We start from the raw sequence: 123557 nt of genomic DNA, 5'->3' as shown, positions 1-123557 counted from the left end.
GTTACATGATACAGAAAAGTCCAGGGTTGTTCATCTTTGTGTAGATATAATGCTTTTCTCAGCCCCTCGTCAGAAAAAGCGTATCAGTTTCAGCACAGGCCATTTAAAACATCCTTATCCCTTAACTTGTTGTCTGTTACCTTCCAAACATACTTTTGATAGTACATCAGTTACCCAAGCATCTCAGTCTGTGAACGTTGCCGGCTGTGCTGGCTAGTTTAACTTGGTGTTTAAGTGCCCCCTACCTAGTTGCTTTATTCATGCTACCAGCAATTAAAAATGTTTTAAGCCTTGCTTCATTTTTCTCAATTTTTATTCAACCAGTCTAGTTACCCTGGTAAGAGCGCTGCTTAAAAGAGCTCTGGTGAAATTTGTCTGCTCACAAATAGTAAGTCTGAATAAGTCGAATAGCATCAGGATTTCTGTTCACCCACAATTTGCGAGTTTTTAGCTTTGCAACATGTTTTATTTTTTAATGTCAATCATATTATATTCTTTAAAGAATATAATCTTAAAATCAAATTTTTTACCAGACAGTTTTTTGCTTTTTAAATTTGTCAGCAGTCTGAGGGCAATGAGGTAGAGCAAGCTATAAACCAAAAAGCCTGGTTGTCCAATTTTGGGTGACAGAAAAAAAAAGTCTCCAAAGGACGATAGTGCGCACAAAAGTTGTTCTGTTGGCTGTGAGTGTGGTGTCAGCCGGTCCCAGTCCCTGTGGCCCTCACCGTGCACTGTGCAGGCCTGATGGGAAACTGACTGCAGCACAGGACATGGCCTCGTTTGTTCACGGTCCCCCCTCTCTGAAAAGAGTTATGCTGTCTGTTTTGAATGGACAGCGTTTTTCTTTGTGTGCTCGATCAAAACACAGGGCAAAGTTAGTCAGCAAGTTGCATAGCTTCTGCATTCTGATTCTTCAAGCCTCTTTTGTATGAAGTTTAGCACAATGTTTTACACTGTGTTTGACCTGAATGGCATGCTGAAGGTAGGAACATTTTTTAAAAACTATCAAATAGAAAGGAGTAGAAAGTCATTTTCGTATGCAGTTTATTTTCTCACTCATTTCTCTGTGATAGAACAAAGTAAGTAACACGATCATATGGGGTTAAAAAAGCTCTGCTGTAATACAGGAAATGACAGAGTGCAGTGTTGCTGAAATATTTATATGCTTTTATCTGATCTATTTCCTAACCACAAGGTATTTGCCTGTGAATCCCTGGCACTTTTGATATTACCTGAAGGCAAATGGTATATAGATTTATACAAGTTATTTACAACAACAGCCAAGCCATTCCTCTGGAAACTAGGCTGCAGATCAAAGGATTGTTTTGATCTCTACTTAGCATATTTGTTTAACCTAGCCAGTGATTCTGAAAAGTGCACAAGCTTTTCGGTGATATGCAGAGCACCCTTTATCCGTCTTTTTCTTCTGTTAGCTCTGGATTTAAGTACTTTCTGTATTTAGGAGACAACTGGATTTGCCAGCTTTTGAAATTTAGTTGCCCACTGCTAGCAGTCTTGGCACTCAGAAATAGATAACTAGGTATGTTCCACTGCTAATCCTGATCGGCCTTGTAATAGTATTTGTGGACTGTACAGCACTCAATTAGGGCATAATGTGCTATTTTTATTTCCTTTAAGTTGGATTAAATATGAAAACATGTTTGTTTGGTTTTTTTTTTCAGCTTCCATCTACTGTTTACTGTGTGGGTACTTTGCAAAGTATTGTTTTATACTGTTTCAATCAGTATGACTCTCTCCACACAGGATTGCAAAATGTCAGGAGAAAAACAATGTCCAAGCGCTCTCTCTACAAAAGATGCCAGGGCAATCAGGAAATTTTCTGGAATGCTTAAGAGAATGCATATGCACACAATGCCCTAATTCTCTCTTACTTTGGGTTTGGAAAAGATGAGCCCAGGTTTATTGAGAGCCAAAAAAGGGGGCAGATGGCTCACAAGAGGGATAAACCTGGGAAGTCATGCTGTAAATGTGTTTTACAGAAAACAATGAAAGGAGCGGACAAAGCGATTGTGGCAAAGTCCTTTGGAAAATGGAAAAGCAGCTCTCTAAGGTCCAGGACCATGGAGAAGCCGGATGAGCCGTCCGAGGAGAGTAAGGAGAAGAGCCTTTCCAACCGCACCTGTGAAGCCCCCCAACTCGGCAAGAAACCAGTTGGTAAAAGTACACTATTTTCTTATTTCTAGTCTATTCATACTAATGTGTCTATCCACTTGTTTTTCTTGTGGCAATTTTAATTATTACTGCAGTGACTTGGGTTTTTTTGTGTGTGTGTTTTTTTTTTCATTTGACTCTCTGGCCTGCCATATCCGGTGAACAAACAAACCACATTGTTGGGCAAGAGAATTCCTTTTGAGGGAAAGTGTGTCTCCGATGATACAGTGTTGCCAGAAAAAGACAAAGCAAAAAATAGCAAACACAAAAACAGTCACAGGTGCATGGGAAAAAGAGAGAACCGAGTGAATGGTCACTGCGGTCCCCAGGAGGTCTTTCAGTGTTAGCCAGTGCGGTGGGTGGACTTCTGACAAGGACGCTGGTTAGCAGCCAGGTGGAGTGTGTAACTGAGAATGCTCCTGTTTATTCTTTTCACATGCTAATGCGGCTCCTGTGTGACTTTAATGCGGCAAAACTTTTTCTTGGAGTTAACATTTTTGTTGTTTCAATACCTGCTCTTGTATCACAGCAGTGGACTGATTCAAAAGCTCCACACTCTTTTATAAAGGATTGGGACTGTGCCAGGGAGAGAGATACATTAAGTATGGGCTACATGGGGGGGGAAAATACACTGGTTGAATATTTTCAATGCAAACAGGTACCGACATTTTACTTTAAAATAGGCAGTCATTATTTGTGTTAAAATTATAAACGTGGACAATATTTTCAAGTTAAAGTGTCTAAATGGACAGCAGAAAGTGTCCATATGGGCTCTTTTGGTTTCGCTTATCTTGATTGCAGCATATTATCTCCCATACACTGAGTGTTTACATGCAGTATTATGGAGTTTCATCTACCCAAAAAATAAAAAATAGATACCAGCTTTCCAAAACTCTGTAATGAAGGACTGCATGAGGACCCACGTTTTGAGCAAATGCACCCCTATGTGGTCAAACTAAGAATTTGAAAGAAACACACAGGCCGTGCAGGCATTACCAAGCTTTTGTAGCCATGATATCTAACGTGCTCTATCAGTATTGCTCTAAATATTCAAAATCACATCTTAAGCTTTTATTAGTGCTTTATTAGTATACAGCCAACACAATATCTAATTGAGGAGCACAAAAAAGCAATATGGCTTCACACTATGGGTCTTTCCATACCTTGTAGTGTACAATCTGTAAATAGCTTCAAAGGCACTGCATCTGCCATCTGCACTTCTAGGAACTCTTCTGCATAACCATTAAAACAAGCTGTCTCAGAGGACATCATTCGTATTTCAGCCTCAACCCTGAATTACAGTGTGTTCATTATAATTATAAGGGAGGAGTGTTGCCAGGCTAGCCTGCAGAATGCCAGGTGCACACTTCCATAATCTACCATTTTAAACAACTCGGAGCATTAACAACAGTATCTACATGCTATTCAGCCATTAGTTCTCTTTGGCTTTCATGCTCAAACTCACATCATGCATCTGAGCATTTTGTATTCTGCAACAGACATACGAGCAGAAGAAAGTGCAATACTTTGTAGTGTTCCATTTTTCCTAAGCCTGCTTAGGTTATGTGACTGAGCCATGCCGCTGTGTGAAATTTTATCCCGATACTGGCACTGTATCCTTGTGAGGGAGTCTTGTAAAATAGGTTTACTTAGCGCCTTTGCTGGCATTTTCCGAAGATAGCAAATGCACACACACTGTCCGTGATCGGATTAACTCTTCAACAAAATGATGTAACTCTTTGTCTTTCTTGTGTGGCATAGGTTTCTGTGCTTAAGTTTAGTGGTCATCCGGTAGAGAATAGAAACACTTGAAATCCAGTCACAGCATTATAATCCATATATTATATATATAATAGATGACAGCCTTGGTTAATCATTCTTTGTCAGCCAAATGTGATATGTCACTGCCCAGAGTGAGTCATTCACCAAAAAAAGAAGAAGAAAAAAATATCCCTAGATTTTTTTCAGATACTGCCTCAAACCGCACAGCCACAATCCTTAATTAAAAGCAAATTCTAATTTGTAAAGCATTTATATTTGAACTTTGCCTGGTGTTCCTCTGTCATGTTGAGGCACAGGATTTAAATTTCATGTGATAAGTGTGAACGATTTTTTAAGCATCCAATACAGTAAAAAGTATGCGATGCCAAGTACACGGAGAACATGAATTTGCACCTGAGGACATATAGCTTTACATCCGGAGTCGCAAGGTGTGTCAAGACAAAATGTTAATTGCACAATTTATGAGAGAAATCAGTTGAAATATCTCCACGGATCCCATTTATTTACATTTTAATTACTACTATTACTTATTCTTATTTTTTGGATGTGACCATAGCAAGCCCAATTCCTCCCCTACACTAGAAAGAAGCAGAATGACTGTTTTCCACTGGAGGTTTAGATGCTTGTTTATCACTTTTAAATACCATCATCTTTGCTGAAATCCCCTCTCAAAAGAACCTTTCACTTGCTGGAATAAATTCAAATTAAAATTTAAATCCCTCTTTGCATTTCTTCAGCCTTTTTTAAAATAGCTGCCTCCTTTTAGAAAGCTGTTTATGTAGTGATCTGTTCATAATCCAGTTTGTTTCTCAACAGCGAAAAACACAGAAATCGTATTATCACTATCTTGGAGAGATGATGCGAGAAATCAGGAAGTATAAATGTCTGGATCTGTGGAAGTTTTCAAAGTTGTAAAGCTGAAGAATATGGCAAAAGCCTTTAAATAAAGTAGTCAGTAACACTCCAATTTGACTTGTAAATATGCTGCAAGTAAATTGTGCCGCAATATCTCAAACATATTTCCCCAACCTTTAGCAAAGCTAATATAAGTGTGCTCATTCAGTGAATACAAAACGTTTTAGCATGTTTCAGACAACAGATGAACAACATTTCTCTTACAACTTAGATAGATTTGATATCAGAAATCTTGATATGTGTTACAAACAGCTACTGAAGAGAGAACTGGGGGATTAACCCCTGGCACTGTAGCTGACAAGTCATGCAGATCTCTGTAAACAGCTCTTTCTAATCTTAGGAAGTGCTCACCTTCCAGTATACCGAGAAAAACAATATCTAATCAAAAATGTAACAAATATAAACAGAAACAGCAGACATTTACATGCAATGCCTTTTGATAACAATCCATTTCAGATGTAAAATGACGCAGAAGAGGCCATAGGGAAATTTAATTTGCTCAAGCTAGATTGGATTTATTGTTTGGAAACAAATTATAATTGTGTCTCCAGAAAGTTAACCAAGATCTAAACAAAAGGAAATCAATGACCCACCCCCATTAATCACTCAAAGCCAGCTACTTGTGCTGTAGAAACTTACTTCATAATCAATTTCTTTGTTTTGCTCAAAGGGCATTTGCATTTTCGTTCATGTCAGCAAGCTTCCTGTATCTGGCGCAATCAAAAATTGCAAGCCATCCACATTAATGGAGTTTTTTTTTCTATTTATTCAAGTGCATATCTCTGAATACTCAAGATGATTTTAGCTTATTATGCAAACAGCCCTGCAAATATTTTGTTGAGTGACAAAGTAAACTTTTCTGATACCTAATTTTTCCAGTGTCATGGAAAAAAATCTTTTATTTTAGTAGCCTACATACATCTGACACATTTTTCCTTTAGTTTTAATGACCAACAATCTCTAATGAATATCTTATCCTTAGGATCTTGCTACGGAGCACCTCTAGGACTTCTGAGACCAGACACAAATGCCTCTTGTTAGTTGTGTCTAGACATACTATTACAGCCACCAAGGTCATTATCAAAGCATGCATTATACACACCTGTTACCATTGTGTAGATGCTCGTTTTTGGCTGAACATCCAAGCTCCTATCTCGCCATTTATAGGCGTGTCTGCTTCATTGTCTGCCTGCCTGAGTGAAAAAGATGGGCACTCATATCTGGACCTAACCTCTCAATGACACAACAAAGTGAGTCTACAGGCCTTTGAAAAAGAAGACATCGACTGACCAATCAAGTGCTGATTTATTAAATGTAACCAATCAGACACTCTCAGTTTAGGCTGGTAAATGTAAGAACCAGTTGTGATTGTTGCCACTGATACTTATAGATGTAAATATATTTAAACCAAACTCTTATTTTGTTATTATTTTGTTTCTATGACTGCACTTTATAGATGTGAAAATAATGTTTGCTTGATTACCTGCCCCGTTTTGTAAAATCTGATCAACATGGGAAAAAGAGAAAGAGGACAAACAATCGCTGACTAATGAGGCTTTTCACTGAAATTGCTAAATACATTATATAGATAATTGTGGACTCTTTGTGTTCTCACTTTTACATTGTTTGGGCTTAAGCTTACAATGGTAAAACGTCTTGGTAAATAGCAAATTGTGAGCTATGCCATATAAAACATAAAATAAAATGGAATCACTTAGAATTGTGATGCAGTCTTAATAATCACCGTGGTTTCTGGATTTTATGATCCCGTGTGCAGCTTTTCTGCCATACAAACCTTAAAGTTTGGCTCTTTGGTTAATTCATCAGTCAGATAAATGCAAAGCTAATAATAAAAGCTCCTTTTCATTTTGAATGTACTGGATGTATGGATGCTAATGCCACTGTAATTATGTTAAACAACATTTCTTCCTATGTAGTTTCAGTAAACATTTGCAAGTGACATACAAGCTCACCTATAATCCTTTTCACCTCAAAAGTTTGGTCACCTGTTTCTTTTTTAAAAAACAGAAATTTGGCTACAGAGTAATTTGTATTAGTTCATTAAAAAGAGTATTTCACACCCTACTAGAGGAGGATTTATCAAGTTTGGAGAAACTTTTTCAAACTCAAATATAACCGTGGCCCTACAGTAGCTCCAAAGGCATTGGTTCAATGAAGAGATAAATAAAACCAACCTACATTTGTTCACAAAACATTCCAAATGTTATTGAAGTCTCTTCAAAGGACACTGAATAAACATATTGTAAGGTTGCCCACGGTCACACATAAATCGCCCAAAAGGGGATTGCTGGGAAGTAATCTAATCATTTCCTTTAACTGAGACACACTGACATGCAGTGTAGATAATGATCCCCATGAAAAATGCACTGTATTTTCAAAAGAATATTCCCTGTCTGTTGACATTAACATAAAGATAGTTCTACATCCTGGAGCCATATCAACAACATGTACTTATGTTTGGTTACCCATATTTGCATATGCAAATAATTTATTTAAAATTTAATTCAGTCCTTTTATGTGACTTTGTGGCGATGAACAAGCGGCATCAAGTGGTTGCACAATGAGGGTTCAGTACCACCAAGAAATACCATTTGTGTCATTTTAGACCGAGCTTGAAGCATTACAGCCGAAATTAACCACAGTTCAATATAGATTTCTACGTGTCTATCACATTCAATGGGACAGTGAATATGCATTGTTGTTTGGCTGTACGGGCTGCCACGCAAAATTAGTCGTGTTGCTTTGTTGAAATTACAGGGCGGGGTGTTGAGTGAGGGGGTTTGTTGAAGTTATACCGCTGACATTTTGATCCTGCAGTACATTAGAAGAATTCAGTTAAACATATTTGTGTAGGTTTCACAGGAGGAAGGTATAGTGCTCAAAACAACAGGGTGCTGTGACACTTCACTTTGCTTACATAATTTGCAGCAGAATGCAAAAAGCTTTTAGACACAGATGTGACCCATTGTAATACCTTTCTAAATGCAATCAAACACTTTCTACAAATATGAGCAGGACTTTTTAAATGTGAACCCTTGTTTGACATGTAATTTTGTCCAACCCACTCCTCTTTCATTTCTCCATCAGCTCTCTCCAGTTATGCCCACATTTTCAGTTGATGAAATAGCTTGACAAAACACTAGTTTATGTTGCATGTTGCCTCTGAATGAGTTCTCTCTTTTTCGAGATCCGAACAGATGTTATGGGCAAAAGAAAATGTTACATTTTCGTAAATGGTGTTGTTGCGCGGTCTTCAATATGCTCTCACAATTTGCCGGGACTGCTTAACACGAGTTGATTGTTTTTGTGTTTTCTTCAAACAAAGCTGATGTCTGGTCGTGGACATGAAATAATCATCCCTTAGAACAAGCTTGCCATGGCCTCACAGTGAGATTGTCTACATCAGGAATGAGAGAACATGCCATGTGATGAGATGCTTACATAGATGATCCTTTACTTTCATATATTTGTACGATTATCAGGTACAAATTGTGGAAAAAAGAGGGTAAAACAGAGCATGTCTGCTCTCTTTGTATGTCTCTTTCACAGTGTACCATGAATTGGCTCTTGAAGACAGTTAGAAATTAGACTTTCAAATGAGGCATTAAACAAGGTGATGATCAACTGCCAAACCTTAAGTAATGATATTCTCCATCCTCAAGTCCCCAGCCTTGCATAACCAAATGCACAAATCACAGGAAAAAGAACTGAAAATTCATTATTATTACATATTGTGTTCACACGTCAGTCCCCGGGGACTGGGGGGACATCACCATCAGATAAGCGTGTTTGGGTGGCCCCTACCATCAGCTGGGGAAGGGCTAGGCTTGGATCTTGAGGGGGGGCCCCCTCATGGGTATCACTTATTTTAAATCCTGAGCCTCACCAACCCACCCCCCTCTTTTGCCCCCCTCGCCCCAGGCTCCACCCAGAAGTGTGGTTGCCTTTGTCATTGTAATCTGGCCCTGTTTGCTAAATGCTTCCACTGTTTACTCTCTGCTATGGGGGCTTGTATGAACAGGAGTCAGCAGGATGCAGGGTGACATCACTTTGGCTGGGGGGTGGTGGTGGTGGTTTGAAAAGCTGCATTTGTGATTTCTCGGGGCCCCTTTCTTCTTTTATTCTTCCCTGTCTCTATCCAGGCCTGTCGAACGCATGAGCTAACTCAGGAGGCTAACATGGACTACAGGGAGGAATTACACCTAATTACTTGAATAACTGCTAGGCAGCAGCTTTCCGTAGTCACCAAAAATCATTTCCAGGTCTGTGCCTTTTAGTGATAGGCAGACTTCTGATGACAGAAAAACCTCAGACAAAGCTTTTACATTGAAATGGTCCAAGAGAAACGAAACAGGCTGACAGGTACAAACACTAAAAAGGAGGAGAATCAAATTAACAGACAAGGATTTCATATCATCTATTTTTGTTGTTGCCGTAGCGATAAAGTCGCAGACATTGAAACTGGTCTGTTCAGCCATTGTTATCATCCCTGGCCATCTGCTGCTGAGGAGTGACATTCCCTCTCATTTGCATGATGAGTGATGTATGAGGAGCTTGGGAGGGCATATGCCCTGGTCTTATGACAAACCAAGGGAAAGTTTTTTGTTTTTTTAAACACATAAAATGAGGATCAATATATGAATAAGTCTGGATGAAGGAGTTAAAAAAAAGAAAAAGGAATAAATCATCTGTGAGTGCACCGTGAGTGTATATGTGTCCACATGTGTGTTTGCCTGCATGTAGGCTGCATCCTCAGTAAGCGCACACAAATCTGTGGTGCCTGCGTGTGTGTCTGTGTGAGAGTACGCGCGCATGAGTAGAGCCCAGTGCGCGCATCTGCCTTCTTGTGTGCCTGTTTGTGTGTTTTGCGGATGTGGGAGTAGAGCGAGGAGGGGGGTTGGTGGCTGTTGATGTGCAAATGTGCATCATGTTGAAGGGCTGTGAATGGGGAGGTGTGACGTAAAAAGGGACCCGAACGCAGGTGCTTATCTCGAGGCTGTCAAAGGCACAGTATGTCATATTCCTGGGGACTACCTTTCAAAGCCACAGCACCAGCTAAGCTATCAAGAGACTGGGAGAAAATCAAACTTTTTGGATCACAGCACTAGGTTGGTGTCAAAGTTCTTTTTATTTAATATACTGTCAGTTTGGTCAGCATTTGTCATCAGTGATATGCTGTATCGCAAATGTGAACGACAAGGCTTTTAGCTCACGCTGTTAGATGCTGTCCTGTGCGATCCAAAGCAGCAGCTGAAACGCACAAGTGTTAGAAACTTATTTAGATTTACACTTAGATTTTTGAATTTTGATTTTTTTTACTCGGCTGCGGAACTCGCCTCGTCCAGAATTTGCATGACTATGTGAAAAAGAATTGTGCTGGCAGTTGTTTTTAACTGTGTCAGGGAGTGTTTGTTGTAGAAAATGTTGCACAGATGAACATGAACACTGCTTTCCTGATACAAATCAGTGTTCTTAAAATCTTTGCTGGAAAGCGAGCGCAGCTTCTGTCCAGGTTTCAGACAGTTTGAGAGGAGATTAAATGGCTCAAACTGCTTTTTGAGAGGCATGACCTATTTTTGATCATCCAGATAGCATGAGATACTGTCTACCTAGATTAAGTTCACAGCATTTGTGTAGAGTATAAGCTTGTCTTAGGAATAACACATGTTCGTATTGTGTGTAGAGACAAAGCATTGTCAGGTTGCCTGTGGCTTTGACAGTGACAGCTGTACATACAAGACCACTGAGCCTAATGCACTTAAACATTGACTCTGTGTTCCAATAACGTGTTTGAGCAGTCAGTCAAGTATTTTATTGCATCCTGTCCTGGCTTTCTGTAATTTGTATTACAAGTCTGAAAAAGATATGTTAATAGTGATCATAGTTTGACAAAAAAAAAAAAATCCACAAATCAGCTTTTGTGTTATTGTCTGAGGACAAATCTCAGATTTAGACAAATTCACAGGGCCGAAGCACTACAGTCTGTTTTGAATTTATGTTATCATTTGCATCATAACTGTGGCAAAGTTACAAAACTATATGCTAATGCCAAATGTAGTGAGACAGTAACACAGTCCACTAGCGAACTTTTGTGGTAGACGTGGGCAAGACTTAGCTTTGACCAAATTGTAAGGGGTCAAAGCACTCAACAGTCTCCAGAGCAACTATTGATTTAAGAGGATGGATGCTGGTTGGAAAAGTTCATCATTTACTAGTAAGTTGGAGCACACTAATGCCTCAGAATCTGCTTGTATGACCCATCTTCAAGCTGATCCCTGTTTTTTTATTTTTTTTATTTTTTTTAATTTAAGGAGCATTTTCTTTTAAATGAGAGTCAAGAGTAGATTAGTGTATGAATTATTAAAACGTGAATATTATTTCTCTTTTTTTCAGCAAAAAAAAATCTAAATGATATAAGCTAAATACTTCAGTATTTCTATACAACTTATATAAATGTAAACTAAATCTCTTATATTTGCCAGTGATTTTTATTTTTGTGAGGGAAATGATTCTTTCTGTCATTGTTACATTAGAAGAATTCCCACTGATATGACTCAGTGGTAAAATATATTAAATGCCACTTGTCATTGTGCCTGTTTGTCTCCATTTGATCATAAGTTTTGTCATCATCTCATGACAGGCAGCACTCATCTCTTAATAAACATGAAAAAGACATCAGATGATACAGTATTGTGTAACACATCTGAGTAATCCTTTGAAAAGTTTGCCCCGTTATACAGAGATTAAAACATATGAGGAGAGCGAAGTTACAAAGTTGCACCTCCACACTTTGTTTTAATTATAAAAGCAGCAGAGTCTGTGGTAGGGCTGTGTGCTAAAGCAGTGATAAGTAAGAGGCATTATTCCTCTCTGCTCCACACCCTCCTCTTCAAAGCACAGGGAAGTTAGTTGCTACACAACACATTAACGTAACCTTTGTTTGCCTCCAGGAACTGTCCATGGTACCTGCTGCTCAACAAAACTGGATTCACAAACCCATTCACATAGCTGAAATACACTTTAAATGACCGTGATGGCAAATTTGTTTTGTACCTATTTTCATGTATTTAGCACACAACTAAATGAATGTTATTTAACTTCTGGCCTCCTTTAAAAAAAACACGAAGAGCTTGTCTTAATTATAAACAAATTGCCGTCGAGTCTTCACATTGTCAAGTATAAAATACATTTCAGACGAATACACAATGTGTTACCTGTTTTTCCACTGCTCAAACTTTCAGTTAGTTAATCCAGGAAAATGAATTATGTGGATTTAATTCAACAAGGTCTCAGAAATGATCCATCTGCTGTTGAGCAGCTGGTGAAAGGATAAATGTAATTAATTACTTAACTTTTGAAGAGTATTCCAGAAAAAAACAGTGATGTTTGTTTGTCCTGCTGGAGAAAAATGTAAAGCAACAGTGTTAACAGTACCTTTCAATATTATTATTTATTTCTCTGAACATTTGAATATAATTTGCCTGCAGTCTGAAAGTATTGTTTAAATATGCTCTTTTATAAATGTAAAAAGCCACAGTTTGTCACAGTGGAAATATGTCCCTTAAATTAAAAGAGGTGATATTGCATTGATTCAAATTGAGCCAGTAATAAAGTCAATATTATAATATTTAATGAGTTGTGCATAATTACTGATAAAGGCAATTTATGTTATATAAATTAAAACAGGTTTGAGCTGTATTTTTACTGATTGGTGCTTTAAAAGTGGAATGATTCTAACCAAAGCACTGTAACTGGGCATTTATTCCAAATCTTAATAAAATATTTGGAGCTGCTTATAATGTCACACATGTTTTTAAGCTTGTTGGTAGCATACAATAAAATGATCTAAAAACGTTAATGTTGAATCAGGTGGGATTTTCCTGAAAAGACAATAAAAGACAAGAGAAAAAAAGGAGGTTTAAGTGAATACATATATTTGCCTGACAGGGGCAAGACTATGAAATGTTCCCAATTATTACTACATGGGATTTTTTTTAAATGCCTTTCTTTCCTTCTTTTTTTTTCCCTTCTAAATATATTTCAGAATTTACCTTGATTGTAATGTACCTCATTGGCTGTGGTTTTGTTTGTTGGCCTAACTATAAAGGATCTGCTTATACCCTTGTGGGTTGGGAAGAATTAGGATTTATGAATTTATTTCCTCTGTTGTATTGTTTAAACAGCTTTGGTTTAGTTTTGATCCCTTCCTCTTGCCTTTGAGGCTGTTCCACGGTGTCAGCTGTTGACTGATAGTAAGAGAACTGCCTCACAGTGTGAATGAAAGAAAACTAGCGGTTGGTAAACACTGATAAGGGATAAATAGAAAGCGGTCAGGCAGAGATAGTTCTGTGGGAGCCCAGATTGTGTGCGGTCTGTTAAAATGAGATTCTGAGCCTGTCCTTTTTATTCTTCCTCCCCTCCCCTCCCCTCCCCTCCCCTGTGCGGCGTTTGTCTGGAAAATCTCCAGTGACCCGGCTCGGCAGTCCCAGGATGCAGTATTCTCTTTTTTGTATTTGTTTTGTTTTCTAACAAGGGTCAAGTTGGCCAATAGACATGTCCCTGATGCTTATAGACAGCTGTCATGACTTCAAGTACTTACAATAGTTACATTTTACATGCATTCAGGGTTCGGCAACAACACACCAGCAAGCGAAGTGTTAAATAACTAACGCTGTACCCAGTTTTAAGACATCTATTTCTTTTTTATTCAACTATGGTCATATAATTAATCTCGACAGTCCTCTTAAGTTTTTTTCCCCCCTTTAAGTTGGAGCACAAATTCTAATGCATACTGTATGTATACCGTCAAGTATCATCATTCACTTTTGTTACAGTAAAACCACTCTAAATGACTCTTGCGTTTAATTATTTCAGTTTATTTTTATTATCCATTTTTTCCCCATTTTATTAATTATTTTATATATTTTTGTATTTATTTATTTATTTATTTATGGGCTATCTACCTTTCTTTGGTTTAGAAAAAGACCTTCAGAGGTCTTACCTTGAAGATCACCATGTGGTGTATTTATACAGAAAATAATTCAGACCATTGTAGCCCAGCAGCTAATGAGATTGGTTGTTAAGTGAATGACACAAAGGCTACAAAAAAAGAGGGGGGGAAAAAGCTTAGCGTTTCGGGTGAATATCACAGTGTCCCTGCACACACGCACGCACACACAACACACACACATACACACACACAAACCCCAACCAAACACACTCTCCTCAGCAGCGAGACTCTGGACTACCCTGTACCCCACCTCGGTATCCTTCTGCTCCGTCTACCTCCCCGATGTCCCCGAGAGATGCAAAACAAAGGCTAAAGGGGGCATGGTAAGTCGAGCTCGCGATTCTGCCCTGTCGGACATGTTAACACGAGTGCATTTAGATGCAGAAGACAAGTGATTGTGGCTGTGTGAGGATGCGATGTGCTGTGTAAGCCTCGGGCTCAGATAAGTAGATTCATGGCCGGGTCAATAACAGTGATGCTGTTTTATGTGGCTCAGAGTAAGATCACCACATTTCACTTCACCATTCTTAACTTCTCAATTCCTGCTCAAACTTTTTTTTCGTCTCTTTCCATTCGCCACAAGGCTGCTTGAACTTTATGTTAGTTTACATCGGAGCTATGACTTGGTTGTTATTCACGAAAAAATAGAGATGTTTATATCTGTGAAGGTTCTCAGTCATCAGAGATGTTTATACATATAATGGTTCATTTATTTTTGCGATGGTCAGATATCTTAATGTTGTTGTTTTGCTCGGTTTTGCCTAAAATGCATTGAGTGTTTAACGTAAAAAAGAGGCAGGACAGCACGAGAGAGGCTCGGTTGGTATCGACTGCTTTACTGCTTAGCTCGTTCAAAGTGAACGGACGTTTCAGTGCAAACACGCACATCTGAGCGCCGTGCAGATATCGTTTACCTTTCCTCCGACTCCTTATTTTGATCTTCACAATAGTAGCAGGCAGCGTCAGTAGTGGCTGCTGTAATACGAAATTTGAAGTGCATTAGCTTATCGTGCTCTTCTGTCAGGCTGGGAAGTGGGTGAAAGTCCATCTTGTATATTAAACCCTGGACTTAAGTCAAATTTACATTTTGTTAAAGATTACTCCTTTTATTGATGCATATAATCATATTCATGGACCATCTGCTGATTTGGCAAGCGTGGATCAAACTCACAAAACAGCCCTGCTAACCTTTTAAGTACAAAATAGTCTGGCTTAACTCTGCTATCCCAGAAGTCTGTGTGTGTGTGTGAGTGCGAGAGATTGTATGGATATTGGATAATACTTAATTTAGATCCTCCAGGCTGCTCATGCCATATTTTATTTTATCATGATCGCTTTGGTAGCAGACCAGGACTTGTGTTTGAACAACTGAGCAAATAATGTTTGCCTGACAATAAGCAAAGCAAAAGCTTGGAGTGAGGAATCTGATTAAACTCTTGACCACAGTGTACAGCTCTGAGTTTATATCTCTCACCATGGTTATGTGGATTTCACAGTGCAGCACTGCACACTTCCACCTGGATGCGAGCGGCCATACGGGTCTCACCTTTTGACCGTACTAAAGCACAGCTTCAGGCTTTTCTAGTTGTTCTGATGACTGATTTAGTCCTGAACTGTGTCCCAGTGTGTGTTTCACAGAAATAGGAATTCACCACTGGGCATCCTTACTGCATGAAATACTTATGTTCGACTCATTCCAAACAAAGCTTACGCAGATTGAGAATTCATATGCCAGAGGTAAATCCGAGTTAACACGGATTTATACTGGCATGAGTTAAAGGACTAGAGTTTGTAATCCAGGTGGCCGAGGGATTTTACCATACAGTGGCAAAAATCACTTAAAACTCCCCCAACATCCTGAGCCACTGAGCCCAGTGAGTAGACAGATTGTTCAGAATTGATGACAGCACAACTATTACAGAGCTGGACTCTGTCTCTGTGTGTGCATGTATGTGTATCCGCATGTTTCTGTGTATGTACGTATGCTCGTGTTTGTGTGTGCGCATATGTGACCATGTTTGCTTCCTATATGTGCTCAATTAATTCTAAAGGGTCTGTTTAGAATAAGACCTTGACAGATTGGTCTTATTTTTCCTCAGCAGGGTAGGGGAGGTGTGTTGGGACTACTGCCTTCTATCTGCATAAACATCCATAGCATAAATAAAAATACAGCAACCTCCATTTCTGTGGCCACGACTGACTTGCAGTTCGACCAAAGTCACTTTAATATCTAAATAATGTTTTAACACTCTTTGATCACCGTACACAATGCACTAAATATAATGGGTAAGAAAAACAAAGGGGCATGTCCGTGTGCGTGTGGCGCAGTGTCAGTGTGTGCGTGACCGTGCACACCCGTGTGCACTTGTGCACATGTGTGAGGAGGACAGAGGAGCAGAGATAGAGTGGAGTTGTTTAATGACAGGAACAGCTGACTCATTTAGAGAGAGCAGTGAAAGGTAATTAACCCTGGGAAAACTACAGCTGCCATGCGAGCTGTTCACTTGAGCGCAATCTGATTAGGAATCACTGCTCGAGTCCTGACTCCTTTCAGACACTATGTGTTCAAGGTAAACTTTTCCCTCTGCCCCGGAGAGGCCCAGAGCGCCGGAGACCTGCCTTTTGTGACGGGGGATTAGCTGGAACGGTTACTACGTTTCTCCAAATTGCAGACCACCTGGTAGCATTCATGCAACCTCCTTCATGAAAGGGGCTCCTTGGGCAGGAACAATGAGCAGGATTACTCTGCTCATTGTTACACCGGGGCTGGAACTTCTCTCTCCCCAAACACCTGTCCCCAAATTAGACAGGTTTGAAAAACCATGTACATGACAGAATTCAAAGATTCAAACTAACATGAGAGCGGTTTGGCAGGCTGGAGACTTGCCAATGGATGAATTGTTTGCCGCTCCATTTATTATCCTATTGATGGATAGTGCAGTGAAAGGAGATACTAATTTTATTTGTCTCAATATTTTGGTGTCCGTAATTGGATTGAAATTCACAAATAAAATAGCATATCATCTAGCCTTTCATACGATGAGGGAACTAAAAGCAGCAGAAATTTGGTCAAAAACAAAAATTGGCTCTTTGATGTCAGAAGAAACAATCTGGACTTGGTGCCTCTGTGTGGTCCGGCTCCAGATGAACTCAATTTAGAGGGAAGGCTTTGGGATGACTTTGGAAAGCGATTACAAGATTCATAAATCACCTCGGCAAAGGTGTCACCATCTGACTCTTTTATGGGACTCTTGCTAACTCTGTCCAATAACAAGTTTCCCCTGTAGTTATGCCATCATAACAAATCATTGAAGCGTTAGTGGCTAGCCAGGCTCCTAATTGTCTGTTAAGAATTCTGTGAGCTGTGTTCTTTTATTGAAGCATCTCTGTCTTGGAGAAGTGATAAGATGCCAATACGCTTCTCTATAAAAGTACTCTTTGGCAAAAGGCACAAACACTTTGCTTGGCCGTCAGGGTAGCTGTGAGGCTGTTATATCTGAAATCGCAGTTGACTTCAAGATTTTGACTGTGTCTGCATGAATCCAGAAACCTCCATTACACAGAGGAATGCTCATAAATTGCTGGCAGATTCTTTCTTTTTTAAGATACAGTATTTTTTTGCACATACATACTGCACATGTAAAAAAGCCTAATACTTTTCTTTTTCTGAGCTCTTAAAGTAGAGTTGTGCAAAATATTTTTTTGTTAATATAAGGGGAAATGCAAGACTGTTCATCCTCTTTTGTCCCTAGATTCAGGTGAAAATATGTAATAATATTATGAACAGAGCAAATCTGCCAGCGCCGTGAAGTGTTGATAAACTGTCAATTTTACCATGAAGGTAACTGACAATTACACATTGTGAAATGTTAAAAAAAAACAAACCTATAAATTGCACTTCTAAAAATTATGATCACTTCACCTTCTAAATTACATATTTTTTCTTGTGTTCATGGAAATCTCTCAAAAAGACATAAAAAGTCGCTTTGAACAGAAGTTTATCCATTTTCCATCTGACATAATTAAAAAACAACAACAACAAAATCTGTCATTTTAGCTGTGCATACAGTTTTACCTGCTTCTACAGAGATGATGGGATCACTTTCCAAGCAGGTAGCTCACCCTTTAGCTTCAGCTAGGCAGGCTGTATGTCTGGCTGGTTCTCAAACCTCCTATAGGGTCAGTATGAACTGAGATCAGTTCACAATTTCCTCGCAGAAATTCATTACAAGAAAATATGAAAGTAAAAGGTGCTATTGCCTGCCGTTCACTCTTTATTATACACAAACAGAAAACACTTAGCATGTAAAATTAATGTGAAAATTATTCCCGGGGTAAACTATAAACACAGAAGTTACCCCGCACATTTACCCTTTTTTTCTCCTTCCCCTAGATCAGAGTGTAATTGCCAGTAATCAGGTCTGTTTGCTGCTGATAAAACCACTCTGAATGCGAGGAACCCTCTTTGTGTGATGACTCAATTATGCCAGAAGTGGCTCATCAAACCTGGCCCATCAGCTGCTTTAATAAATAAGGAGGAAAACTTGCTGCAGGCGCATTATAATTCCATTCATTCCATAATTAAATCCATTCCAGTTTTAACCCTTCACTCAGTGTGCTTCTGGAAGAGGAAACAAAAACAGGGAGCGATGGGAGGAGGGGGGGGGGGAGTACACACCAGACAGTGACCTTGCACAGAGCACCCATCCGTTCCCTATAATTCAAAATGATACTGTTGAAGAAAGGTTAAGAGAAAAAGACTCGCGGAGAAAAGGATGGGAATCAGTTAAGACGCTGCTCCTGTGTTTTATGTATGCATTGTTTCCACACACGCACAGCCTTAGACAGTAATTATATTAAAAGAGTAATCTAATCATAACAGTTGGTTGGTTGAGTGTGCAGCACTGACATTTTGAAATCTTATTTTGTGTAATCTCATTTGCCTCTATCATCTCGCCTGTACCCCCCTATCTAAAGGAAATGTAAATAATGTAATTAATTTTATGGTCTCCAGAATCTTACTTTGCTACTCTGGCCCGCTTTATTGGTTTCAAGATGAGGTATCTGCTCAGAGTTTTTTTTTTTTTTTTACTCCATCACAATAATGTCTGCGTTAATTACACGAGAGCGTCCCAAGTGCACGGATAAGCTGGGAACAAGGGGACACAAAGACTCAAGGTCAGTGATGAATATCCACAGCAGCTGCACAGTATTAATAAGGCATTATTTGAAAATAATAATAATAGCATCACTTACAACAAAATGCGAGAGTGCGGTTTGAGTAACGTCAGGAGCGTTGGGGTGTTTTACAGACATTTGCTCTCCACCATCTCAGCTTGGATCCAGCCTCTCTGATAATGGTGCGAGGCAATGGTTATTCATGATTGCTGGACTGGGAAGGTCTCTCTCTTTTTCTATCCCCAGTCGCAGCCCATTCTCTCCTCTGTGGTGGGAATGCTAGCAGATGGGGTTAGGGGGGAATGGGCTGGGCTCAAGGACAGCTAGCAGCCAGATTAACACATAGAAAATCTCATGGACCCTCAGCATCAGGCTGCCTCCTTTCCCCCTGAGAAATCTGCCCTAGACGCAGGGAAACCATCCTCTGAGAAGCATTATTTATGTTGGACTTGGGGTGTGTGTGTGTGTGTGTGTGTGTGTGTGTGTGTGTGTGTGTGTGTGTGTGTGTGTGTGTGTGTGTGTGTGTGTGCGGGGGGCATAAATATGATTCAGCAGATGACGAACAAGCCCGAATAGTAGTGAGTCTTTTTCATATGCTAATGAAACTGAGTGAATAACCCCCACCCCCCTACTTTTTCCCCCAGTTTTGTTTTTCCGGGGAAATGCTCTGTGAGCTATAATTAAGAAGATGTTTTTTTCTTTTTTTCAAAGCTAACAGAAATAAATAATTCCATAATAAGATCTGTGAAGTGAAGAGGCTTAATGTACTCATTGTGTTCATCCTTGTTTTCCCTCTTGGATGTTTTGTATTAATTAGAAGCAAGCAATTTGATCCCTGTCAAGCAATCAATTTGCATCGTGTTCCTTATTCCATGTGAGATGTTAATATGCTCTTTCCACCTGTTTTCTGAATACATGTTCATGTTCACACAACAATTTAAAAATTTATGAATACAAACCCTCCAAAAGTTGGTTTTGGGATATGTGAAAAAGTTACAGATTGTGGGGTAAGATTTTAAACTTGTACTTTTGTCTTTATTTTTTCTTCATAGATAATGAATTACATGATCATTTCCTGAAAGATAACAAGCGTGAAATCATCGACCAGGGTGAACAGTGTGGATCTGGCATCTTAGTCTACAGAGCGCTTGGGAAACTACAATCAAAGGTAAATAATCTGTCACAGACGTGGCACAGACAGAGCCTAGAGTGTAAACACAAAGTAAAAAATAAGTTTTGTTAGGGACAGAAAGGGATAAATGCTTGTGTAACAGTGTTTTGGATAAGTAGCATGCTAAGTGGTGGAGTGCCACTGCCCCTTTGACCACAGTGATCATAAAGTGAGATTGGTTTTTACTTATGCAGGGCTGTGGGTGGCTGGCAGATACTATACTCTTTACAGGCTATTGCTGAATCCGCTTTTTGTTAAGTGATGATTGCCTTTTATATGTCAGGTTGTCTCAACTGGATTTGTAGCCTAGTAGAAAGTTTAGAGAGAGATTTACTCAGCACTATTTCAGTGCAAGGACTTTAAAGACACACTAGTGTTTCACCAACATTAAAGTATGCAAAATGTTGATCACTTGCTCTTTTCCTTTTTGTGCTGCTTTTTAGTGTGTAGGTGTGGAACTCACAAATATATCAGTAAAGATAAATCAGTGACTTCATATAGACAAAATATAAATACAGTAAAAGCTTATTAAGCTTTAAAATTTACTGTTGTCGTTATTCTTTCCTATATTCTGTTCTAATCTGAGTGCATTTACAGCAATCCCATTTATTCCTCTATATTGTGTGCACAGTTGGAAGAAATTAAAAAAAGAAAGAAAAAATATATATATATATGTGTGTGTGTGTGTGTGTGTGTGTGTGTGTGTGTGTGTGTGTGTGTGTGTGTGTGTGTGTGTGTGTGAATGTGTGTGTGTGTGTGCGTGCGTGCGTGCGTGTGTGTGTGATATAACTCTCTATATATTTATCTTTCTTTATAGATTTTTATTTTTAGATTTAGATCAGTGATCTAAACTTTTTCTGACTTGCACACCTTGAAAATCTGAAAAAAAGTCTCACCACCTACTTTACAATTTTTACAAAGTGGATTTTTTCATGAATTTAAGATCAGCAGAATAACTTAAACAAATTATATTTATTTAACTTGGTTCGACTGAATATCACTGACCAATTAATTTGATTTTTAGCAGATAATTACGGTGGTTAATATGTTAGAATTAGAATATTATACAGTAAAAATATGCATATTTTAAATTCCAGCGGTAAAATTTTATATTAACCTGTCCCTTTAACATTTTTAAGGACAGTCTATGTTTGCTAACATAAGATGTTTGTGAACAATTGTGACTTTTCCTCTCAGTACAGACAAGACATTATTACACCTGCCTGTCTTTGTGAGTGTAGAGGGTTTGGGGCTGTACTTCCTGACAAATATAAATGATAAATTACATAAATGTGCAAAATGTTGTTTATAAATGCCATATGTGGAGGTTTGATATAGATTATTATTATTACCCTGTACACCATCACAAGTCACCCTGTAAAATGTATAATCCACTAACGAGAAGAACTGTCATAGGAGAAAAAAAATGAAAAGGTAACTTACATAATGATTTTAGCCAGATTGTTTAGGGGATGTCAATAAAAGCTCCCATTTGACCCTGATTGTATCTATTTGTTCTGCTTTTGTAAACACTCCACATCACATGTTTACCCATGTTGTTGCCATGCCAGGAATACCTGTTAGGAAACCACAGATACCTAACAAGGCCTTCCTTGTTTTATTGTTACGTGTCACTCCTTGTTATATGGATTTGATACAAACTGTACTGTGTCACGACGACTGCTAACAGTGCGTCAGAAATGCCTGTGTGTCTCCATTTCGGAGCAGCGCTCACAAACAGACTCAGACTTCTATACGTGAAACTGATTGATTGAAAAAGAAGCTCTAGTTAAATATACAAAACAGCCACTAAAACTATTTATATCAAAATAGTTTTTACTGGTTAGGCTCACAATACTTACCATCTATTATTCTTATTATTCCTATTAATATAATCATTAATGTCATGAAGTTTGCTTACTTCACGTACATAACACACAATACTCTTGACTGATCAGAGAAAATGTAGATACTATAAAATAATATAAAAAAGTTATGTAAATATTTACATAAGATAGGCACATCTAAAATGTCACATAAAGAAAGGGGGGGAAAAACACCCTGGTAACATTATGAGTCAGCTGTGATATTTCAGTGCACTGATAACATCATTTGAACTTTGATTAATGTCCATGTTATAATCTCAGGTTGCATGATGCAAGACCAACATTTTGCCTTCAGAGCAACACATTTATACAAAATGTTAAAGCATGTCTGTGTGGAAAAGTGTTACAAACTAATGAGGTACATTCATTTTTACAGAATGTAATCTATAGTGTTTGGGAGTTGTTTGTCTCAATAGGCTCTAGTAATCAAAAGTAATGAACCTATTATGAGCAGGACCTCTGAGGGCCCGGCGTGGCATTAAGAGTGTGGCACATAAAAGGTTTATTAAAGGAAATTAAGGTCCATCACTGCCACACCTGCTCCCCTATTATAAATGTATGACAGGTCAGTGCCTTCAATCACAACAGCAAACGAGAGAGAGGAGTCATGTTTCCCATTACCAGGGAAAAGTAACAGCATATCCTATGACTCACAGATTTCACTGGCCTGTGACCACTATACGCCACCATCAGCCTGGAATAATTATGTTTAATAGGTTTTATTTGGGACCCACAAGCAACAGCCAGCGAGAGTGGATGGATTTTAGCAACTATTTTTGTCTAAACACACTCTCTGAGGTGCTGTCCGTACTTTAATGTCATTATTTAGTGTCATTACATTTTTACTCACCTTTGAAACTTTTTTTCCTGGCATTATACTTTATGTGTTTGCATATTACTGGTGTTTTTAGAGCTCTTTGTGATGTTGCCCCCCCGCAAAAAAAAAAAAAAAAGATTTTGAGGCTCAGTGGCTCTGGTTACCCTGCTTACCTGCCAAACAAGGCAAAAAAAAAAAAGCACATTAATCTATTAAGTATTTAAGCCTTTTGTAATTTAAGAGAATTTAATTAATACACATTAAATGGATTAAAAAGGCTCTTTTAGTTGCTCATCTGTACATTTAATGGTTTATTGCAGATGGATTCTGAAGGTGAGGAGCAAACCTTGAAAACATGTGACAGTAACACAGGTGAGTGCAGCTTTCAGGTTTAGTTTGCTTTTAAATATGTGCACACACACACATACACAGATATGCACGCACACACACACACGCATTCCACTTATCACCATGGGCTAGGGGTATCAGTTCAACAATCCAACTTTATAACTGTCAATTTTATGTATTATCTTACCGGTCTGAAGAGCACTGCACCGCCATTTCATTATTCAGAGGGGAATAACTTCATTAAATTGGAACACTGGCTCAAATTAGTTAAGGAGTGTGTATATATTGTGTGATTGAAAACCTCTAGACTGGATATGTCATTATGCAAGTGTTCAGGGCCTCTGAGGCCTTCCTGCTCACGCTGGAGCTATTACTACAACTGGGAAAATTCATGAAAAGTGTTATTATTGGTCGTGCTTCATGGGAGTAGGGGTAGAACTTGTGAATGAGATTTATGCAGGCCTCTGGGAAAATTGATTTACCCTTTTAGATCATGTTGTCAACACTGTCAAAAGATGAGCTACTGTTGGTTTCCCAGAGAATGAGCAGACTGAATGAAAAGCTTTTCAGATCAATGAAGAGACCACTTCTACATCCTTATGCTGATTATACCCGATGGCATTGTAAAAGGGAGTAAAAAATCTATGCTAAAAGCTTGGATAAAGCGCGGGTAGCCCATGTGGTATCATCCCTAAAACATTATCTACAAAACAAATATTTACAGTATGTTGTAAAATTTCGTGACTAATAGCCCAAAAGTAGTCAGTTGCCTTAAACCCTTAGATGAAAAACATGTTGACAGATGCTGTGCTGCTGCAGTGGAAATGTAAACACAACTTTTTTTTATCTGTTATTTCTTGGCCTTTATTTTTCACAGGGCTGGCTGACTCCATCACTGAGACTCACAGGTAAGCATTTTATGAAGTGCGCGCACATTTTCGCCTTTAAGCCAGAAAGGAATCACGTTCTTCCCAAATCTTAGATGTGATTGCTAAAAAAAAACTGTAGTCTGAAGTTTAAAATAGGCCAACTGAGGCCTCCGCTGACCCTGCTGGGTTTTTCCTCTATTCCCTTGTTCCCCTCCAGCCCATATGGGTCCATGGCGAGGAAGAGGAGTGCTCAGGAAGGGGTGCAGGGTGCCCCCATCAACAAGAGAAAGTCCCTGCTGATGAAGCCCCGCCACTACAGCCCCAGCGAGGCATGTGAAGAGGAGAGTGAGGACCTGGCACCGCCACAGGACAAAGAAGAGCTGAGGAACATTGACACTCCAGCAGGTAAACAGATGTCCTGTTGTTTTGTCTGTTTTGATGAACAATTGACGCTGAATTTTAAAATCCCATCTGTTGCATTCATATTTCCCTCCCTCTACCATCAGCCAGCAGCCGCAGTCATTGTGCAGTGGAAGTGAAAGACTACACTGCTGGGTCCACATTAGTTGTGTCTCACATCCACAAATTGAAGTTTTGACAGCTGATCTGCCATGATATTTTTGGCGTGGCTTTACCCTCTTTTGATGAGGCCAAATTTCAGACCCCTCATCTGTCCTTTTTCAATAGCCAGTCCAAATCAATTGAATCCATAGAATGAGAAACTGAATGGAGGCGTGCACCAGTTCACTTTGATTTAAATTAAACTTCCTCCATTCTTTTCTACAAAATTTTTATTGAAGTTGCCTTTTGTGAAAAACAAATGAGCTGTCACCGCTGCTTGGCTGGCGTTCCGCTGTTTTACTCTCTTTTTTTTTGTTTTATTTCTTTTTCTTGTTTTTTTTTTTTACTTACCCGCAGGGACACTTCATCTGCAGCAGTTAAAAATTGTTGATTTTCACTTATGCCGCCGTCCTTCTCACAAGCAAAAATGTTTTCTTTTTTCCTAATAAATTGAATTTTGTGCATTTTGGCAACAATGCTCGTGGTGTACATGTGCATTCTCGCCCACTATAATCTGCACTGATTTGGTATATTTTTAACGATGTAACTAAGCAACAAACGTAATTGTCCCTTTCAAAAGCTTTTGTTAGGCCCTCTAACACAGTCTAATACATAATTAGGCATAATGTCTACAGCTCATTATAGTACACATGTGTGTAGTTAAATGGACCAGGAGAGTAGCTCACTAAATTGTGTGGATTCATTGGAAATGGAATTTATTTGTTTCCTGGGTTCATATTACATTACAATTATCTAAGTTATTCACTGTGCATCACCAGTGTTTCCTTTTGTTGTTGTGTATTCCAGATAATTTTTCTATTTATCATTGATTGACTGCTTTATATATTTTTTTCCCCTTATTTGAACCTGATATTCACTAAAACAAAACAAAATCAAGCCAGAATTTTTTTAAAAACTAAAAAAAATCTGAATGTGTCAAAAGAACACGAATATTGATAAACATATTCAGAACATATTTTGCTGTGATTGTCAGATGTGGGGGCTATTTTCCTGTGGTAAAAACAAAAATTGGAAAAGTGGACTGGAGGCAGTAAGAATTTTTGCAGAAGGGAGCTGGTCATATCTGCATTTTAACAAAAAGGGAGAAAAATAAGCCTCTCGTTTGGTTGAGCCACACTGTGTTCAACTCCAGCCAACTGCAGCCCTGCTGCAGAGTGCTGGTAATGGCTATTCTGGAGTACAAACTGTTCACCTGTTCCAACACACAAACCACCGGAGGGATCCAAGTTTTTTTCCTCCGTGTCTTTCCTTTTTTCATTGCACTGCTGTGTATGTGTGTGTGTGTGCATATATATACGTGTGTTTGTGTGTGTGGATGTCTGTGTGCTTGTCTGACTGTATGCGGCTGTGTCAGGCCTGGGAGTCCATCTGGATGAAAAACAAAACCCTTGTTGCTTGCCTCATAAATGTAAATATGTGTAACTGGCTTTAATTTTTCATTCAACAGGGTTTGTCTTTAGATGCCTCTTTCGAAATATTTTTCACAGCAGGGAACAGATAGTAACACACCGTAATGTCGCCTGAGCAAAAATGCATGTAAAAGCACAGACATGTCAAACCAGACATGTGCACTTAACAATGCAGGAAATCGTATATTTAGCTTTTTTTTTTCATTAGTGCCACATAATTTCTGTCGTTTTTTAAAGCTGTTTTGGCAAGGATTAGGTTTTTGTGTCGCTCCCATTAATGAGTCGCAGCTGTCTGATAATGCCTGTATCTGTACCGTCCTCTGCACTGTGTGATCTGATTCTCACAATCCATCTCTATCTATCTTCTCAATCTATTGAATCCTACTTTTTGGTTTGGCCTCTAATGTGTGGCTACTTAAGAGGATATAGACTTCCCGTGCAGCCTACTGAAAGTAAAACCCCTCACAGTCCAAAGAGCTTTAATAGCGCATAAGTTTGTATGATTTTCGAGGATCAAGAGAGATTTTGTTGAATCAATCCAGATGATAGCTTTCCATTGTTAATCACTGACCATGACTTAATATGATCAGTGGCGTTAATAAAACGTTGTCTCAGATGCATTTTGAGGGATAACCCTAACCCTCTTTGTCTGTTCCACTGATCAGACTTTCAGTGCATAAGGTTTCACACAATCTTGTGGCTTTCTGTGCGTATGACTGGGATTTTTGGATTTATTCAAAAAGATGGCAGGCCAAAGGTCGGTGCAAATTGAATTATTTAGAGCACTCAGCAAAATAAGCCGGAAAAAAGAGATTATATATAAGAAGACATGTGTGCATATTTTATTCATCTGCACTTGAAACATTATATGTGGTTTCTTTAACACCCACATAGGATACAGAATGCCAAAAGCTAAACACTGAGTAATTTGCTTGATTTAATAAAAATCTGAATTTGTTGAAGAGCTTTTATTCGTTAAAACTTTTTCGTAATGAATCTACCTCCTACTGCAGTATCCCGCCTTTGATTTTAATCTCAAATAATATTATATGTGGTTCAGCTTCCCAGTAAGCAGCAAATATGTCGAGGCAAAAAAAAAAAATAAAGATCTTAATAAGCTCATTATATTACATGCACAAATTCAGGCAGCAAATAGCATGTAGAACATAGGAAAGGCTCGTATCAGCAGCTATTCTGTGCTCCGCATACAGTACACAATCACACATTGGACATGTAATTTCAATATTTCACAAACACCTGTTTTAATTTAACAGTTTCAGTCAAATTTACTTGTAAAAGCTTGATAATTTTTTTATTTTCAGTTCAGCTTTTGACACTTTGACAACCATTAATTTTCCATGTAAATGCCCTGAAAATTATTATTTTTTAAAGTGCTGTAATGGCTCTTTTTTTTTAATCTAATCAAATTAAGCCAAAGATTTCATATTTTCAGCAAGTTTGGGTCAAGTTCACTAAGTCTCTCATTTTTGTGGGCAAAGCGGGCTCCCGTTTGTACCCAACAAATATTATCATCAGTTTTGTGAGTGCGGTGTATGGCTGGCTTTTCCTAAATCAGGTTCTGCCACACACACAGCACCATCTTACAGAGATTTGTCTCTTTTATCTATTTTCTCTATTCTCTGTTTGCAGGAATCCTCTTCACTTTTCTTGCTCTTATCCCTCGAAACAAGATGTACATTATGTTTTTCAAATCGGTTTTTCGGATGACAACATGTTGCTGCTTGGCTTGCACTTTAAAATACACATAACTAATTATAAACTGATGTTTTCCACCCAACACTGTGTAAATCCTTTCATAATCTTGTCCTAAATCTATATTGGGTTGTTGCTCCAATTGGAAACAACAACAAAGTGAAAAAACAATTGTCTTCCTCATGTCTGGGTTTCATGTTGAACTAGCAGAATGAAGGTTTATGTATGTTATCTAAAATATGCTTGAGGAATTGCTTGGAAATCTGACAACCTTGTGATTATCTTTCCAGTGCATCATGTACTCTTTTAAATCCCATAAATGGTTATAAAAACATGTTTTTCGCAAGATATTTTTCATAGAAAAGTAACACAAAATCTAAAACCTTAAAAGGATTTACAGAAGATTACCATGGGCGCACAATTCTTATCATGCTATGTGACTAAAGGGTCACAAATGAGCAAGTTCAGCATGCAAAGACTTGAACGTGTAGAATAATCAGTGTTGTCTTATTGTTTTAGATGGAAACTTAAACACAGTCAATGGAGTGACTAACAAAAATGGCTGCCATGATGTGGCAGCAAAGTCCAGCAGTTCCCTTGGCTGGTCTGAAGTTACGTCTGTTGGCTCGCCACAGTGTGAGCCGGACACATCTGAACCTCTGATGGATGAAGATGACGAGGAGTTTCTTAATAATGAAGAAGACCAAAGTCACGACAGGATGAGCAGTACGTCCTCGCCACAGAGTCAATATGGAGACATGAGGGAAGCCGAGTGGGAGCCTCTGGCTCTGTCTGCCAAGGTGAACAGCTCAGACTGCAGTCCTTCCAGACTCTCTGAAGATGTTACAGGCAGGAATGGGCACGTGAAAGAAGAGCCTCACTTAGAATTAGGTGGTCCACTGGGCAGAGCGAACATTTTTCAGGCTGAAGCTTTACGATACAGGCTGCTCCCCACGGAGGCGGACAGTGAAGGGGAAGCAGAGGCAGATAGGCCGCCTCGGCTAGACGCCTGGGCTCTGGGCCTCCACGAGAGAGGCCTTGAAATGAGCCGAGGGAGGGTAAACCTGAGCCTGCTGGAGCAGGCCATAGCTCTGCAGACAGAGCAAAGGCAGGTCCTGCACCATGCCTACAGAGAGATGGACCGGTTCCTCATGGAGCAGATGACCACCGAGAGGAGGCACCACAGAATGATGGAGATGGACGGCAGACTCACCTATCATGGAGGAAAAGGTAATAAGAAATAAAAAGGTTGATCTAAAGAAAAATCCAGTTTCATCCAGTTTAAATCAGATGGACCACTTGTGATTTGGATGATTGGGCGCTCAGAAAACATTAAAAGGAATAAAAGAAGCATTTTCTTTTAGGGGGGTGGGGTAATCAGAGGGAGGAAATCCTCTTAAAGACTAAAAACATTTTGGCAACAAGTGAAGTAATAAATAAACAGTCTAAAATAAAAAAAGAACTAAATTTTCTGATGGAATTGCGTCTACTCAGAATATTGGATTTTGATAGGAATCAACTGGATATTTAACCATGACCATAAGTCTTAAATCCTCCTAAAGTACCTCTCATGTTTCCCTCTGATTCTTCAAATGACTGCAGCTAAATGTGTAATCCTAGATGTAATCTTTCGATGGGTGGGCATTAAGAAGTGAATGCTCTCCGTTAAACTGCAGCCATAACTAAAATGACAGATTAATAGATGGTATTGTGAAAAAAAGAGAGGCTGACTTTGCATGATATTTCAGTTTCTTTACCTTTGTGTAATATGCATTCAGAACAATATATACAATATAATATGACACTCATATTTCTTTAGTTCTACTCTTAAAGACAGCGTAGCTGCATTCATTTTGCCATCACTTAGTGGTTATGGTGTTTTCTTTATTGTAAAATCTTTCTTTATTGACTCTACAGATTCTCCACGGGCAGATAAAAAGGATATAAAGTGTCCAACTCCTGGCTGTGATGGCACTGGTCACGCCACCGGCCTGTACCCTCATCACAGGAGTCTGTCTGGGTGTCCTCATAAAGTCCGAGTCCCCCCAGAGAGTAAGTCACTAAGCGGTTCTGTGTGTGCAAACAGTGTAATGGATGGTTTACACTCACAAAAACGACCAGTTTTACATTTTACAATCAGCCGACGGTAATTGAAATCCTCTTAGCACGAGCCCAAAACAAGAAAGGCCTGCTTATACGTTTAGCTGAATTCAAAGACGTGCACAAAACTTTTCAAATAAACTTAAAGGATTTTCTCTCTCCCCCTCCCTCTTTTTCTCGTAATGTGTTGTAATGTGTGAATATTGAATTCTTTTTTTTTTTCCCCAGCATTGGCGATTGTTAAGTCATTTCAATGTAACTCAACAAACATTCAACATTAAACAGTAATGTTACAAAAGGAACAGAAAAAGTAATTAACTTTTTCAAAAAAGCACATGCTCTTAGACTGGAGGCCGTATTTGCAAATCAAAGGGCTAGCTAACGCAGTATTCAAAAATAAATAGACAACTCCAACAAACTAATTGGAGGATATGTACAGAAAAGAAGTTTCTAAGGATACAGAGCGGACCTTTAACGACGTGTTTGTTTTGAAGAATATAATCAGCTGTCTTGTTACGCTCTCTCTTTGCACTAAGCTATTTACATTTCAGCCACATTACAGCATTCCTCACAATGAGAAAAGCCGTTTGTGTGTGCGTGTGTGTTTTTTCTTCTTCTTCTGTCTCTGTAGGATCTTTGCTGTGTAGGCTCTAATGTGCCGGTTATATAAATCTTCACTTAATGCAGGAAAATGTATTTGTTTTATTTCCAAAATGCTCGGCATATATATACGTTGTGTGTTTACCATCCTAATCTTTAAGCTTGATTATGTCTCGCATGTTGCTAATTTAGAAATGTTTATCTTTGCTTATCTGAGCTTATGTCATGTCTGTCTGTTCTTTGTCATCCCCTCAGTCCTGGCGATGCACGAGAACGTCCTCAAATGTCCTACGCCTGGGTGCACAGGAAGAGGCCATGTCAACAGCAACCGTAGCACCCACCGGAGGTACATCCACAGGAGAAATCCATTAGAAACTCTGCACCCTGTTTATACATGAGTTACAGTATTAGGCTAATGTGTTTGATTTCCTCCCCAACCAGTCTCTCAGGCTGCCCCATCGCTGCTGCAGTGAAAGTCTCCAAACCTCAGGATGAGAGCCTGAAATGCAGACAAACACCTGACCGCTCACCGAGGTATTATGCCACATGACGTTTTCAGTGCTCTCAGTGTGGTCACATGCAGGAAAATAATTACAGCGAGCTCTGTAGTGGACTGAAGTTCTACAGACATAACTGAGGTTATGCAAAAAAGTGATAAACACTATTACTGTTAAGGGCGGTGTAGAATATTTTTATTCAGCAATCCCAGCAGAACATGCCTATTTTGAGCTTTCCAAGCAGACATAAGCAATGGTTGCTGGTCCCTGTGAGTTCCTCTCTATTAGAGATGATAAAAGAGCAGAACTCTTTGTTCCCTGTGGATATATCATGGGCAGGATGCCCACTCCTACTATATTAATTAGTCTGGCAACCTGGCTGTGGATCTACAACACACATCAGATCCCAGACTCTGAGTGTACAAAAGCACTGGCATCCCTCAATGGTTAAAAACAATGTCTGCTCTTTACTGCTTTATATTAACTTTCTAAGCACCTTTCTCACAAGTTCCTAGGCGATTCTTTACCACGGTAAAGCATTTTATTGTCATTTGTTTTCCTCCTCGTAGAGCCCTCGGCCTAATAAAGAAATTCGAGATGAACCAGCTGAACTATAGGCTCTCTCACCCGGTAGCAGCCTTACAAACTAGCCTCACAAAAGACATGGACAAGTACAGCAGAATTCGCTTTGATTACGCCAGCTTTGATGCACAAGTCTTCGGCAAGCAGCCTCTGATGGGGACCAACCAGGACCCAGAAATGATGCATTACCCTGATTGTAAGTTTCACACATTTTTTGAAAAAAACAAACAAAAAAACACTTGTAAATAAGGATGTTGGATAAATGTGGATGCTTTTTTTTAGCCACTAATTACAACCTCTATCTACAAACGACACAGATCTACATTGTATATATTTGCAAAGACTGCCCTTTATTTAAATATCTGTGATTGATGCTAAAACATCAACAAAAAATCTCCTCTTTTTTCTGGGTACTTTTAAGTTTGGGTTGAACACCTGGTGTCTCAATATCTAAATGATTTGCTAATTATTTGTCTTTTAGCCCCTCAGCAGTATCCTGGCTTCCTTGGTGCTCCAGGTGGCCGCCTGCCCACCTCTGGTCAACACAGCCCGCCGAGTCAATTCAAAAAAGAAGACGGTCTCCAAGCCGCAGCAGCGACAGCCGCCATCCTTAACCTCTCCACCCGCTACCGGAAGAACATGGAGGCTGTCGCCGACCGGCCCTTGGCAACCTCCACAAAGGTAATCAAATTAGACCACTTGGAAAGGTATTTAATGTGGTCATTTTTAAAGGAACTCTGATTTGTGTATAAAAAGGGAAGACATCAAAAGACTGGATTTGGCAAAGAGAGCCTGGCACTCTGGTGGCACAAAAACAAGGAGGTTTCCACTCTATAAAGCTTTAATGTACACAAATGAAAATTTGTGTAATCACATCAAAAGAAGAAGTACAATCAGCCTTCTTTCTCAATTACAACTACTCGCCTTTTTTTTTAATAAAACATGTGGTATTGTATTTTGTTTCGACATCAGCTGGCATGTAAAAACCTTGAACTGTTGTCTGAGAATGCATCTTGCCCGCTGCAGATGGCAGAGGATATTTTGCTTAGTTATATGATCCAGCATAGGCTGTGTGTCTACACCAGATAGTCTTTAAAAGCATTTGAGTGGATTAAGCCCATCAGATAAAGGAGTTAACATAGCAAAAGTTTAATTCACACAAAATCCAAACTCTTTTTGGAGAAGAGCATAGATCCAAAATCTCTTCTGCTGTCATTATCTGTAATATGGCATTGTAGTCAACTTTTTTTCCAAGTCACTTCATGATTAATATTGATCGCATTCTGTGGGTTACATACATGCACACTGTACTGTAGATGATTCAAGGTTTCCACACCTACACAGCACAGATCCTTGTCTCCCAGCTTGTTGAGCTGAGAATGTGGCCCTGTACCAGGTACCAGCCCACTGAATGAATAAAACAGTGTTAGCAAGTTAATCATCTGTTCTCGTTTACAGCTTAGTTGTCTTGGAGAGACGTACAAAATAAAGAACAGCTTTCAAGTCTGAAAAAAAGGGGGCCATATTTAGAGTGTGATATGTCGTCTGGTGCTTTAACTTATACGCTTTGAAATATCAAATGCAGAAAAACGCTCGCTGAAAACGGAATAATTTTGCACGTTTAAAGGCCGTATTTAGTCAGTTATATGGAAAAAAACACATATAGATTTAGAGTCTTTGTTTTTAGCTCCAGCTGACGTTAGAGGGAAAATAAATCACAAAAAGTCTGCGCATCCTTTAGTTTTACAGTGATGTTATTTTGATTAGGTACACACACCATCAAATGGCTGGATAATTAAACTGGACGGCCTCATCCAGTGTTCATGAAAATTATCCCCTTTAATTAATTTGAAAGATCTCACACACACACACTTCTCTTTGTTACAAAAAATAATGATGTATAGGGTCTAATGAAACATATGGATTGAATAATTGGTTCCATTTATGGGAAAGGATTTTAACATCTAATGAGGTACAACTTTTAATACCATAAAACAGCCATAAGTCATCATGCTATTGCGTTTCAGCACAAAAACGACAAACACATCTGTCAGCGGGGAAACTTATGCCACATTAAGCTTTTTAATTTTTGCTATAATAATGATGACCTAAAACCAGCAGCCACCCCCCAGCTGCCATCTTGGTTGTGTGTCCCAGAAAACAGATGACACAGCTGTCACTGAAAAACTACACACCAGTGATTATATTTTTTTTTGTGTTCAGCAGAATTAACGCTGGCTTAGTTTGGTACTTTGTCTGGTGTGAGATAACCACCGTATGTATTATTTAAATACACTGTTTGTTTGCGCTGCTTTTCAAGTCAGTTTTCGTGTTTACAGAGAAATGTTACTGGGGTTCAAGTCTGCCATATTGCCTCATTGTCATATTAATGAGGTATTGTGCTGTCTTATTTACATTCCTGAGGCTGTAATTAGAGAATGCCTTTTAATTTTATCCTCTGGCTTATTTGTTTTCATAAGCCACATCCGATTTATTGTACTCTTCTGTAGCACATCAGATTTTGTGCATTTCACCTTTGTTGTCTTTAGGACATGCTCATAGAGGTGGATGAAAACGGCACCCTGGACCTGAGCATGAAGAAGTGCAAGGAAAACGTAAAAGCCCAGAGCAGGACGCCTCCCGACGACCTGCTGTCTCCCCCTGAGTCCGCTGTGGCCAAAGGTGGGAGTGTGCTCATCAGCCCCGCCTTCTACCAGCCGCTGTGTGAGAGAGACAGCTGGGAGAGCCCCATCCCTGTCAACTTCAGCAAAGCTCGCATTTTACAGGACAAAGAGGTAAAAAAAGAAGTAAAATAAACAAGATTTGGATTATCCAAATCAGAAATGTTCGGGTCAAACGATGAATTTATATGCGAGACAAAATATAAATAAGAAAATAAACCAAATAAGTTAATGCCTGAACTCCCTCCAGGACTAATTAGGTTCTTTTTTTGTGTGTGTTTTATTCATGTATTTAGCTATTAAATATACCGTCTGCAGTCATTTCCCAAAATCTACCCGCTGAATTCTTAATTCTTCAGTTTCTCTGTCATTGTCACCAGATTACACAGATCTTGTAAGGAAACTGGGGGGAAAAATGAATTTTCAGGAATTTAGTATCCTGATATGTGTTACCATTTCATTTTCACCTTGATTGTTGTTTCATAGCATTTCCTTACCGACAGGAATTAAAACAAACAAAAAATGTATCAGTGCTGCCAGATTTACTCAGTTTTACTCAATAGTTTGACTAAAAATAAACTTAAACCTACCTAAAAAAATTTAAAAAAATCCAAGTGTAGACCTCGCCCCCAGGCTGAATGACATGCAGTGTTTCTAAGAGCATTTATGGAGACATGTTCTAAGGCCAAGCAGAAGCTCGAGCCAAATCTGTTAATCTATAAGATGTATGAATTATATTTACACTGAGGATGTGCTTATCTATTGCCCGAGGGTCTGAATGAGTCTAATCTGGGCTCTAAAGGTTTCGTTTCTTTTGATCTCACAGGTGGTATTCATTTGTACCACGTATTAAGAGTTGTCAAATTTGCCCTGCTTTTACATCACACACAACATCTGGTGATGGCACAGAAAAGAAGGCCCATACGTCGAGTTTGTACATCACAAACAACACGTGGATTAAATATGACTTTAAATGGATGTGTGGTTTACTACTGCAAGTGTAATCTCGTCTGCGTCGTGCACCGCAACCCCCAGGACTTGTTTTAAGAGTATTATTCAGGGATTTTGTTAATTATTCACTTTCAGGTCATTGCAGAGTGATGTCTGATACTTCGGACAGTTAAGGTCATGCTGTTATTTTATTTCTGCCTCAGCAGGAGGATTATGATCAGGTCTCCTTGGAAGACCAACATTACCAGGGAGATAGCAGCATGTTAAGCTCCAAGGCCAAGCTGCCATTACGGGATTCGAAGAAAGAGCTTCTGAGGTATGTGGGATTAAACAGCAAAACATCTCGCAGCAGCTTTATCGAGCCAGACACGTGTGATGTGATCATTCCTTTTAGCTGGCAGATGGTCAGTATTAATAAGAAAAAGTGTCACTCCAAACCATACATTTGTTCCAATAGTGGGTCAAAACACTGGAATGAAACTCACTGTTACATATGATTGTAACTGGTATGTCTGCAGGTTCATGTGGAGAAGAAATGTATCTATTTAAAAAGTGAGTTTTCTCCCCGTATGTCCGACCTAAGCTTAACACAACTCTTGACTCTTTGTAGTTAGAGTGCATGCTCTGCTGGGTCTCCTCACGAGAAACGTAGGATCCTCTAGTTTCCGCAGCACAGCCCCCCCCCCCCCCCCCCCCCCACCAGATCCCCTCCCCTGTGACATTCAGAGACATTATTAAACTGAATGTTGAGCAATGTAATGAAAAATTTCTACTAAACTTTCCGCTGTACTAACTCTTTTTTTCTCTCTAATGAACATAAAAAGGTTCCCCCTGTATAAGAAAGATTCAGTTCAAGCTTGGGAAAGTCTGTGGGAAGTGGAGTAATCTGCGTATTAAATGCTTTGTGTTCTCATGCAGCTGTCCGACCCCAGGCTGTGACGGCAGTGGCCATGTGACGGGGAATTATGCATCACATCGGAGGTACTGTAATTAATTACACTCTCATTAGTACCAGCTAGCAGATATATAGACAAGGGAAACAATGCTTATTGTTTAATTATGTTGATTATTACAAGTGAAAACTTGTCACTTGTAGCTCGTAGGGTTTTTTGCAGCATATGTCATGTGCTAAAAATGTGATGACACAAAAAAGCTTTCTCGTGACGAACAAGCAGAATTGTGTTTTTTTAAAGTAATTTTGTATAAATATGCAGTGCATTGTATTAAGATTATTTAATTCAGTCGTGATCAAAGAGTGAATTAAAATGACTGTTAGCTCTTTATCCTCTCTAGTGTGTCTGGATGTCCCCTCGCTGACAAAACACTCAAATCACTGATGGCAGCCAACTCTCAGGAACTAAAGTATGTGTTCTGAAAACTGTTATTGTTGCTAAAGGATTTTTCACATTAAACTAGGCAGCTTGTTTTTGCTTCAGCTTGGGTCATCTTGTTTTCCTTCCTTTCCTTTTCCTTTCCCTTTTCACTTCACATTATGCATGATTTCCATTTACTCAACATGAAGTTGTTTTCTATTTGTGCTACTTTTCTGCATATTAGCATGAATCCCCAGCTCTGCTCCCAGTCTTTTGCTGTAAAAAGCACCTGGTCTCTGTGTCTCTCAACCTGCAGGTGCCCAACACCTGGTTGTGATGGATCTGGACATGTGACTGGGAACTATGCTTCGCACAGAAGGTAGCTGAGAGAAATCATCACAACTGAGCATGAAATACATTTGTCAGATGCATGGCATTCAAACAGATGGTGAAAGTCTCACTTTAAAAACACGCTGCACTTTTTGATTTCTTGTTTTTCTCGATTCATTTGACTGCCTTTTTATCTGTCTATCCATCTATAGGCACATTTCAGCTACATATGTGCTAATGCAGTAAAACTTATCTTTTTTTTTTTTTTTTAAACATGAAAAAATTGCAACTTCCTAAACCTCACGGCTGCCTGTACAATTCCAGCCTTTATTGTACCTCATGAATAGATTCTTTCAAGTTAACTCACTGTCTCCAACCATTTTCAGCTTGTCAGGATGTCCACGTGCCAGAAAAGGAGGTTTGAAGCTCACACCAAACAAGGATGACAAAGATGAGCAAGAGCTTAAGTACGATTTTTTCTTCTTTCTTTTTTCTTTTTTGCTCATCCTATGCTGTCATGTTTGTTTGTTTTTTGTTTGCTTTTTTTTCTGTTTTAAAAATAAAACAACAGAAAACATTGGGAAAATGCGTCATGCTTTTGTGCCCGGGGGTATAGTACCTGGAGGCCATTAAGTTAAACAAAGAAAATAATACTTCTCTTGTCCTAACATTAGTGAATTATTTTCAAAGGATTAGTAACATGTTTTTTTTTTCTGCAGGATTTCACCAGGGTTTTTGTATTTTTTTTCTATTTTCTGAATGGGATATCTGGCTTATCACTCTTCACAGAGTGCTTTCTTTATAATTATAGTATATTAAGAAAATGTTGAATTGCCGGCTGTGATGGCATTGCACTCATTTGGAGCTTAATCACTGTTGTCTGTTAAAGTGTTATTGGAAAAAAAATATAATGGAATTGATTTGCAGCTTAAATCCAAAGTCTGATATATGAGCCCTTGTTTACTTATACATCTGGACACTGATTTTTTTTAAATTTTTTTTTTAATTACTAATGCAAGGGCACGAGCTTAGGAATTAAACTGGAATAGATCTCATACACATTAAGAGAGAAAGGAAGAGAAAGGGGGAGGGTAGCAAATGTCCCTAGATTATTGTAAATAGTGGGCCATATGGCATGCCTCCATTGTCCGGGTGCCTTGCATCAAGCTACCTACCTGTGGTAGATGTAAGTAATGGGACCGGTGTTGTTTTGTCCTCTAAGTGCTGCTTTGCTGTTGAGTAACAAAATGCTGAAACAGGCTTTTTGCAGCAGCACTCCACAGCATGTGTGCCATTTGTATCATCTCAGGTGACCTTTCACCTTTATCAATAAGGGAAAGGGTTAGCCACCTCCAAATTACATTCTTTCGCATGAGGGGATACATGACAATTATCTGTAATTCATGTCACTCCATTACTGACCTGCAGAAAACAGGCCTGAAAATGCAACTGACAAACTCTTAATGATATTCAATGTGAGTTGTGCTTATGTTTTCAAACACAAATACCATCCACCTGGAAATGTATACAGTGAACAGAGGGCCCATTCAAACTCAAGTTTAGAGGATTAGTTACTTACAGTTAATGTGATTTTTCATAGCCCATCTCTAGTTTTTGGCGACTTCATTTTTTAATCAGCATTTAGATGGATTAATCAACTTAATGGTTAACAAATCTTCCGGTCTAGTTATTGAAAGAGATTTTTTTTTATTTTAATGGTCCCAGAGATTTTTTTTTTTTTTTTTTTTTTGCAGTTTGACAATAAAGCAGTTGCTGTTGTTTTTGCGCAGCTGGATGGATTTTGTTCAGTGGGTACCACAAAAAATAACAAATGTTATTAAATGCAAGCTAGTTAGATTTTTCCGTAGTGTATGCATGTTTTCAGCGCCTCATCCTCTTTGTTTGTCACTACGGTAGGTGTCCGGTAATTGGATGTGACGGACAGGGCCATATATCGGGAAAATACACATCCCACCGCAGTGCAGGCAGTTGTCCACTCGCTGCCAAAAGACAGAAGGAGTCGTCCATCAATGGGATGCCCTTTGCCTGGAAGTCCAATAAACAGGAACTGCCCCATTGTCCCTTGCCTGGCTGCAATGGCCTTGGACATGCCAATAATGTGTTTGCCACTCACAGAAGGTGAGGCCGCCTGTCCTCCATTTTATCTCTAAACAATACCGCTAGTCGACATGTTGCAGTCTTACTCTATCCACAGTCTTGAAGATGTTAAAGTTTAGTAGTTTCGGTGATTTTCTCCTGTCTAAAATTGTCATTTATGGCCTGCTGAACTAGTTTGTCCGGTTGCCCGCTGAACGCACAAAATATCAAGAAAAAGTACTCCGAGGAAGAGATGATGACTATCAAATTTAAAGCCAGCAGTGGTAAGCTACTCTGACATTTTGTGTGGCATGGCAAGTTTTTTTCTATTAGTGACACATATACTGGTACAAAAAAACCCAGTGAATGAATAAAATAAAAAAATCTGTGATCTCTGCTGGAACATGATAAATTAGACTATCTCCTCTAACCCAGGTGTTGAAAACAAAGATGATATTCAACATCTGGATCATGAAATAAAAGAACTGAACGAATCCAACATGAAAATAGAAGCAGACATGATGCAGCTCCAAACCCAGGTAAGTATTTACTCTCACAAAAATCATTGGTTAAAATAAAGGCGCGAGATCTTTGCCCGCTCAATTTGATGAGATCCCTGTTGTTTTGTACCCGAAAGCAGATCTCCTCTATGGAATGTAACCTGAAGACAATTGAAGAGGAAAACAAGATGATCGAACAGCACAACGATAGCCTACTGAAGGAGCTGGCTCACCTAAGCCAAGCTCTTATTAACAGTCTAACAGACATTCAGCTGCCTCAAATGGTACAGTAAGCCTTGACCACAGTATCCACTCCAGCTCACAGTGTTTAACCTGTCCAGAAAAAAATAAATAATCATTTTCCTGAAATTGTCATTTCTGCTGTGCTGTTTTCACTAATAGTCAAACATGTTTTTGTTGCAGGGGCCCATCAGTGAGCATAATTTTGAAGCCTATGTGAACACATTAACTGATATGTACAACAACTCGGAGCATGAATACTCTCCAGAGTGCAAGGCCCTCTTGGATAATATCAAACAGGCTATTAAGGGCATCCATGTTTAAGCTGTGGAGCTACCAAGAGGTTTCTTTGACTTGGGATAATGACACTAGATAGCTCTATTTTACTGAAGAGTGCTGGCTTGGCTGCATGTATAAGACAAGGCTTTCGGAAATGTGTTTGGCATTTTCTGGTAAATACACTGCACTGAGAAAATTACCAGCCAGATTTGTAATGCTTCTACTGTTTCTGCATTCACTCGATATGTTTATCCTGGTGAGATTTGTTTTTTTAACCCCTCTTGCACTTAATTATTTTGTATGGTTTGCTTGATTTTAATCTGTATGTGTTCATGTCACTCTTATATTATTGCTATTTATTACTATATTTGTTCATCAGTGTATTTATTTCCTCGATTTTTATTTATTTCTAAAAACTAAATGCGTAATATTTGAGAAATCAGTTTGACTTTCTGCACATTGTAAATTACATAGAAGCACATTCCAATTTCATGGCATACTTTCGCCACCTAGTGTTGAAAAACCTATATTATTGTTAGTATTATTATTATTATCATTATTATTATTATTATTAGAACATAAGTTGAATCTCCCTTCAAAGTGAAAACCTACCAAAACTACTAAGCATCAATGTTTTTAAGCATTGCTTTCTTTCCTTATTGGAGACTGAATGTATGGTAAGACAAAGTGAACACCAAGATTTAAAAGAAAAAAAAGAAATTGCAATGCAAATGTACTGTACCTTTTTCTACTCAACCAATAACAGCTGAATGCAATGAGGAGGTGACACTGAGCAAAAATGCAACATCATTCTGTGAACTGAATGTCGGATACTGCTTTGCATAGTGTGACCACAAAAAGAGTGCAACAAAAATCAAAACGATCACTTTGTCAAGATGTCTTTCTTTTTTTTTAAAAACAAAACAAAAAAATATAGATATTAAACTGCCTTCTGTGCACACTTTTAGTGTGCATATAGTATGTGCCTAAATGTATATGAATCCATAAAAATATACAAGTACTATGTTTTGTGGTAGGACAGTATTATGTGAATGGTGTCTGATTTAATATACAGTACAATTATTTTCATAGGCGGAAACGTTCCTGATGACTGTTTGAAAGCCGTTGTCTCAGTAGCTGTAATCTCAGAGTCAGGTTTTGAAATATCATGACTGAGATTGAAAGTCTGGTGTTAATTTGTTTTGTTTTGTTTTCTTTGATAGCGCAGAGAGGGGGCAAATAAGAAGGAGTGGATATCTCTTATCTGCTTAAAGGCCTTAACATTTCAGCCAGTCTTACAGTTTGAACATCCTTGGGCAGATTTGAATAGTAGCTATTTCAAAACCGAGCTGACGACCACTGCAACCTGCATTTTAGTTTCAATCATTACAAGCAAAAAAATAAAAAAAATATAGAAAAATGATAGTTGTTGGCTAATCAGTTGTTTGTTTGCATCAATTGCACTTTTGTATATGAGTTATTTTGTGTTTTTAGTTGCCCATACTGACCTTTGATAAAAGAAAAGGACCGGCTGGTTAATCCCCAGATAATAAAAAAAAGAGAGCTATCCATTTCAGCAATACATTTCTTTTAATTTCTGCAAAAAGACATCAACAACATGTAGCCTAGGACATTTTGAAGATGAAAATGTAACAGCAGAAGAGCCAAATTACAGAAAAACAAGACCCTGTTTTATCCAAATACTCGACACATTTTAAACAATTTTAATCTTTTAAAAACTGAATCACAGTCTTTAAATCGAACGATCTTTTTCTTTGTAACTTCTTATATGTAATTCCTATACCACACATTGTTTGCTCAGGAAGTTTTGTGAATAATATTTATTTTTTTCCCTGTTAGTATTTGATGTTTTGTAATGTGAAATGCTTTTTTGTGGAACGATATTAGTATGATATGAAATTGTACTGTATTTTTCTTTTCTTTTACATTAAAATGTAATGCTTTTTTCAGTTAAGGTAGTTTGTAAATTTAAACTTCCTATTACTTTTAATATTTCATAATAAAGATATGCGCTGTGTTGTACAGTTTGTGTATGGTAGAAATAAACTTTTCAAATGGTTGTGTGGTTTCTCAAACGTTTTGAGTCCACCGTGAATTGACTGCATCCCGTTTTCCTCCCCAATAAGTCAGCAGGCGTCAGCTTTCACGATGCATTAGCATCACCTAGTGGTGAAAAACAGGGACTGGATCAGCAGACGCTGGCAGTTCTCTGTGTGCAGTTTTTGTGCCATTTGGGGCTAAAATGAAAATAAAGGGATATCATGGCTTTAGAGCTTTTAGCTGTTGACTGCCACAGGTTCAAGTACAGATATGTATCTTTGCTACATGCCAATCCTACCAATGAAAAACACTGTAGACCTCAATAATGTCCCATATGTTCAGCTTAGAGATGCAACTAGTGATCATTATTGAAGAAACGCCCCCAATATTCAATTATTTGTTTAGTATAGTGTATAAAATGTAAAAACAAAAACAGGTGAAAAATGCATTTCCTTTAACCAAATGTGACATCATCCATTGCTTTTATTGTCTGACCAACAATCCAAAGCACAAAAACACACATCTTCACACTTCATAACTTACATTAATTCAGTTTTACTTTAAAAACAACATAAAAGGCCAATCAATTATCGAAATAGCCAGCTACACAAAAAAAGGAAAATATCAAGGTTATCCATCTGGACCAAGAGTCAGCCTTTTATTAAACAGAGATGTAATTATTTTAATAGAGTTGTGTCATTGCTGTGACAGCCCTCCTGTTGTCTCAATGAAAGTCCTGGCCTGTTTATAATGGTGAGTGGCTGGCATAAGGGAGACCTCAGCTAATGCAACCCGCCTGGGCTTTCCAGGTTATAACACCTGGATCAGAAAAACTGGTCAATCTCGCTCTTCCACTGCACTTGGCATCCACCCCATTTGATGTTTTATGTCTTGGTTAGCTTATGTTTAAACAATTATCTATTGTTCAAGTAAACCTTTTGTGTGGATCCCCTTTTTGTCACATAAATGCGACATTATGAAAGTTGTTATGGTCCACTGAAACAGTGTAAAATGTTTTGTGGACTTCAGGAAGAATACCTGCTGGATTGCTGTAATTAAAAGGCTATCATAGGGTGAGAGGCTGGGTACATCTTGGACACGTTGCCAGTCTGTCACAGGTCCAACATAGACAGACAGACAACCCTTCATGCTTACATTCACACAGTATCCCCGTTTAGCCTAACATGCATGTCTTTAGACTGTGGGAAAACCCAGAGACAACATCAGCTTTCTTTGAACACAAGATTTTCTTACAGTGAGGTGACAGTGCTAACCAGTGCACCGTCGTGCCACCCTAAACAGAAAACTCTTCAATTAAAAAATAATAATAATAATGATAACAAAACAAAAACAAAAACAAAATGCAACTTTAATGAAATAATGTACATTTAAGAATGTCACTTTTTTGATTACTAAAAACAAGACAAAGAGGAAGGCCTTGAGACCGAAATAGGACCTGATCATTCCTAAAAACTTTAATCATGCAACAGAAAAAGAAAAATATAAGTAAGTAAAAAGTAAAATAGGCAAGTAAAAAAAAAAAATTAAAATGACAAAATCACTGTCACTATTTTTCAACTTCAGTGTCAATATTATTGGACTTTACTTTTAAATTTTACCCAAACCATCATCATCACTATTATTATTTTATTTTCTATTGCTAAAGTAAAGTTAATTCCAGCATTTAGGCACAGGAGACAAAGCGGGTTGTCTACCGTCAGAAGGTCAATGGTTCGATTCCCAGCTACTCTAGTCTGTCCCTGTAGTGTTGTTCTGCAAGATACTGAACCCCAAGCTGCTCCTTATGCATCCATTGCAGTGTAAGCGGGTAAGAAGGTGCTTAGGTAGAGAAAAAAGTCCTTGTATGAAAGTGTGGATGAGGCTTGTAGTTAAAAACACTTTGGGTGCTCAGTTATAGTAGAAACGCGCTAAATAAGTACCAGTCCATTTACTGTTTACTGTGATTACTATCAGTTAGATGGATCAGAGTTTATATCTAAAATGCCTTCCATATTGAAATGTCCTTGTTTAAAAATAAAAACCATCAGATGTACGCTTATGCTGCACCAGTAAAAGAAATATGAGCTAAAGTATAAAACCAAAGTTCAATATGTGGTGGGAGAAAACCACATACAAAGTTTGAGGTAGGCATGCAGACAGACACACACACACAGGGCATGCAAACACATTTCCTGTCACACCACACAAGGCGCCGTCTTCCTGTAAAGGACATGTTGTGTGTAAACTGCGAGAACGTGGCAGATATCTAAAGCCTCTTGATGGCTACGTACACTACAGTCGGTTTGAAGTGAGTATAAAATTTACAAGGATTGTGTGTATGTGGAGAAGACGTGTGGGAACACTGTTGCTAGTAAACACTTTCTAGGATGATCACACTGCTGTGCACAGTATCACTAAAATCGCGAGCTGCAGACACAAATCATGATGCTAAAAACATGCTCTTAATGGAAACGTTGTTTGATTTACTAGTCAGGCCTATTTAGTGGCCCATGAGTGACATGACTAATGATCCTGTATGAGGTATTCAATTACTAAAGACCCTCGAATGAACCCAAATTAGAGACTCAGCTTCCTTGTGTATTTTGTACTTTTAATAATTTGTGGTTGTGTAATTGGAGATCAATACCTCCTGCTATATAATTAAATCACTGACTGAGAAAGTACACAATTTCTACACAAAAGACGAGCATCTGCAGGAGTGAAGGAGCTTGCACCACAGTAACAGAAAGTAAATTCAGCAGAGTCCAACCAGATCATGTCTTTAAATATATTCTGTTATTTTTTATTTCTATTTTATGTCAAATCAGGGGAAATCTACTATTTTTTTCATGGTTCCAGGTCTTTGACCCAGTGTTTGGTATTCTGGACTTTGTGAATCTTATTAATTTATTATTGCTTTGATCGTGAAGAGTGGGTTACATTTTCTAGTTTAGTTTTTTCTTATGAGTTTTCTCATTATGCTATTTATCTGATTCAGGGTTATTTTAGGTTCTCCGGTTTCCTTTAGCGCTCCCCTCTTTCTGTCTTTTCCTCAGAGTCTCGTCTCTGTTTATTTACCTTCCTGTGTCGCTCTCTCTCTCTCTCTGTCCCTTGCTCTCTGTCCATCTCTCTCACCCTCTCTTGTGCCCTCTCACTCTTTCCCTGCATCAAGTTGTGTGTCTTAGTCTGCATTTCAGTGCGTTTCCTGTTTTATTTTGATAGTCCTTGTCTCTTGTGTTTTACGATCAGTTTCCTTCTCTTACTTGTTATGTCTAATTTGTTCCCACTGTGTTTCCCAGCTTGTGTATATATTGTCTCAGTCTCTCCGTGTCCCTTGTCGGAGTGTCTACTCGTTTGCCCTTGTGTCTCTCAAGTTTCGTATTTTTAGTATTTCCCACTTTAGGTTCTCAGTTCATTTTGGTTTTTCCTTGTTTTGTATCAACTTTAATAAATGGTTCGTTTTTGTTTACTGGTTCCTGTTGTCCTGCGTAATCTGATATTGGGTTCTCTCTCTTCCTCACACGACCTGCGGCCGCAGATATTGCCACTTTTTGCTTACTGTTAATTGAAAAATAAACAAACAGGTGGATCCCAGCCTGAGCAAAGACAATAAAAACATAGAGTTAAGCCCAAAAGTGAAACAACAATTTTTAGGTCAAGGGGTCTAAGAAATGCACTGCATTAACTGTTTAAGTTCCCATGTTCAGAGGCTCAAATATAAATGGACAGTGGTGTCATGGTCAGGTGAGTGCTGGTCTTCCAATATTTTATGTAAATTAAAGCAGAAATAATATTTGAAGATAATGTGTCAAACTTGTGTTTTGTAGCTCTTCACTGGAATTCTTAACAGGAAACCCAAAGTGATATAAGTGATGGAGATCATCATTAGGTTGAAAAATTAAAATAAACCTACCACAGAGAGAGCAACAACTTCAGAAGTGGCCAAATCAACTATCTGGTTCAGTCTCGACAAGAATGAATTCACTGACCAGCTCAGCAGTGCCAAAAGATCTGAAAGATGACAGAAGACAACTGAAGTGGATGATGACAGATTATTTCCTTTGTTAAGAAAAACAATTTTACATCAACTTTGTTGATCTGACTGCATGCTTTCCACAGTCTAAAACATTACAAAGAGACAAGCATCCTACTATGGGAAGTAAAACCTTAGTACAATACAAAGCGTGTTTAGAGAGAGCAGACTTTAGACTCATGTGTGTCTGCTGACCACAACTGCTTCCTTATTAAACCTGAGGACCTTCCACTCCCACACACTTCCCCAACAGGCCAGAAACCATCTGCAGGCTAAATTTAGGCCTGCATATTAAGGGAGCTCCTCTTAAGGGAGCTGTGTGAGGTTAGAAGGTGTGTGGAGCTTTCCAGGATCTTTCTAAGTTTAGATTCTTCCGTTAAAGTCACGGTAATGAACAAGAACAGTGTATCATGAGTGTAACTTACATGCTTTAAGATCAAAACATCGATGGAAATTATATTGCTGTAATGCACATTAGGCTATGGGATGTAGCTTACAGTAAGTTTCTTATGTAATAGAAAGTATATCTCATATATTACACGAGCATCTTATCTGGTTTTGAAAATTTAAAGCTGAAAAGAAAAAAGAAGTTATAACCAATTTAACATGAGTGATGGCGATAATTAGTGATGATAAGGGGAAAAGCTCATTTTCGCGAGGTGTAATAAATGATAGATTTCTTGCTGTCTGGGGCAAAGAAGTGTGTCAGACTTTTTAGATAATAGATTTTTTTCTATTGACTTTGATATCTGATTCCTTTTATAAGGGCACGAGGAGAGGAATATATATATATATATATATATATATATATATATATATATATATATATATATATATATATATATATCAGTTTCCTATAATGTTGGAGCCTGGCTATGATTGGAGGCTTTAGGACTCTTTCTATGAAGTCCTTGGTATAATCTACCAATTATACAACACCTGAGTCTGAAACACCTCCAGAAACTACATACACAGACACTTGTGAAAACACTACAGGCAGCTACATAGAACTAATTAAAAAATAAACATTGAAGGTGATTAGTTTTCTTTGTCACGTAAAAAGGATAAAAGTCATTTTAATATAAAGCATGACGGATCTGGGGAAAACAGTGTTTTCCTACTTGGACATGGAATACTTTCCAGAAAGATCCGTTGATTTTCATAACCATAAATCCATCCAGCCGTTCATTTTCTGAACAGCCTCTCCATTCGGGGTCACGGGGGTGGGTCTGCAGCCTGTCTCTGTCGTCAAAGGGCGAATGGCAGGGTTCACCATTTACAGGTCGCTAATCTATTACAGAGCCAACACAGAGGGACAGACAGTTTAGCATTACCAATTAAACTAGCATGCATGCACCTCGATTGTGGGAGGAAGGTATAGTAGCCGGAGAGAATCCACACAAGGTCCAGGTAAAACCTGAACCCTCCACCCAGAAAAGCCTCAGCCAAGAATCCTCTAGCTGTTTGGTGACCGTGCCAACCACTGCACCATAATGCCACGATTTCAAATAGACCTAACCTTAGATATGTTTTGCTTATATCTATTAGTGAATTTAAAGGCATCATAATCAGTGTGGTGATTGTTTTTGTCAGGGGTATTTGTGCATTACTAGTGCATCTAAATAAGTTCTTTTTTCCTAATTTATTTCTAAAAGATAAACTTTAATATGTTTTATATTTATTGCATGTAAATGTAAACATTTCAACCTTTTTTGCTTTAAATTTAATTTGATTATTATGGTTTGTAGCTCAAGATATTTAGCTATATTTCTTAAGATAGATCAAAAAAGGATTTAGAATAGAACTTCTGGAAAGCATGCTCATTTTATATGCTCAATACTTGATTATGACCTCTTTGATGAAGTGCTGCATCAATGAGGCGTAGCGTGGAGGGGATCAGGTTCCAGCACTGCTGAGGTGTTGGTCTGATAGCAGCCTTGAGATCCTCTGTTTTTCTGGGCTGGGTGATTCTCATCATCGGTACTCACAGTACTCAACAGAAATCATAGATTCTCTGTGGGATTCAGGTCAGAAAAGTTGGCTGCCCAATCAGACATGCCACACCATTTATTACTAGTTTTGGCACTGTGGGCAGGTGCTAAGTCCAGTTGGAAAAGGAAATCATCATCTCCATAAATGTTGTCAGCAGATGGAAGCAAGAAGTGGTCTGAAAGCTCTTGGTAGAGGGCTGTGTTGACTTTGGACTTGATAAAACACAGCTGACCAACCATCACCACCACCAGCAGGTGACACGGCACCCCTAATCATCACAGATTGCAGAAATGTCACACTGGACTTAAAACACCTTGGATTCTGTCCCAGTCTTCCTCCAGACTCTAAATTGTGTTTAAAACTTACTTTCATCTGAAACCTTTGGACCACTGGGCAGCAGTCCAGTTCTTTCTCTCCTCACCAGGGTCAGATGCTGCTGCTGATGTCACTGGTTCAGCCATGGCCTGATATTAGGAATGCAACATTGGATATCCTTTCCTGCAGATGTCTGTGCGTGGTAGCGCTTGATGCACTGACAACAGCCTCAGTCCACTCCTTGTAAAGCCCAAGCTCTTCAGTTGACTTGTCCTGACAATTCTCTCTGGGCTGCGATCATCTCTGTTACTATCACACTTTTCCCTTCCAGGCAACCTTCTATTATTACGCTTCAATACATCACACTGCAAACAGCTAGCCTCTTCAGCACTGACCTTCTGTGGCCTAACCTCTTTGTGGAGGTTGTTGTGGATTTTCATCTTGACAACTGTCAATCAGCAGTCTTCCCTATGATTGTGGTTGTGTCTAATAAACTAAACTGAAAGACACAAAGCAAAACTCCAGTGTCACCTCTCATTTCTTTAAATTTAAGATCTTTTATATTTTTATATTATATTAAGAAAATGGGAAATAGGTGCTGGGATTTATTGAAACATATACAAACAAACATGGAAATACAGCATTTAAGACAAAAACGGAGGTTGTACAATTCTAATGAGCTTGAACATCAATAATTAGTATGACCACATTTATTCTTCAACACAGCCTAAACTCTGTCAAGATGATCCCGCCTCCATCATGTTTTACAGATGATTGTAGATACTGTTTTATCTCTACCTGACTTCCTTTGTACATATTGATGACAATTTGAACCAAAACATTTAAATTTGGATTCTTATTTTCAGATCAGTTCTCATGTGATCTGGCATATAACAGCATTTTCTCCCCTTTCCCCTCATTGAGAATGGCTTCTTGACAGCCATTCTTGAAATGAGACCATTTCTGAGCGGGCTTCAGTGAACTGGAACAGCTGCACCCCAGAAGGGGTGTCTGTAGCTCAAGAGGTAGAGCAGGACACCTACTAACTGGAAGGGTTGTGGTCCAGTCCTTGGCTGCTCCAGTCTGCATGCCCAAGTATCCTTGGGGAAGATACTGAACCTCAAGTTGCTCTCTGATATATTACTTATATAAAAGTATCAATGTGTGTAATTGTTAGATGGAAAGTCAGAAGTGTTAAGGAAAAAAGCACATGTGTCAATGAGTGCATGTTGTGTAAAGCACTAAGTGCTAGAGCAGAAAAGTGCTGTACAAGAATCATTGACTGGAAGACTACATTTACCATCTCTGAGGTGCTGTGTCTTTGCTAATTGTTTTTTTTTTTTTTTTAAGCACACGACTTTCAGACACTCTGATGCATTTTTTAGGCCTGTTACTTCTTTTGTTCTCGACATGTCCAGTTTCCTCAATATTTTAGGGAGGCATTGCACACCATGCTAAGATATGCCAAGTTTTCTGCACATAGCACTTTGGGATTCACCTTGTTGGTGCAAAAATGATAACAAAATTTGACACAGTTTATCTCTGGCATTTTCCATAGATTCAACTAAAGAAATTTGAACAAACGATTTTTGTGACAAGCTGCTAGCAACAAAATGCCTAAAAATGCCATTTAAAATTGTTTATTTGCTAAGTCATCTGTTATGTGTAAACAACACCGGTTCTTCCCTTTGGTAAGGTACTTTTTAATGCTTGGTTCATAGGTCAGGGTCAAGCGACTCAACAAAGAAACAAAAAACAAAAAATATTCTTCTTAAAATTATGCTTGTTTAAAGTTTGGAAGACCTCTAGAAAACCCAAAGAACTGTTATTTAAAATCAGCTTTTTGGAAGTAAAATACAAAGAAAGGTGAAAAGTGACTCAAAACCTTTGCACACTACTTTTTGCTCAAAACCATGATGAAATATTCTAAAAATCTGAGATACTGAATTTCTGAGTTTCACCAGCCATAATATTTAAAATTAAAACAGCAAAAACTTTAAAATACTCTGCTTTATATGTATTAAATATAGACTTTTTTTAAAATAAAAATGTGAAGCAAAACAACTTTTTTCACGACATTCTACATTTGTGAGATGCACTAGGAGATTTGATGTTGTGTATCTTGCATAAGTTGTATTTTGTTGCATTTATAATATACTAAATTTGTGCTGCTACTATACCTCGAATACGTCTCTCTTCTAGAAGAACTTTGATTTGAGCGCAACGTCCTGGTGAAATAAAGGTAAACAAACATAATTTAAACGCGCACACAAACACTAATAAAACAAAATCCCAGTTGGTTTTGCAAAGATAAACAGATAGCATAGATAGCAGCGAGAGCAACAGTGCTTCCTTCTAACGACGTTTTAAAACCACGTGACCTGTGTTTACATCCTCTTCTCAGCTGTTTCTTTCTTCTTCCACTTCGACACAACTGCTTGCTGTTGCTACTTTATCTCTCCAACCAACCAGCTGGTTAGTTAGCGCAGTAAACTAGTACTTAACCAATTGAAGAAGCTGCTGGTGTGTGAAAGTAGCTGTCACTGACCGTCGCACTGAACAGCACTTTACGAGGAATGAGTAAATGCGACACGGCATTGTGAGTATTTCTTATTTGGATTTCGTTATTTAGCCAGCGGCTGTTTGTGTAAGAGTTACACGCTTTGTGTTGTCGTTGGCAGCTGTATTAGCTTTTCGTGGTGTGACACTGTTAAGTAGCTGCGCTGTGTGTTTGCTAACTGTGTAACGGCAGGATAAAGAGGCGAGCTTACCTAACCTGCTTTGTCTGTTTTTAGTGATGGCGCACTCAGGCCCACAAAAAGCTAACGTTAGCCCGCTTTAACTGCAACTCGCATAGCGTTGTGTTGCACTGAATGATAACTCAAACCCTCAGGTTCTACCTGGAACACATAATTTCACATCTAAATTCGTATTCTGCTTTATTTCTATGTTGAGGAGCGCACACGCTAAAGCTGTGAGTGGGCCTGGGGTGACTTTTCTAACAGAAGTGCGAGCTTTCTCGGGCGAAATTATACTCCGAAAGATCTGATTTATGATCGTTTTTTTTCCTGTGAGAATATTTCTGTTATGCTACACGAGTCTGATATTTTATCCTCTCCTTACCAAACCGGTTTAGCTAGTTGCTGTTAAAGACTGGGGTTAATCGCACTGCAGAGAGCTGGCCAGCAACTGCGTTTTGGTCGACAAGTGGGAACAAAAGCTGCATGAAAGCCTCAAACACACCACAGCCTCTCGCTGTTTGACAGCTGCTTTAATAAGTGCTTGGCGTATGTTTCTCACAGGTGCGGACGGCTTTGATTGAGGGTGAGCCGTGATTAATAACGCTTGACAGGGTTTCATGAAAACGCCGTTGTTGTTGTTTTGCCCCATCGTCACACGCAGTGCGAAGAAAGTCTGACTGGCCGCTGATTGGCTGACGAGCTGCGGTCTGTGTGGCAACCGCGAACACGTGACCAGGTTGCGCGCGGATTGGCTTCACCAGGTGTCAGTTGTGGGAATTTGGGGAACATCTGTGTACACCATTGCATGTAAAAACCGAGAGACCAGAAAACGGCGCAAACCTGGGGACTGCATTCCTCCCATAAACAGCACCTCGCTGGGGAGGTGTCACTGATCATATCTTAGTCCATTCAACAGGCTAAAAAAACCAAATATATGTAGGTTGTGATACCTATATAGATATACAAGCACCACAACTTAAAAACTAAAGTATTTTTTTCTGAATTCTGATGAGTATGACTGCAACTATCTTATCAAATAACCTCATGATTATTAACTTAATACTTATATGAGCAAGGGACCAGAAAATGGAAACCTTTAGGCTAAGCCCTTGCCATAAACCTCATCTTATTTCATCGGCGTAACTTTGTGCTGAACATTGGGGGGTCAAGATCTCTGTCTAAATAAATAAATAAATCTGGGTAAATTCCCAGATGATTAAACATGCATAAATAGTCTGTTGATTTTCTTCACTCATTTCAGTTATTACCAGCAAAATAATTGCAAGATAATTCATAATTTTATTGGGAGGGGGTTATATTGGTTGGGTCTGATTATTGGGGGGAGGGGGGGTCATAACCCCCCTGGAAATTACGCCCCTGTCTTATTTTAAAGTTGTGGTCAGAAGTTTGCATACAGGTGCGACTGTTAAAAATAATTTGGGGCTTTTAGTGATTTCTTTCAACTGTTCTTTTTCCAGGATGAAGCGATTGCACAGCGCACATGTAACAACTTAAAAAAAAAAAAAACACACAAATTGGTTTACATTTGTTTTTAATTTTCTCTTATCCATAAGGTCAGAAGTATACACACAGCTTAAATATAAATACACTATAACATACCCTCGATATAGTTGTTTTGGTCCGCAACGAAGTGCGATTACTGAGTTCACACCTGCACCAAGGATGAAAATGTACCAGTGTTGCTGCGATGAGAGGAAATAGGTTAGGGTTTTCAGGAACAACCCAGGAACCACCAAGGATGCAGCCTGTCACAAACTGGAAACTGCTCAAACCCGAGTGTCACTGTCCACAGTGAAATGAGTTTTACATCATCAATGGACGGAGAGGGTGCAGACCAAGAAAGAAGCCCCTACTCTAAAATCAACACCTTCAAGCTTGACTGAAATTTGCAGCTGCCCACATCGACAAGGCAAATGCTTGGAGAAAAGTTTTATGGTCAGATAAAACAAAGATTCAAGTATTTGATCACCACGACAAGAGGCATGTTTGGAGAAGTAAAAGTGACGCTTTCAAACCTAAGAACACTGTAGCAACTGTCAAGCACGGTGGTGGTAACATCATGTTCTGCGGTTGTCTTGCTGCCAGTGGTACTTGTACATTGCACAAGGTAGATGGAATAATGAAGGACTACAAAAGTTTGAACTTCACCTTAACTGTACCAGCAGGCCATCGCTCAGTATCTGCATTTGCGCTTGAAGCCATTTATAATTCTTAACTTGTTTGATGTGCTGCTTACCACAACAAGCACAAGCATAAACTTTGGTCTTTTAACTGTATTTTCATAAGTTTTACAGCTTTTCCTACTAATGAAAACCTCCCTAATGGCCATTAATGCTACACAAAGTAATTAAACAATAAACCTGTTCCACTCCAATGCCCCTGGTACCAGAGGCGAGAGGGAGAACTCTGGTTTAACTCCATGTACCGCCAGATCTGTTACTTGAATATAGACATGGGTGGTATCCACTGAAACATCAGGATCTCAAAGCCCACAAAACCACTCTGACTAAAATTCACTGAACTAGCAGCAAAAGAAGACCGAAACTACGCTTCACGTTTAAAAACAAACAACAAACAAACAAAAAAAACCCCCCACTGACTATAGTGATTTTTCTGTTACTTTTGCTTTCACCACGATAAAATCGTACTTCCTGCACTGCTTTCTCTCTGTGTACTTTGAGACCTGTAGTTTCCCATTTAAAAAATCTATTTGCTGCATTATTCGCTTTCTTATTTCGGACCAATCTACCATTGCTATAGAAATCTTTTATAACGACTAGTTAAAAAAAACCACAAAAGAAAACTGGACAGTCTGAGCAATGAGCTACCTGCTTAAGATCAAAGTGGGCATGATGTGGCCCGCGGTGGAAAATGAGTTGGACACAGTTAGATGTTCCAACAGGACAATGATCCCAAACACACATCAGAACTGGTCTTCAGTAAAATGAAATCAATAAAGCAGGCTAACATTAATATTCTGGAATAGTTTTCCTAAAGCCCTAACCTCAACCTTATTAAAAATGTGTTCACTATGCTTAAAACCAGAAAACCAATCGATTTTAATGGACTCCACCAATTCTGCCAAGATGAGTGGTCAAATATTCAGCCAGAGTTATGCCTGAAGCTTGTTGATGGCTACCAAGGTCGAGGTGCAACTCGGTAAGAGACATTAAACTACTCAAATATTTACAAGGGTGTATTTATAACTTTGAGCCTGTATGCATGTATACTCAACAGTTCAAAGAAATCATTGGAAGCCCAACATTGCCATGACACTCATGGTGAGTGTATTTAAAAATCTGTCCACAAATGTAGCTATATGACAGGTGCACAATAGTCCACAGGACTAACACAGAGCCAAAGCAGACAAGAACGATGAGTAGACAATAGCTGGATGCCAGAAGCAGGGAGTTCTTATGTTTCTGGATACTAAAAATTAGGTCTGCAGACATGACCCATAACTATCCACGCATTTAGTGTGACTGTGAGATGCACCACCATGCACGCTTACACTGAAATTCATAAATGCCGTTGTGATCCCTTTTTTTTTTTTTTTTTTTTTTTTTTTTTGTTGCCTGTCCCATTTGGTTCTTTAGCCATCAGAATTGTTGTCTGAAGACCAACAAGGATACCCAATGGATTTATTTTGCCAAATGGATCATCATGGCCTTGCCGTATTGGTCCATTTGATCGACCTTTGTTTTTATTATTTATTTTATTTTATTTTCAATTGTTACAGACATGAGTGAGGGATAGGAAAGGGAGAAAGAAAGAGGAAGGAAAAGAAAAACAGAAGGGGAGAGGGACAGTGGAAAAAGGGAAAAAAATCTCCTGGATCACCTGTTGAGAGAGAGAGAGAATAGAAAACAAGCAAAAAAAACCAAAGCAACATACTAAACACAACACCATCGCATTAATCTAGCTAAGTGCAAACAGCAGTAAATACTAAATATTCAATGTTGTTGTGCAGCACGCAGGACAGACAGCGCACAATGTGCTTTGAAGTAGCAGCCAAGAAAGGTGTAATTTAAGTCTACGAACAGTGAACATCCGTGTGGATCAGCGCGCTTGTATTCAAATGGTTTCCACATGTAATGGTCTGCAAGAGGATGTAGAGAATCATAGCCATGTCCCCCAGGGCATGAAGCAGGTATGGAGGAGATCCAGGCCCCAGACATCCAGAGGCCCCAGACATCCAGAGGCCCCAGAGTGCGAGAGCCCAAGGAGGACCACCGGAGGGGCATCCGTGCCACCCTCATGGGAAGGGCTGAGGATCCCCAGACGAGGGGTCACCCAGTAGCCACCGAGCAGAAGCTAGAGGGGGCTGCAGTGGCGTGCCCGCCGGCTATGGCGGCCACCAGCTGTGCCAGAGTGAACCGAGCCGGAGGCCCGAGGGCCCCCCGCGCCCCGGAAGAGGCCTGGCGCCTGTTGCTCGGCCACCAATGCACCGACCCCTGAGGGCATCAGTCAACGGCAGGGAGTGTGGTGAGGGGAGATAGCCCTCCACACTTTGGAGGTCCTGGGAGTTCCCAGAGAGGTGGAGTCTAAGACCCGACCTGACATATAGACACAGACAAACAGGCACACACAGACACAAACATGCATTCCCACCCTCGTGCACACATATACAAACACTCAGCACTCACCCAACGTAAGGATTGACATAAATGGACACGTACACACAATCACACTCCCCAAACATACTCTATATCCCGAGTCCAGGTACCCTCGCCCCCAGAGGGGGGAAACAGCACCCAGACCCAAGAGATGTTACCCTTCCCCCCGGGGTGGAGGCAAGCAGACCGTCCCAGGCTCTGCAGCAGCAGGGAGGCCAATCGGACAGCCAACATCTCCTCCCAGCCCCCCCGCCCCGATGGCTAGTAGAGAACGGGTGTGTGTGAAGACCCCATACCTCCCTCCCGCTCATGTGTAGTGTTGCTGCGTGTTGCTCTAAAGTGCATTTAAAACAAGGGAGAGCATGGTGCTGCTGCCAGAGAGCAGCAGGTGTTAGCACGGCCCCTCCCGAGAACCCTCAATGTCTACATGGATTTAAAATTGAGAGGTGGGCACCGGTGCCAGAGGTAGGTTTGAGTACACAGACCGTCCACTGGACACCGTTAACGTGCCCACCCTCAAGGCCATGTATGTATGTGTGTATATATACACACACACCCAGCACGCCCCTGCGGGCGGTTTATCCTTCAAGCTCGGGTCCTCTACCAGAGGCCTGGGAGCTTGAGGGTCCTGCGCAGTATCTTAGCTGTTCCCAGGACTGCGCTCTTCTGGACAGAGATCTCCGATGTTGTTCCCGGGATCTGCTGGAGCCACTCGCCTAGCTTGGGAGTCACCGCACCTAGTGCTCCGATATTCATGTAGCCCCTTCCGCCAGGGTTACTTGCGTAGTAGCATTCCAACAATGCCCTGTTTTCGTCTCTTGCCCACCGATGCCTTCTTGTTCCAGTAGCCCACTTTTCGTCAGGGTGCCCTGGTTCCTCAACACCTGACGCGGACCTTGTTGATCCGGGCGACGTCCGAGCCGGCATGCCTTCATATTTATCTGTCTCGCTCATGTCTGCGGTAGGCTTGCTTAGCATAGGGGGTCTAGCCTTAGGACCCTTACTGGATACAGACGCCCCAGGCAGGAATCGAACTTGCGATCCTCTGTTCCAAAGGCGTGTAGTCTAACCACTACGATATCTATCGATCGATCGATCGATCGATCGATCGATCGATCGCAGGTTTACTTTATGTAAACAGGATTAGATCGCGGCCACGCAGGTATGTCCGCTTCATTTATACGAAAGCAACAGCGATATTCCACCACTGTTTCACCATAAATAACATCAATGTAACTAAAGACAATGCAGCACCTGATCCATTTATTAATTTCACACAGATACATACAGGTCATTTCCTAAAAAAGGGAAATGTACTATTAACATTCTATTACATGTATGTGATTATTACAGATGTAATTCATATTTCAGAGTAGCAATTGCAAATTACTTTGTGTAATCAAGATGAGAGACCACGGCTATAAAAGCGAAGGTGGATTTGGGAAGCCTGTCGCAGCCATGTCCTGTCCGTATACGCGACCCACCCATTGCGGAAGGTGCAAGATTGATAAGGAGAGTTTTCAGAATTCAGCGTATATTGCGGGACAGACAGGATCCTTTAGCTCAGCGCGACAGTGTGCTCATAGAGAGATATCGATTTTCCCGTGAGGATATTATTTACTTAACCAACTTGTTGACGAGGGGGTGCAGGACCACCACCTGTCTTTTTTTTGCTCTGCCCTTTTCTTGGTTGCTGTTATAAACAAACAGATTATTCCAGGGTCTCTTTCCAAGAGACGAAAAGCAATATAAGTGATAAATATTACCATTCTGTAGAATATTCTTATATTTCACTTTTACCTGTTTCCATGTTCTAGTGGGTCCTGTTGTGGCTCTAATGTGAAAGGGGATATAATATAACATATTATAATATAATGTAATATAATATTGGATAATATAGTGTAATATAATAAATCTACCCTACCGCCTACTGGTGTTGGCCAGGGGGGCCGATGGCGCGATATGGCAGCCTCGCTTCTGTCAGTCTGCCCCAGGGCAGCTGTGGCTACAACTGTAGCTTGCCTCCACCAGTGTGTGAATGTGAGAGTGACTGAATAGTGGCATTGTAAAGCGCTTTGGGTGCCTTGAAAAGCACTATATCAATCCAATCCATTATTATTATTATTATTATTATTATTATTATTATTAAATTACTTACGAGCCCTCTCTCCTTGCTTTTGCAGCCTTTGCAGTGTTCCCTTGCGTTCTGATTAAACTCTGAAACTCCTGAAATCCCTCACTCAAGAGTTCTTGCTCTGCTGCCGAAAAATACCGACATTTTCGCCGACCAATCAGAGGGTTGCCGATCAATGTTTCCACTATCGATGCGTAGCCCCTTTTACGACACCCAGTGATGTCACATTACTGCGTCCAGCTGTACTAATCGTCAACAGCAGGTGTGTTCGGGGAACCGGATTAGCGAGCTCACGGTTAGCGCGATGGTTTGGTCTTGGATGTGTCATTTGATCTTGGATGTAGTGAGCGACGTACGAAGAACGGGCCCCAGGTGGCCAGAAGGGGACGGGGGGGGATGTCTCCCCTGCACCCTGGTGACACACCCGCACCCCAAGGCCCTACCTGTGTGGGTGGGTGTGGTGGAGCGGGAAGAGGGAGGTAGCCGGGGATGGGGAGGAAAAGAAGGGAGGGGAGGATGCCCCTCCCTAGGGCCAGCTCCCCCGCTGACCCCAGTAGGCACCCCCGTCCTCTGGTACCCACCAAGGCAAGGGAGCCCAGGCCCATCCAGACCGGGGCCTACGGCAGCAGCACTGCCAAGCCCCACAGGACCTGGGGCAGCCCACCCTACCCCACCGCAGAGGAAACTGTACCCACCCCAACATTCAATCATCTCCCAGACTACACAAGACAACAGACATCCAGGTTAAGTTTATTCTCCACCTCTCCTATGTCTCTCCCCCACCTGCAGTGGACTCCTGCAAGGATGGAACAACCTCCCTGCCAGTTGAAGAGCCCCCCAGTTAAGCCGATGCACAAGAGGCCCCCTGTGCCAGGGCTGAGCCCCTGTGCACCCACCCGCCCACAACCTCGGTGCCACACCGACGAGGACCGAAGCCCCCAAGGCCCAGCCAGAGCCCCAGCACGGAGGCGAAGCACCCCCGAACCCCAAACCCCCACGCCTGCCCCGGATCCACTCAGGAACACAACCCCCGGGTTAAGCCCTCCAGGGATAACGTCTCTAGGGGTCCTCCAGGCGCCCTAAGCCCGTCCCAACTCCACATCAACCACAATAGCTAAGGCGGGACCAAACCATGACCCCCTACCCCCGCTAGGTGATGGAGCCGATCAAAGGAGCCCAGAGGGATTGATCTAATGTGGTGGCAGAGGCTATATCGAGACTAATGTGATCTATTAGATGGTTTCTATATTGGCTAGAATTAAGATTATTTTTTATTTTTCCAGTTCATGAGGACCGTTTTCTTGGCGATGCATAGGGCAGTAAAAACCATGTGGACTGTATTAGTTTCTGTAGTGACATCATCCAATTTTCCTGTGCCGTTGTGTTCAATATAGTTGTTGATACAGTCATAAAAACAGACAGCAGTACTGTGTTCCAGGCTGATGGACCATCAAAAAGTCTGTGTTCGGGGTCCTGACCAGTGGTAAAGCTGCCTGTTGATGTTATTGCAATTAAGGTTTAAGCTCCACTGACCTGGAAAAAAATTAAAAAAGAAATATCTTGAAACAAAAGTAGAAAAACATCATTTCAGAGTATAATAGGAGCAGTTACAAAACCAGGTGTATTCCAAACCAACAATGGTAAATGCTGATAGTTCGACAACAGCAAGTTGCAGTCATAGTTATCTATTGATTACATTCTTATGTTTGAGTAAAAATCTATAGATTTCCAGAAAATATCCTTGAATATCTTGTATTTTTTTTGCTCTCAAACTGCTATTTTAAATGTGTTGTTTAGGAAACTGTTTAATGGATTTCAAAGGCAACATACAAATAACTTCATTTTAACTTCTTTTTTTCATCTAGCACCAAACTGAGATAAAGTAATTCCTACTTGAGTAAAAACATTGCTTTGATTTTGACCCAGAAATTCACTCTTGTCGTGGGACTGTGTGACTCCTAATCATAAGTACACAAAGACGGCAGGGGCAAAAATTAGAGGATTCAAGTAAAAATAGCTGGTGGATTTTAAAAAATATATATTAATAAATCTGAGCGGGTTCGCACGAACGAAGAGTCGGCCCCTGTTGTTAGTCTGGTACAACACACACCTTTACTGTCATGTCCTCTCGCTGTTTGTGGCTAATTAACACAGAATCCCATGGTGAAATTTAGACACGTAACAAAAACACTTTTTATTTGATTGCTACCACCACTAGCCTGATGGTGGAGCCATAGGAAAAGCCTCTCCATGACCTGCATGTGCGCGGGTTGTACATTGGTCAGCAGGTCGTCATGGTGAGCAGCACACTGGACTCCAGGATCTTAGTTTGTCATGCAAATAAAAGATTAAATCTTAAAGAGCGATTACCATTTGCACCATTTAGTGTAGAAATGCTTAGATCTGGCCTTTTCAGTACAACACGAACAGGCTCAAATCAAAAGTAATCCTAAATGAAAATTCTCTCACCATCATTGCAGCTTCTCATGGGACTTGTGCAGATCTTGCAATGAAATGTATTTACTGTATCGTTAGGTAAACTTCACATGAACTAAGCAGATACAGACATGGATATGACACAATTAGGTTGAATCTTATTGGGTGCACTCTTTAAAATGGAAAGGTCCTGACATTGGAGTGCATTGGTGGTCTGCAGGTCAGAAATATCATAAGAGAGATGTGGCAAATTAAACAATCCTGGCATTAAATCTAGGGGAGACATGACAATGATGGTGGTAGAAGTGCAATTTCCCAGCGGGGGAAAAAGATTTTTATTGCCTTTTTATTTTGGGGAAAAATTGACTGATTTTATACGTGTAGTTCTGTATTGGAGACCACTGAAATTAAGTGCATCTTGCTTCCAGGAGGACTTTGTGCAGATGCTACGAAGCAAACCTCCATTTACATGCTGTAGTTATGTCTGACCTGGAGTCAAGTATGTTGAACGACCAGTAACGTAAGAGATCAGCTCATGCCACAGGGAAGATGGTAGTCATCCTATAGTGAAGTGAAACTCAGTGGAAAGACTGTAAACTGTTCACTGTAGCCAGTTTAATGTGGGGTTTTTTTTTCTTCTTCCTTGCACTTCCACTGTTGCTTTTTTTCCTCCTGTTCAAGCCAACTTTGTAAACTAATCAGCATTCAACCTATGCACAGCATCATTACTGTTGGGCAACGTGCTGTTAGCTTTGTGGAGGGCTGCATGCAAGTCCAGCCTCTGCCTTTGGTTGAATTCCAAAAATCTCTCTCTGCAGAGCAAAACAGACATCAACATTGTACTAATAATTACTTACATTAATTATTACATAAACACACAAAACGGGGCAGTAGACGTTTGATCCTAACTTTTTCTGCTGCAGTAAAATTGAGACACAACTATCATAAATTTGCCTCAAGAAACTTAAATTAAAACAAAAGTTGAATCATGAATGTCCTCATCTGTCACCAGTACAAATGAAGTACTCGAATACAGCTTCTTATGCAGGTTTAAAGTCCAGCTTTACAAGGTAAATAATTATGTAGTTACATAGTGACCTTGAAGTTGGACTGCATTGTTGTCGAATTTCCCAGAGGAACCCACCCGAGGGATTAATAAAGTTCTATCTTATCTTATCTTTTATGTCCAACTTTAGGAGCTGGTAGAAATTCAGTAAACGGGTAATAGAATTAACTTCACTATGAGTGTCAGCGAGCCTTAACATTATAGGTATCATAAAAGTAGACTTTATAGGTGAACAGCTTTAAGTCCTCCTATTGAACCTTGTATTTATTTTCATTGCTTGAATCCTAGCTTTACAGCATCAGAATGACTCCGGCCTGCTCTTTATAGCACAATTGAGACTAGTTTCTGTACCTTTCTTACAAGATTTACCGATTAGTTTTCTGCAAATACAAATTCTGTTGGAAAAGTGCCGCGGTATTAAGCCACAGGCACATAGGCATTTAGTTTCTTGTTTTTTGCCAACAAGGCTGTAAATTGTCTGAGTTTACACACTAAATGCTATTAACCATTGGGATTATCAGTTTACCTCACATTGTCTGCTGATCGGTCGAGTGCTTGTGCTGGTGCACTGCCTAAACAGGCCTGTCGTATTTGGTTGCAGCTCCAGAGCTGATCCTGTGTTGCTGGAGGATCTGTTACACGTTCAGTGAGGTGTTTATAACCGGGTCAAGCAGACACTCATGACCTGATACGCTGACGCACTTTCAGTTTGTGGGGGGCCCAACTCGGGACGTCATGTGTGTGTTTACCAGTGAATACTTGTTACAAAGAGGTATTTTTCTTTGCTTAAAATAAGCTTATTGCCTGGCTGGTCTTTCTTGATTTGTCTTTAAAGGACTTTGTTAATAATCAGAGGTTTGAGTGTACAGCAGTGCCCAAAAGCACTTTTCTTGAATACCTCCACTGACCCATTTTTCTGGATTTTCTTTCAATGCTTACAGAGTGAAAAGGAGGATTAAAAAAAAAAAATACACCGCTGTGCATCAAGTGATGGTGAGCGAATCAATGGTTCCTTTTTTGCCAATGGAAAATTACCTTACTAGGCCTCCCACTACAAAGTCACCTCTGAATTTAATCTTTATTAGCTGAGTCAGATGTGGAGATGCTGAGGAGGCAGAGAAGGAATTCAGAACCTGTCTCCGTCGGCTGAATCACAGGGTGTGAAGGGTTTGATATTTTTTGTCATCAAAGCATTTATAAAATGATGAGAAACTGGCACATGTCAGGAGTTTTCTCTTTACAGCTACTGTGCTGTATTACATAGGAAATCCATGAGGTCATTATTTGTAATGTAAGCACCAAAACAGCAGTTCATATTTCAGCTGAAGCTCAGCCTTAAATGGCAGGTTTCACAGCTGTTTGACATCTTTCCTTCCTTATTCCTTTTTTTGACACCTCATCTTTAGTCTGAGCTTAGTTGTAAGAAGTTCAAATAAACAGCAGTTTTATTTGTGTAATTGTGTTAAGTGGCCAGAAGCAGCTTAAGTATCTGGTCAATCAACAGTAATAAAATATTTAAAGAAATTAAAATTAGAGCTGTTTTTTGTTTTTTTGTCTTTCTTTCTAAAGGGAAAACACTCCCACTTAATTTGATTCAAACTTGAGATACAAATATTTAAAACTATTGACTCTTTGTGTTTGATATGCTGGTCCTGTTGTGTCTTCACAAACTTCTTGAAACACTTTTGTTTTGCTTAATTATTTGACTTTTACCTTTTTCGTTGGCATAGAATCTCAGTCGTCTTGGCTAATGCTGATTGTAACCTGCTCGATGGTGACTGGGTGATGCATTTTAGGGCAGGGCAAAGATGCACCTGTACAAAAGATTTAGAAGACAAAAAATCCCTCCATAATATAACTGAAAATAAAAGTGGATCATAGGCAACATAACTGTATTATGTGCACATTCTTGCTTACAACTAAAATATTTTTATAGCCCGACTGATAGGCCGATATTATCAGTCGATATTGGCTATTTGTTTGTGATTTATCTACATAGAAATTTAAGTAAGTTTAAGTAAAGATATGACAGGATTTGATGCTGTGTAGAGGGCGCATGCACAACCTCTTGATCCAAGCAAAGTCAGGGAGAACAAGTGAATGAATAACTCCACACACGTTTAAAATTCTATATTGGTTGAGCTCTAAATGGCTATGTTTACAATGTCTGTCTTTGTAGATATCCATCCATTCTTGTTTGTTTATCCTTGTTAGGGTCACCGGGGGCTGGAGCCTATCCCAGCTACCATAGGGTGAGAGATGGGGTACACCCTCGACAGATCGCCAACCTGATGCAGGGCTAACACAAAGAGACAGACAACCATTTGCACTCACATTCACACTTATGGGCAATTTAGATTCTCCAACTAACCTAACTACTAACTGCATGTCTCTGAACTGTGGGAAGAAGCTGGAAGCCTTTGTAGATATCTCTTATCATAATCTATCATAAACAAACCTGTAATTTAATTAGCATCAGGCTAGTCTTTGGGCTTTGACATTTTGGTGATGTACGAACTGATAACTCTCACATTGCAGATTTTGCTGGAATGGTTGCATTAGGGAAGTTGTGTTTGGTTTTTTTTCTTTGAGATTTCTCAGCGTGCAGGCTTGTATAGCCAGTGCTGAGGATCAGGAAGTCTTGCACAAGATTTGGATATTATTTTTGGCTTGGGAAGGAAAAAAACCTCAAACTGTTGTGTTTTCTCATAGGGCTTTGGAGTTGACGTCACGCCGCAATGTATTGTGGGAGCGCGGCACCATTTTCGGGGTCTACGAATCAAAACAAACACACTGTGTTGGAACGACGATTACACGATGCTTAAAAGCAGCTCAAAAGAGAATGGACTGTATAGAGACCGATTGCGTCCAGAGGCGAAGCAGCGGTACTTGCAGAAAATAGCGTGCATCGGAAATGTGGACCTGTATGAAATACGGCTGTTTTAATGCTGTTTCTAGAAACTTTCATATGTGCTGTGATGGAAGCTTGTGTCCATCTTGCCCTCCTCTAATGTCAGCTTTCTGTTACATCACTCCACATCTGCCCTGTGGACATAACAGACTGCACAGTAGAATATGACATGACATTGGGGGCACAGAGTCTCAGCTGCAAATGCCTCGCAGCAGGTTTTTATTGTGAAAATATCTGAAAGTCAAAGGATCCAATGTGATTCTGAAAATATTGGTGATTATTTTTACTATTGATTTACTGGCAATTCTTTCTGTCCAGCACATTTTTGCAGGGCTCTAACAGTTTATAAATAGCATTTAAAACCTTAAATGATGAACTGTTGGCATTTGTCTTTTGGCAACAGCGAGCCATGTGTTATTCCACAGCCTCTGTAACAAAATTTAATTTAGGGTCACTAACTGTATTTGTGCTGTGACATGCCTGATATGTGTTGGGGAAAAGGGTCTACATACATTAGATAAAGCATAAACCACCAGTAGAGGGGAAGCCTGCTTGTCACTGTACTACTGGATTTGTTTCATCATTACAGCTTGATGGCCATTCTTTCACAAAGGCACTGCAGATTTAATACTTTGTAAATCTGTTTCATCCTGAAGGGATACTTAAAAAAATGGTAGTAAAATACATGTTTCATTCTTTTAGTCCCTTTCTCTCACTCATCAATTTTTCATCATAAGACAATCCCAGTTGTGGATTAATAAAACTGTTTTTATCAGCACTTTAAATCTGCACTTCACTTGTAGATTTAACCAGACACTGCTCCCTCACAGGCGTTAATGTCATAGTGTGTTCATCTCACTTTTTTGTGTTTCTCAGGTCACTTGCTGCCTGGACATGAACTCTGTCTGAACTGACACGAGGAGCCACAGCGGCAGCACAGCCGTTCATCTCCATGCACCTCTGAGGACGAAACAGTCATCCTGAATACGAGTTCACCCCTTAGGGTTTCTCTGCTCTTTTCACCATGGGGGGAGCTGTGAGCGCCGGAGAGGACAATGACGACCTAATTGATAACCTGAAGGAGGCTCAGTATATCCGCACAGAAAAAGTCGAGCAGGCTTTTCGGGCCATAGACCGCGGTGACTACTATTTGGACGGCTATCGGGACAATGCCTACAAAGATTTGGCCTGGAAGCACGGTAACATACACCTGTCTGCTCCGTGTATATACTCCGAGGTGATGGAGGCACTGAAACTGCAGCCGGGACTTTCTTTCCTTAATCTGGGCAGTGGAACCGGCTACCTGAGCACAATGGTTGGCCTCATCATAGGTAATCTTGGCTTACCCTTATTGTGGGAGGTGTTTAGATGTTCTCTAAAGTCTACACGGACAAATTTAGAGGAAATGATTAAGTAACTTCAATAAATGACATCACTGATGCTACTGAATATGGTCTTCATCGATCAATTGGTTTATAATACGTTCCCCAAAAATAGCACTAAAAACCTAATAAATGTCAGATAAGCAGTGTATATTTGCATATGTTCAGATTTGAGAAGCAGAAATCAGCAAGAATTGGGCTTTTTTTTTTTTTTTTTTTTTTTTTTGCTTAACAGAGGCCATGAATTAATATGCCACATTTTTGTCCCCCCCCTCCCCCTTAGGGCCATTTGGTGTAAACCATGGAGTTGAGCTCCACAAAGATGTCGTTGAATATGCCAGAGAGAAACTGGATGACTTCATAAAGAATAGCGACAGCTTTGATAAGTGAGTATATGCTTATGTTTTTTTTAAGCTCACTTTCTGACTACACATTCACCTGAATCGCTGGTGGTTGCCTGGTGAACGGCTCTCGGCAGGAAACCGCTATGCACATGACCGCCTGTAAAACGACGAGTAAGTGTTCAGGCAGTTTTTAGGCTGACGTTAGCCCTGCACCCAAAAAGCAGCCTTCTCATTCATTTAAACGAAGCCAGTGAGTCAGTGCAGCGGGGTGCCAAAAAAAAGGACTCCAGCAAAACAAGTCATTTGGCACAAAAAAAAAAAGTTGAACCAAGCTCAACTTTTGCTGCAAAGCATTGTCCTTGGCAAGGTGCCGCACTGGTTCCTCTCAGTATGCAAGTGCTCATCCCTGGTAGATTTCTGCCTTACTGAAATACGGAATTTCTGTTTGTCATGCACCAATTTATCTGTCAAACATCAGAGTTGGCCAATTTAGTCTTATTGACTGCTGCTTGCAAAAAAGATTGAATACATTTATGCTTATTCAAAGATGGTAAGTTGAGGCACTAAAAGAGTCATGCAGTTATTTTGGTTTTTGGTGTGTGGGGGGGTTATAGTGCAGACTTCTTTGATCTTTTTTTTTCTTACAGAAAAATAGATTTTAAAAAAACCCAAGTTTTATTCATTGCACATAATTTACTTATAATAGTTGTGGCTTTTCACAGTTTTTGAATGCTGTGTGTGACTTTTACAAAGTGCTCTGCTCTGTTGTGGCATCTCATAAGCCTTTAAATGCATTAATCTGTTACTAATTGTCACACCGGTGCAATAAATGGGTTAGCTGTGCTAACCACCTGCTGGCTCCAGCTGCATATTTATCATAAAGACATGAGAGTGAGAGTCAATCCTCTTATCTAACGCCCTGCCAAAAAAAAAAGCTAATAAATGTATCCCCCAAAACATAAAGTGTCCTCTTGAAAAAGAAGTAGCTGTTACTGAATAGGAGGCACTAGTGACCGTTTGCCGTCTTAAATAAGTAATCTCTCATGTATATTTCTGCCACAATCTACAAATGTGATGGGCTTTGCAAAAAAACCCCAAAAACATGATTTTATTCCTTACCTGTCTGATTATTTCTTTCACAGGTTTGAGTTCTGTGAACCTGTCTTTGTGGTGGGGAATTGCCTTGAAATCTCCACAGACAGCCACCAGTACGATCGCATTTATTGTGGCGCTGGAGTGCAAAAGGACCATGAAAATTACATGAAAGTACTGCTCAAAATTGGAGGCATTCTGGTGATGCCTATAGAGGATCAGGTAAGTGCTGCAAGTCACCGGACTGATACGAAATCAACACATTGTGATTGCTGCTCAAAATGCTAACGCACAAGGGAAAACAAGGGAAAATGGCTTTGACCTAGTAGGCTTAGTTATGAAACTTTCCCATGCATTATTGAGCCGCGGCTGCACCTGGATTTAAGCAGCCGTGTACAGAGTACGCACAGTGCTGTATAAATAAATGTTTTATTTAAAAAGTACGACAGGTGAGTGTGGACAGTCTGCAGGGCATGTGAGAGGGCACTGAGGATATTTCGGGATGTTGGTGGGGAAACGGTTGACAGCAACCTTTTCCAGTAAGAAGTTTAAAGATTGTGACGGATTCATGGTCAGTGCGTTTGGGCCATAAAAGGAACTGAAGTAAAGCGAAGCTTGGACTTGATAAGATATCGTAACCCAAGGGTTGAATGTTTTATGTTAGTAGTTATACAGGATGGCACTCTGAAGTCAGACCATAGAGGGAAAACATGCTTAAAGGAAATCAATCAGATTTTATACTTTTTTTTTTTTTAAATAAAGTAAAAAGGGAGGGGAGAGGGGAGCAGCAAAGTTATTAATCATGGCAGAGAAAATAATTAACACAATTCTGATCTAACAGCTTGAAAGCACTAAAGCCCCAGATTTACCCAGGCCATGTTCACACTGATGTGGATAATTTTCAAAATGCATCTTTTTTCCTCTGTTGTGGCCTTTCATCAGCACCAAGCTGACATCCCCCATCTCCATCTCCTCTGGAGCTTTTTGAAATTACTCCCCAGAGTGGACAAATATGAAACACCCATTCAGTAACCGGAAAGGCGGTGTGGAGCTTTCTGAAAATGACACCCTTCAGCACTGTTCAGATATTATGCTGTGCGGAAGCAGCATTGAGAAACTTTATTATCTGTATCCATCCACCCACCCCCCCACCCCCCACTCATTTTATACATTGACACAAGGAAGTGAATTTTATGGATGTCCAAAGCAAACCATAAAAATCTTCATGCGTTCATTTGGGAATTACTGTTAGACTTGGAAAAATGTCAGAGTAAAGCCAAAGACTGCTCGGTTATGGCAAAAATACAGACATTGGGAAAATTGTGGATTTATTATGCTATCATAAAGAAGATGGTTGTCTTAATCACACAGAGACTTTGCAGTATGTCTGTGCCCCTTACAGATGGCTATGAATGGATGGACTTCACAGCCTCTTCTTTATCAGCCCCCCTCCAAGCCTCATCACACCTCCCCCTGCGAAGTTCTAACAGTGCACACTGAGTCAGCAACTTTAAATGACTTTAAACGTGTTTTGAGAACTGTCACAGTGCAGACTCGTTATGACCCGAGCCAACATAATGGGTGATTGATGTCTCATGTACCGTAATTGTCGGGCTATAAGCCGCTACTTTTTGCACAAGCTTTGAACCCTGCGGCTTTTAGTCAGGTGCGGCTTTTCTATGGATTTTCCATGATTTTTGTGATATCGTAAGACGATTTGTTTTGTTTGTTCCGCTGTTGTACGGCACTACGTTGCCTGGCGGAAGGATCGGGGTTCAAGAGTGGTATGTTAGTCACATGTCCGTCCGCCAGGCAACATAGTGCCGTACGAAGTAGCGCGAAAAACAAACTTCAAAGTAGCGCTACGCATTCAGCGGGAGGCGTGGATGACGAGCGGCGATAAACTTGCGAAAAGCAAGTTATGCCCAACTCCACCGGTGGATTCTGACAGCGTGGAAAAGTGCGAAAACATCCACGATCACCAACGGATTTTGAAGGGCTGGACTGCTGCATGATGGAGAGGAGGACACCGCCACGGCCCTTCTGAGGGTGTTCGACTCTGACACTGACAACGAGGATTTCTTTGGTTTTGAAAGTGACAACGAAGGAGAGAAGCGGAGAGTGGATGACGAAGCCATCCTGAGCCTGTTCGTTTCCGACATTGGAGAAGAGGACTTTGGTGGTTTTAGAGCGCAGGAAGAAGAGAAAGATGGTGAATGACTGACTTTTCTTCTTGTTAAAGCCGTGTCACTGCACCTGAGCCTAAAAGGTAGTCCGAATCTATTTTTCTGGTGTGCTGTAGGTTACTGTTATGTACTACATGTGCAAATATGTACCCATAACTTGTTTTTCAAAATATTAATAAAAGGGGTGTGTCTCCAAACAGCCATCTCTTTCCTGACAATTCCCTTTGTGCATATTCTCTTACATATGATGAGTCAACATTGAAACACCTGCGGCTTTTAGTCAGGTGCGGCTAATGTATGTACAAAACAGGATTTTCCCCTGATTTTAGCTTGTGCGGCTAATATTCAGGTGCGCTTTGTAGTCCGGGAAATACGGTAATCATTTATGTCTCTTGGATTAATCTTCTGTCTTTTCATATTGATATGTCATGAAGCAAAAGGACAAAGACTTTAAGGCTTTTAGCTTTTCAGATGCAAAATGTTACTGTTTCAATTTTATCTTTCACATTAGAACCCGGCTGATTTATCAGCAGGTCGATGTTATCGGATGATGTCAGCTATGTGCTGCTACAGCACTTACAGTAGCCAATACATAAAATTTGGAAAAGTGTCAGGAGAAACTGTTCAACCAGTTTTGACATTGAATAGTTTGTCCACTAGAGGGCACGCCGCAACTTTCCTGTTGGCAGTACTTGTTTGGAACAAGCAGCTGAACCTAGCAGAGTCGTCAGATCGTAATCAAGTAAATATGTTAGCGAAATCTGTTTGTGTGTCATGTGTCTGCAAGAAGGTAGAAAGTAAGTATAGGCTTATACATCGGATTTTAAATTGACAAATATTGGTATCGGCCAGATTCTAGTAAGAGCAGCAGTGGAGTGCTTGCATTGTGGCAGGCTGTATATTGCTGCTTCTTTTCTCTACTTAACTCTTCTTTTGCAAAAGAGATCTGATTAAAATAATTAATTAATAATTAAGAATTGAATTTTCTGTGTGTTAAATGTCTTTTTTCAGGAGTTTAAATGCACCAGATTAGCGGTTGCTTTTAAATAGCCAAACAATTTTATGCAATGCTCAGACATTTTTGAGTCTTTGCTGGAAGCTAATTGTATTTGGAAACTTTCATGTTAAATTTTTTCTTCTGTTTATTTAAAAAAAAAAAAAGTATGGCAATGAAGTTTAACCCACAATGTAAGTCCATTAATAGCTCATTGGAAATAAATGCTAAAAGTCATAAAACTAAATGATGTTTCTGGCTTGAATACACTGGGTAAAGGTGAGAAAGAACGAGGAGCACAGACAGAAGTCGTCTCCTTGGTCCTCTGATTTTTATTCAGCGCCTGCAGGTTATAGCCGCTAGAGAAAGAGATTTGGGGCAGGGATGTCTAAGCCTGCAGCTAAGTTTACAAGAATAAGCCAAATTTGGAAGGTATATGCAAAATGAAGCTACCTTTAGCTTGTCTGTTCAATTCAAATGAGCCTAACAAGCATGCTGTGGTTGTGTAAGACTTGGCGCGTGTGGATGGAAGCAGTTAGAAGGATGACTTTTCCCCATGGTGGTGTGATAGAGGCCTCTTATTGGATTGGGATTTATTACACCCACAGTAACAGGTGTACATGTCGACTCGAGTAAAAGTCATCTTTTGATTCACCTGAGTCCAATGTTTCCACTCCTTGCTAAATATGAAGCATTTGATGTTTTTCAGTGTAAAGTTCAGTTTTTGTCTCTTTATACAGCTGACCCAGATAACCAGGACTGGCCAGAGCATGTGGGAAAGCAAAAACATCTTGGCGGTGTCCTTTGCCCCCTTGGTCCAGCAGAGCAGAGCTGATGGAGAGAAGCCCGACACTGTCCATCTGCGTAAGTTCCCACGCCTCATCAAACAAACAAAAAAAAAACCCTCCCAGTTTTTGTGTTTCATTATCTCTAACTCATCTTGAAATGCAAAGCAGGCAATATTTTAAATTCAACGCGTGATGTGTCGAGTCCTGTCGCGATATTGGCTTTGACATATGAAGCTCGCCCCGAGGCCGCTTCCTAGACCCAGTTATTCCTCTCCTTGAAATACCGAGACACTTTTCTCTTTCACGTCCTCGCTCGTTTATGCTGACCTAGTTGAAGGACTGGTGCGGCTGTATGGATTATTCTTATTTGTGTGGCGCACCGCCCTGAAGCACCGTGTCATCTCTCTTTGTCCTCAGCCCCAGTGACTGTCCGCAGCCTTCAGGATCTCTCTCGGATCTACATACGCCGCACTCTCCGAAACCTGGCCAACGAGGACAGCCAGGGAAAGGGGACGACGCAGAGAGTCCCCCAGAAGCGCAAACGCAGGCGCTGTCGCAGGCGACGCATCAACACTTACGTTTTTGTAGGCAACCAGCTGATCCCGCGGATGGTGGAGAGCGAAGAGGAGGAGCACACCGAGGAAGAGCACAAAGAGGTGGAGGAAGAGGAGGACAGAGACATTGGCGACATTGAAATCCTCAAGCAAGTGAACGTGTTGAGAGACCAAATAATGGCTTTACCGCTGCCTGAGTCACTGAAGGCATATTTGCTGTATTACAGAGAGAAATGACTTATTCACTTGATATCCCTTCTTAATGGGTGCAGTGAAATGCTGAAATGCTTTTCTTCATCTTTTTTCAGTACAAATGTAGCATTATTTCCACTTAATCTTGATGGCAAAACTGTAACGGAAAGAGACGTCACAGATAATATTGGATAATAATGTTATGATTGTCCTGAGTGTTAATTTTTTTTGTTGACATGTTTGTTTGTTTGTTTGTTTTTCTTTTGGTTTATAAATGGAAAAAAATATAAAGTAAATGAAAATAGTTTCAAAAATCAATTTTGAGATTCAGATTTTATCGCAATGTCAGAATTTCTGCAGAAATGTGCAGATTAAAAATTGTATTAAAAAAAAGAGTTCTTACTATATTTGTTAAAATACGATCATGCTAAGTTGAAGACTTTTATTGCACCTTTTTTAGAAGCTTTAACTTACTTTCAGTGTGTGATGATTTAATGATACTGAGAGGAGACACTGAAAGGCAAATAAAGCCACTTTCTCCCATTTTTTTTTTTTTCTTTTTTTTTTTTTTTGTTAAAGAGAGTTAAAGAGTAAGATGTTCGATAAGCCCGAATGGGGCACGTATGTCATTACTCTTCTTGGTATTTCATTTCAGGTTAATGTGTTTTATAACTTCCTATTACAAGAGTTCACTGAAAGACCAGAGTGGTTCATAATTTTTTCTACAGGGCACCTTTTAATGAAACTTTTTCTACAGGGTGCTGACATTCTTGTTTCCTCACTACTACCTGATCTGATAGGCTGTCGCGGGCCTCCTTCTCTCTTTTTATTTTGCCCTGTTCTGGATTCTTATAATATAATATAATGATGTAATTCTTAGTATTTGAATAAACCACATCAGAGGTTTAAAATAAGGGTGACATGGATACGATGGTGATTTAAATATTCACCTAATTTCGAGGGGAACTGGTGAAGGCATGATGTTCATACATAATGAATACATGCATGAATATATTGTATATGGGTGTTCCTGACTTTGCTCCTTGTGATTGGTCACTGGAGGTGATGTCCCAAGTGATCAAACTTTGAAATGTTTCTTTACAAATGACAACAAAAAAGGTTTCAAGATGGTGAACCAGATTGATGGCCTTGACACAAATCTCGAATTCTGTATAGTACTTTTCTTTTTTTCTTTTTTCTTTTTTTAAACAAAATCAACGACAATGCAAAATCTGACGCCTTTTGTATCACGGACAACAAAGCACCTTAATCTGCAGTCCTCAAGACAGAGAAAAAAGGAAAAAAAATAAAAATAAAAAGATGACTTTTTTTGGGCTTCATTTGTATTGTGGACTGGACTTAATGTAATGTAAATCCTCTTTAAGTACAATTTGCTTGCAGAACCTTCCTGATAGTGATGACTTTTAAGTGCCAACATCCCTCGCCCCATCACATTAGGACTTCTGTGAGTTTTCCAGCACAGTAAATTTCCCCCATAAAGGATGATATATTTCTACAAAAACATTCCACAGTGAAAAAAAACAAAGAAAAAAACCAACAAAAAAAAAAAAAAACAAAGAAGAAAAAAAAGGGGGAAAAAACCCTAAAAACAAAACGGCACATCACTGATCCGACAGGTCACCGTTTTTCTTCACGCTTTACCATCACAGCATTTGGAAAGTTCCTTCATCTTACTTTGAATGCATAAATTTAGTATTCCAAAAGCTGAGTTGAATGTTGTTGATATTAATTCTATTCAATATTAAAGTGATATATCTATATATGTATTGTTATCATATGATTCTGCATACAGTTGAATTAAGTTGCAGTTGATTTGTTGTAGCGCCCTCTTGCTGTACTGTATCTTGACACTGGGAACTCTGTAGATCAAATCTCCACTGCTGTCTGTTAAATAAGATATATTAGTGCTGTAGGTCTTCATTTTGTTCTGGTGTAATGACGAATATTTTGTTTGAAAACGGGGCTGGTTATTCTATTTAGTAGTTTTTGTGTGTGAAGAGGTAACATTTATTTTCTGTAAGGCTTTTTTTTTTTTAATAGATTAATTCATTGCAGAGCTGTGCAAGTAAGCAATAATGGAATAATTTCTCAGCTTATAATTACCGATAACAACATAGTCCCATTTTATTTGCCTGGTATCCATTAAAATTCACATGACCAATTACAGCCATGCAACAGTTTATATACCATTATCGAAAATGTAATTGCTAATTAGCGAGCACATTAAGTATTGAAAGCAGGGGACCTACAACCTCGACTCTCAGGTCGCGCCTTGCACCAAAGTTAATGGGACTGCTGTGATTACATTTAATGTGGATGAGATTCGACTACAAAAATGGCAGCCGGTAAATACCAAGTCATAACCAATTATGTGCTCTTATATTAAGATCATTTGTTCAGAGCCAAAAGAGTTCTATTCCTGTTTTTTTGTTAGCTTTTTTTTTTTTTCTTCAGGCATAGGTTGATTACTCATAGTGTGTGCAGTTCATTTTGAAAATGTGGTGTTTCTCCGTAACGTTTGGCACAAAAATAAAGGTCACGATCACATTATGTGTCTTCTAATCATTCTAATTACTCTGCTTTTCCAATCTTATTTATTTACCAATGATGTCTAAATGTTGTCTGTTAGTTAAAGGAGTCCTTACAAATTTTTTTTTTCTCCTCGTTAGATTTCTTGCCGCTGCTCTTGTGTCACATTGTAGTTGTGGAGTGAATAATATCTGATGACCCACTGGACCATGGTATATTTAAGCTAAGTTGGCTAATGTTGGGTTTAATGGACTTTGGAAAGTTCGGTAAATTTATTGGCAGCAAATTTATGAATGTGAAATTTATGAAACTGTAAACTCTGCAATTAAAAAAAAAGTGACATGAAAAAGATCCATCCATCCATTCTCTTCACCTTATCCTCATCAGGGACTGGAGCCTATCCCAGCTACCACAGGGCAGGGAACACTGTCGCAGGGCTAACACAGAGAGACAACCATTCGCACTCACACACCTATGACCAGTTTATAATGACCTATAAACCTCCAGTTTCCAGTTAGATTTCACTGTCACATATGACTCCAGAATACTTGCAGAGCAGTTCGTGGTCAACTGAATGACTGCAAGGTGTCCAGATCCTGTGGATGCAAAACAAACACAAATAATTACCCCTTCACCAAAGTGCTTGACATGTGGTATAAAATTTGTGCTAACGTGTCGTGTTCGGTTTCTACTAAGCATGGCGCTGTGCATTATGGCCAAACATCTCTGCTTTAGTCTCACCTGTTCAAAAGAAATTGATCAGGAAAGTCATGCAGTTAGTTCAGATGTAACACTGGAAACTCAGCTTTGCTGCCATGTTCTTTTTATAGAGAAGAAGCTTTTCTCAGAGACCCTCCTAAACAAGCTATCCTTGTTTAGTGTTTTTCTATCATATGTGATTGAGGCCTTTAAAGTCTATGATGTACTAGAGCTCTTGGGTGATTTTTGCAGCTTCACTGAGCATTGTACAATCTGACCTTGGAGTGAATTTGCTGGGATTGTGGTGTTGTATTAAAACACAACTAAATGCTCCAGAGGGGCAGCACGGTGGCACAGTGGTTAGCACTGTTGCCTCCCAGCAAGAAGGTCTGTGTAGAGTTTGCATGTTCTCCCTGTGTTTGTGTGGGTTATCTCTGGGTACTCTGGCTTTCTCCCACATTCCAAAGATATGCAGTTAGTTGGGATAGGTTAATTGGCAACTCTAAATTGCCCATAGGTGCAAATCGTTGTCTGTCTCTATGTGTTAGCCCTGCAGCAGATTGGCGGCCTGTCCAGGGTGTATCCTGCCTCTAAGACAGCTCTAATAATATAATAATGTCTATATTTAAAATATGTGTTAATATAATGTGTTTAGCACATTATAGTTGACATTAATAGTAGAAAGTAATGTGGATTTGGCTGCCCAGTTTAATTATGCAGCATCACAGTGCTGCTTGTTAAGAAAATGTACACTTTATGAATCTGCTTTACCCAAGGATTTTTATATCTAAGTAACACTAGGCCAAAAACAGTGTGGAAAACTGTTTTGGTTAACCAAAATAAAGGAGTTTAAAGAGAAAAATGAGAAGTGTATTCCCAAGACTAAAGTATAAATATGTACAAAGTGCCCTCAGTTGTGTGTGTTTGTCCCATAATACCTGATGTAAACGTCTCAAACTTTGGGTCTGACATACACCATCTGCATTATAATAACGAAAAGCTAAAGCTAACAATGGAGCAATGTGAAAGAATAAAAACTAAAGTAAATGTGAGCTGAACTGAACTGAGAACAAAAGTTTAAAATAAACTAAAACTACTGAAAAAAAAGTCAAGTATATACCATTTGTTTAAAACTGATTTTTTAATTTGCACAAATATGAAAAAAAGGCTTCTCTGACTTTAAAGGGAGCCCAGCGGCGCACTGTGGGGACAGACAAAAGGCAGACACAAAGAAGAATATGTGAAAATGGAGCAGCGGCAGAGAAATCTTGACTTTGAGTACTCAATGGCATCTTTTATTCAGTGTTAAAAGTTTTTTATGAACCTCAGCAAAGATGAGTATAATGACATCTCTATTGCTGACAAAAAAAAGGAGAGTTGACAAAATTGCTGTATGCTGCGGATATGTACTAGAATTTTAAAATACAACTTTGAGGACTTCTCAAGAAAAGTAAAGTGAGTTCTCTTCGTAAAATCAGCGGCGTAGCCAGAAACTGTAAAAAAGTAAAGCCGACCACAAGTGAGCCATGATATAAAAGGTCTCATTTATTCATTTATTACACAGGATATTTGTTAATAAAACATCTGCAAAAAATAAAATCAACCTCACTCTGTAGATCTCGTGTTATAAGGGTATATGCGACCAGGATAATTTTAAAGCACAAAAGCTCAGACTTTCTTTGCATAGACTGCACCACCATTAGTTCCCATCAAACACTCGTATCAGCTTAACAAGGCCGCACAGTACAAAGCACTGACCCCGTTTAATTCGCAATCCTCTAGAGTTTACTTACCAACGGGCCCCTTGTGTTTGGATTCCTCTTTGTAAATGGAAGGTAAGAGCATCACTAATTGCGCTAATTGACCTGAACTCTTTTTGACTATGATAGTTTAGCTGTCGCTCTGCAGCATTACAAACAGTTTGTGCAGAGTTTAAAGGGGTGTCTGGAACATCTGGAGGCAACGGTGCTACATATTTCTATTTTCCTCCTACTTTTTTCTGATTTGTGAATGTAAAGTTCCTCTTTGTTTTATTTACAGGTCAAAAAAACAAAGGTAAAATATTTTCAAAAATACACCATAGCTGATTTTATTCCTCTAAATTGGTCCATAGAGTAAATGATGAAGAGAGCACAAGGTTATGAGCTATCTACCTAGTTGTCTAGGGTGCACATCAAATTAACAAATGCCTTAATCCCTACAAGTAATCCCTCAAGTAATCACCATAATTCATAATTCTTTGAGTTCATTTGAATGTCAGTGTTTATTTACATAATCAGGTTTGGGGGTAAAAAATCAAAAGTGCTATAAACATCGTGGAAGGTGTTTCTAATCATGTTTCGAGTGTTTTCGTCCCTTTATGGCTGAGCTGATGGTGAAGCTGATCATCAAAGTGCCTTCATAGTCAGTAATCCAAGACATAGACATATTCTTACCTCACACAGGTATATAAAGAAAAGAGGAAATTAATATAAAGAAATCCATTTCATCCAGCAACGCTGCCAGCGAACATCTGTGTAATTAAATTTTGTCAAAATTAAACTGATTTTGTGTTATAAGACCAGACTGATGTTGCCATTTAGCTTTTAGTTAGACTCTAATCTGAAAAATGGTTTTTCTTTCAGCAAATTGAATTATGGATAAAAGTTTCCACCTCAAAAACACACCAAAAAAAGAAAACGTAAGGTATCAAGTATCACAAATTACACACCATACCATCATATCCAGTGTCCACGCTTTACCTTGCAGAAATTCAAGTGATGTACCATCTGAAGTGGGGAAAAGGCTAGAATCTATGTTGCTTAAACTGCAAGTGGTCAATAAAATTACATAGAAAAGCAGACTGGCTTGGGAAAAGAACTGCATTTTCTTTTGTAAATGATTATAAGGATGTCTGAGACAAAATCACATTTAAAAAAAAACCTTTTGAGTCACACCTTATGTGTCCATTGAGTCTTTCTGTGAAGTTTCAGCCCACAGTTGTTCCAGAAATCTGAGAAATCTGCAGACACGTCAAGTAATCTCTCACAAAGAGGTCTTTTATTCCAGCAGTGCGCACAGCTGCCCCCCATAATGTCCGAGTTTGTACGTGTTCCAGGTCTCCTGTCCACCATCGACACAGGCCACATTCATGATTAAGTGCAGCGTCCTTTTTTAAAAGGGGTCAGTGAAAGCAGCACCTGTCAAGTGGCGTATTTCAGCTTAGGTGTCTGTGAATTACAGGAGAGACTGGAAAGAGAAGCGATCCCAGTGGTGGTCGCGGTGCCTTGGCTCTCCACAAACATCGGGTCCAGGCAAGCGACTTTGGCAGCGAAAAAAGCGTGAATACAGTGAAGCACTGCGAAGAGGTTTGAGAACTCCAGCTCCTGAGAGAGACAGAAAATCAATCCTCAAATCACACACGAGCGATTAATTTTTATAGAGCCGTGCTGCTTTGAAAATCTTGTTGACTTATTTTCTGGCATGCAACATTAAACATCCGTCAAATTTAATTACCTTTGCTTCGATAGATTTGGAGTCTTGATTTTGGAATAAAAACTTGATCTTGCTTTTCCCGTCGTCAGACGACCCTTTTAGTTGGGAGAACTTGTATCTCCACAGCACTGCCTGAAACGCAAACGCAACAACATAACTAAAGCAAAAACAATATGTCTTTATTTTCCGCGCTCAGATTTGTGAATCATTTCTGGTGTCACTTTTTTCATGAATAAGTCACGTTAAAATCCACGCGGATCCGGTGAGAAATGGGGCACGTCAGCAGATCAACCAGAAACTGGAGTGTTATTTTTACCACTGGGGAAATTTAACCAGCCACAGTAATTTCACCTGCATAGCAGAGCTTCGGTGATTCAATTAATGCCGAACCGAATAAACAAAAGCTGTGCATTGACTCAGTTTCATGGCTCCTCTTGTAGACAGCTAGCCAAGTTATTTGCACATTCCTATACTGTTGAAACAACTCCCACCAGCCTAATTAAAACTGCAACATCAGTCTGATTAAATCTTTTAGCCCTGCAATACAGATGAACATTTTTCATTTAACTTAAAGCAGATATTCACGAAGCATTTTCGGTGTGCAGCCACAGAAGTGTCACCTCTCCTCTGCTTTGCCTTTAAAATTCAATCTGGCTCCCGCTAACCTTGTCAGAGGTGCCGATATCACCATCTCCTTCATGTCAATCACTGCATTTCATATTCTGTACCTTTCTTGCATGAAAGATAAAGAACAAAATCAGCTTCCTCCTAAAGCCACACCCGACCAGTGCAATGCTCATTTTTATTCCTGCTTTTACTTTTCCTCTATTTTGTACCACAAAATCAACACATTAATTTGCAGTTCATTTACAGATGAAAAGAAAGAAGTAAATATTGATACTCTCATATGATTAAATTACCACAAATCCTGAACTAAATCAAAGCATCTCCATTTTGACTGCATGAAGCATTGAACCAAGGCTTGCACATTACTGTGTCAGTATTACAATCCAAAATATAGCAGTACGAGTGCTTAATGACCTGTATAATGAGAATGTTTGTAACAATCATTTATATTGCTTATTTGTTTTAAATATTCAGTTTATTGAAATCAGATATTATTTTTCATTCACAGGGCAACTGTAATGCTAAATAAGGAAAAGCTGCTTGCGATGAGTAGGTCATATACAGACTATATGAAAACCTATCATTTCAGTCTTGCTGTTCATTTCAGGGACAAATGATCTAATTAACTGCAAAATAACTCACCGCCCACTTTATTAGGCGAGTGTATACCCTCCTAGTTCCTTTCAGTATTGCACTAATTCCTCAGAGATTTGGTCTGTATTCACATGACATCATCACACAGTTCGGCAGAGTTGTCGGCTGCGCATCCATGATGTGAATCTGCCGTTCCACCGCCATCCAAATGTGCTCTATTGGATTGCGATCTAGTGACTGTGTTGTGGCCATTTGAGTACAGAGAACTCACTGTCATGTTCAAGAAACCAGTTTGAGCTTGTTTGAGCTCATGGTGTGTTATCCTGCTGAATCGATCAGAAGATGAATAGACTGTAGTTATAAAGGGATTGACAGGTTTAGCAACATTACCCAGGAAGGGTTTGGTGAGTAAATGATCAGTTGATATTAAGGAATCCAAAATGTGCTGAGAAAATACCCCCCAGACCATCAACACCACTACCACCAGCCTGAACGACTGATACAAGGAAGCATGGATCAATGCGTTCATATTGTTTACGTCAAATTCTGGCATTACCATCTGAATGTCAGAGCAGAAGTCGAGACTCTTCAAACCAGGCAACGTGTTTCCAGCCTTCTCTTGTCCAGTTTTGGTGAGCCAGTGTGAACTGTAGCCTCAGTTTCATGTTCTTAGCTGACAGGAGTGACACCTGGCGTGCTCTTCTGCACGCTGGTTGTAACGCGTAGTTATTTGAGCTACTGTTCCTGCTGCATCTGCTGCATCCTTTGATGCTCTTTACCCCAAAGAACTGCCGCTCACTGGATATTTTCCTCTTTTTTGGACCTTGTACTATAATCTCTAGAGACAGTTCTGTGGGAAAATCCAGGTTTTTGAAATACTCAGAGCAGCCAATGCTCAAAGTCACTGAAATCACCTTCCTTTCCTATTCTGATACTCAGTTTGAACTTCTGCAGATCCTGTTATGGGCTGATTAGATATTTTAGCTACCAAACAGCTGAATCTAATTAAGTGGCCGGAGAAACAGAACAAAATAAACAGCAAGAAGATTTTAAAGATGTGATGTTTTCAACGTTTCTCATTGATTGCATACTTTGTCTCCAGTAACCAAAGTTATCTAACATAGTGACCTAGTGCTTGGTATTTGCTCTGATTATTTTCTATTGTTTTGTATAGGTTAAACAGCACTATAAGTGCCTCAGTTTTTTTTCTCCAAAAATAAGCACCAGAGTGACTGCATCAGTCATCAGTTTAACAAGAGAAAGAGTGTCAGCGGGAGCCATGATTTCTTTGTTTCCTATATAAATCACTGTTACAACTGTTTCTTCCAGGGTGTACTTCTTTTTTATGATACACGAGTGGCCCTTTGATTTAAAATCTCCAAAAAAAAAACAACCATCAAGAAAAAAATGATGTTTTTTTCTCATGTGTTTTTTTCACTCAGCCTGCAAAAGTGGAGGATGTGAATATTTGTGTTGCATGAGTGTAATAGTGCACTGTAGGCTGAAAAGAGACTGTCTTACACACAAGTTCTAGCCACATTTACATTATACATGTTCCTGTGTTTGCCATATTGTCTCCATATCTTATCTTATCTACTGTACTGATATCATACTGATAGCTTTCACCTTTTAATTGTATGTTTCATTAAGATTTTTTATGGAAAGGCAAATTCTGATGAATAAACACCTCAGTTATATTCCTGCCTTTTTTCTTCCTCACTGAAATTCACATTAACCCGGTTTTTAAATCCTGCCTTTTCCAGCTTTCAATCATGGAGTAATTCTGCTCCATGTATTTGTCTGCACTTGCAGTTTACATTTGGATTGTAATTTGTGCATTTCTGCCTGTAAACAATATTCTGGCAACATTTTTTATCATCCCTGGGGGACACTGGAGCTTCATATTGCAGGAATTAGGGCCAAAATCTTACAGAACAATATGTCAGTGCTTGTGTCCTGCTCATCCACATAATGTGCACCAGTTGAGTAGTCTGCTCTAAGACCTGGTGAAAGGCCAAAATGAACTGCAGGCAGGAGTGAGACGTTTGAGCTTGGGGGAACCAGCTGTCAAAACGAATGTGCTCAAACTCAAAATGCACACAGTGCAGAATAAGTTAGCAGCACCATAAAAAGGAAAAGGGGAAGCTGGGGTGCCGTGATTAGGTTCATCAAACTGGGTAAAATAATGAATCTCCTATTGTAAGTGTCCCATTTTTGTATTGATGACAAAACACTGTCCTTCACTCACCTTTGACGCAGCATCAAAGCACACAAAGCCCATGCCGAAGTCAATAGTGAGTCCCATAAGGTGGCTTTCCATAATACAGGCGTACGTTTTACACTGCATAACAAGAAAAGAAGATGTCAACCACAGGAGTTACATAAGGACACAAGAGCATCTTTGCTCTTCTGCTAAAAGTCATGTGGGCGTTATCAATCTCTGCACTAAAACAACTGAGAAGGAACCGCATGCAAGATTTAAACTGTCACAATTCCCGGTACATTTCCTGCCGTTCAGGCGCAGACCTGTATCCTCTCCACCTCCAGGAAAGTGGCCATCTGGAAAGCTTTCTCCCAGATCAGCAGCTCACACTCCAGCTCCACGCTGAAGAACATGTCCTCCCCACTCTCTGTCTGAACACTGAAGCAGTGCTTCCTCTTGTCCAGAAGGTCACTGTCCTAAAATAAGTACAGCAAGGCAGTCTCCTGAAGCGAATTACTAAAGCATTTTAGCAGACAATGTTTTCCTCTTATGGGTCTTTGCATAGCTTTACATAACCTAAATTGTACAGGCAGTCTAAGGTCAGCCTACTTTATATCTGATTGAATATGTGAATCTATATGAATTAGGTTTGCCATAATGAGTTTCTAGATAATGAACTCAAGATAAATTCCCACTATGAAATTCAAAGTGACCTCGAACCTGGAGAGAATGAACAATGAAATGTGAACCTTGAGTGTCTCTGTGGGACTGGAAAAGAACACATGCAAATTAATAAGTGAGTTATATAAGGGCATTCCTCAGATTCAGTTTGCTACTTAGTATTCTCAGTGTATCCGATCTGAGAGATGCTTCTGTAAATGTTCAGGGAAGCAGATTAAAAGAAGGACCGACATACCTTTAAAATCTTGCACATTATCTCGTACACAGTAAAGCTTTTCTCTGCTCTCGTCCAGTCCCATGTTGTCACCTGAAAATGTCACATCCAATTTTCAAATTTTATTTGAGGAATGTATTTGTTTTGGTAGAAATACTTTTAAATAATATTGCAATTATTTGCAACAAAAAAAAACAAAACAATGTCAGGACAACATAAAGATAAGTTTGTGTTTCATTCTTGAAATATAAAATCAAATAAAGAGCCGCTATATTTACTATAAACTCCAAAAACTGCAGTTCCTCTAATGACCACTTGAGGCTATCTCCAAAAGAGGGGCCAATCCCCATAGAAAGTTTACAACAGAAAGACACATGGATATTGACTTGGCCATTTTTCAGCCATCCTGTATTAGATTTGCTGATGTGATTGGGATCCCTGTCCTGTTACATGATCCAGTGTAACAGGACAAACTTTAGCTTCCAGAGTCAGACTGACATTCACGATGACTCAGTGACTGCAGGGTACCCAAATCATCACCCCTCCACCACCGTGCTTGACAGTCAGTATGAGGTGTTTGTGCTGATATGCTGTGATGTTGCACATTGTGGGTAACGTCTCCACTTTGGACATTGTCCCAGAAGTCTTGGAGTTTGTTCAAATGCAACTTTGCAAACCTAAAGCTGCCATGTTCTTTTAGAGAACAGAGGCTCTCTCCTTTCATACTTACTGAGTCTTTTTCTATTTGTATTATCATGAACATTTTTTGCAGTTTCTCTGAGCATTGCATGGTCTTATCATGTAGTAAATTTGCAGGGGCATCCACTCCTGGGAAGACTGGCATTGCTGATGATCAGTTCATTGTTTAGCAGCACCTGGCTCCTACCTATTCTATAGATTCCTACAGTGATACTAATAGGTAATATCATGCTGGCTCTAAAAAGTTTATATAGTCTGTTGTACTGAGCAAGAATTGTTTTTACTGTAATCTTTTACCCACTGATATAAAACAGTTGGTTAATGTTATGTAATTTAGAACAAATCCGAGGTTACACTGTAAGTAATAACACAACAGATAAACTCATTTATTAATCTTTTACACTTTAACGTTTACATTTTTGGTTTTGAAAAGTCTACAGAAAAGAAGCCACCAACCTATACTCTTTATAGTTTCATAGAAATGTTTGAAATCCAAAACCCTCAAGGCTTGCCGTGCCCATCCACAGATTTCTAAAACATGACTGTACAATAGCCATTTGTGTCCACAGTTATTGATGAATGGTTGTCGGACTCAGCTGTCTCCTTGCCACGTGAATGGAAATATTTGTCACAGGTAACTTCAACAATAAAGAATCTGGTCGTCACTGCTGAATAGGCAGGCTCCTACATCCCACCATCTATTCACATTAGCATTTTCCATTTATATCAGCACATTCACATTGAGAAGGCAATTTCAGTTATCTATCAATCTTTTCTCATCTCCCGGACCATCGACAGCTTATCCCTCTTGTCATAATCACCTAAGTGGCTGGCAGAATGTAAACAGATTTAATGATCGCCATCAATCAAGTGAAAGATCAATGCAGCACAAATGATTATGAGTGAGCTGCTTCCTTTTTGCCTAAGCATTTTCTCCCTAAATACATTAGCGTCAAATGAAAATCTCCCGATGGAGCTGAATGACATCCATTCAAATGCAGACGCTGGCAGGAAAACTTACAGGAGGTGCTGAAAACTTGAAGAGGGAGGAACCCCTCAAAGCGAGGAACTTTGGTGAATACATTCGGTCCTGAACGGAGTCCTGCTCCTTCTCGTCAACCCAGCCCATGTAGATAATCTATCAGAGGGTAAAGACAACAAAGGCATGTTATTTTATGCCACTCTGTAAAATCTAATGAATAGTTGTTGAAAAGCTCTAAAAACAGACTTTAGTCAGTTTAGTTTAGTGGTTATTCGGTGCTGCTATATTTGACCGAGTACAAATGGCTTGTACGGTAGTCATAAAAGCAGTGCACTGTAGTCTTTAAGAGAAATACTGATCTAATATTAAAGTTGAATAAACTTTATGGGTTTTATGATCCTTTAATAACAAAAGATTTAAATTAAAATCTATTTTCCATCGAGCTCAGATGTCTCAAACGTGTGGCTCCATGGCTACATACAGCTCTTTTTCCCATCTGCCTTTGGTTTCCTGTGGCTTTCACAAAAAATTAGATGAAAGGGAAAATAGCAGAGTTAATTGTTTAAAATTGTATTTCTCATCAAAGTAAAAAAAAAAAAACTATAAAAAAAACTTTTAAAAAACTTAAAAAAGTATGTCTATATTCAAGGGTGTGTCCAGAACCCCACCATGGGGTGGCACCAGCCCCCCTGGATTACTTGGTGTATCCTTCCCACCAAAGCACTAGATCAGAGTACTGTTAATCTTGTGATCTCCAACACCATTAGAATGGCGCATATTAGCTCTTTAACGAGTACTTTAACGAGGTTTGATTTCCACGTTATTCTGCTTTTATTTTGAAAGCTTTAATTACTTGTTGTTTCGTTGTTAAAATGTATCATAACAGATCAACAACAATATAAGTGATTAAAATCAGTCATCAACAGCAGCAATATGAAGATTTACATGTCAGTAATTCAATATTCAGTAAATATTACGTATATGGCCCAGAAAGCGGTCATTCCACCTAATGAAAACATTTACTTTAGCTACTTTAAATATATTTTGAATATGTGACCTGTGCACTATTAAGCTACGTAAGTAGGATTGTAGCTTTTCTTATTATTATTATTATCTAAATACAGTTTTCACTTTACAAAACAATTTCCCAACACAAAATTATATTTAAACCCTTGTGCAGTGCCACTTTTCACATAATAATACATTTTTAATATGTCACAGAGATGACGGGGGGGGGGGGGGGGGGGGGGGGGGGGGGGGCTGTTTCTACACTGACTCAGTTTAAATACTCGGATTTCCTGTGGGCCCCCCTGCTAACTGAAACAGCCCCTGCCTTTAAATTAATTTGTTTTGCTAACATAAATTTATTTGCTGGCTTAGTGCATCTGTCGCTGGGTTTTAGTCAAAATGCGATTAAAACTGGCTAACCCCACCTAACCCCCCTTTTACTATTTTAAAGCTATTATATGTTTTATGCTATATATTTTATTTTTGAGCATTATTGATTATTATTGAGTCGTTTATACAAACACGTGCAGGACTCATTGAAGGAGTACACCCTGAACCTAGAGTTGCCAACGTCTCACAAAGCTAACTCTATAATTTCTTAAAAGCAAATAGAACATGTTATTATTCTAATAAAAATCCAAAGATAAAGTACCAAATTATCAATTATTATAAATAACCCAGTTCAGAATTTCCAAATTGGCCAAGATCAGTGAACAAACTGGTGACTGGTTTTCAGGGTCCCTGCATTTTGGACCCTGAGCTCTTTCTGAGTTCATGATTTGTTTTGGTTTTAAGAGATGATTTATCAGGTCTCTCCACTCTGCCTTCTTCCCTCATGTGTGTATTTAAGTCCTCAGTTCTTTGTCACGTCGTCCTCTTGAGCTGCATGTTCCCTTTTACCTGTTTTCTCTTAGATTCTGAGTCTCCTGCATTTTTGACTCCAGCTATCTTAGTTTTTGCATTTTAGTTTTCCTGTGAGTTTTCCAGCAGTAAAGCTGTTTTGAGTTTAGTTCTGCTTCTAAATCCTGCAATTGGGTCCACACTCTGCCTGGTGCTGACGCTGGCTTGTTGTTTTACACTGTGGTTTTTTTTTGGAAAGATTAAACACATAAGCTACAAGGTATTAATCATTAAGCTTTAGGGATGTTGTAGGATTTTGTTATTTTTGGAAAGACTATCCTTTCCCCAATTTCCTGTCTCAATGCTGAGGGTGGTAGCTTCACGTTTAGCACAGAGAGTGAAATCAGAGTCTCAGAAAGGACAGCGAATAAGTGAATTTACTAAAATTACAAACTTTTCTTTTAGGATTGGAAATCAGTAGTCTTTCTTTTTTTTCCAACAGATTGAAAAACCTGATAAATTAAGGTCACAAAGTAAACATAAAAACACAAGAAAGCAACAGTTTATTAGATTTGCCCACAAAAGGTTTACAATGCCTATAGGTGTTTAATACTGCAGTATGACAGGTTTAGTTACCTATTAAGCTTTTAAAAACAGCATTTAATAAATAGTTTATAGCATTTTGTCCCATTGCTTTAAGCAGACACAAGACTTTTTTAGGGGTTATATTTAATAAGGGGCCATCATTGAGCTTTTGTAGTGACCTACTGCAGGTGTTAGTTGTCGTGGCCCCTGTTGTTAACCTAATTTGCCTTGTAGGACAATAAACTATTGAATTGAACTGAGCTGAAATATATATTTGACCATAGCTTCATATCACCTGTAAAGCTATAGTGACTAGTATTTGATTGTATTAGTGCATTTTTTCTTCTCTGATGAATTAGTTTAAAGTTTATTAATGTGAGTCAAAAAATTAACCCGAAAGTTTCATTTCTCACACTTTACGGATCTGTTTATGTGTCCAATTACACAAGTACACCTTTTCAGTCCTTTATATTGTAGTCTGACCAAAACAATTACATGTGATGTGTATGGGTGAGGAAAGTTACAGAGAAAACTGACACTGATTCATGATGACACACGGCCATCAGCCACGAGATTAAAACCACCTACCACCTGCTACGGTGCAGCGTTCTGCTCGGAAAGTTTGGTGCCTGACATTCATGTGATGTTACTTTGTCTGTTTTAATGTTGTGGCTGATGTGTGTACTTCATTCTTTTGCGTACCCCAGCAAACGCTTTGTAATTTAGCACTCGCAGCAAGGACAAGCAGCTAGACAGACGGGGAAATGAAGAAAAAGAAAGCAAAGCCTCAATCGGCAGTGCTGCAAGACATCAGTTCAGATATTAAAGATATCATAGCATCACTCTTCAGGAAGCCACAGGTTGACTGTGCCAAGAGAAAATTATTTGTTTGCTTTTCTTTTTGCAGGTTTTTGTTTGTTTATTTGGGGTTTTTTAAAGAATTTGCAAGCAAGTGAAAGATTTGGGACAGGCACGTCTCACGCTGTTTCATTTCTTGAATGAATTGTCAAGTGGATTCATGTCTCTTTGTGGGTCAGAAAACCAGATTGAAAAAGTAACAAAGAAGAGCCTCGCTGTGGTTTTTTTAAATGAAAGATGACGCTCTGCGAGTTAACTGGCTGAAAGCGCTTAAACAGTTTTCTGATCATGTCTCAGTGGACGGACCAAAATTATGCAAACGCTCCTCTTGTGCTGCAATAGATGGCTTCTTTTTAATTTATTTATTTTTCTTGACTGGTTATATTCACTTCTGATTGTCAGGATAAGGATGAAATGAATGCCCGACAACGCAAAATGAAGATCTTAAGACGCAACCGCTGCAGGAGGAAAAACATCTTACCTGCTGGTTAACTGGAAAATTCCGGTTAATCTTCTTCACCTGTGAAATTTTGTGAGAATGTCAGTAACTCATTAAAATATCTCCTGCTAACAATCAGACACAGCTGACAAGGTCGACATATTTGCAGGAGCCCACGAGGCCCGCCAATCAGTGACAAAGCTTCCAAGAATAAATAAACATGAATTACAGTTTCCGTGCTAACATACTAACCACGGCACTGAAGGAAAACGGTTTGAGATACTTCATTTAGTCAAAGCATGCAAATTTCAAAATGAGATAGAGTCATTTCCACAAGGACCCGAGGCTGTTCCTAAAAGAAATCCTTTTTTTAAAATCCATTCTCTCTGTGGTAATAAAAGCGGGGGGACTACAGAGTGAGCAGTCAGCCTTTAAATTAAAACATTCTCCTCAGATCACAGGTATCGCTTGCACCTAATCCACACTTTACTATCAAAATAACTCTTCCTTAGGAGCTGAACACCAAATTAAGCTGTCCGGTCCTCATGCCGTCCTCCTATAGAAGGAGGAAAATGTCGCAGCAGCTTACTGTGAGATGTAGCTGAAGTTTGGGTCCAGAGAGAAAACACGATTTTTGGTTTTTTTTTTCCAGAAGATGAACTGTCAGGATGTGAGCCGGGTTTGAATATATGTGAGCGGTGACGGTGGGTTTGTTCAGATGGCAGGTCTATCCTGTTCTAACACAAATTAGGAAATTCTGAAGGGTCCGGTTTTTCAAGTTTTGCAGGAGCTTGTGCACATTTCACCGTATCTAAAAATACAAACAGGAGAAGTTTGACTGAAGTTTGTGGGCGCCCTGGAGGTGGCGTTTTCACACCTATAGTTTGTTCATTCTGCTTCCAATGAGTTGATGAGCTTGTGAACTTGCAGATTTTCCTCATTGTTTGGTTTCTTTTTGCACAAAGAAAACTCCAAGTGAGCTCCAAGTGAACCAACATGCGTCACGAATAACCAGTCTGCTTACAGTCCGGATGTGTCTGAGGCAGGAGCCATAAAAGTAAACACAGGAAGAAGGAACCATATTCTGGATTAGTGGAAAACATGGATAATTTACTCCTAATGAGTTTTTATTTATCTGTGTGATTTTTCAGGCACCTGAGGCAAAACAAACAAACTGCTCTGGAGTTTGCACTCTGAGAACTGAGAACACCTTCAAACGGACTCAGTACAGTTTTTCTGGTCTTTACCTGAGTATGATTACTGTGCCCACATCTGTACAAATGAACCACACCAAGGGGGAAAACAAAGCAATGTTTAAAGAGGCTAAAAACACCCTACGTCACAACAGGAGCTGGCAGTGGTGAAAGGAGTACTTGGACCCTTTCTTTGAGGGCATTTTCACACCTGCAATTTAAATCAGCTGATCAGTTTGTAAAGTTGCAGGTTTTTCTTGTGGGTTGGTTTCTTTTCACACAGAGAAAACTCTCAAAAGTGAATCAAAATGTGTCACTACACACCACATGAGAACGCTCAAGTCCTGTTATTGGGCAGATCTGTCTCAGGCGGGAGCAGCAAAAGTAAGTACAGGAAGAAGGTGCTGTGTTCTGGACTAGCAGATATCAAATGAGCCCTTGGTTCATTTTACACAGCTATGATACTTTTCCATATCTGGAAAGAATACCTGGCAACAGGATAGCGTACACCTGGTAGTTGGGTTGGATCAGGCTTTGATCACATTCTCACCTGAAATAAACCACTTTGAGACTTTGTTTTCTGCCGCCTCAAGTGCCATGATGGGGGCCCTCAGCCCATATATGGGAGAGGCTTTCCTCCACAGCTAGACGTTTTCTCTAGCTCTACACAGGGTCATTTCTTAGAGACCCCAGCCTTGGAATCACAGTTTTTTGTTTGTTTTTTTTCTCTGTATTTGATGTTTATGTTTGATATGTTTGTCTGTTTAGGGAGTAGATCTGATAAGTTTAATTTTACTTGCTTTATGGACATACGCTGATTACATATGGCTAGTGATAAAGTAAAATTGATATCTTTCAATGTTAATGGGCTGTTAAATCCAATTAAACGTACTAAAATCCTAACTAAAGTGAAAGCAGAACAAGCCCATATAGTCTACTTACAGGAGACCCACATGACAGATAAGGAGCACGTAAAATTAAAGAGAATGGGTTTTACTAATCTGTTTTTTTCTTCATACAAATCAGGACATAGGAGAGGAGTTGCAATCCTTATTTCAAGCAAATTAAACTTTGAAAAAGTATCTGAAATGGGTGATAAAGAGGGCAGATTTATTCTAGTAAAAGGGAAAATAGATGGGAATTTGATCACCCTCTTAAATGTTTATGCCCCACCAAAGAGTGATATTAGCTTCTTCCAAAGGATTATTAATATTATGGTAACAGAAACAGAAGGCCTTTTGATCTGTGGAGGGGATTTAAATATACACCTGCAGCCAAAATTAGACTCGTCTAGCAAGAAAACATACGATATGAAATCTCCATATATCAAAGTGAATGCACTTTTTGAGGAGGTAGGATTAATGGACATATGGCGAGACCTTTTTCCTAATAGAAAGGACTATACTTACTACTCTGCCCCACACTCTCTTTATACAAGGATAGATTATTTTATAACATTTGGTAAAGATAAGGATAAAATATATACTTGTGGAATTGGAACGATAGATATAAGTGACCATGCACCAATATATTTATCCATTGATTTTAACTTACGGTTAAAAAATAATACATGGAAATTGAACTCAAGTCTATTGAATGATTCACCTTTCAAGGCACAAATTAAATCAGAAATTAGTCTCTTTTTAGAGTTCAATGATACCGGAGAAGTACCACCTCCCATACTATGGGATACTCTGAAGGCGGTACTAAGAGGGAAAATTATAGCAATAGCTTCATTTAGGAAAAAAGATAAGAATAGAAAATTAGAAGAGTTGAGTAAGAAACTAAAGGAATTAGAAAGAAGACATAAAAGGGACTTAACACAGGATATATTAAGGGACATCAAAAACATTAGGAACGAAATTAACAATATAGCCACACAAGAAATCAAGAAAGATTTAATGTTTTTGAAACAGAGACAATATGAAAGTGGCATTAAATCTACCAAAATATTGGCGTGGAAATTGAAAAAAAAGATAGCGGAAAATACAATTTATAAAATTAGGGACCCAAGTACAAAAGTGATAAAAAATAAATTAAATGAAATACAGGAAGCCTTTGAAAGATTTTATAAAACCCTATACTCTGAAGCCCCGGGCGGGACTGAAGCTCAGATGGATAGCTTTCTGAACTCTCTAGACTTACCCACTCTAGATGAAGAACAAAATCAAGCAATGACAATGAATATAACTGAGGAAGAATTAAAAGCTGCAATTAATAGGCTTAAATTAAGTAAATCACCAGGACCAGATGGTTACACGGCAGAGTGGTATAAAGAATTTAAAAAGGAACTGATACCTGTCTTACTGCCTACATTGAATTGGGTTTTGAAAAAGGCACAAATGCCCCCCAGTTGGAAGGAGGCAATTATTTCAGTTATACCAAAAGAAGGCAAAGATAAAATGGAATGTGGATCTTTCAGGCCAATCTCTGTTCTTAACGTGGACTATAAACTTTTCACATCTATCATGGCCAAACGGCTAGAAGAGTTCCTACCAACACTGATATGTAATGATCAAACAGGTTTCATACATCAACGCCAAACACAGGACAATATACGAAAGACACTACACATTATGGACCATATACAAAAACACAAAATCAAAGCAATTGTGATGAGTGTAGACGCTGAAAAAGCCTTTGACTCTGTCAATTGGAAGTTCCTCTACAGGGTACTATATAAATTTGGCTTTCATGATATGATTATTAAAACGATACAAGCATTATATGATAATCCTACAGCCAGGATCAAAATTAATGGATGCCTATCCAACAGTTTTACCCTAAAAAGGGGCACTAGACAGGGCTGTGCATGGTCACCGTTACTTTTTGCACTATACTTGGAACCACTAGCTCAATCCATCAGGCAAAATAAGGACATTAAGGGAATTTTTATCAAAGGGACACAATATAAATTGGCTTGCTACGCGGATGACATTTTGATTTACCTTGGACACCCAACATATTCTTTACCCAAGCTGATGCAGTCATTTGAACAATACGGCCAATTATCAGGCTATAAAATTAATATAGGTAAAACCCAGCTACTCTCATATAACTACAGCCCACCAGAAGAAATAAAATGTAGCTACTCTCTGGTATGGCAAACGGAGTGTTTTAAATATTTAGGCATAAATTTACCGAAAGACCTTACAAAACTATTCGAACAGAACTACCTACCCTTATACAAAAAAATAAAGGAAGATATAGTAAGATGGAATTTAATTCCTTTCTTTAGTTTTAATTCAAGAATTGATTCTATTAAAATGAATGTATTGCCAAGATTTTTGTATCTATTTCAAACCCTACCAATAGAGATTAACCAAAGTCAATTTAATGAGTGGGATAAAATGTTATCTAGATATATATGGCAAGGTAAAAGACCAAGGGTTCGCCTTAAAACACTACAGCTGGCTAAGCAAAAGGGAGGATGGGGCCTCCCTGACCTCAGATATTATTATTTTGCAGCGCAGATGAGAGCAATAATATGCTGGTGTAACCAATCATACACTGCCCAATGGAAAACCATTGAGGAACAAATGCTGTCTATACCTATTCAGGCAACTCTAGCTGACAATAACTTACAAACCTATATAAAAAATACTGATAACATGTGGGTGAAAAGGACCCTTAAAACATGGAGAACTATTATAAAGGAATATAAACTCGAGACCAATATTACAGTTCTTAAATGGTGTGCTTACGACTCAGAGTTCAAACCTAATGAACTGGATTCTAGATTCAAGGACTGGACAGGTAAGGGCATAACCGCCCTGTGCAGTATAATGAAGGATGGAAAATTGTTCAGCTTTGACATGCTTAGAAAAACATTTTCATTAGAAAAAGAAGACTTCTATCGATATCTGCAGTTAAGGCACTATGCCGACACGAAGATGAGAAACGTAACAATGATAAACACACGCTTGATGGAACTGTTTATAAAAAGCTATAACTCAGAAACTATTGATAGAATTGTATCATGTCTCTATAAGGGTCTAATGGATTTGAAACCACATTCGACTTCATATATTAGAACAAAATGGGAGAAGGAAGGAGGGATAAAAATATTAGAGGAAGAATGGACGGCAATATGGAGATATCAGTGGATGTGTACCAGCTCACAAAAGTGGAGGGAATTTGGCTGGAAGTGCCTAATTAGATACTTTATAACACCTTCTCAGAAGTCTCATTATGATGATAACCCCCCTGCTTGTTGGAGGAACTGTGGAAATCAAAGTGCAAATCATTACCATATTTTCTGGGACTGCTCAATCTTGAGGGATTATTGGAGAGAAATACATAATGCCTTACAGGATATCTTTAAACATGAAATATCTCTCGAGAGTAAGACTATGTTCTTTGGATATATACCTCAGGAATGGCCTAAATATGATAAACATTTAATAAATATTTTATTGGTGGCCTGTAAAAAGAATATCACCAGAAAATGGTTATCCCCAGAGAGCCCAAACATAAGTACATGGATGGAAATCACAATGGAAATTTATAACATGGAAAAGATAACAGCTTCTGTTAACCACAAGCTGGAGAAATTTACATCATATTGGGAAAACTGGGTTAAATATATCACGCCTCATAGGCCAGATTTTACTATTACAAACCAATAATTATGATGTATGTATATATATTTATAGGATCACCCCATACCAACACATCCGTGTTTTTTTTTGTTTTTTTTGTTTTTTGTTTCTTTTTTTTCTTTTTTTCTTTTTTCTCTTTTCTTAGGTTTGTTAGTTTTGTTTTTTGTTTTTTGATTTTCGGATTATGTGATGGTTTCAATTACTTCTATCGTTGTAAGTATTCTTCCCTTATGACTTGGATGTAAATTAAAATACTATTTCAGTATTTAAGGCAGATAACCTAAGTATGAAGAATGCTTACATGATGTACATACTGTGAATGCCTGCTTTTGAAACCTTAATAAAAATATGAATTAAAAAAAAAAAAAGAAATAAACCACTTTGGAGTTTGTTTGTAACTGCACAAAGACAACCCTCCTCCAAAGGGTCTTTTGGTGGTTGCTTGGTCCACAAATGAGTGCAAGTGCTGCACAAATGAACTGCACCAAAGGCTAACGAGCCCAGTAGCAAAAACACCCTATATTCATATAGTTATATAGTATAACTGCACAAATTTAGCCAGTAAGTGTAAAAATAAAAGTTATGATGAATTTACTGGATTACACATTACACAGGATTGCACTTCATAGTAGAAGAAGAATAGTATCCACTGACTCTCCAACAGGTGATATATGCCAGTATATGATAAATATCAGGGGTTTTTAATAAATCTATATAATAAGCATCACTGTTCAGCAGAAGTGAAAAAAACACCTTTTTTTCTTCCTTGTTGATATCTTCTAATTTACTTATTTGAAATCTTAAAGTTAACAGCTGCAGTTAAAACCTTTAAATGAATAAATATTGTTTAGTTCAAATGAAAATCATCAGAGAAAATATAAATAACTTTATATTTAAACACAGTACTTGTATAAATATACTTCGGTGCTTCCCACCACTGGGAGCTTGTGCTTTATTCGGTTGTTTCTAGAAACTAAATAACAGAGCAATTCAGTCTTCGGCTGTTATAAAAACAACTAAATTGCCTTCCAATTTAAGAAAATTGGCCTCAAAATTCATGACAGCACACTGTAAACCAAACAACTGCATAATGAAAGGTGAACAGCTCGCTGACAGAGGTGGACAGACACTTAACAGTGGAGCTGCTCAATGCCACTGAGCTACAGCTTTGAAAATTGCCTCGGAATCGAATCAGCTCCTCTGAGCCCAAGTCTCGGCAGAAAATACTGGAACGAGCTGGAAAACCTGAAGCACAGCTGTGCTAAAGAAACCACAAGGTCAAGGCACAAAGACATAACCTGGTGTGGGGAGCAGTAAACAAGAAAGAAATGAGTCATGACGAATGAGTCACGATTCAAGCTCATTCTTACTTCTGATTTGATTCACAATTACATTTGGAAGGGAGGCGGCAGGACAAGTTCAGCCTACGATATCTGTTGCTTCGCTGTGCAGCTGACTAGTGGGAGTTGTTAGAAGCAATGGAGTAAAAAAAAACTTCCCTTCCTAATGTTTCCACACTCCTTCAAATGATGCCTTAAAGTGCGCTGCTAAATAAATTAAAGAGTGGTTTCATGAACACTGGGATGGCCTCTCCAGTCACCAGACCTGAACATCACGGAGTCTTTATGGGGATTTGTGCAGTGCTGAGTGGATTTCCTCCTCCATCATCGCCCAGAGAACTGGAGGCACTTTTTTCGTGACGAATGCTTCAGTGTTTGAGTACAAACAGATCAGCTGAAATGTAAGCGAGCGAAGGATGACCCCCGGCCCCCATCAGAGCCTTAATTTTAATATATCTCTGTCTCGTTTCCATGATTTTCTCCGGTTCTTAAGTCACTCTAACATTTACTTTGAGCTCACGATGCAAAGCCACAAATAAGTTTGGCGGTTTTATGGTGTTTTTAAAATCTTTGTAGGACAATTTGTGGCTGATGTGCAGCACAATCAAGCAATCAATAAATCCTTTATTTGTCTCTGGAGCGTAATCAGTTTTATAGTGGTGGAATAACAACAGGATGAAACCACAAAGCACATTAGCATGTAATATAAATACAATTATTATGCAAATTCTAAAATATGCCAGACCCTGACTGGTTAAAGTGTATCTGGACTCACAATGTAGCTGGAAAACGCAAATTAAATAGTTATGTAATACTCTCTAATACTTACAGTATGTGTGGTTAGCTACACTGTGCAGACATGTTGGTCTGGTGATTTGCTCCAGACTAAAATATCTCAACATCTGCATCTGGATTTAGATTTTGGACAGATTTGTGATTCCCAAACATGCATGGAAGGAGTCGACATGATGTCACCCAAAGCTTTATGTTCAACAGTTTCAAAGCACTAGCAGGAGGAGCCTTGATTTCTCCCGTAAGACAATTTTTTTGATTTGGATCATTTTTAAATATATTTTCAATGTAGTAATTCAACAGCATAGTGGTTTACACATGTGCCAACCATGGTTTGATGCTGTGAGGAGACACAAATTCCTTTGGGGTTGCGTCAGGAAGGGCATCAAATAGTCCTTTCACCATCACACTGCTTACTCAAAGGGGGCTGTTTATTGTTGGAGGGTCTTAACCTTACAACATAAAGCATCTTGAGACAACTGTTGTTATAAATTTGAAGCCATAATAATTAAAATTGTACTGAATTCAATTGAAAATATGCAGAGCTACCCACTGCAGTGACTCCTTCTGAATAGGGGACTAGAAGAAAGTGTTCTTGGGTTCAGTGAGTAGTGGGCTACTTTTCTTGTAGCCCTACTGCAACCTTCTCCTTTTTGTAATCAGATGAGTCGCCTCCTGCTGGCCATTAGAAAGAATGCAGCTTCCACTAGCTTTACCGTTCAGACCTCGAGGCTATATCTTTCAGTTAGTATAACAGATTTGTAAATCCCAAGAAAACAGAGTGCAATTTTAAGACAGGGAACCTCTGACATTTTTTCAAAGCCCATCTTCATCTTCTGACATTTGTGTTAACAACTGGACAGCTTGCACTCTCGGCCTTTTAGTCATCATCCTCTCATCATGAACTGTAATCACATTGATGATCGCATAGTTTTAAATGTGGAGTTTTAATTTATTTGTGTGCAATATTTCACTGCATTTTCCTCAATCTGCTCACTCCTACAACAGTGAAAGGTTGTAAATGATGCAGTGTAAACAACAACAATGCAGTTTGTGACCATGGTGAGTGGTGAATGGATGTGTATTTGTGTAACACTTTCTAGTCTTGCTGACCACTTAAAGCATTTTTACACTGCGAGCCACATTTAGCCATCCACACATCATACAGTGCTTTTTTCCAAGCACTTAAGCTATCACAGCAGCTCACACACTGGCGGAAATATCCAGGGCAATCTGGGGCTTAGTATCTCGCTCAAGGACACAAGGCCACCACCAGCAGTACCGCTGAAGTCGGTGATGCTTCATGAACAAATCAGTGCAGAAAAAAAACCCCCATCTCACATGGAATATTACACTGCATCTGGACATTCTCTGCATTCACATTCACATGCAATTCACATGCTGATGTGAATTACTCAGTCACATCAGCATGTGACCAAAAGACAAGTGACAAGCTGCAAAATGAACCGTAAGATCACTTTCTGATGAGTGAAGTCAAAATAAACATTTTTTTAAAATGTCATGCAATAAGACACATTTTATTTCAGCAAATCCATCTGTATGTTACCAGCTCACTCACATCCTTCACTAAGTACTCAGGCCAGAACAGGAATACATTCTCAACTGTTAAAACTGCTGGCAGTGAGTCATCAGTGTTATGTTTAGTATGTCCCTCACTTCGTCCACTCTAATTAATCAGGGCTCCATTATCCCCCCAAGACACTCTCTCTCTCTCTCTCACACACACACACACACACACACACACACACACACACACACACACACACACACACACACACACACACACACACACACGATAATTACAAATCCCTGATTTTTACTGCTGCTCAGTCGGTCCTGTGTTTTTATCTATCTAGTAATTCCCAAAAAATACCAGAAGTTTCTACATGGAAATGAATGAAAATAAACCAAAATACAAAATGTTAAATGTATCAATTTTTCATATATGAGCAATGATGTGCAGCAATGGAGCTTGTTAAGCAGTATTGGTATTTCAGACCCCTGCCGAGCATGACCACTCATCTGAAAACACATAAACAGGTTTTCCACAAAGCTGAAGTAGAGCTTGGAAAATTGTATTCACAATAAGAGAAAGAATACAACGCAGTCATTTCTTTGTTTCTTTCTGCCTTGTGGTTTCATTTTAATGCAATATTTTTGGATGAATTATAGATAATATGAGTGCATACTGGCAGCTGGAAGGAATAAGTGTAGTACAGCGAGGCTGCTGTTATTGTGACTTCGAGCACTCAGGAATAAAATTTAACTTTATTCGTAGTGAGAAGGCCCACTAGTACGTGTCTACGGCCCTTAATGTTGTGACATTCAGAAAGGAACTGTTAGATAATCCACAAACTGCAAGCGTGTTGCATGAACACCCAAACCAATTTCCTGCTGGTTTACATGTGGGACCACGAGAGCTAACAACTGTTATTGCTTCTTACTCACATTGTGCTTGGTGAGGCTGGAAATGTTGCTTGCAATTGCCTGAAGCCAGTCCAAGCATTCTTCTGCTGTGGGAAACTGTATAACTCCACTGCAAACACCATCCACTGCTATGACCTGGAAAGCATTTTTCCTGAAAGAGTAAAAGAAACACAAGCCAAAGATCAGGGGAGGATTTCAAATATTTTACACATTCATATTTAGTTTCTGTTTTTATTTTAAAAGGGGATTAGAGACAGTTCATTGCATCCCAGCATTGGAAACTCTTCCTCTGGGATTCCTGTGATAACAAACTAAGCAAAACTGACTGTGGTGAAAAATGCTGCTGTTTAATAACTTGAAAAACTGAGCGTCCAATTTTCCAAGATTAATTAATTTAGCAACGTAAGCTAAGTGCAAGCTCACTAATTAGTTACTTTGCTTGTTTAGGCGATCCACATGCATAATATGAAAACAGATTTGGGGGAATTTATATTTCTTTCTCTCTTTTAATTTTTTTGAATACTGCACTACTTTTGGAACAGGCTGGTCAGGTGATGAAAAACCTCAAAATATTAAATGTTCACTTCTTTTTTTAATATAATCCAAAAGCTGTGCCTGCAATATGAAAAATAAATGCAAAAACATATTCAGCAATATGCAGTTATTGAGATAAAACCAGAACAGTTACATACAGTGGGGCAAAAAAGTATTTAGTCAGCCACTGATTGTGCAAGTTCCCCCACCTAAAATGATGACAGAGGTCAGTAATTTGCACCAGAGGTACACTTCAACTGTGAGAGACAGAATGTGAAAAAAAAAATCCATGAATTCACATGGTAGGATTTGTAAAGAATTTATTCGTAAATCAGGGTGGAAAATAAGTATTTGGTCAATAACAAAAATACAACTCAATACTTTGTAACATAACCTTTGTTGGCAATAACAGAGGTCAAACGTTTACTATAGGTCTTTACCAGGTTTGCACACACAGTAGCTGGTATTTTGGCCCATTCCTCCATGCAGATCTTCTCGAGAGCAGTGATGTTTTGGGGCTGTCGCCGAGCAACACGGACTTTCAACTCCCGCCACAGATTTTCTATGGGGTTGAGGTCTGGAGACTGGCTAGGCCACTCCAGGACTTTCAAATGCTTCTTATGGAGCCACTCCTTTGTTGCCCGGGCGGTGTGTTTTGGATCATTGTCATGTTGGAAGACCCAGCCTCGTTTCATCTTCAAAGTTCTCACTGATGGAAGGAGGTTTTGGCTCAAAATCTCACGATACATGGCCCCATTCATTCTGTCCTTAACACGGATCACTCGTCCTGTCCCCGTGGCAGAAAAACAGCCCCATAGCATGATGTTTCCACCCCCATGCTTCACAGTAGGTATGGTGTTCTTGGGATGCAACTCAGTATTCTTCTTCCTCCAAACACGACGAGTTGAGTTTATACCAAAAAGTTCTACTTTGGTTTCATCTGACCACATGACATTCTCCCAATCCTCTGCTGTATCATCCATGTGCTCTCTGGCAAACTTCAGACGGGCCTGGACATGCACTGGCTTCAGCAGCGGAACACGTCTGGCACTGCGGGATTTGATTCCCTGCCGTTGTAGTGTGTTACTGATGGTGACCTTTGTTACTTTGGTCCCAGCTCTCTGCAGGTCATTCACCAGGTCCCCCCGTGTGGTTCTGGGATCTTTGCTCACCGTTCTCATGATCATTTTGACCCCACGGGATGAGATCTTGCGTGGAGTCCCAGATCGAGGGAGATTATCAGTGGTCTTGTATGTCTTCCATTTTCTGATGATTGCTCCCACAGTTGATTTTTTCACACCAAGCTGCTTGCCTATTGTAGATTCACTCTTCCCAGTCTGGTGCAGGTCTACAATACTTTTCCTGGTGTCCTTCGAAAGCTCTTTGGTCTTGGCCATGGCGGAGTTTGGAGTCTGACTGTTTGAGGCTGTGGACAGGTGTCTTTTATACAGATGATGAGTTCAAACAGGTGCCATTCATACAGGTAACGAGTGGGGGACAGAAAAGCTTCTTACAGAAGATGTTACAGGTCTGTGAGAGCCAGAGATTTTCCTTGTTTGAGGTGACCAAATACTTATTTGCCACCCTGATTTACGAATAAATTCTTTACAAATCCTACCATGTGAATTCATGGATTTTTTTTTTCACATTCTGTCTCTCACAGTTGAAGTGTACCTCTGGTGCAAATCACTGACCTCTGTCATCATTTTAAGTGTGGGAACTTGCACAATCGGTGGCTGACTAAATACTTTTTTGCCCCACTGTATGTGATCTGCCCAGATTCCAGGTTTAAATGCATTTATTGGCAGCTGCATGGCGTCATATGCCATGTTCTGTTTCTGGTTTGTGTTCACACAGTTAGTTTTTTTTAAAGGGAACCTGCAGGAGTAAATATAAAGAGATGCAGACAGTGAAGCTGCTCATACTTATGAAATGCCATCTAATGGTAGAGAATTGTTAGTCTCTGTGTGTTATACAAATCTTTCTAGAAACACATATTAAGTCCTCTGCTAATTCAATAAGGAGAGATCGTTTGGACGATTTAAAGATATTTATTGAGAAAGAGAAATGAATGAATTTATTCTGTGATAAGACTCGGAACGAGATCCCATTGGAGAGAGGATTTAAGAGTGGACCTCCCAATGTCTGGTGGTGAAGATGAAGATGAAGGTTGGATGGAGGTCTGAGTGACTCAGGTGAGGTGGAGATGGGGAGGAGGTTGGTTGCACAAATGAGAGCCTGAAAGGAAGAATGACAGAGAAAACAGACTTAAACCATATAGAGTAGAGGCTGATTGGCTCCAAGAAGGTGATGTTGGCATTGAGTTTGATAGTGTGTGAAAGTGGCAGTGATGTAATGAACAGACTGGCAGCCTAGGAAAGCGGCTCGGTTCACTCTGGCACAGCTGGCTGCCGGCAGAGCCGGCGGGCACGCCACTGCAGCCCCCTCTGGCTTCTGCTTCGTGGCTACTGGGTGACCCCTCATCTGGGGCTCTCCTCAGCTCTTCTCAGAAGGGTGGAACGAATGTCCCTCCGGTGGTCCGACTTGGGCTCTCTCACTCTGGGGCCTCTGGATGTCTGGAGGCTGGATCTCCTCCATGCCTGCTTCATGCCCTGGGGGACAGGGTTATGGCTCTCTACATCCTCTAGCAGACCATTACACAGGGAAACCTTTTGAATACAAGCGCACTGATCCACACAGGTGTGCACACGGGTGTTCACTGTTCATAGACATAAACTACACCTTTATTGGCTGCTATTTCTAAGCACATTATGCGCTGTCGGTCCTGCTTGCTACACAACAACATTCAATATTTAGTATTTACTGCTGTTTACACTTAGCTAGATTAACGTGATGGTGTTGTGTTTAGTATGTTGCTCTGTTTTTTTTTTTTTGCTTGTTTTCTCTTCTTTTTCTCTCAACAGGTGATCCAGGAGATCTTCTTTTCTTCTTTCTCTTTTTAAGTGCCCTTTCTCACTGTCCCTCTTCCCTGCTGTTTTTCTTTTCCTTCCTCTTTCTTTCTCCCTTTCCTATCCCTCAGTCATGTCTGTCCCGTCTGTAACAACTGAAAATAAAATAAAATAAACAATAACAACAAAGGTTGATCAAATGGACCAATACGGCAATGCCGTGATGATCCATTTGGCAAAGTAAATCCATTGGGTATCCTTGTTGGTCTTCAGACAACAATTCTGACGGCTAAAGAACCAAATGGGACAGGCAAAAAAAAAAAAATTTTTTTTAAAAAGCAGGCTGCTCAGTGATTACAGATCTTCCTTATTGAAGTTATATATATAGAGCTTTTCTGCTCTAACTGAGCACTTAATACAAGCTTTGGGTGCACACAATCTGGGGTTCAGTATCTTCCACAAGAGTACTTTAAGGTGTATTTAACAGCAGCCAGGGAATTGATCCACCAATCTTCCGACTGGTAGATGATCTGTTCTACCTCCTGAGTCACAGGTGGCACCGGGTGTTTCCTACAGGGACTGTATGATTGTGGGAGTTCATGCTAATACTGCAGGGTTTTACTTTACACTGTAAAGCACCATTGGACAGCTGTTGTGAACTGGAACTACAAATACAGTGTATGTACTACTGTGTATATAAAATCGTTTCTTTTGCTTTGTGGTAAACTTCACTATCATGTCCCTTTTCTGTTCCAGACAGGCGCCAGGCAACGAACTATTGGCTTTTTGGTTCAGTTACTATAATCCTTTTCTCTGCGTATCCAAAGAGTTGCCCAAACTGACACGAGCAGAGGAACATAAATCTGGCTTTACTCACTAACCCAACCAAATCACAAGACACCAGTGAGGCATAAGTTAAAGTGTTAACCCAGCCAAATACTGATCGTGTGTTTAATGGTACACTCTACACAGTCTATTTATAGATGGAGCATTGCAGTGTGCTCTATTTGAAAATCCCCAAGCATTTAAAATGTAAGAGATCTCTGCACTAACATCTTAAGAAGAAAGAAACTGACACTTCAGCACGAAGTCCCAGAGCTCACCTGGAAACGTCAGAGCCGGGGATATACTGTGACAAGCGTGAGTGTAGCAGAGGAATAAGGCGCAGGTCCACCCATCTCTTCTCCCAGCGAAGCCCTGGGGACGTGGGCCAGGACGAGCAGGACAGGGTGTCCTGCAGAAGTGTGAAACCGAAGTTAGAAGAGATAGCCCCTTCCCACCTCCAGCATTTGAAGCTGTTCCCATGTCAAAGAGCCCGAGTCCTGCTGCAACTATACGGTTGTTGCGGATGCACAGACAGCACAAGCTGCAGATTAAAAGTGATTTGCCGTCCTCAAAAGATAAAGATAGAACATCCTAGCTATCAGCAAGCAGTGACAGTTGCATGGAAACAACTTTTTGGCATCTGCTGCTGCGTAGTTACAAAAGGACAGCTACTAAATCAGCCAATCAAAAGAAAGGCTAATGAAAAAGTACCGTGTTGTTAGGATGGTAGTTCAAGTGCAGGCCACTATCACACAGAGGAGAGGAGGTCCCACTACTCTGGTCACTGGGGATGCCTGCAGCATACAGGAAAACAACAATAAACCCACAGCTACACCCCCGTCTATTTCAAGGTTTCTAGCAGCAATGAATCACAGCCATCATCTAAAGCGTGTTACTTTGTTCTGCTGCTCAAGTTGGCTCCAGCTCTCTGCCAATTTGTATTCCGTTGACTGGCTGGATGGCCAGTCAACCTGCCCTATATACGCAAATGAAAGGATTTCATGAAATGCTTTCATGTCTCACAATAAAGCTCTGACATACGAGAGCAATCAATCCTGAGATTTTGTTAATTACTGCAGTTTAGTCTTTAGCATCTTTTCTGAAGCTTGAGATGGGTTTACTCCTCAAAGCAGCATCTTTACTCAGTGCTTAACAAGACAGGAAGTCCAAAATAAATGGAGCAGGAGCTGGGCGTATTTTTCTTTATTTCTCTCAAGTCGACTCAAATTTATTGTTTCCAGGGCGACCAATTCTAGACAGGAAAAAAAAAACCCACCAGCTATAAATACTCTTGGCCAATTATTTTCCACAGCGGTAATAGTGATTATGTACTTAGACCTAATACCGGGGTGAATGAGAGGGTTCTCACATGTACAGTCCTCACAAAGGGGCAGTTTCAAAAAGGCTGGAGTCTTCTTTAAGAAAGAGACCGTGAGAGTCACTTCTTCACCAGCATTTCTTAAAACCTGGACCTGGAAAGCAGAAAAACAAACAAACCTTGGGAATATTTTTTTTTTTTGGTCTTCTTTACAGAAGCTGTAAACTGTGAGGTTTTTCTCGCTGAATGCTTGCTGTGATGAAACATGGTGTGCCAAAGCCTCGCTAAGAATGGAAATCCAAGATAAGGGATTTACAGAGTGCAACTTTTATGCTCCTTACTCACACATATTGCTTACAGATGAATTTAGGCAGGAATGAAAGAGAAAAAAATGGCTTTACATGTCAGAAAGATACAAATCATGAAGTGAGACAAGATAAGCTGTTGAAAGAGTTGTTGCAGCGGTGAGAAACTATGAGATATGAGCTGACAGCTTACCACTTCCTCGTGGCGATAGCTCCTGACATTTATTCCATTTATCTGGAAACAACAATAACACGGTTAGCCTAAATGATACTGCTGGCATCATATCACTGTAGCTTTATCTTCAAAATGATTAATGGGGCCAGCATAATAATTGTTATGACATCTGCAGCAAAAACTGTTGCCATGTGGGAGATTTTCTTTAATCGATTTATTTATTTATTTTGGCTGAAAGAGATGCAACAAATTAAAGACCTTTATTAGCCTATAGGGACGCATAATTACGCCACACAGTTTTATGGACATGTGGCGCATGAATTATTAAAGAACGAGGAAACGTGTTAGCTCGCAGTGTGGGATGAGATGTGTAAACGCGCATTAATGCGGCGTGTTACCTGAAGGATGCCGTCTCCGATGAAAAGCAGCCCAGACAGTTCAGCTGGAAAGAGAACAGTCGCTTTAACGCAAACAAACAAGAGGAGGGGGAAAATGACGGGAAGTGGGGAGAAAAAACCCTGACGTTATACCTTTCTGCTCCTTTGATATTTTTGATATCACAACAGGGATTTTGTGCTCTGCTCCACCCTACAGAGAGAAATCAAAAAGAATTGGATTACGAAGGTATCACAAATGGAGAACAAGACTCTTGAGATCAACATCCTTGGCTGACACAGTTGTTGCACATTGACAAGGAAATAATCAATGCCACTTGTTCAGACTTAATTCTAGGAGCTTGGGAGGAGCGGCCCTAATCTGCTGGGATCTAAATTACCTTGATGCTCAGACCGAACCCTCCAATCGTCTGTCTCCTGATCGTTACAGTCCTCTCCTGCAGTTAGAAAGACGAGTTTAGACTGCAGGATATGATTTCAAGCTGTGGAAATGTGGAATTAAAACGATCTAACTCCTGAAGCTTTTCTTTAACTGTTTTAATGATTACAACATTTTTTAATACAAAACAGGAAGGTGGTTTATTGATTTCAGCATAAGTTTGAGCATTTTACAAATATTTGCCTTCTTTTGGTACTTTTTGTTGCATTGGGTGTGTTTTCTTTTCTCAGGTGTAGTTTATGGATTTTCTTTTACAGTGCCTTACTGGCCACTTTAGTAGGTACACCGGTTCAACTCTTCGTTAATGCAAATATCTAATCAGCCAATCACATGGCAGCAACTCAGTGTCTTTAAGGATGCAGAAATAGTCAAGACGAGCTGCTGAAGTGCAAAATGAGCATCAGAATGCAGGGGAAAAGGTGATTTTGAAGTAGTCTTGATGTAGTGTGGTTGTTTGTGCTCAGAAACATGTTTCAGAAACTGCTGATCTACTGGGATTTTCAAACACAGCCATCTCTAGGGTTTACAGAATGGTCAGAAAAAAGTAAAAATATCCAGTGAGTGCTGGGTGAAAATGCCAGGTCTGAGGAGAATGGACAGACTGCTTCCAGCAGATGGAAAGGCAAATATCAGCTAGTTACAATCAAGAACATTGAAAGACGTAGACTACAGCAGCATAAGACAACACCAGGTGATATTCCTGTCAGCTACAAGCAGGAAACCGAGGATACAGTTCATGTTCTTAGCGGGCAGGAGATTGGAAAACGTTGCCTGGTCTAATGAGTCTCAATTTCTGCTGCAACATTCAGATGGCAGGGACAGAATCTGGCAGAAACATCATGAAAGCGTGGATCCATCCTGACCTGTGTAAACATTTCAGACTGCTAGTGGTGGTGTAATAGTGTGGGGGATATTTTCTGTGTTTTTAAACACCACAGTCTACCTGAACACTGCCACACAGAAGACCACATCCATCCCTTTATGACCACAGTGTACCCATCTTCTAGTGGCTGCTTCCAGCAGGATAACGCAGCATGTCACAAAGCTCAAGTCAGACTGACAGACAATAAGTTCACTGCAGTCAAATGGCCCCCACAGTCTCAGTAGAGCACCTCTGGGTTGTGCTGAACAGGAGAGTCACATCGTGGATGTGCAGCCAACAAACCCGCCGCAACTGTGTGACGCTGTCGTGTCAACATGGTCCAAAAGATGATCTCTGAGGCAATGTTTCCAGCACCTTATTCAATCGATGCCATGAGAATTTAAAGAAGTGTAGGTGAAGGTGTACCTACCGTACTAACGTCACCAGTGAGTGTATTTTATGTTTTGCAACAACTTTTGAAGTTAAAAGTTGTTTCGGGTGGGCTCTGATACATTTTTCAATGACAGTCAGGTTTGTATGGCATCGAATATGAACACTCTGTTGCTCAAGGTGCATGCATGCAGCGTATTCAGCAATTTCTTAAATGAAATGTAAAATTCAATCCAAATATTCAACTGAACTTGGTCACCAGCACTTGGACTGATACGTTGCAGTTGTATTTGCATACCGGTGCCTTTGCCCTTTTCGCTGATTATTAATGATGTTTCACAGGACACAAACCTCCATTTGTCATTTGAGGATTTTTATCCAGGAAAATGTTATTGAATGAATAATTCCATTTTGGGAAAGGTCACGGTCTCGGGTCTCAGCTGAATATTTTTTTTCGCACAAGAAACCCGCGCAATAATTAATGTGAAGGAAAAGTTGTCAGGGGTGATGACAAGCGAGAGCTAAATGTTAAACTCAGTAGGTGAATTATTATTTAATGACTACACTTGATTTATGAGGAATAGATTCACTCATGTAGGCTTTCCATTAACACAGACACTGAGCTGTGTTCTCAGCACTTTTGTGTTGTAACCTTCATTACCCCGCGCTGCTGTATACGTTACTGATTTCAGCGTCTGTAATTATGACTGAGTTACTTACGCTCGAATAGAAAGGCTCTCCTGACACACAGATGACATCTTGCTCTTGAATGGTCAGAATATCTTTGGCCAAGTGTAGTCGAATATTAAACGGCTCCTCATTACCTTCTTGCATCAAATAAATCCCAGTCTTTGTCTGTGAACAGTCAGAGAGATAAAATCATTCATCATCCCTCCATGACTAAATTAACTGGCCATGAAATGAAATGTCATTGAGAATACTCGCTGCAGAATGAACATGGAAATTAGGAAACAGGGTTTTGGTGTCTATTATTTTCTTCTTTTTTTTAAATTACTCTTCTTGTTAAGGCTAATGTCGGACCAAATAACCACAATAGCAGCTCTGAGTAATAAACAACCAATTTGGATAACAAAATATACAAGAAAACAATTGATATATGGCTTATAAGCCGCATTCTGCGAGTCCAAATAACACTTTTGTACCCTCTGTTCCACGCTGAGACACAGAAACCCAAATTATATCATCACATTGTATTATTATATCAAATGGTGACAAATTAAGAAGCTGTGAAATTCAGTGGCTCAAATCAAATCGACCTCTGCATTTGAATCTCCCTGCTTTCCACGAGCGAGTGTGAGAGCGGCGTGTGTGTTTCCAGTGAACCGTTTAAAACACGCTAATCTGCATGCATTTGCATTCTGCGTATCCTTCCTCATCCCCAGCTAATTGTGATGCCTGTCCTGTCCTTGACTTAAAAAGGTCTACATGAAAGGAGCACCTTCACCTGACAAGACTGCTAATAGAAGAAAGCCACCAGTGTCAGCATCCTTGTCGCCCAGGATACGCCACTCATCGGTTCACAAGACAGGCTGGTTGCATGACTGCTATTCTCAGACAGAGAGACAGCGAGAGTATCTCTCAAAATTGCGGGTCGAACTTGAATCAAAGTCAGTTTGCGGAGCATATTATCTTTCACCCTAAATGAGGAACGTGAAGAGCCAAGCCCTCGCCTGCAGCTGCAGCGTGAGAAATGAAATGAGGGAGCCATTAATTCACGTTATTTGAGGTAATGCGTGTCTGTGTGAAAGTCATTAGCCAAGCGAAATGAGGGTAGTAGTGTTTGTATATTAGCCGGGTCAGACAGCATCTCAGGTGACTGAGCACTATTTGACCCGCTGCAGTGCTTGTATTGTACATAATGAACCTCATCCTTTATCCTATTTTATAATTCACTATAATTCACACCAACCTCCGAAACACCCCACCATTATCAGCTGTAGTCTGCTGCCGTGCATGTGGCAAACTATGAGGGAATCTTCTTTTAATCAAGGACCATTACAGCGAACGCCAAACGAGATTAATTTTTTTTTTAAAGGAAAATAAATTTTTCTGATGTTTCCTATCAAGAGGACCTGCAGTAAACTTTGTTGCATTTTGAAAAAAAAGACGGTCGAGGAGCAAAAACGGACAACCAGCTTGTCAACATCGCGTGCCTCACATCTCAGCATCTCCCAGCAGTGAGATGCGATGCAAGGCAGAGATGCGAGGAAGCTGCCCAAAGAGAAATCCTCGGTTCCTCGGGTCAGTCTTTAGCAGCATCAGTTACTTGTGATGTGCTGCAAAACTGTCAACCCCAGCTGGTACGAGTGCCCAAAGAGCCTCTTCTCTAACATAAAAAAGAGGTCTTTATTCGTTTCGATGCACACTTTGATCAACATGGCTGCTCTGTAACAGCAGAATCACTGTTAATGATTTAGTTATCATTGAACATTCCTTTTAATCTTCTAAGTCAGTGTTGCTGGGTTGGGTTTTTTTGTTATGATTTCTGAGCTATTTATTTACTTGCAGCACCATCTGCACAATGATGCACCATACAGCAGCGTCAGATTGCAAATTCAAAAAATAGATAAATAAAAAGCTGTGGCTTTGATGATCTGTATATTTTACATTTCCTCATTCATCCATTAAGCGAGTGAAAAAAGCTGCGACTCTGTGACGCCAACACATTTAGCAAGTAATCAGCCTGTATATTCTGAACTGTCAAGATTGATCACCCTCCCATGAGTGTGTATTGTGTTGCATCACAACTGCAACTTTGTTCTGTCATAGGCGCTGCAAGAAAAAACTTGCAGCATGTATACATCATTCCAGCATATAAAAGACTTCAGCACAGGGTACACCTGTGTTTCCTCACTCTTACTCATCCAGAAGCCTCCACTCGCCGTGCATTTTCCAGGTCAGGGAAGGAGAGAGGATGCAAGTAAGCAGAAGTTAGCATGATGAAAAGCACAGAGGGTTTCGGTGTGCCTTTGTGCCGGCATGTTACATGGCTAGCCTCGCTAATTTATGATAGCTGGGTGATAAATGAAGCGGCTATGGTCTCTGCTTGAGAAACGCTATCAGAGAGTAAATCAGCTGCAGATCCATCATCACCACCTTCCCTTGTTGCTCAGGATGTCAGATAAGAGCTCATAAAGTGAAAGCTAAAAGACATTAAGTGGTGTGTTTTGTTGTGTAGCTTTACTTGGTTTTTTTTGTGGGGGGAGTTTGCAGTTGACAGATTAAAGGGGGATAAAGGGGGCCCAGTGAGACTGCACATGCACAAACTGCACTGTATGTGCCCCGCTGCTGTTGTAGCCACAGGCCCTCAGATACCTTGCATGCTTTAACACTGTTTCCAAGTGCCTGAAAATGCCTCGCCGCTTTCTATAATCTTGCTCAATTGTTACATTGATTGAATTCTACCAACCTCTTCATTTGAAGTCTTGAAATCCATGTGCTACTATGCAGTGAGGGATACTGCAATAGAGAAAAACAAGACTGAGTTAGTCGGAGGAGACAAATGCTTAAAGACACGACTGGCCTGCTGCAGCAAAACCACAGAGCTGATTTAAACCAGCATTGTTAGCGGGATGCCTATTCTCATTATAGTCTCATACAAAACACAGACAAAGGAGAGAAATGTTTTTTTCATCGAAACGTGCCTCTTCTAAGCGACAAGAACGAAAGAAAATCCTCACTGAGCAATGTCAGGAGACAACCGGAGACCATTAAGGGTTAATGAATAATTGATTACAAAGGTGAGAGCCCAGGTATCCTAATAAATGTTTCAATATCGAATCCAGTGCTCCCAGAAATGAACCGTGTTACTAGTGGAAGCAGAAGACTGTGGAAAGTGCTACTACAAAACTACTACAGATTATGTGTTTAGAAAGTAAAAGTGCGCTCTGCCCAAAATAACATGCACGCATTTTTAAATTATCTGACTGCTTCCATACAGACGCAAGTAGTCTTTGAGTAATGTTGTGAGAAAGCCGCATTTACATAAACCGGTTCCACTCAGTTATAATCAGACATGACTGCCACTTGACTCAACAAAACGAGCGCAGAGCAAAAATGGCTCATACTTGAATTATAGAACCTGTGCTGCAGAGGGAGTCGGAGACTTACCTCAGCAGAAAGGCCCCCAGCTCTTTGTACGTTCAGCCCTAGCCATCGAGCAGTGAGTTGATCCCCGATCTGAGTCGTAGCAGAGGGCCTTCCCGGATCATGGCTGTCAGACTTGGGTGGTGGGGGAGCAATGCTGTCACCTCTCCTGCTACTCTGTAAGTGCTGCAGGATTATTCCCAGAGGAGCCGGTGCTGGAGAGCAAAAAGAGGCTATCGTGAAGTGAGGTTTCTCTCCTCGAGGTCCCTTATCGGTGGTCGTGCTGCAGTAACAGGAGGAGGATGTGGCTATGGTATCATCCTGATCCTAGAACCACTCGAGAGCTGAAACAAACAAAGAAAAGAAAAGAAAATGCAAGTCTTCAAGTAATGCTCTGAAACAAGGCTGACTGTTGATTACATGCTTTTGGCTACGACTCAAAAGATGTAATCTTAATACAGACAAGTGTGTTTTCACTGCAAATGCTGCGTTTATGTGGGATGTTGAATCAGAAGCAAATTCACAGCTTTTTTTTTTTAAATAACCACCTGGTTAAAAAAAACAAACAAAAAAAAGCAGAGATGCAAACACAAACTCACAACTGTGAATCTCGTTTCTCAGTCTAAGATGAAGGATGCACTCAAACACCCCACTGTCGATTCATGAACGCAAATGCCGAAATGCAATTAACTCATATTCTTCGCCTTTCTTGTGTTTTTCGTATGCTAAGCACACATGACTATCTCAACACGTTTATTAACTTCCAATTGCTCATCCTTGAGAAACCCTCCTCGTTAGTATGTATTTTTGGCTCGTTGCCACCCTTTTGTTGAGTTGCGGCGTTGCTACTTTGATCATTGTTCCGCGCGATTAAAAGAACTCACAGTATATGCATTTGAGGCCACATTTCATGCATAAATCACTGACTTCTGATTATACTGTAAAAGTAGACTTAGTGAAACTTGCAAATGTTTGTTAATCACTGGAGAACAGAGAAGGGAACAAGAGCGCGAGCACCTTTAAGGAATATGGGCTGAATCGAAACAGAAGAAATTTTCAGAAAACTCTCAAATACTAATATTATGTCAGAATCAGCGCAAGAACTCAATATAGCTGTGTGATATCATTATTCTTTTAAAAAATGATCAGTCTCAACAGATCTCCAGCTGCTGATTCAAGCTGTTGGACAGAAGTATTGGGCCTCACCTCTTACTTGAGTCTGGGAAAGAACGGATCATATTAAAAGGCTTAACATAATCGAGTGTGGTAGTGTAGGACGCCACCAGTGCAACAAATGAGTCTGAGAAATCTTCTTCTCTCCTAGATGGTCAGCTATCAACTTTAAGAGGTTTTATTGCCAAGTGGAAGAGTTTAGATAAGCACCTCAGCAGACCACGTAATGTCACAGAGCAGGGTCGCTGGTTTTGGGTCCCAAAAACCTCCTCTGACATTAACAGCAGAACAAAAACTGTGCGCTGGGAGCTTCGTGGGATGGGTTTCAATGGATGAGCAGCTCCTACGGGTGCAGCGTCGATCTTTTAGTCAGTTTCTTTTAAACTTTCTTTCTCATGCTGTGTTGCATTTTGGAAACTTGAATGTTGAACTCTTTAAAATGAATAATGTCTGTTTAGTGTTGATTCTTTTTTACTATAGCTTAGCTACACAGTTTTCTTTCACCTTTCATTGTGATGATGTGAGAATGTTTTTCTGTTACATGAGTGGACACACAAACAGGTAAAGGCAAAGTAATCCTGAAGAAACAATCATTTACTGAGTATCTACTGAGCAAGATGCTTTATTATCTGAGGCGGCGTGAAAACAGTAGCTGATAATTAAAATAAGTAGCGGATCATTATGATCTAATTATTAGCTAATGACTCACCGATATCTCCTCGCTTGGTCTTTAGAAAATAAGCAAGTATTTGTTTCCCTTAGAAAGTGTTTCCAACACAGAACAATCAATACACCTAAAATAGATTAAATACCAGCTAACACAGTGTAATAAAGCCCACAGTGACAGTTTCAGTATTTGTTTTCTGTTGAATGTGATTCAAAAAGGTGTTGATTTAACCTCTCCCAGGAGAGAGGAAAAGTCCTCACACAAAGTCTGAACTGGTGACGACTGATTTCCAGCATTAAGCACCTTAATGCTGGAATGAGCTGCAACACAGCTTGAAGCTGTGAAGACGTTCATTTCTCTGGGTAGCTGTAAAACTTTACTGGCCCATATTTCTCATACATTGTGTGTGTGTGTGTGTGTGTGTGTGTGTGTGTGTGTGTGTGTGTGTGTGTGTGTGTGTGTGTGTAGCAGTTGTCTTTAGCGGATTATATTACTATAGAGGTTTTGTGTGCAAAAGAGGTCTTCATCTCAGTGGGATGTCCTGCATAAATAATCCTTCACTAACTAACTATAAATGAGGTGGATTTTTATTCACCTCTTCAATATTATTAACCTCAATTTATGGCAAAAAGATCCATTTGTTTGTGTACATGGGCCCAAATTAGCCTGTGTTTATAACACAGTCAGCATAGCTTTGAGTCTTTCAACGGGAAGCATGTTTCCAGCCTGAAACATGTATGTTGTGTGGTCTTCATAGTTACCCTGGCAACCGAGAAAGTGGAGATTTGAAAAAGTGGCAATCATTTTTGGACCTTTCGTTGTTTATTTGAAATTATAATTAAGTACTATTTTTCTTTTGCAAATGTTTTATTTGGACATTTTTAAAAACAAAAAACAAAAAAACAAAAAATCCTTGTAGTCCTAGCTGGTTCCCGTGAGCTGTGAAATGATTTAAGCCACTTCCAAAGAGGACTTTTCCTCTTTTAAAGGTGGGAAATCTTCAATTCAAGTTCATGGACATGAATGAATGAATAAAGCACTGATCTGATGCAAACTCATGCTCAGGTTAACAAAAATAAGGAGGTAAGATTCCCGTCCAGTAACATGAATCACACGTTCAGGCTGTTTCACAAACTGCAGTGAGACTGTGTTGCATGAGAATATACTGCACTACATTTGCTTTAACAATATGTTCTTAATAAACTGGCATCTGACTGTAGTCTGAAACTGTTCTTTACAGTGTAGCGTGAACTGTATTGCATTATAGTACCACTACTAGTTAATAAGAAGGATTTATCTTTACCAACTTTGATTCGATTTTTTTAATTCCATCATTTAATGATTTTTGTGCTTTTCTCTATGTTTTCCAAAAATAAATTGATTATTGGTAAGATTGAATGAATGTTTATTAAGATAAAACCAGCTTAAATATGCAAAACCTGGATCTTGTGACTCCCAATATTAGAAATTTCCTGATGCAGTAAACTGAAAGGATGAGTGGGAGATATGGAAAGCAGTAGTAAAGGTTGTAGTAAATTAGATTTTAGCATCTATGACATGAACTGTCCTGTTTATTTCTGATTATTATTACAGAAGAATAAATGTTGTTTTTTTTTACCTATGACATGTTTTTTTTCTAAATTTGTGAAAGTGTGTTAGTTTCACTGATATACTGATTGTGCTAAGCGCTGTTGCTAACTTTAAAGGTTGAACTTTTTAAGGCTTTTGCCTCCACTTGCTCTCCAAACTGTCAGAGTCAGGCCGGCTGTGTGTAACGGATGTAAGAAAAATCCTGACATCATTTGCAGGCCTGCTTTAAAAATGAATGCCTTCACATGGTCAGCTGAAAAATGTGTCTGCAGCTCTGATATGAGCACTTTGTCTTCACAGGTGCCCTCCTGTATATCCTGTCAGATGCCAGTGCTTCTCCAAAGATGAAATAGGCCAAACCTTTTGTGCCTTTTAAGTCGAGTCAGCAGAACTCCTTTTACAACCACGCCATCAGATATTTTCAGTCCTACCAATTTGCCAAGCAATGTTTTTCAAATAACGCTCTTGTGTCTGACACAATGGCTGAAAACACAGCAAGAGAGCAGCGTGAGATTAGCTAGATGGTGTGGAGATTGTAACATGACATCTCCATCTCGTAGACCTGAGGACAGCTGTGGCCCATACAGGATGATAAATGGCCGTTTGTGCGTAGGTGGAGCAGCTGTCTGCAGAGTGCTCCGCCACACGTAGCTTTCCCTCTCGAAAATTGAGATGGGTTTCACTTACTGTATGTTCATTTGTTCTGCAACCTGGAACATATGGTGCCTGAGAGTGCAGCTTTTTTAATTTGGAGAGCGATGATAGGAGGTATTATGTTACTCAAATATTATGGCGTCTCAGAAGCAGTTCCACTCAACAGCAACGGCATTGCACTGATGAGATTTCACAAGATCTGCCAGTTCACGTGAGAAAACAATGACACTTCTGTTATGAGCTGGCAGCTTCATCTAATGCCTGATATGTTTACCTTCTGAATCCAGCCTATAACTTTTAAAGCTGTAGAGTCAACGTGGGCAAAGTATGAATTATATTTAGCTGCTTTGTAAAGAAATTTACATCATCATATCATCATCCTCCAACAGTTATTTCTGATCTGTGATCATAACTGTTTATCATTACAGACAAGCAAGCAAGAAACATGACTTGTCTTGTTTTTTAGCAAGGTAGAGTCATTCATTACCACCAGCATTACAAAATAATATTTGGATTTAAGAACGTCGCTGCAGCACAGTCATGGAAACCGTCTTGTCAGTGCTCTGTGCGTTGAATATTTAGCAAGTGACAAAAACACGACACTACAAGTTTTATAGTTTTATTCATGTTTACATTCACTGCTGCTGTCTTGAATTGTTGGCTCAGGGTTAGTGGAGCAGCTCTGGCTTTCTGAGAAGGAAATCCGAGGTTAAGGGGGCACCAGAGAGGTAAAAACTGACTTAATCTGGAAAGCACCAATATTCTGATATACTGCCAGATTTATATTTATTTCAGATTCTTGAAAGCTAAACAGTTTTTTCTAGCATTTGTTACGTGTGGTTATTTAATGACTCCTTTACGCTTACAACTGCTCGGATCAGTTGGTTGTTGTAATTGTGGCACTCCAAACACGTGTGGCCAAAAGGGAAGTTACAGATTGCCATTTGGTGGGCAAACTATGCAACATTAACAGTGATAAGATATAGTCCTTTTCCACTAGAACCTTCTCTGCTCGGCTCGGTTCGTTCCACCGATCGGCCAGTCAATAACATCACTCGATGGATCATGAGAGCGACTCCTTAAAACCGCCAAACCCGGCAATAAAGCAAATGCCTGCACACAAATCACGGGTAACCAAATCTGACAAACGCCATACACAGGTATACCATCACCTCCTCGTCCTCCATTGTTGTGTTGTGTTTGAGTCGCATACAATGACATAACGGGACTTTTGCTCACACTGCTATAACCAGGGGTGCACATACGTGGTCCGCAGGTGCGCATTCGCTGTCAAAATAAAAGACGCGCACCAGATAAGCAGTTGCAACGCGCGTTTGCGTACATACGATTTTCTGGAGGAGTACAGACATTTTTTTAGAACTCTTAAAGATGTCGAAGAAGCAAGCTCCTGCAATTACTTTGGTGTTCCTCAACCTCCAAAGAAATGTCAGAGGGAGTCCGAACCGCAAAAGAAGCACGTATTCTCAGAAAAGTGATTCCAGGAGGTGAGCTGGCTTCAAACAAATGATGGACGCACAGAGATGTGATGCAGAATATGCCGTGAAAACTCTAGCGGACAAAAACAGCGCCTTTTATATGTACGCAAACGCATGTTGCAACTTCTTATCTGGTGCGCGTCTTTTATTTTGACAGCGAATGCGCACCTGTGCACCACTTATGTGCACCCCTGGCTATAACAACCCCATGCACATTTGGTGGTACTTAACTGTAACGGAAAACAATCAAAATCAAAGTGAGCCAAGTAGGTATTTCTCTTGTCTCTTCTTGTTATATCCGTTATAAATGCCGATACCAGTAGATCAGTGCACAGTATCGGTCTGCTGATATCAGCCAGGCTCGATCAACTCAACACAAACAAAAAGACAATCATCTTTATATTTGGTTTGGTTGGGTCTGTTTCCTCTAGGTAGGTACGAATTAAAGTTTTAAGAGCCAGCACAGTGATCGGCTTTGACTTTGTCTTCTGGTGTATGAACTATATGCTTCATAAAAAACCGAAGAGCACATAAAGAAAACCTTCACCTTACTACACTTGACTTTATAGCTATAATTTTCTTATAAAATACAAAAATTAAAATACAAAAAGCACTGAAGTTTCTGGGATCGATGATCCATCACCCAAATAAATTCCATTTTCTACCAAAGAAGACCAAAAATGCAGCAACAATTACATTTAAGAAGGTAAAATCTACGAATTGTGATCATCTGTGAATCAGCTGTTACTTTCATAATAACAGCAGGCAGCTCGAAGCAGTAACAACAAATGGACACAACTCTGAAGCCAGAATAATTCTCTGCTGACTGATTATTTGGTTTTGACACGAAGAATTGTGCTAAAACTGTTGTGTGCTGGCTTGTCTGCTGCTGACGCTAATAAGCTCACCCCTCAGCCTTACTCCAGCAGTGAACAGGCTCATGTCAAGAGGCAGCTGTTTGAACAGTTGCGTATTTACAGAGTACATCTTGTATTCAACAGGGCCTGTTTTAGTGTAACGCTGGAGGTGCTACACTTCTTTCTTTTTTCTCTGATTACGTTGGAGATCGATCATTGGGGCGAGATGTAAAGAGCATCTCCCCACGTTTTCAGTTCTTTTAGCGTATTTGTCAAAAAAAAAAAAAAAACGTATTTTATTACCTCGTAAGTCGATACCTGAGATCTCCAGTTACAGCCAGCGGCACTCTTCATGCCAGATGCTCGTGAATGATAGGCAGAGGAGTAAATTAGTGATAGACACATTTATAGACTGAGCTCATGACCTTCCTGACTATGATTTATGTTTTTTGGCAGCAGGGAGCCACCAGATATCAGGTAGGTGCCAACTTAAATCAGTGAGAATCATCTCACAAACTGGTTCCCTATTACATCGCTGGATATCTGGGGGCAGAAACAGGCACACGATGGATAACAAACTCTAAACTAAACCGATCCCGCAGCATGTTTGCTGCTGACAGGTTCTTTAATTGAATTGCATTTTTTTAATATATATTACACATGACATTATGATGCAATGCCTAAGGATAAACAGGCTGGGCAATTCAAGCATGATATCGTACACGAGGGTCTTAATTGGGTTCATCAAATGAATGCCACAGCTTTTATACCACACTGAATAATAGAATTCACTCTCCTAATTATGAACAGATCCTAAATATATATACAATGTGCATGTCATCATTTTTAGATTTTAACCAATGAAGCCTGGAGTGCCTCACAGGGGAGGACTTTGGGGCCTGGAAATGGCACCATGCTGTGTGTTGAGTACATGAAAGGATTAAAAAGCTCAGCATATTGCTGAAGGCTGGGCTACGCTGAAATGATGCTACACAGTCGAGGGACGCAGCTGTTCACTTACTAAATATAAAGTAGAAAAGTATAGAGCCATCTCTCAAACGCTTGGACAAATTATTTATAAACTCATAATGTGTGATGTGAAAATTACTATCCTGGGATCGGGTAGGGGGATTGATGAGCGTATATGTATGTTGTGCATGGGTAAATCTTCTGTTTGGAAGATTTTTATATGAATTAATACAGGAAAAAGCCACAGAGATATGAATGATTCCTCTGTGGTCATTTGATCTGCAACATATTTACCAGAAAACTGCTCTTAAAAAATCCCTTTGCATTATCCACAAACATTTAATTCTATATAATATGGGGAAATAGTTTAAAATGCTCATCAGAGTAATATCTTCAAAAATGCATTAAAGTCAACATGATTTAAAACACAAGAAGAAAACAGTAAATCCTCACAATCGAGAAGCTGTAGCAGTATTAAAGCTTGATTTTTTTTTGGTGATGTCTCACTACTCTGGAGAGATCTATAAGGCTCATGCTTGGTGGAGCCTTTGCAGGAGTGCAATGATCTAACCTTGAGGTCTCTGCTGAGGCATCTTTAATCAGTAGGTACCAAAGACCAGCCAGGCTTCCAGGCTGCTTATTATCTAATTTTAGAGAACCTATATGTTCTTCCTTTTCTGCTCTTTGTGGAAGGATGTACTCGAGAACCGGATGAAAGTCCCTAATTTTCCCCTTTGATATCACGTATTCCAGTAATAAATGTATCTATATTTTATCATTTACAGCTGCTGAAGCTCTTGAAGTTATTCCTGCATGAGTGGACGCCACGGTGTTTCATGGCTTAAATAAAATAACTTTGGCTGACTAGCTGCTTCACCCAGACATAAACTTGTGGTGCGCACCGATCCACAGTTGTTTAAGTTGGGCCCATAAAATTGTTCCACAACTGTAAGTAAAAACTGTGCAGCTGAGGGCTGTTTTACTATGTTTGCCCTATTTTACTATTCACATGTTGAATGAACTGCAAATCATTCACAAGGAAACACAACACCGCAGTTTACAGTGCACAGGATCTGCTTCCACTGAGGCTGATTTGCGACTCTGGCGTGCTGTCAGGGCAGCAGTGCTTAATGAACAAGCAGATTCTCCACATTAATCAAATGTGACCTAAAATTGTCCAGCCTGGGCTCCTTACAGGTTGTAAAGCACAAAGGAAACACTGCTCACCCTCAACAGAAATCCACTCGTGCCGGTATAAAGGTTCTCTACACTGGGTTTTGTTACTTCCAGCATGCTTGTCTCATTTTATCATTATTGGTATTATAAGTTCTTATTGGTTTTCTCAAAGCAGTCATCATCTAGGTGTAGCTTTCAGTGAGTTAAGTCTACATTGCAGTCTCAAAGCTCTAAATCAGATGGGCTGGTATATGAGGTGCATATAAATGAGAGTTGTGTCTTCTGTCTTCCCCGCCATGAAGAGTTTGGTGCGCATTTGCTTCATTAGCCATCAGTCTCCGCTAAGCCAGACTAATAGTTTTCCTGTTGCATGACAGTGACTTTGTGGCACAGCCCACTAATATATTTTCCCCGCACGCTCCCTTGGAGAGAAATATATACAGTTCTCTTTTTATTTGCGCTGCTCATACATCACGCTGCAAATAAAAGCATATGGCTCCTCCTCTATGGATTCAACATCTGGAGCAGTTCGTATGGATGGCTGGACAAACAGTTGCTGTAAAAGCCCCACAGACACATCAGGTGTGATACATTTTTCCTCTCTGCTTTTTGGGCTCTGGGGCTAGATTGTAATGAAGATGTCCGGCCTTTCAAATGCCTTTCAGATAGAACAACTGCTGGAGGTAAAATGTCAGAAGGACTAAAACACTTCCTTTAAATGTTTTCATTTTCACCTTCTATTTTCCTTACCCTGGCTGCCACTATCTGAGTTTCCTCTGCCACCGTTGTCAAGAAATTTGTGCTACGTTTTCAGCCCGGCACTCATTTTTATGATCAAAATAGGTCACTGAATAAAGCCATGTGGCATTTTAAAGAAATTAACTTCTGCCTCGCTTAGAGTACAGAAAGTGGAACCCTTGAATATGCAGAGTAACTCTTATTACATATCAAGCTGCTGGCTAATGCTGGGGGAGTATAACAGCACTTCGAATGTGTTAACATGTATAATTAATGGCAATGTGTACATTCCCTGCTTCTAGTGATGCCTTAGAACGGCTTCTCCCACTTGTGTATTTCAAGACGTTTAACTAGTCCCAATTTTTAAATGACCCAGTGGGATACAGCTGCAGGAGGAACAGCAGATTATTGATTAGTGTGTGGAGGAACACTTGGTTGTGCAGTGCAGACATTGTTTCCAAATCAATCAACAGTGTGTGTATATGTGTGAAGGTTTTAGATCATGATTTTGTTGGGTACTACTCAGTGTCTAGTCTCCAGTTATCAGCAGATCCAGAGAGCAACACAGCAGCGTGGAGGATTCAAACAACTTGTCCCTGGCTATCTCGCGCCTGACATATGGACCAGACATGAGCGACAGCGTTTCACTCAGGCCCGATTTCCTGACAGTGTACCTCTGCCGCCTTGACCCAACACCTTTTTGATTTAGAACATCAGCACAAACGGGATGGGAGGGAGGCATGTGCTAGGACATAAAATCATCAATGACATGTCAATGTGTGTGTCCCCTCCGTAAGAAGTGAGACCCACAGTATATCAAACAGATTGCACCTGACCTATGACCAGGGAATGGAGCAGCTCAGCTCAATATGCCTGTACGAGCAGCGAGCTGGACACACTGAGGCTACAAGCCTGAAAGCACTGAGGTGAAGCCTGATTTCTACATCTCAGTGAGCTCCATAGATGCACACTGCACTGACTGTCTGTCAGCCCATAATGGATTAAAAGCAAGCCTTCCTTGTAAGCACCCTGCCACACCAGCTTATAGCGAGAGAGGCATCGTAAATTTTGTGAAACACTCAGGGATTCAAGAGTTTTCTGCGAAGCTAATAAAGCACACAGGGCCAGCAGCATCATCCTCAGCAGCAGCAGCAGCAGCAGCAGCAGGCTGAAATACTCCTCAGGTTTACCACAGATGGACGTTTGCCTTGATGCTTTCTGTAAGAAGCAGAAGCTGGGAAGGCTCAAGAAAGAGGATACAGGGATGATGATGGATTTGTGAATAGTTGAGTGACGTTTGAGCTGTAAAAATGGCCTTTTTTTTAAAAGAAAAGTGGGAATGTTGTCGATTACTGGCATCCAGGGCAAAGAGACTACTTTAACGCAGCTGAATAGCACTATGGAGGTCTGCTGCCACTGCACTGGCTGGAGGAACTGCGGGTGCTGCCTGTGTACCTGCACCGAGCCAATGTTAAAGGTTTCTACAAGCCCATATATCGCATGCATGTCATCTATTAAGGAAACTGATTTATCACGAGGCCCATCGCAAGTTCCGCTAACTGCATCACACAAACGTAACTATTGGTGGATGCCACGGTTTATTATCCATTACACCATAGGTGACTGACAGATACATCTCAGCGCACCATTAACGCAAATAACATCTCCACCAAGAAAAAGTGCATTGCGCGTGGGTTAATGCTTCATTTCAGAGATGCTGGACATTATAATTAAGTACCAATGCTCGTCATGGGCTGTGAATGTAAAAGCGACAAAAAGGTATGTGAGGCTTACCTGGTTTTCTAGTAACAGGTGGTGATGTCCTATTAGATTCCTTTGGACTCCAATCAATCAATCAATCAATCAATCATGTGATTGTTTTTTTCTCCTTCTTCTTCTTCTTATTTTAATTTATGCATCGGTTGCTAAAACATCTCTGCGAAATCACAACGTATCCCTTGTGGCAGCATCGCCCACACGGCATCCTGGTCCACTACACTGTAGCAATATGCAAAAACCGACAGAAAACAGCCCGCACTCGCACGCCGAACCAGATTTGTCCATATTTCCTGGGCAGCGGTGGTTTCAGGGATTCCTCTCCGTCGACATCTCTGGCAGAAGGTCCGCTTTCATAGCTCCGCGTCTCTCTCTCTCTCTCCCTCTCTCTCTGTCTCTCTCGCATCGCGCTGCCAAAATGACTGAGGCTGGAGATCACATGCGGCTGGTTCAACTCGCGCGTCAATCGCCTTCGTTTACCCAAGGCACCCGCACAACTCCGGATCCATAAATATTACATGATTCTACTTTTTCCTTTGCTGTTTTCAGGGACGCCCGTCGCTCTGTCCCACATTACACACACTAATATATCACAAAGCATTTTTTAAATTATTTCTACCAATCACATTTGCGTGCACTGCGGTCCTCTGTGCTTGCGTGTGCTTGTGAGCTCGTACGTCTATCTTTGTTAGGACCGGTTTGAATTTTAGACCTTGGGATGTGAGGACATTTGTGAAATGTGAGGACAACGTGGCCGTTGCTCACTTTTAAAATAGGGGGTGGGGGGGTTAGTATTTGGTTCATTATTTGGAAACTACAATCCAAAAGTGTGTGTTTATTAGTATTGCACATGTTGTGCAGACATAAATCTGTCCAAACTGTCACATTGTGGGGATCTGGCTAAGATTTGCAAGCCCCTTTGACATGAATCACAGATTTTTTTAGATTGAAGCTGTGGTCAGGATAAGGTTAGGCTTAGATTAAAGGGTCAGGTTTCTGATAGATTTTTCTACCAAGCTATGCCCTGGTGCAGATGACCAAAAGAAAAACATAATTTCATGTCTGCTTACATGTGTAGACCATTCTTAAAAATGATTGGCGCACGTGAGTTACAATGCTCTGAGCTGAATGGTTTATAAAAGGGAAAAGAGGCATGGGTGGATTTTCTCAGTCTTGCACAGTCAGACACTGACTCAGTTTTTGCTGTCAGTGAGCACATGCACATACACACACACTGTATATGCATTCAGTCACTTGGTAGTATTTGGATTCTCTCCCTCAGGCCCTCTCGTGAGCAGCTGCGCAGGCTGACCAGGTGCTCCTTATTTTCCATGCTGTCATCATGCCAGCTGAAAGATCCCGCTGTTTCCCCACATGAAGCAAGTTGACTCCTCTGACGTTTCAAGCTGCCTTCTCGGGCAGCACTTACTCATAAACTGTGCAGCACTTGTACCACATTCCAGTTTGAAGTCCA

At 39.8% G+C, this 123557-nt stretch overlaps 3 protein-coding genes across 5 annotated transcripts; 2 read left to right on the top strand and 1 right to left on the bottom strand.

Moving 5' to 3' along the window:
* Positions 1-2051: 2051 nt before the first annotated feature.
* st18 (ST18 C2H2C-type zinc finger transcription factor) lies at positions 2052-42110 on the top strand. 3 transcript variants are annotated; one of them, XM_080907447.1, is made up of 22 exons: positions 2052-2175; positions 20131-20246; positions 23273-23324; positions 24178-24208; positions 24387-24574; positions 28393-29103; positions 29791-29925; positions 30829-30919; positions 31015-31107; positions 31640-31848; positions 32134-32333; positions 34202-34447; positions 35488-35600; positions 36203-36265; positions 36578-36646; positions 36914-36976; positions 37314-37394; positions 38845-39066; positions 39220-39308; positions 39460-39563; positions 39662-39808; positions 39948-42110. In XM_080907447.1, the coding sequence occupies exons 1-22, from the start codon at positions 2082-2084 to the stop codon at positions 40086-40088; spliced, it is 3258 nt and encodes a 1085-aa protein (XP_080763573.1). In that variant the 5' UTR covers positions 2052-2081; the 3' UTR covers positions 40089-42110. The 3 variants fall into 3 exon arrangements, with proteins under 3 accessions (XP_080763573.1, XP_080763574.1, XP_080763575.1); XM_080907448.1 differs by lacking the exon at positions 2052-2175 and adding an exon at positions 9862-9998; XM_080907449.1 differs by lacking the exon at positions 2052-2175 and adding an exon at positions 14091-14223.
* An 8744-nt stretch (positions 42111-50854) lies between these two features.
* Positions 50855-74789, top strand: pcmtd1 (protein-L-isoaspartate (D-aspartate) O-methyltransferase domain containing 1). The gene is made up of 6 exons (XM_080907128.1): positions 50855-51043; positions 65246-65700; positions 66035-66137; positions 67238-67409; positions 71108-71231; positions 71573-74789. The coding sequence occupies exons 2-6, from the start codon at positions 65394-65396 to the stop codon at positions 71944-71946; spliced, it is 1080 nt and encodes a 359-aa protein (XP_080763254.1). The 5' UTR covers positions 50855-51043; positions 65246-65393; the 3' UTR covers positions 71947-74789.
* Positions 74790-76767: 1978 nt separating this feature from the next.
* On the bottom strand, positions 76768-122654 carry sntg1 (syntrophin, gamma 1). The gene is made up of 19 exons (XM_080861311.1): positions 122102-122654; positions 111012-111331; positions 110311-110360; positions 107601-107735; positions 105570-105626; positions 105325-105382; positions 105193-105236; positions 104813-104854; positions 104342-104468; positions 103708-103790; positions 103275-103405; positions 98750-98879; positions 88397-88435; positions 84664-84780; positions 82965-83036; positions 82372-82524; positions 82094-82186; positions 78646-78756; positions 76768-78515 (listed from the first exon to the last, which is right to left on the bottom strand). The coding sequence occupies exons 3-19, from the start codon at positions 110335-110337 to the stop codon at positions 78333-78335; spliced, it is 1602 nt and encodes a 533-aa protein (XP_080717437.1). The 5' UTR covers positions 110338-110360; positions 111012-111331; positions 122102-122654; the 3' UTR covers positions 76768-78332.
* Between the last annotated feature and the right edge of the window lie 903 nt (positions 122655-123557).

Source organism: Rhamphochromis sp. 'chilingali', assembly GCF_963969265.1.
Source record: "Rhamphochromis sp. 'chilingali' genome assembly, chromosome: 16".
Taxonomy (NCBI): domain Eukaryota; kingdom Metazoa; phylum Chordata; class Actinopteri; order Cichliformes; family Cichlidae; genus Rhamphochromis; species Rhamphochromis sp. 'chilingali'.
Note: the sequence above shows the minus strand (reverse complement) of the source record. Positions and strands in the feature narration are given on the sequence as shown.

What these genes read in the sequence shown, in the direction of transcription:
- st18 (XM_080907447.1), top strand. Translation starts at nt 2,082, where the DNA reads ATGGAGAAGCCGGATGAGCCGTCCGAGGAGAGTAAGGAGAAGAGCCTT. An exon ending in AGTCCGAGTCCCCCCAGAGA is followed by an intron (nt 29,926 to 30,828) that starts GTAAGTCACTAA and finishes TCATCCCCTCAG; the next exon opens with TCCTGGCGATGCACGAGAAC. An exon ending in GTGTTTGCCACTCACAGAAG is followed by an intron (nt 39,067 to 39,219) that starts GTGAGGCCGCCT and finishes CTGCTGAACTAG; the next exon opens with TTTGTCCGGTTGCCCGCTGA.
- pcmtd1 (XM_080907128.1), top strand. Translation starts at nt 65,394, where the DNA reads ATGGGGGGAGCTGTGAGCGCCGGAGAGGACAATGACGACCTAATTGAT. An exon ending in AATGGTTGGCCTCATCATAG is followed by an intron (nt 65,701 to 66,034) that starts GTAATCTTGGCT and finishes CCTCCCCCTTAG; the next exon opens with GGCCATTTGGTGTAAACCAT. An exon ending in GCCCGACACTGTCCATCTGC is followed by an intron (nt 71,232 to 71,572) that starts GTAAGTTCCCAC and finishes CTTTGTCCTCAG; the next exon opens with CCCCAGTGACTGTCCGCAGC.
- sntg1 (XM_080861311.1), bottom strand. Translation starts at nt 110,337, where the DNA reads ATGGATTTCAAGACTTCAAATGAAGAG. An exon ending in TCGGAGACGGCATCCTTCAG is followed by an intron (nt 104,855 to 105,192) that starts GTAACACGCCGC and finishes TGTTGTTTCCAG; the next exon opens with ATAAATGGAATAAATGTCAG. An exon ending in TCAAGTTTTCAGCACCTCCT is followed by an intron (nt 83,037 to 84,663) that starts GTAAGTTTTCCT and finishes TGACATTTTCAG; the next exon opens with GTGACAACATGGGACTGGAC.